The 121,896-nt window shown below is 43.5% G+C and overlaps 2 protein-coding genes across 7 annotated transcripts; one reads left to right on the top strand and one right to left on the bottom strand.

The window, feature by feature from the left end:
• Positions 1-841: 841 nt before the first annotated feature.
• Positions 842-48,520, bottom strand: zeb1b (zinc finger E-box binding homeobox 1b). Of its 4 annotated transcripts, none has more exons than XM_029457535.1 (8): positions 48,409-48,520; positions 15,985-16,140; positions 10,821-10,982; positions 9,524-9,726; positions 8,805-8,910; positions 6,656-8,349; positions 4,937-5,117; positions 842-4,229 (listed from the first exon to the last, which is right to left on the bottom strand). In XM_029457535.1, the coding sequence occupies exons 1-8, from the start codon at positions 48,464-48,466 to the stop codon at positions 3,508-3,510; spliced, it is 3,282 nt and encodes a 1,093-aa protein (XP_029313395.1). In that variant the 5' UTR covers positions 48,467-48,520; the 3' UTR covers positions 842-3,507. The 4 variants fall into 4 exon arrangements, with proteins under 4 accessions (XP_029313395.1, XP_029313398.1, XP_029313397.1 ...); XM_029457538.1 differs by lacking the exon at positions 48,409-48,520 and adding an exon at positions 47,307-47,411; XM_029457537.1 differs by lacking the exon at positions 48,409-48,520 and adding an exon at positions 44,630-44,648.
• A 12,795-nt stretch (positions 48,521-61,315) lies between these two features.
• znf438 (zinc finger protein 438) lies at positions 61,316-102,070 on the top strand. 3 transcript variants are annotated; one of them, XM_029457910.1, is made up of 4 exons: positions 61,316-61,415; positions 85,973-86,069; positions 97,238-99,022; positions 99,197-102,070. In XM_029457910.1, the coding sequence occupies exons 3-4, from the start codon at positions 97,266-97,268 to the stop codon at positions 99,789-99,791; spliced, it is 2,352 nt and encodes a 783-aa protein (XP_029313770.1). In that variant the 5' UTR covers positions 61,316-61,415; positions 85,973-86,069; positions 97,238-97,265; the 3' UTR covers positions 99,792-102,070. The 3 variants fall into 3 exon arrangements, with proteins under 3 accessions (XP_029313770.1, XP_029313769.1, XP_029313771.1); XM_029457909.1 differs by having other exon boundaries at positions 61,337-61,479; XM_029457911.1 differs by lacking the exons at positions 61,316-61,415; positions 85,973-86,069 and adding an exon at positions 96,753-96,879.
• The last annotated feature ends 19,826 nt before the right edge of the window (positions 102,071-121,896 follow it).

The following is a 121,896-nucleotide window of genomic DNA, read 5'->3' as shown; positions in this document are numbered from 1 at the left end:
TGTTTTAGTTTCAAAGAGTAGCTTGATATTTTTGGATATAGCCTATGCTTTTTGCTTTCTTTAGATTTAGAGGAGAAAATTGATACCACTTGCATATAAGCACACACATATGCTAAATAAGAAGCTACAGCCAGCTGTTTGCTAGCTTAACCTAACAAGAAAAGCTGGTTGTCCAAACCACTATCTTAGCTAAGCAGCTAACTGCTGTAAACAGCTAGCCTGGCTATGTCTCAAAATAAATAAATACCCTCTTAGCGCTTTATTGGCCGGGTGCAGTCACTTTCTGGAGTCTCTCCCTGCTTCCAGTCTTTATGCTAAGCTAAGCGGCTGCTGGCTGTCGCTTCATATTTAGCATTTCTTCAACTTGCTTGTTCTGATGACATTGGCTTTACTTTATCAAAGTTTTAGGCCTCAAAACCCACTACTCTATGTGAAATGTTTATTATATAACATGATTGAAGTGGTAACCCTTATCTTTGTGACAGGCTGAGTTTTCACATTTGGGGACACATGTATAAATTAGCATAAATCACCAATTGAGGAAATAACTGATGTTTTATGTTGTATGGAATATACATAAACAAATATTCCTTTAGTTCACCAAATAGTCATTTACAAAGACATCATAATATGTCACAAAAACACTGCTGGTCCCAGATAAAACATTAAGTTTAAATAATTATTTACATTATGATCTGAATCCTTTTTTCATTTTACATTTTTGAAGTTGTCCCTTATGGGATTTTCTTTGTGGTAATATTACTTTGAATATTGCAGTACGAGCAACAACTTAATATCGTGTGAATTCATAACTCTCAATAACAATACGATCACAAACCCAGCAGCTTGTAATTGATGTATTTTATTGTGAGATGGGGAGTCATAAAAAAATGAACAAAAAAAGAAAACAAACAAAAAACAATCACTATAAAAAAAAGATGAGGGTGTTAAAGAGGGAGGGGCATATAAAAGTGGGCATGGTCTTGACACTGACATATAAAGTAACAAATTGGCAAAAATAAAAACATAAGAACAAACGTCAATATTATTTTGGCTTGGCAAAAAGGACAGTTTGTGTCATTAAGGATAATCCTTCAATAAAACAGCCCACACTCATGCTATTAGACATACGATTAGTTTTCAAAAGTTCAGTAGCTTCATATTAAAGAGGGGGAAAGAAAACTAACATGAGAATGGATGCACAGAGGTCAGAGGTTCCAATTTTCAGGCTTGCAGGGTGCAATTTGTTTTTCTCCGAGGAAAAACATCATTTTATTTGATCGAAAAACATACTTCAGTATGCTGGAGTCTCATTTGTCCAGGCTTGTAGTTATTTGCCTTTTGAATCTTTTTTTCCATACTAAAATATATTATCGTATTAATACAAACTACAGTATTGTACACTACATAGTGTAATAAATAACCATAAAGAAATATAAAAAATAAGACACATAAATATAAAAGTTCTCTATGACTAAACAGACATACCCATCTCCTTTTGGGTGGGGATAATACTGCCATTGCTGAAAACATACAGTACACACATTGAAACAGAACACAAAACAACAAGAGACAAAAATAATACTGACGGGTAAAAACATTGTTGAATTGAACTCCTGGGATTCGTATTTGCCTACATTTTGTTACCTGAAGAGACATCTGAGCATTTTAATGGTGTGTTTAACAAGTGCACTGAATAAGCTTTGAAAAAGGCAGGACACGGTTAACAATTAGAAATAATACTTCATAATCATCCATTTGAACAAATGTGCATTTTAATTCTTTCGGCTGCTCAGATTAGAAATAAAAGCAATTTCTCTAAAATCTAGGACACATGAATATGTGGTCGGCTAAACTCTACTCTCTCGGGTGTGGTGGCGAGCCAAAGTCAACAGTATTCCGGCTTCATTGGTTGATCTAGGACCCGGCAACACCTGATCATAGCTGCTAAGCTTCAACAGCAATATTCAATGGCACTTTTGATATGCATGTTTCCTCTTGTTTTAGTTAGATTATTTTGCATATGGCTAGGAGGGGGTTAGGCATAGGAAGGGTCAGACATCCCCTTTTTGTTCGCTCTGAACCTTTTTAAAGCAATAGTTTGACATTTCAAGAAAAGACACTTATTTGCTTTCTAGATGAAAATTAGACGGAAAGATCGATACAGCTGTGTATGAAGTGACAGCCAGGAGATGGCCCCGCATGCATTAACGCTTCCTACTGGACTTGAGTGTGGAGCAGTAGATAAACGGGAAGTAACTGCTAGCTTTAGATTTAGCTTTAGATTTAGCTTTAGCTAGCGGTTTCCCCCATGGATGTATAAAGAGAACTGGATACAGTGTGGGAGGGGGGCTCTCGTACATTCCTATGAAAGTTGCTCAGTGAACCAACAAAGTTAGACTTCTGAGTATAATATTACGTGGATCTTCCCTATCCATTGGGCCCATAGAGCAAGCACACTAGCGTTTCCTTTAACACGGCCTTCCAGCCGCCAGTTCCGGGCTCATTCATATGAACAGAGGAATGAAAATAACTCTGGATTTGGCTATTAGTACATCTTACAACATTTAATTTCCCAATGTAACTCTATGGTAAAAAGTATTTTTGTCCACTATGTCAAATTGTCTTTAAAGCCCAGCGCTGTTCCTGGGGGTTTGGTTTTCCCCGTTTCGGTCCTCATGCTGACTGCGACAACTGACAGATATTTGATCTTCTCCTCCAAATCACCAAGAAAATAACTAAGTATATTTTCTAAAATGTCAAACTGTTACCTATAAAACACTGATTTGTAAAAAAGAGACTTTGACGACAATGAGTCTAAAAGTCTAAAAAGGAAGTTAATGACTGAAAGGACTCGTCCACTCTCCATTGTTTTTCTTCTTAAGGCTCACAATCCAATCAACAGAACATAAAGAAAAAAACGTAATGCTAACATCTGCTAGCGTGATGGCGTGGTAAATCTAGTGCGGTAATACTGAAGGGTTGACAACACAACTCAACTGCTTAATCCATAGGTAAACCAAGCCACTTGTAGTGCACAGGATTTTTCTTATTTTCCTTCCAACTTAATAAAATACTGACTTTTTTTTGTTCATTGGCAATAAAAAGGTATAGAAATATCTCCCAACTGTACAGCTTTTAAAGGTTAAAATATGAGTGATAAAATTAGTAACACTGATAAAAAGAAATGACCCAAGGTGTTTTAGTAATAAAACATTATCTAAAACATGTCGGCTCTAGCTTCCAAAGTCTGTATAATGCATTTCCTTCGTTTGTTAAAATTTGTGTTCGTCTTCATCTTTTTCTTTACAAATTGATTTTTCTTACAGCGAGAAATCGTTCTCCTGCGGAAAAGTCACTAGTATTTTTTCAGGCACACCTGGATTTCTACACAGTAGTGAACTGAAACGAACTGTCAGAGTGACCAAACATCATCTCCTGCGTTCTTCCTCTTCACGGGGAGAGGAGGAATCTGATTGTGTCTCATGGAGGAGTCTGACTCCTCTTTTAGTCAGTATCTCCTTTCTCCTGCGGCGTCTCATTCTGCTCTTCCGAAACCGTGTTACTGTCTATTTCGCCTCCACTCTCCTCTGTCACCTCCTCCTCTTCTTTGCCCTCTTCCGTCACCCCTTCTTCTGTATCCATCGCCTCCTCTTCCTCCATCTTGACTTCCTCCTCTTCTTGAATGCTCCCGAGCACCTCCTCCTGCCTTGTGTCAGCCTCCTCTTCTTCCTCTGTCTTCTCCTCCTCTCCTCCTCCCTCCACCGATATTCTCTCTATTTCCTCCTCATTCCTCTCTTCCTCCTCTTCGTCATCGTCATCCCCTCCTTCGTCCCCAATCTGCACCACCTGGATGTCATCCATGTCCACCGCAGCGTCCTCCTCCTCCTCGCTCTCCTCGTCATCTCGGGTACTGCTCCCTCGCTCGTCCAAGTCTTGCTGGGAGGGGGCTAGGAGCCGCTGCAGCCGGCTCAGCGCCTCCATCTCCGCCTGAGCCTCGCTGTCCTCCTCGGGGCTCTCCCGGCCCTCGCCTTGGATCTGCGTCTCCTTCTTGCAGTAGGAGTAACGGTGGTTCATGTGCTGGGAGTAGGAGCCCGAGTGTGAGAAGCGCTTGCCGCACTTGTCACACTGGTACGGCTTCTCCCCCGAGTGGAGCCGCATGTGTTCGATCAAGTGGTGTTTGTGTTTGAAGGCCTTGCTGCAGATGCCACACTCGTGAGGTCGTTTCCCTGCAGAGGAAGAGAAAATAAATATGAATCAACATCTCTGCTGAGAAAAATTTAAACGCTGTTGAGTAAAAAGGCACAGACATGGGAGGAAAACAATAAACAGTGCACAATGAATCCCCCCACATTGTTGGGTAAAAGGTTGAGAGGCCCATATAAGTATCTACCATCAATGTATCCAAGGAGAACATTTCAAAACAATTCAACTAAATCACAACAATTGTTGGAAACTTTATCCAGGCAGGGAACAGCTAGTTTCACCTAGGATGAGGTCATTTGGAGCTGAAAACTATGGTTGCAAGCCAGGTATCAGAGTAATAAAGAAAAAAAATCAAACGCCTCTCAGAGCGCTGACCTGCACTTGGCCACGGAATCATCATCTTAAAGCGATCCAAATCACTACCAGAGCCTCTTGCAACATTTGGTGCTTCACATAAGTAGCTGGCAGTGCAGAGGTGGGGAGTTGGCGGAAAGAAATTCTCAGACCTCTTCTGTGCATGTTGAGTAATACCTGCTGGAATGGAGGTGTCCACCCTTCTACACGCTGTAGCTCAAAAATCCCCCTTCACTCGCACTCTGACTCATCTTTCCCATCAACTATGTGTGGTGATGAGACAAGTTCCGGGTCTGTTTTGTATTTAATCAGAGTCCATGTATGATCCGTCTGTGTTTGGGTGTAGACCTTGGAAACACGAGAGTTTGTTATTTACCTGTGTGTTCGTATTTGTGTCTCAGCAGCGAGCTGCTCTTCTGGAAGATCTTGTCGCACAGGTCGCAGGCGTACATGCCGCTGTCCGTCTTCTTCATCTTCTTCCTCTGAGGGCCCGAGTCGGAGTCGTTCTGTTCCTCCACGGTGGACATGCCGTCTGAGCCTGTGTCCTGCTTCTCCTCCTGCAGCATATGAGAGATCACAGATGTATTGATTGGAATGCAAAATGAGGTTGTTCTGTTTGACAATGAATGACTCCGAAAAGTACCGCTACTAGTGTACAACTTGTGTGAGTGCATTTGCAGGAAATGATGGCCTGTCATTTCCTACTTATAGCTCTCTGGAGGCATTTATGAATGTGAAATCACTCTGAATTGTCAGGTTATTTGTGAGCAATCTTTCCCTTGGCCCGAAACATAACCATTCTGTTCACTTATGAGCACACCTACATTTTTCTCCTGTCCCTGGGCTGGTAAATCTCATCTACTGATGCAGTGAAAGAGGATGTGGGGCAATATTAAGGAGATGATATATACACGCGCTCTTTTTTTAACAAGGCAGGTCTATGCCAATCCACTTAACATGAAAGTATAATACAACAACAATAAATCAATGAGGCAGGCAGAGGTGTGCCGTTTAAACAGATTCCATCAGATCAATAGGGGCTCTGCAGTAAAGTGCAGCCTCATGTCCTCTGGGTGACAGCCCAGGAAGATCACTCATACACCTAGAGAGATCTGCATCCATCATTACGGGCCCATTAGGTGTCTGCACAATGAAGAACTATTAAAGGCTATCCTTTTTACAAAGAGCTGAATTCTGACATTTCTATATATGACTTATTGATTCTATTTTGGATGGATTCACATTATCTATCATGTTCTGGTGGTTTTGAACAATAAGAATTAATGATCTGGACAGAAGGGTTTGACTGATATGCTCCAAAAAGAGAAAGGCCAACTTGATTCCAATCCACTTGTTTCTCAAAATGGCCACCGGATTAGACGCTGAATTCTTTTCTGCACTTTCAGTAAATCAATTGGTTTCAGAGTTTGCTGTGGCTGACTTGAAGACCTCCAGCTAATTTTATGGTCAGACTTGTGCCAATGAAACTAGAGGAACAAAAACTAACTCTGAAATGCTGATGAAGCTTCCTCCCTTGTATACAGCAGGCTGCACAGTAACTGAGGAGTACAGACAGGATGAGTTAAAGTAATTGTCTGACATTTTAGGAAATACATTCTTGGTACGAGTTAGATGAGAAGATTGATACCACTCTCAGTAAATATAAAGCTACAGCTAGCCACTTAGCTTAGCACAAAAACTGGAGCTAGCCTGGCTCTGTACAAAGGTAATACAATCCTACCATTACCTCTAAATTTCACGAATGAACACGTTATATCTTGTTTGAGATCTCTACTGATTGCTCATAGAAATAGTGACTCGTGATTCTTTCTTTTCTACTTCAATTTTTGTATGGATTAAACAAACAAGTTCATTCTAACATTAGTTAACTTTAGTGGGGCTGCTAGGCCGGTTTTGTTAACTTTGGACAGCCTGGCTAACTGCTAGCTGTAGCTTAATCTTTAGCATACAGATATGAGAGTAGTATCTTCTCATCTAACGCTGAGCAAGCATATACGCTGCATATTTCCCAAAATATCAACAAAGACAGGGATGCTCAACGGTTTCTAAATTGGGGACATAAATGATTGCGCACCTTCACTCCGTTGAGGTGGATGGTTTCCTGCATCTCGATCCCAGCAAGGCTGTTTGCTGTAGTGGTATAGGTGTAAGCCAGCTGGGGGATCAGGATAGTCTGTTTGTTGTTAGTGGCTAGTGCCCTTAGGCATTGCATTGTGGTCACAATGTTGATGGGCTTGACACTTTGCTGGCTGGCGAACAGTGCGATGGGGCTGGCGCCCATGGCTAAGAGTGGCAATGCTTCTTTCTTTGTGCAAGTTAAGTTTAGGGGTTCATCCGCATTGGTAGAGCCAGAGGAAAGGGAGGGGTAAACGCGGGCTTTAGACACCACTCCCTCCGCTTCCTCTCTGGCGAGCTTTGGCAGCGACAGGTCTAGGGGTCCATCAGTGCTCTGGGGAGGCTGGGCTGGGACAGGACCGCCAGCTGTTAGGTTTAGTGGTGAGGGAGAGGCAGGAGAGCTGTGAGTGCCGTTGACCTCCGCTGGGGTGGCTTCTGTAGGGCTGTCCTGGGTCACAGACGGGCTCATATTGGCTGTGTCCTTCCCTTGGACCAGAGACACCACACTGTTAGCTTCACAGGTGTCCTCTTCCTCTGAGGGAGGTGTTGGAGCACCCAGTGATATCTGACCCTCCTGCATTTTGTCAAACCACTTCTTAACCACATGGGTTGGCAGGCTGACTGAGTCAGAGATCTTGGCCAGCTCATCCTTGGTGGGCTCTGCATTTAAGGCAAAGTAGGCCTTGAGCAGGGACAAGAGGTTTTTGGGCTGGTTACAGAGTCCTCCCTCTGACAGCAAGGCAGCAACAGCAGACTCAGACTTATCCAGGCCTGCGCCGTTCAGCCTGAGACCATCCTTCTTGCAGTGCTTGAGTGCATGGAGTGCTTCCAGCCCACCGGGACAGTTATCACACAGGAGACAAGTTTTAGTGGTCTTTTCCTCTTTTTCTTTAGTCTCATTGGGCCGGGTGCCTCTGATAGTTAGATCCTCTGGGAGTTTCTGGGAATTGAAGGTGTCAGTGGTAGCATGACCTGGAGAGGTTACCTCTTTCTTCAGGTTATGGGCTGTGAGCTGGCCCTGGTTGGGGTCCAAACTGTAGTTTATAATGATTTTTGCATTTCCGTCCTGACCCACAATAGGCAGACTGATGGCTGAGATGAGTTGCTGCTGTGCGGGATGGAGCATTCCAGTGGTTAACCCAGAGTTCACCTGCCCCTGGCCTTTGGCGTTGCTTTCCAGAACCTGGCGAATGACGTTACCGTCCACCGCCACTTTGAGAGCATTCTGCAGGTCTGCCAGGTTGATGCTGATGGGTGACATCAGCCCCACAGTTGGCAGGACCACAGCCTGTAGTGTGCCCTGCAGAGGACCTGCAGCACCGCCATTGAAAACTCCGCCGTTCATGGCGGCCATAGCTGAGGATGTTATCAGCGTCGGCTTGTACTCGTAGTCCACAGGCTCGGTCTTGATCTGATTGAGTGGCAGCTGCTCCTGCAGTGGCTTGCTGTGCTCAAGCTTCTCCCTAATGAGGACTGAGGGCGACGTGGGCAGCACTGGTGATGGATTCTGGGTCTGGGTTTTGGCGTTCCCCAAGCGCGCTCTGCCGTTAACTGAGATGACGCTGATGCACTTCTTACTGCTGATGTGGGAGCTGTATGAGCCTGAGTGAGAGAAGCGCTTCTTGCAGTTGGAGCACTCATAGGGTTTCTCTCCTGAATAAAACCACAATGTGTATAACAGAGAGAGAAAGAAAGAGGGGCGGGGGAGATAGAAACAGATTTCCATTAGTAAATGAAGCTAAATGAGCAAGCTAGGCTATGAGAAGTACGGTAGGAAAAACCTCTAATGCATTTCAATGATGCTTAAACGCTGATGTAATGCCACCATTGGGAAATGCCCTTCTCTAATTGCTGTCCCATAATGCCAAAAGAAACACAATTATGGCGCTAAAGGAAGAGCACACAATGGATTGAAATACAATAAAGGATCTCTAAACACAGGGAATTGGCTAGAACATAAATAAAAGATAAATATTGGTGCAATGGTCTCTGAAATATCTGTGGCCAACAGAGAATCATGGCAAAGACTTATACAGAAGACCTGCTCATGTGCACGCAGACACCAATACACACACACAGACAGAATGCTGCCATGGTTGTCCACTCACCGCTGTGGATGCGTAGGTGCTCCTTCAGATGGTGCTTGTATTTAAACGCTTTGCCACATTCAGTGCACTTGAATTTACGATTGCCTCCTGACTGTGTGATGTGTCTCTGTCAGATGAGCAAAGAGGGGACATTCAGTGAGATACACAATGATGACACAACCTTTGAACTGCTACTAATTCATGTCACAATCTCATTAATCAATCCAGGGCAAAAGTTCATGTTTATTTGTCATGTTTGGAAGCGAGCTGCTTAAGTAACTGGCCTCAGCTTCCATGTAGGTTTGCATAATTTAGAATCACTTTGTCAGTGCATATTTACCACAGCACTACAGAAGTGGTATGCAACTGAAAGTGATCACAAGGAATCCAGCCGCACTGACTATTTGTGTAGACTGATACATGGAAATATCAGAATATTAAAATGAATACAAAATACATACATTTATATATAATGTGTTGACTAATTACTTAGTAGTTTCCCATCAGTCTTGCAAAATGCTGCATGTTAATGAGTGTACTTCCTCATTATAGCACCACAGTTTGTAGTATGCTCCTAAAAGAGGATTAAAGAAAATCATCTAGCTGCATTAAGTATTTAAGTTTGCAAAAAAGAAAATGTGCATTTTCATTTACAATATTAAATATTTGGAAATGATAAGATACCAGAACAAGACATTTTTCAGTATCCAGTCCTGACCAGTTTGTCAGTCAGTTTTTACCTGATCCCTTCCGCCCTTGTGGACCGTCATATGCCTCTCCAGCTGTGCGCGGTATGCAAAGCTGTAGCTGCACTCGGGGCAGTTGAAGCTCTCTTCGGTCTTCTCGTGCCGATACTTGATGTGCTCCTTCAGAGAGCTGTAACGCTTGTAGCCACGCGCGCAGTACGGGCAGGTGAGCAGCTGAGAGAACGAATCAGGAGTTCCTGGGTAAAAAAAAAAAAACACACAAGAGGAAAGTGTTGTAATGACATGTGTGAGAGTGAAGGGGGAGGAAAAGAGGGGGTTAAAACACATGGTCAATAGGGAGGGCTCTTTGATGTTACACAAGGCTTGCCACAGTAACACTCCTCTGCTAGTTCACCAATCACAGAGAGATCCTCCCCCACAGGTAAACAGCACCCAGGTAACCAAATGGATAAAAGATGATTAGTGATCCATAGTAACGCATTCCTTTCCTTATAGAAAAAGCATGCTGGGTTGCCAATGCAGGACTGGAATAAAATGTTGCTTTTGTACTGTAATTATAGCTTTTACATGCCTGAAATTCCATCCAATTTGATTGCCTATTGTGCGTGTCAAAAACACCCACGCATGTAAGGAACAGTGAGCTCGGTAAACATCAGCCGCCTGCCCAGATCCAACCTGGTTAACAGAGGGTCTCAGATGCCCGGCTCCCACACAGGTAAAGCATTATTCCGTTAACAGGTGATGTATTAAGTTCCCCTGCGGGACAGGTGAGGGCCTCGGGATGGGAATGCACACACATTATCGCCCAGGTAGCTGTGAGTCAGAGCTCACATAGACGTGACAAATTTACTCAGGTGTTGCTGTTTCTCTCCCTCCGGCCCTCCCCTCCTCCCTCACTTTTTCCCCCCTCTGTGGTAGCAGGTAAAAGCCAAAAGCCCGGGAGCAATAAAGGCCCCAGTGTGCTGCACTTAACAAATAGCGGTGTGTGTGTAATGATGTTGGAGAGTAGCGTTAATGGGGTGGAGTTAACACCTAAGGTGAGACAAGGAGCAGGTAGAGTCATCCCCAGGGGGCCAGTAATTACTGGGTAGGTGCAGCAATAGTGTGAGAGCTCATTGACTGTGATCTTTCGGGTGGAAATAGCGGTGTGTGTTTGTGTGTGTGTGTAATTTAGGGACACTACACTTTGTGTGTAGGACTAACAGTGCTATGAATGACATTTAAAACAATCAATGCATAAAGCACATAATAGCCGGTCTGGAAAGGGATGTGTACACAAAAAGAGTGTTTTTTCTTAATGTGCCGTGAATACTGTGCGAATGTCCTGTACCATTCTCGTCATGGATGCTGGCGTCAGGGGTGCCCTGGCGTTGAGGCTCGTCCTCTGGGGCCTCTGGGTAAATGACGGTCGTGTCTCCTTGCTGGAGCATCTCCTCCACTAGGGCGTCTGTGCTCACATCATCCTCAGCGTCTGACACACAATCCTCCTTCACTGTGAAGGGTCAAACACACACTGATTAAAGTCATGCTTGCAAAAAGGTATTATCGATTACCCCGTTATTTGAAGATGTACATGTTTTTCTATCGATGTAGGCTGTACATATGAAACCTTAACCTCTGCATATGAAATGTGATAATCCAATAATGTCAGCGTGAGTGTCACTATAGCTGAAACGGATCTTGCAGTACAAGCCCTTTATCATGACATGTTCACCAAAAAAAACAAACATCCTGAATGCTGTTGTTCACAATAGGATGAGAAAGCTAATTAGCATCAAAGGCCACAGGCTACTGTATGAGCTTCAAGCTCTTTGTAATAACTGAATGGCAAGCCTTTATTCACAATGTTAGGTAAGGTACTTGTTGAGATTGGGACTGATCATTTGGTGATGAATCTCCTGCTGATGTATTGCGGCAGATAGATATCACGCAGGATGAATGCACACGTTACCGCACGCACGCACGCACACACACACACACACACACACACACACACACACACACACACACACACACACACACACACACACACACACACACACACACACACACACACACACACACACTCACACACACTCACACACTCCACGCTCTGCTCTCTGGAGAGGCTTGGCCTTCAGACTGTGCTTAATATCCCAGCAAATGAGCGCCTGCATGTGGGAGCTGAGCGCGTTCTTCCTCTTCATCACATGAGCCCGACTAGCTAATCTAACGAGCACTAATTACCAAACTGCGGCTTATAGGATGTGTAACCTGAGGATGGAGTTTAGGGTGCACGAAAGCTTCCTTCCCTCTTTCCGTCTCCCAGAGCTTCCTGAAGTGGATACCGGAACCAAGTATAGTGTGTCGGCGATTAAACAGAGCATTATTCCTCAATGGATACGTTAGTGTGCCTATGTGTATCATTACCGAGAATAATTACAAGGGTGAGCCATCAGCTAAAAGCAAAGTTAGGGCTACTGTAGATACTGCGGGAGTGTTTACTGGGCAGATGTTTTACGGATTGATTTAAGCACTCCTCCAACTTAGGGGAGAATTGTGTTTTGTGCGCGTGTTGAAAGACGGGACCAGCTGTGTTCTCCTCGGAGATGGGAACAGGTGTAGCACTTCATGACTCACCGACGCACAGTGAATACCAGTGCTCTTACACTCAACTTCCTCTGGTGCACCTTAACAAAGCCATGAAACAATATGAGCACAGTCATTTGTTGCTAGGGTTATTAAAGACCATTCGAAGAAACCTCCGGCTCTGTAAATACGACCCCTAGATAATAGATCATTCAGAGAAAGAGGCTGGGAGTTGTGTGTGTGTGTGTGTGTGTGTGTGTGTGTGTGTGTGTGTGTGTGTGTGTAATATAAAGCGGAAGCCAACAGCTGCTGTCTTTTCTTTGTGGAATTGTAGAATTCTCATCGCACAGTGGAGGGTCAGAAACACATGAGGGGCTGCTAACCCCCACGTATCACACAGCTTTTTGCCACGATCAACAACACGCGCTTGCTTATTTTCTCATCTTAAAAAAAATAGTTTGACATTGTGGGAAATACGCTTACTATGTTTTTTAATGAATGGTCTTGTATTTTTCACAATTCTGTTGGCTGTTGACAAGACATTGTCAAACATTGTTACATGTGGAAAAGTGCTGATCTGTCTGTGTTCAGCTCCCATCCCCTGCTCAAAGGCAGCATCCAAACACACCTCTAGGCTACTAAATGTTGAGCATGTGTGTGAAGTAGAGTCCCTGTTGGGGGTCTGTGGTGCAAAGGTATGACAAGCGGTTGTTTTCACTCCTTGTGTGTGTGCGTCTCTCTCTGCTCTTTGTTAAGTACAGAGCGAGGCCAGAAGGGTTCACAGCCTCGCTGAGGCGGCTCCGTGTTATCAGGCTGCTCCCCTGACATGAAACACCACACAGGCCATTTATGTGCTGACGCAGGGATGTGAATGCACCACTGCACAAGTGGAAAATCGGTCAAAAAAAAAAACGAGAACGAAAGGGCCCCGTGAGGTTGTAGCAGGACATTCTGTTGCAGCTCAGATGGAGGTTTTTCTGTCTTTCTTTTGTAGTGTAACCTAACTGTAGTATGTATTAGAACAAAATCACCAGACCACCCACTCTCTCCTCTTCCCCTCGCTCCCTTCTCATCCTTCTCTGCCCACATCTCTGCAACATGATACGATATCCCATGATGCATTTCCTGCCCTGGCCGACCTTTGCCCTCCACCGCTTCCTGTGGTTGTGCATCCAGACATATTCGTAGGTTCTATCTTAGATGGGAGAGACCTCAGCGATAAGGATATGCTTTATCTCCCATCAACAGGGAGGGAAGTCAGAGAATACATGTGAGGCATTTCCAAATCTAGGATGATTTGCTTATCTTTGGCTTTGCGCTATCAAGTATTTGTGCTGTGTGTCTTCTCAGCTCTCTGGAGATTCTTCCTTTCCTGTCCAGAAGGGTGGCTCAGTGTTAACATCACACGGTGACATAAGGCACGCAGGAATGTAGGTGTTCCTGTGTGTCCACACAGTCCTTGCTGCACAAGAGATCCAAATGGATTTGAGACCAATTCAAAGGAACATCACATATCAGGCCAACTGTGAGGAAATAGTGAGTGTCATTGTGCGTGAGAGCCTTGTGACTTCACTGCTGGTTGGAATAATGCAGTGCAGCACAAGTGTCCGCTAGAAACACATCTTCTAGCTGCCTTAAGCATGAGTCCATGTTTAACTCAGCCTTTCGCTGTCATTAAGTGCCATTGCAGCCTCACAATATCAAAGCTCTCCGGGTCCACCCTGCTCATTCTCTGAGATGTAATCATGCTCTACAACTCATCACATATAAAGGAGAAGCCCTCCCAGGTCAACACTCTCTCTACCTTTTTTATCCCCTGGAGTTAGTCAGCCTGTTCTTAGAGGAAAACAGGCTGTAGTTTACTGCACCAACACCGGGCTGCTCCACCACTACATAATCATTTAGGAGGGAATGAGTAATGACAGCGAGCAGGGTACCCATGATACCATATAATCAGGAGGAATGATTCAGAACAAGAGAAACAGTGAGAGAGAACGGGAGTGTAAAAAAAGAAAAGGAGGGGAGGAAAGGAGAGATGGCAAAGCATTGAAAAACCACCTTTTGGTTTTGGAGCGCGGCAGTCTCAGGAGAAGGGGTGTCAAGGTTTTAATTTGAAGCAAACTGGGCTAGGCTGAGGAGAAGATTAGTGGGTGGTGGTCACTTCTCAAGGCTGCACCAGAGACTTCTCTGTTCTCAGGAGTGAAACCAAGGGATGAAGAGATGAGAGACGAGGGAAGTGTGTTTGTTTAAATGACTGTGGCTTTCCCATGTTTCATCAGTCCCATTCAGAGTGACGGCAAGGATGTTGCTTGATGTATGATATGAGGGCTGTATAAAACGAGAGAGCAAGAAAGCGAGGTGTGTGTGAGTGTGCACATGAGTGAAGGCAAAAGAAAATATGCCTGATCAGGCATAACTGTGGAGTGCAGCCAGCTCACTGAGCTGTTTCAGTGTAACTCATGCTTTTGAAGTGTTTAATGTTCACGAGCCCTGGCCAAAACCAATGACATTATTCTTCCTCCAACTTTCCCTTTATGCAAGGAGGTACAGCTGGAGAGCAGTGATGAAAATGACAACATAGTCTGGGGAATAGGTGGCTCCACTGTGCACAGGTCTGTGGTTTAAGTGTGTACACGTACGTGTGCATGTGCAACCGAAACCTTGCGAGTGAAACTGACTGAGCTAAAACTCATTTGAGAGGAATTTCCAAAAAATCCCTCCCTAAACTGAAAGCGCTAGGTTGCTGGACATTTTCACATGTTCTAAGTTGACCTCTTGCTAAATCCGAGCCCTCTCAGTCCCACACATCTCTCACCCGTGTGAGCCAAATCTGCAAGGAACAACACCCTGAAATAAATATACTTGTGGCTCAATATCTTTCATTTCATATGTCACAGTGTTGCACATACTGTACTTGGCACAGGTCTGAGACGAGCGGCGTCACACAGATTCATATGCACATGCAATACAAGGTCAGGAGAGCAACGTAGAGGCCTTGGGCGCAGGTTGAAACACCAACATCCTTCAGCACCTGCGATTGTTGTTTTGGAGGGGGGAGGGGATGTGTGACGTCAGCCCTTCCTGTGCCACTGCGCTGCCTCTGATGTCACTTCCACATGGTTTGAGGTAAAAAGAAGTTCACGGCGGCCCCTCCAATGCCCACCAGTGCCATAAAGCTCTCCACTGGCTCTTTGGTTGCGGGGCTATTTTCTCTACTTGAAGGTCTCTCCCTGTGTTGGCATTGTCTTTGTTTAATATCATGCTTCCTGCCTTAGTTGGAAGCCCACCACGTGTAGTACCTGTTTCCTTACACTGTGTTTCACAATGAGACAAAGCCTGGTCCTTAACTGTGCACAGACGTCAGTGAAACGTTTCTTAACGGCTGAGGTCAAAATGAGACAGCACCAGTCAAACAATTAATGTCGTAACAATAAATAAAGGGCACATTTGCATTTATGTGCTGGAGGCATTTGAAAGTAATGCTCTTATCCTCTTTCAAAGACAATTTGCCAGCCTAACGATGGCAGGACTGCCAGCGAAAGGAGACACTGTGGAGAAGTCATTTGTTCTGATACCACAAAATGTGTCACATGACATAATTTGCATGATACTAGTGGCATGAAAAACCTTACTGTGCCTTGTCTCAATAAAATGGCACTTATCTAAAGACAAGTCTGGCAAACAGTGAATAAAGGTATGTTATGCCCCACTGGCACAACTGTAAATAAGATTAAATGAGCTCTTGTGCTGAACCTTTGCGCAATGCAGAAAAGTTGAACACAAGTCATAGAACTTTGTTGAAGTGGTGGCTAGGAAGATAACGTGTATTTGCATGGTTCACTGCGGATGTGTGATAATAATAATAATAATAATAATAATAATAATAATAATAATAATATGTTCTATGAGTGTGCATCTGGTCTCACCTCCGTCCCAGCAGCGCTCCCTGGGGTGCTCGTCGTCTGGTAGGGTGCTGTCGCAGTCTGCCCCGTCCAGCAGGCTGCCTTCCTCCTCCACGATGTGCAACTTGTCCTCATCGTCTGACTCCGAGCCGGCCTCCACCACACTATTGTAGTTAGTCACTGCACAAGGAGACATTGGAGGACAAAGGTTAGAATAACTGGTCAGATTATGTCTATCTTTTTTTATTGGTCTTTATTTTTATCCTTGATAAAGATAATGGGAGGTGTAATGTGTGTGCTTCTTGATTATGAGCACTGAATGTGAAAGGCCACGAGGCGGAGAGGCTAAATATATGTACTATGTCATTTAAATGTCAAAACTATTAAAGGGAATGGTTGAAGGAGGAGGGGGCAAGGAGCTGGGAACACCAATTAAACGGACTGCGGCCTAACTTCAATAGATAAGATGAAACTTTAAATGATCATCGTGGGGAAAGTGGGTTGTTAAAGCAGGAGAGAATAAAACAGAGTGAATGGAGGACTATTAAAGATACTGCAACTGATGATTTTGACGCCTCAATGTAGTAATATTGAACCATTTGAGGAAGATATGAATCCAAAGTGACAACCAACTAGAACCACGGGGAGAGAAAAAGAAAATTCACGCTCAGAAACTTGCGGATACATACATTCAGTACCCGTGTGTGAGATCATTAGAGTGCAGGCTGAAGTGGTGTGTGTGCTGTGTGGGAGTCAGTGTGACCTGGTCACTTGTGTTATGGGCTGAAGGAGCCAGGAGACACAGAGACAGCCAGCCTACAGAGAGGGTTATTACAGGGAGTAAGTTTTCCTGACCGACTGTCTGCCTCAGATATGTGTGAGTACGTGTTCCTGTGTCTTCTTTTCATTTCCACCTAGTTCCTCCATCTCTCAATTCCACCTGTGTTACTTCCACCCACTCTCATACATTTCTCTCTCTCCCCCCCTCCATCCCTTTGTTCCGCTGAGAGAGCTACAGATCCTCTCGGAGGCCAAATCAATTCTCCAGTGAGAGCAGCCCAGTCAGCAGAGGGCCCGGGTTGCAGCACTGAAACTACCTCTCCAGCTACTTTATCTCACATCATACACACAGTACATAGCGCTTGCACATACACACACTGCCTGCATTCACTCGCTGAATATGCACTGCCAGTACAAAGCACCTGAACATTTTTTTTCTCTCTATCTTCACTCACCCCAACCCCACTCGCCCACCTCTTTCTGAAGTGGCTGCTAATGTTTTTTGTCGGGAGGAGGCGTATCTGGGAGAATCATGATCCTCCGTTTCAATCAATGAGAATTGTTTTGGTGAGGTCTTTCCCTTTCTCTCTGCATTGTGCAGGTCATTACAACTGGTTGGTATTCACACAAACTCGGTAGACGTGCAGGGTTCAGGCTGAGGGGGAGGCGGGAGGAAGGAGGTGTGGGGGCGGAGGGATGAAAGGTGGTGGAGAAGGAGGGAGAAGCACTGTTATTTGGCGAGTCGTTTGCAGGGTCAACACCGCTGTGCCGCAGCTGCGAAATCCTATCGGGTTCATCAGGAGAGCTATTTCATTCTCAACCTCTTTCCTGTCTTCACACTATTCCTCACTCCACAATATTATCTTTTTTTTCCTTTTAATATGATGTGACCGCAACCATATTGTAGTTTTCAAAAGATACATCCAGGGGTGACGCACATCCTTTGTACTTGGATTGGTAGCCAGGCTAGCCAATAGAACAATTGAAGACCCGGGAGCACTCCTATTCAAATAAACTGATAATTAATTGGATTCATATAGCATTGTGAGACTGTATAAACTAGTCTGTACTTGTTCCTCTCGCCCCTCTCCCTTGTCTACCTTATACCACCTCTCTCCCTATCCCTACCACTCTTGTGTGTCAGAGAGACTCTGCCAGGTGATGTATTGTCCATTCAGCAGTCCAAACAGGGTGCAACACTTCATTCTGAAACAGGAGGTGCTTTAGGACGAGTCTGAGAGGCTGTTTAGGGCCACAGCCACTCAGGTGTGGAGCTGAGGTCAGCGATTACAAAGGCAACACTCTCTGCCGGCAGTGTCAAGAGAAAATGATCAAATATAAAGCTGTAGAGAGAAAATCAATGTGCTGGTGTGTGCAGACGGGGGTGGCAACAGCCAGCAGGACAATAAAAGTAGTAGCTGCAAAGTACAGTAAAGGTGGGGGGGAGTAAAGGATGGCGAGTGGTGTTGGTGGTGTGGGGGGTGAACAGAGACGGTCTTCCTGTGCCAAATGGTTGGCGGTGTTGAAACAAAAATGTGTGTTCCAACAGGAGATGTAACACCTAGCATCAACAAAAGCTGCAGTCCCTTCTGGCTGACCGGCTGAGCGTTTGGACAGCTGGCCTCATTAGCGCTAACATGCTAGCACACAACAGGAGGACAACTCCTACGCAGCCGAGAGAAAAAGCATGGATAGGTGGAGGAGGTGAAAAGCTTACTTCTGAAAGTTTGCTTCCCTCCATAGGTTGCAGAGTGTTGAACACCTGAGAAAATAATATCCATAGCCATTCAACATAACATCTCCAATGCGGAAGTGCCTTGAACTTCCATTCTCTCTAATGGCCAGCAGGGGTCAAATCCATTGGTTACAAAGAGGAGTTTGGTTGTATAGAGGTTTATGAGAATGACCCGACTTCTCACTTGATTTATTACCTCAGTAAACATTTTCCTGACAAGTTTATGGTCTCAATCACTGCTTCAAAGTCTTCTTCAATACAGCATAACGCTCATTTAGTAAATTATGGTCCCATTTAGAGTACAATAGCTTTAGGGCGTGGCCACCTTGTGATTGACAGGGAGCTTCCACGGCGTTGTCCGGTCTAGACTTAGCTCAACCCTCTCATGTCACTTCTGGATGCAAAAAACCAAGATGACAACAGCCGAAAAAACAATATTCTCACGGCCAAAACGGAAAACTCAAGGCTTCAAAACCATAGTTCACAAAGCAATGGGTGATAAGCCAGGCCTTTACCTTGGTAGACCTGATGCATCCTAGTCCCAAATCCAACTGTTATTGATAGTAGCAGACAAGCTGATGAAATGAAAGCCTCTCAGTAAGTTATTTACTCTTCACACTCTTCACCTACACATATTTGCAACATGCTACATGTGTGCTGTAGTAGGCCATGCTGGAGTGCCCTAGTAACACCTCCAGTAAATGTCTGAAGCCAAAGCTGCTTGAATTTCTCAACCCTCACCATCAATCCTCACCTTCTTTTCCCCTTACAAAGTTCCCAGCGTCTATTGAAAGACAGTGCCAGACAGTTCATGTCAGCCACACTTAAATATGCCTGCTGGAGAGAGGGCTGTGTTGTTATGACACCTGCCAGGCTGTATCAATTACTGGCAGAGGAATGGGTGACTGGGTGGGTTACTCCCAAAACAGGCCTACCGTTACCCCATTGGTGGGGATCACCTTGGCAGACATATCAACAACTCGCTGGCATTTATTTCAGGCCCATGCTATTTGATCCTGGCCTGATTGATGAATAAGAGACATTAGGAACTTACAATCACTGTGGCGTCGTGTTTGTACAACAGCAGATGGCTTTCAAACACTGAGGCGTGCCAGATTGGAATGGCAGTATCTCAACTTCTGTGGGAGTGAGCTATCTCTGCTTTGAGGCCCTCAAGGTGTGAGTGACTGGCTTTAATAAGCGAGCTTTAGATGAGGACACAGAGAAACATATATAGTCTGTGAACAAACACATTACCGTCTGAAGTAAGCTTTATCTTGATTCATTACCTATAAGGACATCTGTGAACCTATATGTCTTAAGTGCAGGCCAACAGCCCTTATACCAGAGTGTGTAGGAGGTATGTCTGGAATGTCCAACCAAAACACTTTTCCCTGTCTTAAAGAGACAGATCAAAGGGTGTGCTCTCTCTACTACTAATTTCAGCCAAAAGACTAACACATATTCTTAGGTCTGCTGTTCTGCTTGTGATTAGACAGATTGACTCATCATAAGCAGCAGCCACTATTTGTCTGCCCTTCTACCTCTCTTCTGTCTCTATATTTAGCCTTGGTACTAAAGGCTCCCTCATTGAGGTACGCCACTTATCTAATTCGAAGCTCAGGGCCAGGCAGGCAGCGGTGAAACTACCACAGGCATCCTCAAAGAGTACAGACCCTGTCGTCACAGAGTCTGCCCTTGCGGCTCTGCAATGCCATTTTCTCAGGGAAGCCAACCACTACAAAAAACCCAACTCGAACCAAAGTAAAACAAAGCTGTGCCATTCAAAACCTCAAGTATGCCGTCTCAAGGTGAGGTGCCTCATTCAGCACTGAGGTAAACGCTGCTGGTTTTATTAAAACAACAGCCTTCCTCATACAGAGTCAGGAAGGTCAACTCAAGTGCCTTTAACAAAACAAAAGAATCGGGGATGTTTCGTAAACTTGCTAGGCCATTTGGGTCAGGCAAAGGCTGTTTAGTTCCAGTATTTAATATAACTGTGGACACATAGCAATATCCCCTCACACAGTCAGTTAGCTGGACAGGGCACTAGGGGCCCCAAGAGACTGTTTGCTGGCAGCTAATGCCAAGTCTCTCCACCACAAGGAGGAGGTCAGTCAAACCTAGGGCTAGTCATTGTCCTGGAAAGTTTCTCCATAGATACTGAGCACCACATTCAGCTCCAAATACTCCCCAAACAACACCCAGTGACTCTTACTCATTGTTCTAAGTTAGACTAGGGGGGGGGGACAAAATGCAGAAGCACCAGTACAGTAAAAAAAAAAGAAAAAAGCACCATGTAGTCCTGTGAATTAGTCACTTTGGTGCAGTTCTGTATTTCCATGTGCCACAGCAACTAGAGATGCAAAATGTTCCATTGATAGATTCAGGTATTCAACTAGGCAAATAACAATACACTGTTAACACAAACATTTGGATTGAATATTCAATCAAAGCACTTCAACAACCTGTGGAGCAGAGTTCTTCATAGGAATCATTTCAGAGGTGAGCTAGAAGACAATGGGCTCTTGTCTTCCTAATGATGCTGATCAAGGTTTTAGCACGTGAGCTAATGGGCCCCCGCAGGTCACTCATCTCCCATCTGATGAGCACTTTCCATAATAACACTAATGCTAATAGCGCTATTGTTCTCTTAATCTACATGATGACACTTAGAAGTGTAAAGGAAGTCAGTGGTTGTTAATGAGTGTTAGGAAACGCAAAAAGAAAAGATTTGACTGCACCTCAGAGATTGTGGAATGCGTTTCAAAAAGGAAAATGATTGGAAGAGTTGCTGCATCTGGCTCCTCTCAGCTCTTCTAAATAAGGCCAGTGGCCACTGGTATGGACGGGTGTGATCACACCATGCTCACAGCAATGCCCCCGCCACCAAGTTTACACTTGTCTCCCAATGCGTGTTTATGTTGGAGGTGAGACAGCCCCATCAACGGTAATAACAGCGGTACACCTAAGTGAGAGTGAAGAGTGTGTGTGTGTGTGGTTCTGTATGTTAAGCCGTTAAAAGGTATGCTTGACATGTAGAGGGCTTTCGATCATAATGGGTGGTCACATGACCTTGGTTGCATATCGATCGCAGTAGGGCCGCAATAAACAAATAACACATAACACAAACCTGTACACCGGACACAAAAAAAGTCCTAAACTACTGACGATAAAACCCCCCAAAACACATGCGCCTAAACCCTATGCTACCCACTTACAGTATCTCTGCACCATCCATCCCTATCTTCGTCCATCAGTGTAGAGGCCTGCTCTAGTTCTCCGACACTCAGCAGGTCTGCAGTGAGACAATGCCCACCCAGTGAACCAGTCCAGTTATACACAGTATAGGCAGGTGACTGAGAAAGCAGTGATGTATAAAGTGGGTGAGCAGGGGGGTAAAGAGAGGAAACACCTGCCGTAGATTCTGGTAAGCCCAGACAACCTCCAGTCATGCTTCATACCGCTCTCTCTTTAATCTCTCTGCTTAATTTTAATGCTTTTCTTTTATGGTTGATCTGGCTCTGTTTTCTCCCCGCTATCAATTTTAGTTCAATGCTATCAATTTTAGACCTATATACTCCAAAATAACAAACTGTGTTACTTGAGCTCTACCATGTATTTGGCTTGATATTATTCCCACATGATTCACCTCGAACACAGACAAACAGCAGCAACACAAGTGTGCACAGGAAAGCATCAGCACACACCTGGTAAACTGTTGTTTCCTTTCTGTTAGCGGCTGTTTCAGGTTAGTGCAAAATCTCTGAAAACATCAGGCAGGCAACCAAACACAAACCTGGCTAATGTTACATTAGCCGCCGTCAAACCTCATTGGAGTGTCGCAAGCAAAATGAAATGTCCCTGTCACCTCTGCTGTCAGACTCCATTCAGTCTGCAGTTATAGACTGATAGGTTTTGAAAGCTGTGCAGTGGTATAATAGTCTTCTTCCCCAGTTTGTGTCTAGGGTTGACATTTTGAGTGGAGGCTCTGTGAGGATATTATTAGAGCAACTGCCTAAAGGTATTCAGCCTGTTTAAATGTAGTCTGTTACATCAGTAGCATCAAACTTCATTACATAGCCCGTTTCCTTTTTCTCCAACCACTTCAGCACTAATAACAGCATCATGACTGAGCCAGCAGATACCGATTGAGCCCACATGTGTTAAAATCATCCACTCACGCATTAAGGCTGGACAATAGGCAAATGTATTCAGAGCTGTGATAATCATTTGTCAAATCGCAGGCCAACTCGTTGAGCCTGTTTTATGTGTTGTCAGACAACAGAATCCGATTTCACAGCTTGATCCAAGCTCTGTCATAGATACACATGGGTCAGCCAGCTGATCGCTTCCAAGCTATGGCTAACATGCTACAAATGCTACCAGTCTTTCTTTATGCCTGTTAGCGATGCAATGTTTCTATAGGATCATGCTTTCATTTAAAATAACATGTAGGGATCATAAATACTACATTTGTACATTCTTTGTATCCATTCATAATGTATAATTGTATAGCATGAGTTTAGTTTCCACACTGTAGCATTGTGGCCTAACAGCTGAGCTGGGGCACATGGAGGTGTGTGTTTAAATATATGCAATGAGCAATAACGGTGTTATCCAACCTGCTTGTGTAGCGCAGGTCTATATTAGGTTAGTGTAGCACAGGGCTGTTGCATTTTAGGAGCAGGTGACTGGACATTCCTGCCTGTATTAGGCTTGACAGTTTACTGTGGGGGAGTACAGAGCAGGGAGAATTACACTAGCCTATGAAGAGGGAGGGAGGTACACGGACAAACAATTCTCCAACTGGAAAATGTCATTAAATGTTGCTTACCTGTAAGTATACCTTACTGCACAGATTTATCGCTGGCATCAGTAAATTCAACCCAACACCTCAGTCCATTAAAGAGACTGAACATCACGGTCATCAGTGCCGTCACATATTTACACTCGTCAATTCTTCACTCTAGTCGAGACTGGGTTTATTATGTAGATTAATACAAAGATTGCCAGTCAGCAGCACGAGACGAGCGCATACGAGCGCAAAAGAGGGCAGAAAAGGTAAACGGAGGGGAGCGATGGCAAGGTGGGAGGAGAGGAACTGCTAATGGCTTAAAAAGACAAAGCTGGCCTGTCACACACGATGCTCATCTGAACTGATGGCTGCCCCAGGGAGGGAGAGTCACGAACTGTCAGAGTGACTGAAAGAAAAGAAGAGGGAGAGAACACAGAGGAGAGACGGAGGCTGGGGAAAGGAGACATAAAAGGTTGAAATGAGGGTGGCTGTTGAAAGAGGAAAATCAAGTGAATAATAAAAGTAAATGCAAGAGACAACAAGGAAGTGACAGGAGGAAAGAGAGAGAAATTAAAATAGGGAAGACTGTGGACAATATTTACATTGGTGTGTGCATTCTCTAGTTGTCTGTGCCTCAGTAAAGGTCAGTCTTTGATGCTGTGGCTCTGCCTGCCAGATGTCTCAGTGAGGGGACAGGCCATAGGGCAACAGGCAGTGCACACACACACACACACACACACACACACACACACACACACACACACACACACACACACACACACACACACACACACACACACACACATTTGTACACACATTCACAGACAGGTGGAAGTGCAGAAATAACCTAGAAGTGCCTTTTTGTTTATTGGTTACATCTAATTTTATAACCATTGCAAATTCCCATTTATAGCAATCAGCAGGTCAGCACACCTCAGTGAAGCCATGGCCAAGATCCATGTTGACAACCTACTGTGGCTTCACTAATTCTGACACTAACACACAAAAGTGCAGTGAGAGCGCTTCCTTTTTGTAGGAAATCCTCCTCTTTGTGGCATTTTGACAACAGCTGACCACTCTCTCATTTCTCCAGAATGTCAGCTCTGTCACAAGACACCCGAGGCCAAATGTCCTGGACAACCCCTGACACACACACAACGCATAATCAAACACACTGCCCGGGGCTATCGCTCAGTTGTCACAGTGGTTTCTTGTTAGTCATGTGAAGCAGGGAGAGAAAGGGGTTAACGCCGTAAACTTACATCCACAAAAGCTCTTTTGTCACCTCAGTCCTCCACCAACACCCCCCCACCCCCCTCCTGAGTCCTTTCCTTTCTCCCAGTTTTTCCCCGTGTGATCAGGAAGGGTTAGCCTCTGGGCGACTACAGCTGAAGAGCAGTGAACCAGTACCGTTCACACCATTACCCTGCTGTTAAATGACCATGAGGGTGGACAGCTCCGAAAATCTGTCTTGCTAAACCAGGCAAGACAGAAAGGATACATGTTTACATGTTGCAAGACCCCACCTAAAGTGTGTATAAGGGGGTCAAATTAATCCAATGTGCCCCTCTCCCAGCTCAACACCGCCTCCTTTCACTATGACTGTACTTGCGATGACTAACACGTTAATTATGATTTGTAGAACTGGGACGAACAGATGAAAAATCACAGGCTGAGTGAGCAGCGACGTTGTGAATGCACCTTCTCAATGCGGTGCTGATTGGTGAAATGGCTGAGGCAGCAGGTGAACACAGGCCGTCATGTATTGATGTATCGATGGACCCTCTTTTGTCCATGACACCCAGAGGTGCTGGGATGGTGCGTGGGTGTGTGTCTGGTTGCCACCGGCCCGGGAGACCATTAGTTCCCTGTGTCAGAATTCGAAGGGGAGTATCGACAGTCCAGCTGGGGCAATCAATAGGTGCAGATCTCTCACTCCCCTCTGCCATCTTTGGTAATGGGCCTACAGTGAGTCAAACACTGCTGCTCTGGGACTCTTGTGTACTTTGTTATATCACCTCGCTTAGTGTATTCCAGCACGGTAAACAGAAGAAAAATGAACTGTTGCTTTTGAGAGTGGAAGGGCAACACAAGTGAGTCAGCCCGACTCCAATGCTGAATTGATTGATTCTGTTAGAATAGTTGGGACTCATACAACTGCCAACCCAAAAAAATGATATTACTTTCGGACTAAATGCAAGTTACAAACAGCTGTCTTTTCCTTCATTCAGCTTAGTCATGTTCTTTTCTGTTCTGGTCAGATGCCGATTGCTGCTCCCTCAGGCTAAAAGATGGAGGCCAGATCGGGGTTTCTTGTATGCGACAGCCAACAGGGTGGGACCTCGATTATCTAAGCACACTGCAATCATTGGACTGGACTCTCGGGACTATCCCATGTGATGTCACCCATACTGTGAAGTCATTCAGCAGGGAACAGCCAGATGTTTTCAGGGATAGAGCCTCCCCTCTTTTTCATGTCAAGTATTCCCATGTAGAAATACTTAGTATCCGTTTCTGATAACAGTTTTGTCCTAGGGGAAAAACCTACATCTGTAAAGATTATGGCGTTCTATTTTCTGGTGATGAAGTGACCTGTGCTTCTGATTACAGTTTTTAATAAATGAAATGACAACTCCATGAGGGAAAATATCCCTTTTGATTGTCCTACCAGGAAGGCTGGATTCACATGGAAGCAGTGACTTGCTCAAGCACACACAGGCAGAATTTCACCAACGATACCCTGTAGCCCTAACCCCTGCTTTAGAGCGGCACACATCAGTGCTGATAGAACCAGTCACATTGCTTTCCGCATCCATATAAAAACGGTGTTCAAGACACTACGAGAGTTAAAACCGCTTTGGGAAAGAAGAGGAGCTTGCTCTTTGTCTCTCTGACACTATGGTGGCTGAACTGGGTCAAACAGAGCAGTGTTTTATTCCTGTGTGCTCCCTGTGGTTGAGGGGGAATTCCACTGGGCAGTACACTGGGCTTCCTGTTCATCTGTGGTGATGTGCTCTGTAGCCGAGAGGAAGAGGAAAGAAAGACAGATCTGTCCAAGCACTAGCTCTTCTCGTCACACCACCAATATGAGTGTGACTTGTGTTGATGGTTGTGTTAGAGATGATTGTATATATATATATTTATATATATATATATATATGTATGTGAGTGTGTTTGTGTGCAGCTGTTGTCAGACAGATCACTGATAACACTCAACGCTTTTAATAAACTCAGCAGGAGTGTGTATATGTGTTGGTGTCTTAGTGTGTGTGCGTCGCTTGCTGAAAGGTCCTGGGCGTGTGATTGATGGAAGCTTTAGCACAGTAAACACATGCACACTCACAATTACACACACACTTGAGGTGGGTGGAGAGAGGGGTGGTCATATGCAGCAATGCTCAGCTAACATTATTCATCCTGTGTTCATCTGTGTGAGCTGAGCCAACCGTTCCCCATATTGATGAGCCAGGCAGTGTGTATAGTCACTTTATTTACACACACACACACACACACACACACACACACACACACACACACACACACACACACACACACACACACACACAAACCCGCATTAAAGAGGAGAGAATGGAGGCAATTTAGAGCATGTTGGATCTTATTCTGTTGTCTTTTTTTTCATTTTTCTTTACCTCTTTTTTCCTGGACTTCTTATTTTTGTTATTTGGATGATGGGGTGATTCAGAGGAAAGAAGGCTGGGAGAGAGGGCGGCTGAGAAGGAGAGAGTGGAGGGAGAGAGCAGGCAGAATGGAGGAGAGGTTATTTTGGAGTCTCTGAACTGTAATCACCACCTACAGCTGCTTCCTCCCAGGTGCTCCAACTGGACATCAACAGAGAGAGGGAGGGAGAAAGTAGAGTAGGAAGAACAGAGAGACTCCACACGAACAAGAAATACTCATGTAGTAGAAGTACTGGTGTTTGACTTGTTTAAAATTAGCCTGAATTTCCATGTATCACTACATAACTAACTTTAACTGCATTCTAATATCTACATTTTTCCACCGCAGATTGCAGTGTGTTTCCACAGATCTTCTCCTGCTGAGCCCCTGCAGGCAAGGGGAAGTTTTATCTTAGGAGCAGCAGGAAGTTGAAGGGGCTATCACAGAGCTGACACAACACTTCCAGTACCTATGAAGACAGGATGGTGACTACTTTCAGAGGAAGCTAGTCTGGCTGTAAATTAGGCCAGACAGAATGTGACTCGCACAAAAACAGCCAAAGAGCTACAGGTGAGACCAAACAGCCCGTTGCTTTCTGTCTATGTGGGACCTGCTCCACACATTTATTCTCATTACCAGTTGCCCAAAGATTAATGAACGCATAATTTACCATTAGGTGTAGAGTACATCGCATTCAGTTTAACGACATCTATACTTAATTTAAATCTTAGCAACCTGAGATCTGCACGTCCAGTGTGAAAGTTAAGGAAGTACCAACCAAATGTGTTACCACAAACGTTCCACTGTGCTTCACCTATGATTCATGCATCATCTTCCACTATGAGGAAAAAACACAATTAATCATACACCCAACACCCAACCACAGTTATAGGTGTTGCTGTGTGAAGCTTTACGCGCCAGAAAATACATCATGGTTCACATGCCTTCAACGCAGTTGCGCACCAAGCGTCATGTGTTCAAATAAAACCCCTGCACATGGAAGGCTTGCGGGTGCGTCCCTGTAAGTCATCCATGGCAGTCTCCCATTATTGTCCAATAAAAGCAGTTGGCGCCATGTGAGCCGTACATGTCACTACCAACCGCCCCACTGTCTGCTGCATTTCCAGGCTGCACAATATAACCTGGTAACACATTTGGATTAATAACACCACTATAGTGAATACGCAAACCTCCAGCACAGACTACATTACCGTGAGAGATGGGGGATGGAAGAATAAATAAAAAAGACAGATGAAATCAACAATGCATTCTTATGTATAATGTATAGGAGGCAGCCTGCAATTGTGTCTGAATTACCAACACAGACATAATTCTAATTCTTAAGAAACTACGACTTTAAGGTTCAAGTCGAGCCTAAATAAGTCATTACATACATTCATTAATACATGTTTTTTGTAGTGAAATAAAAAATAAGCCCTGCCCACACTGAAATGCCTGTGCACAGACGCATACCCCATACAAACATCAAACCGCTCATGCATAAACAAAACAGCGGCAATGAAGTCGCGAACCACGGGTTAATCGTGCAACATTGTCATCCGGTTAAAACTAGAGCTCCGAGCCTGGCCAAACAAACCTGGCTGATAAGCACGGCGGTAGCATCAAAGCCTTACAGATTATAGATTACCATCAAATCAGCCCGTGCACTGCTGCGGTGGACAGGCACCTGCTACTTTACTGTAATGCTTCTCATCCATGGGGCTAGTGATTAGGTGTGTGTGTGTGTGTGTGTGTGTGTGTGTGTGTGTGTGTGTGTGTGTGTGTGTGTGTGTGTGTGTGTGTGTGTGTGTGTGTGTGTGTGTGTGTGTGTGAGATCGTGATCTCGACTTCTATACATAATAGCTTTTCATTAATGAGAGAGGTCTCCGTGAAACAATGGGATGGTCGGTGATGTCTGAAAAAGCTATTTTCTTAAGCTGCCTTGCGTGGCTGTGTGTGAGTTTGGCAGATGGCATTTTTTTATAATTTTTTTACACACACCTGAGGGTTAATATACATCTGGTCTGTGCATGTGTTTATATTTGTGCAGCTATGTAACTCCAGTGCCATTCTAACTGACTATAATTAGTGTCCAGTGTGTGTTTTTAAATTTTTTATATATACAGTGGCACAGTGCCAACCTCAAGCCTCCCTAAACGTACTGTCACAGTAGTGCCGTTTGCTGCCACTCTGCCCCCGTCACTCTCCTCTGGCAGCAGCAGTGTGAGGATTAAAGGAAAATCCTGACCTCCTCATCCACCTTTCTTTAATGCCTCTGCTCATTTTAAACGACTCGTCCAAAACTAACTGGCTGGATTACTGCTCAGGTGCTCTCCCAATCCCCCGGCCACCTCTGGTGAACATAACACACACACACCGATGCACCCAGTGACACACATTCCATGCAGTTAAACAGTAAAAAAAAAAAAGCATATACATGAACAGATGCACAAGTACACAAAATAATCTCTCAATCAAGAATCAGAGATGATCTCTGTTCCCACGGGTCTCCAACCAATATGTTCCATTTAGGTTAACTGATTGAGATGCAGCAAGTGGAGTCCAGTGAGGGTTAAGAGAGAAAGAGAGACTGTGAGGATGATAGTGCACAGGATATGCTGCTATTCAATTTACCTGCCACACACACACACACACACACACACACACACACACACACACACACACACACACACACACACACACACACACACACACACACACACACACACACCCCTCCCTACATCCTCAAAATTCTACCAGCGGGGCAGAAATGCTCACTCCTGTCTGTCTCCCTGCCGGAGTCGCTGGCGTAGCACTTTTCTCCATTTTCATCGCCATTCTTAACCTTTATCTCATTCCTCTCCTCCCATCGTCTGCTGTCCTCCTCTTTTATCTCCCTTTTTTTTCATATTTTTTCTTCTCAAACAGGCTGCTCACAGGGAAACAAAGGTTGTAAAGGTGGGAGATATTGTTTGGCCTGTGTGTGTATACTCTACATGTAGTTATATATATGAGAGCCTAGGGGCTTATATCGTAAGGAAGATTTTGGTACACTGCCAGCTAAATGACTGCTGGAGGCGTTTGTGTGGACACGTGCACCCTATGCGTGGTATTGTTGTTGTGCCTTTGTGCCCCTGTTTAACAGTATAAATATTTCGAGATGATTGCAAGACTCCTGAAATGAAGATTTCAAGGTTTTTGCCACAGTTTTATGCCACACCGAAATTTAATAAACAAGAAAACAATTACGACTGTAAACCTACTTGAACTGAATACAGAGTGGGTTGAATTCTCACAGGTCTACTAAGAAACATGTTTAATACCCACAGAGTGCAAAAAATCAGCAAAGAATGTTTAAGGCACCAGAAAAAGATTGATGGACTTTTTATGCAACACCTGATCCCTGTATTGTATTTGTTATCTTCCTACAGGCACACAATATGGTCTGTCTTGTCACAAAGTGGACTCACAGGTATCAGAGGAGCCCCAACATGCATATTTCATCTACACCCCCACCCATTAGTTATATACGGAAGACTAGGTAGATACACTCGCACTGCAGCCATTTGTCTTTCTAATGGAGGGGTGAACAGCAGCGACTACAGGCAGAGAACAACTCTCATGCTCCTTTAATGGGGATGAATAAAGGATGAGTCCAGGCTCAGACACCAGGTTAAGATGCTGTTTAGCACCTCTGGCCCAGCGCCCAGTGTTGTAGGCAGGGATGGAGGGAGGGAGAGATGGTAGCGGGAGGACAAAGAGAGGGATGGAGAGGAAGACATCAGGTAGAATTTCAGGATGCTGTGACGAGCTGGTGACTGATAGAATAGATGTATTGTCTTAAGTGTAACATGGTGTGAGAAGAAGAAGAAGACATGGTGGCAAAGAGATGCACTAGTTTTCAGTGACGACTGTAACTATATAGGGTTCAGAAGTTAAAAGGGGATTTATTTTCTTCTTTTCCCACAGTATACTCTAGCTATGCAAGAAGGCAGAGAAAGCTTCTTGTTGACACTGAGTCTGGTTCCATACGCCTCCACAGACCTCTTCTCTTTGATCCACCTAGAGAGAGAGAGAGAGAGAGAGAGAGAGAGAGAGAGAGAGAGAGAGAGAGAGAGAGAGAGAGAGAGAGAGAGAGCGCTGAAGCGGTGCATTTGAGAAGTGCTGGTGGTTTTGGCGAGAAGGTAGAGAGGGACAGGTGGTAGTGGAACACTGTGCCGTGGCGGCGCAGCTTACTCAGCTATGTCAACAGTCATCCATAGGTAGCCATTGTGGGCTCAGAGATCAGAACAGGCGGTGGGATGGTGATGGCTAAACCCGCCAGTCTGTTACCTCAGACAGAGTCATAATGGCTGCCACCTGCCCTGGGTTACGGCAACTAGAAAGACCTTGTGGCAGCAGCCGGTGGCACCTGTGCTCAACAGTCAGATTACCACATCAAAACAAGCCTGAAGGATTAGACTACTACTGGGAGTGGAGTCGAAAGGCGCCTGAAGAAGCCACAGACAGAGAGGCGCTTTTCCGGATGCTTTGGGACCCGTGGAAAGAGGACCGTCGCTGCTGTGAAGGCCAAGCCATTTCAGATATGTGAAAAGCAAATTATCTTTAGCACTGTACCATCAGTATGGACAGCTTTTCATCTCATACAGCAAATGGTAGTTTACAATAAAATACTGGAAACATTGGTACAGAAGTAGAACAATAGTAAAGTTACTCCTCACATCACAGAAAGTGTTAACAGTCGTATTTGCTGATAATGACAGCCAACTTGACTTTACATTTTTTTAAATATAAAATGCAGATCGGTGTGAAGCAGCCTCCTGCACTTTCAAGCTTTCAAAGTCAGTGTATTTGAGGAGCTGTGGGTGATGTCTGGTGCCATGTGACATGGTGTGAGTGCATCTTATTTTAGAGTGAGAGGTTGAGATAAGGTGTTAAAAGGAGCGGAGGGAGAGGAATGCTGAGCTGTCCTTGTAAGCCTGGATGTGCAGTGGATGTCATCTCTCCTCCCAGGTTAAACTCCTTGATTACAACTGCTGCAAGCTAAAATCTCCTTTATTGCATTTGTCCCGATTCAGACCATTTACTCCGAGATGTATTCCGCTTCAAAGATGCAAAGATCTAGCCTGTAATGGTGTGTCCTTTTCTTTGAGTGAGACTGAACTTTTTTTCTCTCTCTCTCTCTCTCTCTCTCTCTCTCTCTCTCTCTCTCTCTCTCTCTCTCTCTCTCTCTCTCTCTCTCTCTGTGTCTTCTTCTCTGTGTGTCTCTCTCTCTATCTGCCCCACACAGCAGTTTATTTAGCTGCCATGTTTACATTCCTGTTCAGTCAGCCTCTCCCAGGGGAGGATGACTGGATCTGAGTACTGTGGCTGAGCCTCTCTTTCTCGCATGGCTCAACTCAGTTACATGATGGTTACTACAGTACAGCTAGACATACAAGCATGCAGTAGACACTTTGAGTATTGTGCTAGAGAATATGCATACAAATTCGGTTTTAAGGAAATGCAAGCGTGCATGATGAGGAACTTATGAAATCATTCAGAGACTTGTTGCTTGGACATGGCAAAGAGAAGCACTCAGTAGGTCTTTATTTTTTAACAATGAGGAAACCTTAATGCCTGTCTCTCAGCTGTCCTGCATGGTTAAAGTAACCGTGACTATAGGCGGGGCCGGGGAGGCTAATTGGATGGAGCTATAGGACGTCCTGAGCGCTCAGGTCCCTAGCACTTCACTGGCCTCATCATTAGACTGACTGGCTCCTGTGGCCTCCGGCAGAGTGCTGTCTGCACGCCCTAATGACCGCTGACTCACTCAGCACGCAGCACCGCCGCCACATTAGTCCAGCTCAGAATAGCCCGAAATAAAGAGAGATGAGGGGGGAGTTGGGATGTTAGGCGCCCCTACAGTCTTGTAAGACATTACTCTAGGCCACATGTGATTTTGTTGTGTTCACTTTATTCTTTCACACTATTTGATTCATTTTCAGTATAATAGCAATACACTTGTTGGTTTACCTGCTTGTAGAATTGTTATGAAGTGGATTTTATTTTGTTGCACTATAATAGTGTTCAAAGCTGCCATGTCTTTAAGTCATTAGCTTTTTAAAGTACTTGAGTACTGAGATCATTTTCCAATATGAATATAAAGAAGTGTTGGTTATTCAGTGACAAATATTCAGAGTTGTTTGTTTACCCAGTTGATATGCCTCGAGATCGGCCGCACGTAATCATCAACAGTGTGAATTAACTGACGGGTTTGGACATAATTCAATCCACCCATGATGCAGTGAAGGGTGCTAGTCAGACTATCAGAGAAGCCAGCTGAGAAACAGAGAACATTTCTACCCTGCTGAGAAGGTACCATATTTTTAAGCTGGCTGTATGACTTCACAAGCAACACTAATGTTCAAACAGCAAAGTTGTTATGCAGAGTTTAAAGGAACAGTTCAACATTTTGAGAAAATGTTGATTTCCTTAAGAGTTAGATGAGAATAGTTATATTACCTTTACAGTAAATATGGAGCTACAACCAGAAGCAAGTTAGCTTAGCTTAGCATAAAGACTAGAAACCGGGGGAAACAGCGAGCTTGGCTCTGTCTCAAGGTGATACAATCCGCCCAGCAGCACCTGTGAAGCTCACTAATGAACAATTATTAGTTACTGGCCTGACCCAGTGACTTCCTGACCAAATAGCCCTGCATATAACCCCTCGTAAAACTGCAAATTCACAACAACAAAGACATTTGAAAAAGTTTATGTCCTGATTATTTAAAGAAAATATAACATGCTGCTATGTTGAGCTACACAGATTTTGTTACCTACGAGTTGGCTAGTTTTTCCCATGTTTACAGTCTTTATTCTAAGCCAAGCAAACTGTCTTAGAATGGCTGGTTGTAACTTAAAATGTAACAAATTGATATCAAAACTCTTAGCAAGAAAGTATCGACCAAAAAGGATTTAGTGAACTCACTAAATGAAACGGTGTGTGCAACAATAGAGAGCCCCGGCTCAGCAGATAGCGATGGGTTAACCAGGCTGTAACACCCACATGATGGTAGGACAGAGGACTGCTCTGTGTTCGACTGACCGCGGGGGGTAGGAGGAAGGGAGGGAGAGGGAGGGATGGAGAGACAGGCAGAGTTTTGTACTGTTGTCCTTCCAATGAAAAAAGATAGCAGATCTCCTCCAGCAGCACAGCTTTCCAATATAACAAGTGTTTAATTCATACTGTAGGTGAGAAAGTACATGGACGTGACAGTCCTGATGGAAGAAAAATAAAAAAGGCAATTAATATTAAAAGAGGAAAGACACTGTTGTGTGAATGACAAAGAGAGGGAGAGAGAAAGAGGGGGGGGGGGAGGGAGAGGGCACATCTGCTAGGGATTTGGGACAGGGTGATTTCACCTTCTGCCAAGAGAGAGAAAGAAAGAGAGGGGGAGTGAGTGTGAAAGAGACATAGCCTGTCTAAGATACACCAACTGAGTGCAGTATCAGCCAAAAATACTCCTCCTAACAAGTCAATACTGCGTATTGATTAGTTCTGCGCAGGTCTTATGCAACATCACTACCTAACTGTACAATTATGGTGAAATCACTGTGTGCACGCAGGGCTTTGCACAGCAACCTGCTTGCCCTGTAGAGACAGGAAAGTAAACTGTTCATGTGTGCCACAGGGTCCTTAAATCAAACTGCACAATGTGAACTAATGGCCTGGAAACACTGAGAGAACTGTGCTCTCATAGACCCATATATAGAGACAGAGGCAGGGAGGGAGGACAAAGGAGGCAGGAGGAGACGTAGGGACATGGGCGTGTTAAATGTTTGCATGTTTCTGAGAAGGCCTCAACCATGGAAATGACTTAGTGATGAGAAATATTCTGCATTCGTAAATCTGGATGAGATTCAGAGCAACGTGGAGAGGTGGATGTCCAATTTAGGAGGACGGATCTAAAGTGTTGGGGAGACACTTGATGCTATCAGAGATACTCGCCGTTGTGCATCCTTCCTCTCCTCACCTGCTCCTCCTTTCCCTCCTGTTCTTAGTCCAGCATCAACTCCTTTCCCCTCCTGCTCTTCTGAAACACTACGCATCACCATTTCCATCGGGACTCTGATGTGAGCTTGGAGACGGCGGCGCTTAATCGATAGTGCCAGGTTGCCAAGACAACCTTGATTTCCTGTCGCCGCTTTTGCCGAGCGTTGGTGATTGCGCCGGGTGTCCGTTGCACCTGCCGCCCTCTCCTCCTCCTCCTCCTTCTCCTCCTCTTCCACTGTCTCATCAAGCGCTCCTTATCCCCTCGCCTCCCTCCCTTGCCTCCCTCACGCCCTCCTCACGCCATATAGCCACCATAGACAAAAGAGGACGACAGACATACAAAGGCAAAACGGATTAGACCCAAGAGGTTGGGTTTGAACAATCAAAACACCGTATTGTGTGTGAGGCCACATGTACACACACACGGCACGCAAACACACTTAAACAAAAACATGTGACCTGTCATTCTCAACAAAAGCAAGCTGTGACAGTTATCATATCTACCTTGGAGGGTGATGTCATTGCACCTGGGGAACGTTTACTATCAGTCCCCCTCACACACACACACACACACACACACACACACACACACACACACACACACACACCCTCCCCTTGTCTCTCTCCTACAGGAGGGGTTGGCACCTCCTGTTTTTTTTTTTTTTTTTCATTAATGGAAAGCTCATTAATCGTGGCTGATAACGAGGACGTAGGACAGGGACATGATTAAGGGGCTCTCTCTCCTTTAGCTGGGCGCCCTTGGGGATAAACAGCCCAGGGTGTGTGCGTGGGTGTTTCTGTGTGGGCCGCATGTTAAAACAGGTAAAGGACACTCACCAAGTGCTATCTCTGAGGACATCTGTGGGTTAGGATACTACAGGTGTTCACTTTTTAGTGAGTATAGCCACAGACAGATAAGTCACTTGTGAGAATTTTTCAATCTTTACCTATCTGTGTCTGTACATGAATCCATTTTACCATAAAGATTGACATTTGTCTTTATGAGGATTCCCCTAGGGCTGCAGTTTAATGCTGAGGGAGAAGCTGGGACTCAAAAACACTCTCATCACTGGGAATAGAGAGGAAATGCTTTTTTTTTTCTGCACACATATTCTGGAGTAAAAACATGAATATTCTGTGATTACTGTTTTAATCAAAGTCTGTGTTTTGGAAGGAGCCTTATTTTTAATGCATTATCAAGAAATTTGTCAATTCAATAGTGCGTCAGGCTGAACTGGAGTCGCATTAGTTTCTAGAGGGAACAATATGCATGCCAGACTGGGACTAATTTCTCAGTGTCGCACATGCTGTAGACTATGAAATTGTTGATTGTGAGTTAAGAGAGTCATAAGATTTTCTATTTGCTAGCCTGTGCTTCGTGTGCATGTTTGCCTGTTTTGCTTGAGTCCAAATTGATCTGTTTCGGACTTCACTGTCACTGAGACGTCCATAAACAACGTCAGCCTGAAAGGTTATGGTATCCTCAATAGCAAAGGTATGAACATTAAAGTTTATTTTTATTTTTATAAAGGCTATGCATCTATTTGGGTACTGTTCTGTCAAACCTGACAGGTTCACAACTATCTGCAAGTATCTATCACTTTCAAAACGGTTTTATTAAGGAAAAGTATGCATAGAATTATACTACATATAAGTGTAGTTGTCTATTTTGTTGAGTCCCCACAACACACTAAATATAAGGAAAATACAAAAATGCTACAGAGCAAACACGTGTTATATAATACTTAAAAGTAAGGTTAATACAGGCACACAAAATGTAAAATATCTAGGTGGTATGGTACATCAAAATAGAGGGTAACATAATCATTAGTTTCTTTCCTCACAGAACTGACACAAATGTAATGGATGTAAGTGATCCACAAACACAACAGGATGTTATGACGTCTCAGCCGGAGAGCCGAGATCATTGTGCACATGCATAAGGGCTTTGTAGTACTGCAATCGTTTAGACTTACACACGCATTAAATCCAATCTGTCTGGACTAGGACCCTAATCACCTCTCCACGGCCATGGAGACAAGCAGACAGTAATCCTCCATATTTGTATATTAATAGCCAGAGTCTCGGAGGGGGCCTCTCTATATATTGTGATGTACGTTTTATTAGTTTGTTAATCTGCTTGTCGATCAGAGGACCCTGGTCCATTTAAACCTGGGTTTTAATAATAACACAACCAGCCGTGCTTGAGGGATAAGCTCCCCAAGGACAAGGGAAAGAGCATGGCAGGGCTCAATAGACTCATCATCAACAATAAACAGCTTTACATCAATGTTATCTGTCACGGGGCAATACAATTATTAGGTAGAATTCAGCCCTGGGCTGCCTTTTCCTAAGAAGAGGGCTAGATAAAGCCTGACCCAAATACAAGCCTGCTACCTTGTCACCATAATGCACGCTTCAAACTACTCTAATGTTATTTCTGAGTGTGTACTTTAGAATCATTGTGTGTCCATTATAATCCACATTGGCCAGAGAAGTTCTCCCTGTCCTCTTGAGAATTTGACCCTCAGATGCTCAAGTGGAACAGATTTGGTTAAAATGCCGCTCCACGTCAGCAGACACAACCGGTCGAGTAAAGGAGAGCACAGGGATGAGATTCCTTTGCATCTAAATCACGTTGGAGTTGTCTGCTCACCTCCCTGCCCGTCTAGACGCTGTATCACTGCCACACCCCACTGGACATCTGTCCTGATTCATAGATTTATCAGACAGCCATTCGATTAGAAGGGCACTGCTTTAAATTAGCTTGTGAGTCAGGGATTGATGGAGGTGGACTGAACAAGAGGGCCATTACAGTCTAAGGGACACTGTCCCTCTTGCTTACCAATGGCCTACAGTCGCCAGCGATCACAATGACGCCTTTAATCATTTCAAATACAAGGGCTGTGTGGACAACTGCTGATGCAATTTAACTGGCCGATTTATACGATTATCTCTTTAAAATATTTTACTCTAATACAGAGGTATGTGGCATCAGCGTGCATGAACAGTTTAATGGAAGGCATCAATCAACGTGACTTCCATTGGATAAACAAACAAACAGCTTTTAAACATCTGCTCAGGAGAGAACGAGAGAGGCACCCTGGGGAGAAGTGTGGTTTTCCTCTGAGATCTGTTGATTAGGAGGCAGGATGGAGGGGAGGGCAGAAAATGAAACGAGAAAAAAGTAGAAGAACAGCCAGGAAGAGACAGTTCACACTAAGGTCAGAATTCAGGTGAAGGTCAGGAATGCACTCACAAACCACACTGAGCCACACACATACACACACGCACACACAGAGGAAAACACAAAAAACATGGCCTTTAAATGCATTGCAGCCAGACCATGTGACTCTCACGGGGTAGTCTCATGGGAGCATTCCCAACCCCTGATCTCCCTGATGGACTATAACAACAGGAAGTCAGCCTGGCCTGCAAGATCACACCACACCACACCGACAGATAACGGCTCCCTCTTTCACACCCAGTATATATTAACACAGAAACATTCACACCAATGCAGAAAGGCACATAGACACCCCTTCCTCGTGCCGCTCCAGCCTTCCTCATCTTTCATACGTAGCATTAGCGGCAGCCATTTATCAGTCATCACGGTTAACTCTAAAGTTTAATCTTCCTAAAAGTGTGCTGTGTGGTGCAGAAGAATCGATGGCACAGTGCCCACTGCTGCTGGCGTCGGTGGCGAGCGAGACGCGCTGCAGCCTGGCACTGAAACAAGGAGAGACCAAGGCTGGCAGGGGGTGGACTTTTCAGTGACTGAATAGCCCTTGTTTATCTAGGCCCCTTTGGGAAGTCAGGACACTGCAGTGAATAGGAGCCAGTTAGCAGCGATGGCATAATAAGACCAGGGGGAGGACGGGGGTCATTGAAATTCAACGCGGATACTGTCAAGACAAACCACCTTTGCCAGCTGTGGTAGCAACTCAAAGGAGCAAGGGAGAGTTTTCTATGGCCGAGGGTTTTGGTTAACAACCAAGAAGATTTCCATGTACCATTGCTTACTCATCAGAAATACCAGATGAGAGGTGGACTCTTATGTTGAAATGGAGAGGGATCTTTCAGAAGATTGGGTAACTGTTTCACTAAAGCTTAACAAAGGAGGCACACAAGTGGCTAATTTAAGCCATGAACTTCCTCATAACAATGACACTGACATGACAGGAAAACAGGGCTATTTATTATATTATATCTATTTTCATACTGTGTCCAGGCACTCTTTGTTCTTTTTGGGCAAGTCAAAATTGACTAGAAGCACTGGGAGTAACTGGGTTGACACAGTTGTAGTGTGCTTATTTTTTCCAATTCTCAACGGGATAGTAAGGTACTTTGCAAAAAGAAAAAACTGACCTTTCGTTCCCCGGCTCACATTTAAATTTACAGAGCCAAATCTTTGTAATGTGTCTGAAAAGAGCCCCTTTTTTCTTTGCCCTCTGTGTGCTGTAAAACAGATGAGTCTACAGCCAAGCAATAGCATTGAATCTTTTCCCAGGCTTTCATGTTTTCCACCGCAGTTTGTGGTCTCCGCAGCCCCTGATGAGGAGCCTTAAATAGGCTGCCACAGGTGCTGGGGGCCGGGAAGGTGAAGGAGGTGGCCTGGATGGGAGCAGGACCGCAGGAAGCCTCTTGTTTTCACAGAGATAAAGGGCTTTCAGGTTGCATCCTGGGCCGTAATCTCTCACACACTTCCTGGTTTTGTTCACGGTGAGGCAAGAGAAAATGACAAAGTAACCTTCACCCCGAGAAGCTGATCGATAGCTTCTGATGAGACAGGATGTGTGTCGGCGGTTGCTGGATTTGAAGAGCATAAAACGACAAAGAGACAGCTCAGATTTGATTTTGAGCTGTGTTCATTAATAGTCCTTGATCGGGGCTGATTTATGGGTCCATTTATTCTGAGTGCTGGTTCATTACTGATGATGATTATAAAAGTGTGCATATCATTTCTTTACTGACCTCTTCATTTCCTTTTAGAGCACAATTAACATTGTTCCAAGCTCTTACATGCTAATTACAGAAAAGATAACGCTCCCTTCCTTCAAATTCAAGTTCCTCCTTAACCAGTCGCTAAGTGCTGGCCTTGTGTTTAAAAAGATTCATTTTAATAGAAATTTGCATGAAAGGGGTTTATTGAAAAGTTAAGGAGAAGAACAAACTTCAGAAGAACAGGCAACACATTTACAGAAAAAAAAACTAACATTCCTCCTCTTTTCTCTGCCGCGCTCACATTTTCTCTCTCTATTCTGAACATGTCCTTCATGTGAAGGCCAGCATTTGACTGTGAGCCACGCCCAGTTCTCCTGCCAGAGGAAACTTTCAATCTCTGCCTCTCTGCCTCTCTCCGGCTGTAGCTCCGGCTCTCTCATACTTTTGTCAGGTGTTATTTATGAGCGCTGTATAGCTGAATTGCTGCATGCCTACAGCACCTGCTGGTGTTGGAGAATCAGAGCCAAGGCAGCTGCAAGAGAGAGGAGTGGGAGAAAAAGAGACAGCAGAAAGGAAAGATACATAGGACTCGAGAAAGAGCCAAAGAGTGAGAAAAGAGAAGGAAAGGGGGGGCAATAGCGTGTGGCTTTGTTGATGTTGTAAGCGCACTGGTATGCAGCTAACAGATCATACAACTAATGATGGGTGTTATGGTGGGAACAGTAGGACAAAACAAACAAACAAGTGATGAGCAAGCACTAATTGATAGTGTTGTACAACTCCAAACATGATCAATTAAAGGCCATGCTTCATTGACTTGCAGGCGAAAGCGCCGGCGCCAGTGCAACAAGAGAGGGGAGGGCCCTGTCTGCATGAGTAGGAAGACAGATGTATGATCGCCTGGCGACCGAGATCCGAGGGTATCTACTCCCCTCACTACCTGCTAAACACACATTACACCCACACATGTATTCATGGAACGTGCTCGGGGAGGCCACAGTTTGTTTCGACTGTAAACACCTGAACGCTGGTAGCGGTGAGCTGAGCCAGGACGAGTTGGGCTGGGACAGGTCAAAGGTCACTGGCTTGATTCCAGTTTTCAGAGTCATTAAGACCCAGTGTAAAAAAAAACTGCACTATGTACTTTGCTCTAGAAGGCCATCGATCGTGTATCACAGGTGCTTGTGGGGTAGACAGCCTAAACGTACTGGTTGGTCAACAAGAGCAAGAACACTAACCATACTGTGCAGAACATCAAATCCAAGAGGTTAAATGTGACGCTAACTATGTGTTTAAAATTTTACTTAAGGTTGGACGAACGAAAAGTGACACTCAGGTGGCAGAAGTGAGAAAAGAAGTGATGCAACAAGGAAATAAACTGGGCCAGTGCTGTTGAGTCTCTTTAAGGAGGAACTTAATGAAACCGCATACAAACTTCAAGAAAGACACAACTGACCCAACATAGTTAGGAAATGCAGTAAATGTTTATAGTTACTAGGGAAGTAACTGTTTGTGTATTCGTAGAGAAATGTCATGGCACTGTACAGGGGTTACTGCTTTTTCTTTATGTGTTTTGGTATTTTCAATTTCATAGCATAAGAGATGCTTTTCAGTTTTGTAGTGTTGGTACAGTGTAAAAGAGGTGTTTGGAATGTTATTTAATATTTTTAAATTATAGTGCAAATAGTTTACCAAAGTTGCCAGTGGGCAAAATGTTAACTCAGCAAGAGGATTTTGTCTGTCTTTAACACTTGCACTGCTGTCTGTTCAAAATAAATGTATCATATTTAATCGTTTTTTTATTTTATTTTTTTCAGTTTACCAAACCGTGACTCCTAAACCGAGGAATAAACAGAACCATGCTTTTGTGTACGTTACACCCCTAATAGTTATTTAAAATGAAAAAATATCTTTGAATTATCTTCGTTTTGATCTTTTGACCACTTTTAAAAACACAGTGATATAATGCTACTCCTTCATTTGCCTCTCCGTTCATTTTTTGTATTTTTCATTCACACACACATACTGTATCTCTTCTCTTAAAACAGTCAATAAGTGGGTCTAGGCTTGGCTGCCTCCTTCGGTTAGGTCACACAAGCGGGGTCACGGGGAGCCCAACAAAACACTCATGAGTTAAATGGGGCGATGTGGATGCTCCGTGCCTCCCTCTATTCTTCCCTCCCCTCTGTTTTCAGGCTGACCATTCTCCTCTCATTAATCCTGTGTGGATGTTTATCCATGTCGACAGTCAACATAGAAACCGGCCTTTCTCCCTGACTAACAAACAGAGTGACTAAGGTTGTTTTTTTTGCCGAAGCTGTCACAGGGCTAGCCTAGCTAGCTCAATTCACGGGACTTGAGGGACAGAGGGCCACTTGATTTGTCAGTCACATCACAGTCAAGCTGTGCAACTGGAATCAGTATGTGAATATGAATGCATACCCCCTCAGGAGGGCCATTATCAGTTCTGTGTGCTACGGAGAGGAAAATCAATATGGTCATCATAACGGGCTGGCAAAAAGCCAGCCACTAGGCTGTGTTCAAAGCACAATACATGGCAGCGGATTACTCCTCATCTGATGTCATCTAATTTCATCCCTGTAGACAGAGACACTGAGGGAGTATGGTAAGGTCAAGCGCATTTAAAAGGGACTAGACATCAAACATCTATGTCAAAAAAGACGATAGAAAAGACACACAAACTGACATTCAGGTGGTCTGAAGTGAAGCTACAGCAGAGGTTAGCCCTGATGAGTTTGTGCCATAAACACAAGCTGGCGTAAGAGCCTCTTACCGGGCCCGCCTTCTGCCTATTGTGTCAGTCCAGTCTTTTTCATTAACCGCTCCACTGAGGACCACAAGGGAGGGGAGGGGATGGATGGGCGGGAAGGGAAAGAAGGAGGTGGCGGTGATGATGGGGGGGACAAGGAGGGGTCTGCAGTCCAAAGGGACTCACTGTGGAGCCGAAGAGAAGCCACCAAATACATGATTAAAAACACACATCAGCAAGCAGTGCTGGGCCACACCATACACAATATTTACCTCCACCAGGATGGCAATTTAGAGGTAATCTCTCCCTCAAGTATACACACTGGTGTAGAATATTATCTCTCACCCCCACAATTGTTGGGAGGGGGTGAGAAGGAGGGAGACACCAGAAGTGGACAAGGGACAGTTAATGTGAAAGAAAAGAAGAACATAGTGAGGTTGAAGTCATCTTGCAAACACACCTGTCTGCCCATGACTCACTGCTCTGGAGTCAGGGAAGGAGGGCAGAGGAGGCTTTTCTGCTCAGTTAGCTTACATGATACACTTAACTGAGCTCTCCTCCCTATATTGCACTGCAACAAATACTTGCCGACACCACTTTCTGTGTCAGTATCAGTGTCTAGGGTCAAGGATGTCAGAGCTGTTGCAGACCAACACAAATCACTCAACAACAACAAGTGTGGCAGTATGGATGCCGTTGCACGTGTTGTGTTGCATTAAGGCGGCAGTTGTGGTTTCTAAAGTACCTAAATGAGGGAGGAGGGGGAGGGGGGGTGCACATTTTGTTCCAGAGCAACGGTTGTGTTTTTGTTCAGTTCACTGAGCTTACGCGTCGCTACAAGCTCCCACCGCCTCATCCCTGTATACTCGATATTCTTGTCCTTTCAGGGAGAGTGTTGGCGATCTGTGGATGGCTGCGTCAGCGTCAGTTAGGGAGCCTCCGAGGCGCGCGGCCCCATCACATTGTCCTGTCATGCAGATGGACCCCTCATTGCCCATGCTGGGGATTTGGGGGAACTCCTGCCTGCTGTGCCAAATTAAGCCTTCACCCTGGCATTAAAAATAGCACACAGGGCAGCACATTGCCACTTTAAAATACACGGGACATATAAATGCCACGGGGATGCGTTGGCGATAATGTTAATGCGAGCAAGCGTGACGCAGACGTAAGCTACATATCCAAGACAAAAATGTCAAACGGTGTGCTGCAAAGGAGGCTCTTGAGGGCCCGAGGGCTGCGTGAGAGAGGGATTTGATGAATTCTGTGAACGTTCCACGGATTCCTCCCTCACGGGGACCTTTGGGAAAATAATGGGTCATATGCAAATGGCATGCACAGTATGGAGGAGAAGTTTCCCACAAGCCGAGTGTGAAAAGGGCTCTCCCTCCCCATGCCGGGCCCGCTGAATGGGCCTTTTCTTCTGCCACTGAAAGTGTATGAGGTAGAGCAGGCAAACTGCAAAGGTAACTAGGCTCTTTCTCCTCAGGCTTTCTCACTAAAGCCTGAACACACAATGGTTCATTTAAGCATTCAGCCACACAAACCCCAATAAAGCACATCCAAGCACAGTTAAGGGGGTTACTGAAACTGACTCTGGGTTTAAAACTCCTTCTTTACGAAGGGAGAGCACCTTTTTATAGGCTAATGCTCTCAGCCTCCATGGGAGCAGCTAATCATTAAGCTGCTTTAACAGAGGTGGGAGTGTGGTCGTACATCACATAATTTTAATTCCGCCCAATGGTCAGATGAGGACAGGCCTTTTCCCACCCTGATGGACATGTTGAGGGGTGAAGCTTAGCATGAAACACAACTTTTTCCCCCGGATGATTAATAGAAAACAAACAAGTAAAAAGTTGTGATCTTTACCATATGGGGTCTAAAATTAGTTTTGTTGGTTAACTTTGCTGACGTGCAAAACATTCACCTTACTTTGACCCTGGAATCAATACAGGTCGAGATAGCTGCCATGTGTGTCATGCTTTTCATCTGCCAGCACCAGTCCCTCAGTTGTCACCTGTTGTAAAATTCTTTAGTCACCTCGGCCACTTCTCACCAACTCTCTCCATCCCCCCTCTCGACTCCACAGGGAGCATGGAGCCCACAGTTTAAGGGGTCAAAGGAATGGACAGAGAGAAGGAGGGAGCGGAGAGAAGCTGCAGCTCCAACTACCCCCCCCCCCCCCTCCTCCTCCTCCTCCTCCTCCTCCTCTCTTCCCTTTTCATTGAACAGAGTTTAACACAAACACAATTGGACATGCTGGAAGCCTCACAATGGCACAGGGGGGGAAAGTGAAGTCATACTCTAGGCACGCATGGGTGCCTAGGTCAGGGGGCAATCAACAGCACCCCTGGCTACTGTGTCTTAACCCCCCGAAATAAAGGACAAGCTCTAGAAGGAGGAGAGAGAGGGAGCGAGAGAGGGAGAGAGTGGGAGAGCGGAGGCGGGGGGATTTTCTTCTTACTTGGCACTTTTAAATGAAGCTGCTGAGGAAGTTGGTGAAAAGCAGTGAGATAAATGAAAAATTTCCTCCTCTGCTAAACTCTTCACACAACAGGGGTGGACCTTTAAAATGTAAACAGATGTCTTTTAAAACACCGAAGTGGCATGTGGAGCTACAGAGCCAATCCCCACCTCCTTCACTATAGCCCCAAACACTGCTTGTTTCACCTAACAAACTGTAGCTATAGCTGAACCATTGTGTTTTATTGTTCTCCCACAAACTTCCAGCATGTGGTTGTATTCAATAGTTTCTAGACGGGGTGAGTGAGTCTTGAGCACTAAGTATAGTTTAAGTATAGTTTTAGCAGGGTAATTAACATGCTCTTCAACATTACATGAGTTGTTGCCAAGCACCAAGCCCACAACCTCATTTTCTTTATTTGATGGATGATTCATCAAGGTACAAGTGTTTGTTAGAATACCTCAGAAAGAGAGGGGGGGGGGGTATTAAGGAATGTGCAAATGAGCCTTGTGATACTGTCGAATAAATAGAAATCCTAACTACCTGTCTCCGTAACACTGTTCTGAAAACATCAGCCGAGGCTCCTGAGCATGGGTACAATGCTGTCCCAGCACAGCCCTGTTTATTTTTTGCAAAGAATGTTAACACCGGGTGCATTCCTCTATTCCCAAATTGCTGTGTTAAATTACCGTTGCAGGGAACGGCTACTCTTCCTTAGGGGAGCTGACTGGGGAGAAGCGACAAAGGAAGCTGTGGTATCCCGCCGATTGCAAACACCTGTCGTCCTGCAGGCTGTTAACACCTCTCTGTTTACAGCAGGGAATGAAGCTCACCTTGATCTCAGCTCGCCATGCTCACCAGGGACCTGGCAAAGCCACTGACCATAACAAGCCGGGCGCAACTTTAGGGCTTGCTTAAATATAAGAGCCTAAGCCATGTCTATTGAAACTTTATTTACATTATTGAAAAAGTAGCCATTAGGCTGGAGTTGGTTTCTTCAAAGACAGCATATTTTAAATGCCACCTTGTTATAAAATTGTAACAAAACTAATAGTATGACAACATGCGACACAAGCCTTCAATCTAACTTTACTGAGGCATTACCTTCAAAAAAGCAGAGATGTTAATTTGCATGACAGATCACCAGTCTTGTCAGGGGGTAATAGGAAGTGAGGACTTAAAAGCAGACCTTGAAGCAAATGCAAATGAGGCAAAGTAACTGGGAACACATCTGTTTGGTTAAGGATGTGACTTTAAATGTCAATAGGGCTGTGTCTTTATTTTAATAAAACCCTGTTAAGTTAAAGGGGAAAAGGCAACCAGTGACAGCTAGGTATCCTGAAGTCTCTCCAGAGTAAATAAGACTCCCTTTCTCTCACAAGCCAGAGAAATATCCACACCTTGACAGCAGGACCGTTATTTAAGGTGTGTCCACACCTTGCACATATTAAACTGCACAAACGCTCTAGGGAGTGAATGCATAGCTGAACACACCCCATAAAGAAACGAGATGACAGTACAAAACATCAATAGTACCTATAAAAAAAAGGCCACTCTGCACATCACTCATAGGGTATCCACAGAAAATTCACACGAGATCAACAACGCAGAAGAAAACAACAGTTTGGTCGCATTTCCTCCCATGAAGCACCAAAGACAGTAGCGGCTATTACTAAGCAAGTCCGGTTATCCCATATCTGATGGTACAGGTTTGTTTTTAACAAAAATAATGCTGAATGTCCAGCGTTAGTTCCTTTGAGCTACACTGGGTGGCACAACACATGAGCATGACTAGTAGATGGACAGCACATGTTGTCAGATCCCGCGACTAAAAAAAAAGGATCGCTCTCCCAATTAAATTATTATAAATAGTAAAGACCGTGGTAAACCTTCGCTCTACGGTTTCACAAAAGCCCACAATGTAAATACATGGAACGATGGAAAACAGACGTCAACAACTCGCAAAAGTCTTTTAGATTTATCTTGAAATTAAGCAAGATTAACATATACGTGAGTGATTCAAATAGGAGAGAAATCTAGTAACAAAGTATCCTTGAAGAGAGCCCCTTAAGATACTTTGTACCCATATAAACACTATTTTCACACCACAATAAGGTGGGTGAAAACCCCGTGAGCTTTGCATACCGTAACGCAGATTGTGTATCCACTTGTTTTGTTCGTATAAAGGCGTAATAAAATAAGCAACAGAATAGACAAGAAAACTGAGTGTGTTTAAAGGTTCGTTCGCGTCCCCGGTCGAACAAGAATCAGGATTCCCAGCGCGCGACAGGAGAGGATCCGCTGTCCTTATATGGGCTGAGCTCGCCCTGCTCACACAAACAGCGCGTGAGATATTCCTCGTTCTCCGGAACCTCTGTTACCCCAACCATGTTTCTACCAAGCTTTATGTCGTTACTTTACTATCAAAGTCCCGTGTTAAAACATTTAACTTTAACAGTATGAGCTGCACAGAACTACAACAGTGTAATAAGTTGGAAGATGAAGAAAGAAGACCTGCCCAAAGCGTGTTTCAACACAACACGTATTTCTTATTTTTTCTGTCTTCAAAACATTGTTATGGTGTCGTCGATAATATAAATCTGATTTGAAGCACACAACAGGCAGGATTCAATCAGGCAAAATGCGTTTTGTCAGCCCTTGTAGTGCAGCAACAGTGTCCTATCGCTACCTGCTACGAGTGAGCAAAAGAAAGAAAGAACAAACCAAACTGCTGTGTTCCATCTGTTTCAGAAACATAAACGATGTCCACGGCGGTTTTTTTTAAACACAAACTGTTAAAGACAACCCGTCTGTCGAGGTCCGCAATAACAATCAGATAGTCTGTTTCACACAGAAACAGGTCCGAGTTTTGTGTTGGGCTCAAAAACTCGACAGAATTAAACAAAATCAATGAAGACAGATTCTAGAAAGAGGGTCAAAGTGTATTAAAATGAATTAAGAAGTATAAAGTGCAGACAAAAGCTGTTCCACTCATAACAGGGTGAGGTGCGTATAACGGTCTCCAGTGCAGCGGACCGCTAGGCGGAGGGAGAGACGCGACCCAGGTATAACGGTACACCACATAGGGCTGTAATACAGCGCTCATTTGCTACTTCCCAGCACTTTCAGTTACTAAAAACCGTACTTATGGGGTGCCAAACTTTTCGGTGAAATTACCGGGAGACAGAACAGTCTCTAGACCGTCTCCCCGAAAGACAAGGTCCGCGTCGGAAGTAGTTTAACTCACCGTTGTTCCTCCTCGGGTTTGCCTGCTTTCTGCGCTTACACCTGGGGCCATCCGCCATGATCCTTTCGTTGTGTCTAAATGCTGCCGGAGAGTCACCTCCTCTCTCACCCCCTCTCCCCCTCCTCCTCCTCCCTCCCCTTCACCTCCCCTTCTCCGCACCTGGTTTACGACACTAAGCTTTACGACATCACCTTCCCGCACCTCCCCGACCCACGCTGCCAGTACCATTCATAGTAGTACTGGAAGTGAGAGAGAGATGACTGCATGCGCACTGTACCTGCCCAGCCTTTTACTAATGTGTCATGTATTTAAAGCATGAGATACACCGACACATATTTCTGTCTTTTTATAGGCTATTAGTAAATAAAAGGTATAGGCCTAGTTGATAGTGGTTAGGGGTTGTGGTAGTTTGCATTGTTTACAAGATAACAACTACCTAGTGTATCTCATTTATTTGTTTGTTTTGTCAAAAGAAAAATAATTTTGGGAATGATAATATTGTGCTGTATTTGGCAATGTATCACTTTCTTTCTCACACACACACAAACACACACACTTATGTATAAGCAATTGGCTAAAGATTAATTATTACGTGACATAATCAGTGCACATTATGTTATCATAAGGAACCTTTTAAGTATGTCATTTTGCTACCCAACTTATACTGACCTGTTGTTTACATCATGTGCTTGTGTGTGTGTGTGTGTGTGCGTGCGTGCGTGCGTGCGTGTGTGCGTGTGTGCGCGCGCGTGTGTGTGTGTTTGTAGCACAGTAGGATAGAAATGCAGAAGACAGAGTGTGTGTGTGTGTGTGTGTGAGAGAGAGAGGAAGAGGTCATGAGACTGTCATCACTGATTCGATCCTCTACCTAAAGAAAAACCCTGCTGTTCTCCTGAGCCTAGCTCACTACAGCAGACGCACGTACGCACGCACGCACGCACACACACACACACACACACACACACACACACACACACACACACACACACACACACACACACACACACACACACACTCACACACACACCACTTTTCACAGTAGACTCTGTGTAAATGGAAAAGGAAAAAAAACCTACAATCACATGTTTGAGGTGAATTCTTCTGGAAACTTACAGTGAAGGAAAGATGAAGTTTATAAACTGAGCACAGAATGAAATGATCCCATGACATGCAATTATAGGTCAGAGGAGCAGCAGTTGCTGCCAGGCTGTGGCTATTCTTGAGGCAGATGACTATAAGGTTTCTGGTGCCTGGACCTCTGGTATGTGAGATGTTGTCATCATTCAGTCTATTGTGGCAGCTAGACTGTGTAACCCAGTTTTACCTCAAGCTGAGTGTCCTGTATTGACTGTTAAATAAGGCTTTGACATTTTGTTATTACTGGGGATGTTTTAGGGAGGGAGTAGAACTTACCACTTTTTTCTCTTTCTCCAGGATATATTTAGATTACACTTCCAATATTTCATCATCATATAGATATTATGTCACAAGCATGTTGCCTTAACGTAAATCTACCTATCAAGTATTTAGACTCAAGGTATCAAACTCCTCATTGAAGGACAATCAGCTCATCAAACAGCTACATTTGACAGCTTGTATTCATAGGATGGCAGATCTCTGGGCTGAATAATTCAGTAGCAGCAGAGCAGTCCAGCTCTTAGGGCAGGCTGCCCAGACAGAGAGTAATAGCTTTAGCATAAACAACACCTCCAAACTTGCTCCAGGTGGCCTATTCCACCAATAGACAGCCTGCCCGAGAGGGACATGGTGAGGGGAGGGTGCCCAGACTCTGTCTCTGCCTTCCCTGATGAAAAAGGCCCCAGAAACAGTCTACATCAGCAAAGATCAATGATGAGACGCTCGGCTAACCGTGCAGTCGTAGCGGTGTTCCCTGCACACCGAGCCTGGAAAAATAGGATGCTTGTTATCCAATGGAAAGTCAGATCTTTCCCATTTTCCTTGGATCGCACCGCTATTAGCATGAAGTCATTTTTCAGCGTCTGTGGAAAACAAAGAATAACAATTATACAACCACTGCTAGTACGAAATAGCCTGAAGACATCTCTGCTGTGTTTCACAGGAACTGAAGTAAAACAGGATGATTTATTTTCTCTGGCAAATCACTGTGTATTTTGTACCAGAGCAAAGTCCAACAAAGGAGAAATACATGGAGCTGGAAATATTGTTAGATACCAGCATGTTTCTTGACGACCCCTCTATGATTTGGATGAATGCAGGGTCAGAGAAGTCAATTATAAGACATTGATCTAAAATCATAAAAACAGCCACCTCACTAAAACTAATACCTCAGCTAATAAAGACAGGTTTTTATTATCATGAAGGCCCTGCAAACTCTCCCCAAAGAGGACAGACAGGTGCTATTCACCTGAATAACGACATCAGCATTAAAACCGAGACATTGTCTTAACTAAAGTGGGTCATGAAATGGAATGAAGGGCTGACTCCTCTTCCTATGGGAAGTTGAAACTGAGGGGGGGGAGAATGAGGGATAAGCAGCCATCCTCCACTACATTAAGGGATCATGCTGCTCCCTGAAAATGAGTATTGATCCTCTTAGGTCCAGGATCGTTTAGGAGATTAATGTGAGTAGTGGTTGAGCTCCGTGGCGCTCCACACAGGACCAGGGGATCAGCTCAGTGGGACGGCCGAGCCAAAGCAGCCTATCGTTGAGTGGGGACAGAGGGGCCAGCTGTGAGGGGTGGGGGGGTACTGTCCCGTACATCCAAACACAACACCACTAGCTCTGTGCCATCTGGGCTGTCGGCTAAGAGAATCAGCTGGATGTCTAGGGGGTCAGAGGGGTGGGTAAGAAAAAAAGGGAGAAGGCGAGAGGGTGTAAAATAGAAACAGTCTGGGGGAAAGCGAAAGAGCTCAGCGTGTCAAAAGCAGGCAGGATGAATGGAAAGAAGGCAGGCGAGCGAAGGAACAGAGGAAACGAGAGTAGAAGAGAGGAACAGAAAGTGCAAAAAGGAGGACGACAGAAATGGTACACCCTGCTCTGCTCCAAATAGAGTGGAGAAGCAGTGGCAGTGATAGAGAGAGACACAGCAAAGACTAAACTGCTTAATCTCTCCCAAGGGACGGCAGCTAAATGTGAGGTCCTCCTCCTCCTCCCCTTCCCAAAGACCAGCAACCCCCACTATCACCGCCATGGCACTCAGCTGCAGCTGCAGTTATCCAGCTAAAAGATACACACATACACACACACACACACTCACACACACATACACACTCACACACACACACACACACACACACACACACACACACACACACACACACATACACACCTACACACACACACACACTTTAAAAGTACTCAGGTGGAGCCTACATTGCAACTGATACTGTGTGGAGAAGAGGAAAAATCAATTTCAGCCTAGAAGTGAAGCGCCACACTGCACAAAAAGAGCTGTGAGCGAATGAGTTTGATGGGAAACCCTGTTTTTGATTTATAAATTCTGCTGCTTATAATAATCTGGCTTGCAGCAAATAAACAGATCTTATTGCAAGCCTGAGCATTTTCTCATGTCTCTCTCCTGAGGTCTGGTCGGCCCCTTGGGGAAACTCCTGAAACAAATATCAGCCAAAGTTTGCAACAGTAGTTGAATGCATGCTGTCAGAGTCTGAAACCCAACAATACAGTGTTTTGAGGACTAGATGTCAATCTCTCTATTTTCCTTCACCAAGCAAGTCACTTCCGTCTTCTTCCATGGAATTTTCTCAAGACAGGAAGTAGCTGACACACTTGTTGGAGTGAGCCACTCCCCAAACATCTTAGTCAGGGGAAAAGGTGAATAGGACAGAACCAAAACACTTTAGACATCGAAAGGTATTTCAATTCTCCTCCTCTATCAAAGGTCGCACTCCACAGATTGTTAAACAGTTCTGTTTACTTGTCGTGAGGAGAACTAATCAGCCGATTAAAGCAGTTCAATAATGCATTTTGTGGCTATGCAGGAAGCGCTTATAAGTCTGAAAAAAAGTGAGCCTGTTGATGTTATAAGCATTTGATGTAGTATCGAGGAACGTGGTTGTGGAAGGGAATAAAGTACATTTACTCAGTTACTGTACTTGAATATTTCCATTTCCTGACACTTAATACTTCTATTCCAGAATTCATAATTGTACTTTTTACTCCACTACAGCTATTTAACAGCTGTAGTTACAATTCACTGTACAAAGTAAGATTTTACAAACAAAACACATAATGAATCTATGATGGCTAACAATTGATTCAAATGTCTAATTGTTAATTACATACCTATTTTTAATATTGAGTCAGATTGCAAGAATAATCCGATGATATACTATAATATGTGATAACTTAATCACAGGCCCTTTTTTTTTGCATTGGCTACTTTAACTTTTGATACTTTAAGTACATGTGGCAGATTATACTAACGTACTTTTACTTAAGTATCATTTTCAATGAAAGAGTTTTACTTAGAATTAAATATCAAATTGTGGTGATGATACTTTTACTTGAGTAAATACTGCATTTATCAGACAGAAAGGGTCTAATTAAATATCCTACCAAATGGCATTATGGGACTCGTAGGATTTGTTTGGTTCTAGATCCATAGCGTAAAATGCACAATATTGTGGCATATGCTGCTTTATTTGATCAAATGTCTATTATGAGTCCATTATGGAATAACAAAGCATGTGATTGGCTTGGGGGTACCACAAACCATCAAGTCAATCATCAACAAGGATTTGACATGGCCCTGCAGGCCTCAGAATCTCCCTAGTAAACTCCAATGTCTTTCAAACTGTGAAATGCTGTAAGGCTTTTTGTTAAATTACAATTGTATGACCTCCATGACCATTAACGTGGGACATTGTAAAAAGCCTCAAGATCAACCCGAGACAACACCTCATGACATCCTCAGGGTTAGTTTCTCAGATTTTACAAAGCTTCTCCAGAATCACAGAAGACATTACAAAACTGTTTTACAGGCTGAATAGGACTGCATGACAAATAAACAGATTTGCATTTGTAAAATCAGTGTAGTGCACCTTTAATCTAAGTGGAAGGAACACACATTTACTTTATTTTACATCCTTTCTCCCTTCATTTTTTCATTTTATGAGTAAAAAAAATCAAGGTTAGCTAATAACTTTCTGGGAGGATTGACAACCGAGGTGAAGAAGAAGAGTTACGCAAACAAACACAATCTCCCCCTCTCCCGTGATTCCACAGGGGTGGGTGGCCACGGGGCTGAGAGCTCCTGACCTGCGGGTGAACGTAACACTGCCTGTCTCCACGGCAGGCCAAGATATATACTTGTTTTGGCTGGCCAGACGTGTGTGTGAAGTTGTCCTAACACATGCATGCACGTACACATTAACACACGCACACAACCTCAGTGCTCCAGACAGGCTTGTCCCGGTCTTCTCCCTCCTCTTGTGACTGTCAAAAGGAGACAGCCATCCTCTGGAAAGCCCGGTGTAAATTTATTTTGTATTCATTGGAGAGCCTGTTGCATTTTACTGTTCATTTGTCCTTGTGTCTGGAACAGCATTTGGGCGCTCTGCAAAGACGTCTATCGAGGCGTTATTTTTGGAACCATCTCTCACAGTTGAAACCAATGTGTGGTGAAATAAAACGTGTGAGCTGAGGTGTACTGTAGTGACAAGATGAAGTTGTAAATCAGACGCAGTAAAGTTACGTTTTCAACCTTTTCTACTTTAAAAATGTTTGCCCAATTCCTACCTCTATGGTATTTAAATGAGATGAGGAAGTTACTTTTTGTGTATTATGCATTGTTAAAGGATTTCTTTTTAAATGCACATTTTTGACTGGTGAGAGTGGGCCGATTCTGTTTAATGTGTCCAGGTTTTAAGATATCTGTCTCTGAGGTGGATGTGAATGGAATTTCATGTTTGGTGCTAAAGACAATATAACATGACCTCACTGTGAACAGTTCATTGGAAGTAATTTCTATCAAAGAATGTTAAACTGTTCAAAGCATGCGCTGAGGATTATAATTGTGGCGCTAATTCTGTAAAGAGTTATTGTTAATTTTTTTTTTTAAAGCTCCATTAATTGATATTTTTGTTTTTCTGGTTGTAATTTTCAAGGACAGGATATCGAGGCATAGTCGTGGAGGAGAGGGGTTGCAGTTTGGTGGCCTGAGGATCTCATCGCTGCTCTTTGCAGATGATGTGGTCCTTATGGCATCATCGGTCTGTGACCTTCAACAGTCACTGGATCGGTTCGCAGCCGAGTGTGCAGCGGTTGGGATGAGGATCAGCACCTCAAAATCTGAGGCCATGGCTCTCAGCAGGAAACCGGTGGATTGCCTACTCCGTAGGTAGGGAATGAGCCCTTACCCCAACTGAAGGAGTTCAAGTACCTCGGGGTCTTGTTCGCGAGTGAGGGGACGATGGAGCGAGAGATTAGCACTGGTACTGCAGTCACTTTACCGCACCGTTGTGACTAAAAGAGAGCCGAGCCAGACGGCAAAGCTCTCGATCTACCGGTCGATCTTTGTTCCTACCCTCACCTATGGTCATGAAGGCTGGGTCATGACCGAATGAACGAGATCACGGGTACAAGCGGCCTAAATGGGTTTTCTCAGACGGGTGGCTGGCGTCTCCCTTAGAGATAGGGTGAGAAGCTCAGCCATCCGTGAGAGACTCGGAGTAGAGCTGCTGCTCCTTTACGTTGAAAGGAGCCAGTTGAGGTGGTTCGGGCATCTAGTAAGGATGCCACCTGGGCGCCTGCCTAGGGCGGTGTTCCAGGTACGTCCAGCTGAGAAGAGACCCCAGGGAAGACCCAGGACTCGGTGGAGAGATTATATCTCCTCACTGGCCTGGGAACGCCTCAGGATCCCCCAGTCGGAGCTGGAGGATGTGGCCCGGAACAACCCACAGCTTTGCCTTGTCCTCCCCGCGGCCAGGAGACCACCCCGCCAGGAGGTGAGCGGTCGGCCCTTGGCAGCTCCAGGAGATGGACCCCAAGTTAGGGACCACAGCAACTCGAATCGGGAGTCACAGCAGGTTGGAGGAGCGCTAGGTCAACCTCTGTAATGGCAGCAGCTAAATTCAAGTTAAGTAAGTATGTTAAGTAAAGGTTGAAATGATGATCTCCCCGTATTCCGGTTCCCTTCTGATACAGTGTACAGTAGGTTTATTAGAGCATCTCTGCTGACTGAACCAAAACAGTAGGGTGGGCGGTAAAACCAGAACAAAGAGCTAAAAGAAGCAAGAAAGCTCATTAGAACTGAGGATCATAGTTGGGTAAAAGTTATCTGTGAAAAAATAGTGCCGCTTTTAACTTATTTGTACAAAATTCCATTCACCTCCTTTGTATTGGAGGAAGTCTCAGAAAATAAATCGGCTTCACTTCATAAAAACGACACGTGGCAGCTTATAAAATAACATTGAAACGCACTTTTCATTGATGAATAATGTGACCTTTTAATACACAATAAAAGGTTGCCTTCCACTATATGAGTGCATCTGTCTTTCCATCACATTTCCATTACAAGGAAACACATCTTAGATGGTGTGGCTGTATAGGTAAAATGGTGAGGCTCTATGAGTGAATAGTGTGTGGGTGGTTTATGTTTGTGTATGTGCTTATGTTTCAATCTGATAGGCCGCTGCTGTTTTCACTGGATGAATATGAATACCACACACCTACTCTTTTCCCACACACACTCACAGAACATCAGAACATTTTTCTCTGTACACGAATAGCGGCGGAGCACTATAAATGAACATCCAAAATGCCAGCCAATTACTATGGTGTCCCTTTACTCAACCTCTCCATATTAAGCCCTGGTTGTCAAACAGATTGTCTCCGGTGCTCTGCGCAGCCTGCGCTGTGAAACAGTTTTCATTAAGGGAGGATTGCCATGGGCCTAAAGCTGGCGGCTTAATGTAATTTCACAGCTCAGCGTCCGTGCAGCCACTTCAGGGTCCAACCATGGCCACCCACACCTTTACAAGAGCCAGCGAGAGGTGCTGAAAGGGTGACAGGCCGCTAGTAAGTTTTAGGAGCGAGAAGGGAGCCCCAAAATGGAATTCCAGCACAGGAAATGACTGCAATAATAACATAACAGCCAGTAAGGCTTTGGAAATAAACATGTACATAGATAGTCCTCATTAAGTGTTTGTAATGTGTTCGGGATGGGAAACTCTGCAGTGTTCAGTATTTGATGTGGAAAGGTTTAAAGGAATCATGTGGGATTCTTGTTATTATGGAAATGATCAGCGATGTATTCCAAGGTTTGGTTTAAACACTAAATTCCTCTAAAGCTTTTCCTGGCTGTATTTAAAAGGACATTATTATGTATAGAACATGCATAAAGCTCACCTGGCCTAAAAAAAACGTTTGTTGAAGAAAATGATATACAGATGCTTAGAAAGATGTTGATACACATAACTTGCATAAATGACCAATTCACCAAGTATGATCTAACTTAATAGATGATTATGTGTGTGTATTTTCTTGTCTCCAGTGGACACAAGTGCAGATTTGTACACATGTAGGGTATTTGAACTGTTTTTACCCGGATCACCCAGTATTCACCCCAAAGATGTAAGCCAAGCGTGAACCAAAAGTCCCTATTAGAAACATGTTGAGAGCATCACATATTCAATATGACATCTGGACAAAACCAAAGGTGAGAAAGACTTTCATTTTCATGTTTTACAGCTTTGGGAAAAAGGGAGAGGGCTTGACTTCATGGCTTGGAAAAGAGAATAAGTCCAAACTGTATCAAAGCCACACTGTCGGAAACCCCACATACAAACGCTAGGACACACATTAGAACACAGGCAGATAATCCAACAAGGAGAAAGGAAATATTAAATGTAATCTGCACCTTCTTCCATTTTGAAGATTTGTTCAGCTGACCTTTTTTGTTCCTTTTTTCTTTGTACCATGTGCCTTAGGATTAGTTGTTAAAAAGAATATGTTTTCTTTCTGAGATTGAGATGAGAAGATTCATATATGAATCTCATGTTTGAGTGTTCAATGAACAGTTCGACATGTTAGGGTATACATTTATTCTCTGTCTTGCGAAGAGCTAGATGAGAACATTGATACCATTCTCCTGACTTCATATTTACAGCACAGATGGTTAATTGGGGGGTTAAATGCTGGACTATTTCCTGGCCGGGAGTAGTGTCTATATACCAGCATGTGTTCCCAAGGTAATCATATGTTTTTATTTGTACCCTTCCGTCCTTGTACGGATTAGACAAACAAGATAAATACACATTAGATTTTTTACCATGCTAGATGTTTCCCCCTTGTTCCAGTCTTTATGCTAAGCTAAGCTAACTTGCTGCTGGCTGTACCTTCATATTTAACTGTATGTAACTAGGCTCTCTTCTAGGGTAACACATCTGCCTACAAACACCTCTAAAGCTCAGTAATTTACATATATATATATATTTTGGTTTTAGCTTCCCCCCATGTTTCCAGTCTTAACGCTCAGCTAGGCTAACTGGCTGCTAGCTGTATCTTCATATTTAGCTACTGTACAGACACAAAATGTTGATCTATGCCTTTGACATGGTCCCACCCCCAGCTTGACGTACTGATTCCTTACATGACCATAAAGCCACACACACAGGGATGTGACCTTCATGATGTTAGGCAAATTACACCTACGGCACCTCTACCATCTGCTCATAATGTAGAGCACTAACTCATTATATCACTGTTGGAATAAGGTTATTTGAAATAAAAGAACAAAGAGTACAGGTATATTCTTTGTCTATATAAACAAAGTCTTGGCTAAAACAACGAATGACGCAATAAATGAGTAAAAAAGCAGAAGACAATCAGCCCAACCTTCACATTATGAGTCACGAACAAGAGACGCTCATGCTTATTCAGTGTGTCCACTGAGGTGTGCAGCCTCTTCATTGAATATTTCCATAAGGTTGCATATGAGTGTACGCCAGGCAATCCCTGTAATAAGGAGGTAATGTATTCTGTGCCAATGGCAAAAAGGTACGCTTGAAACATCCCTCATAGGAGCAGCAGTTTTCAACTTGACAGTGGACACATACATAATTAAGTCAACTAAAAAAATGAATATTTCATCTCAAAGCATTTTCATCTCCAAACATCAAAACACCTCAATGTCTCACATAATGAGCAAGGTAAATTACTTCTATTCACAGAGGGAATACGCAAGAAGGAATGCTCACTCAAAGTACCTTGCTTAAAAATATATCAGCTTGAAAAAGAGGAGGGAGAACTTACAACACTTCTTTCTGCATTTTGCCAGAATTCTTTTTGTCCTTGGAGGAAGCGGTTGTTTCATCATGCAAAAAGAGCTAATTCTTTCCTATGATTGTTTGCCTCACCATTATTCTACGCTGCAATTGTGCTATTATGTTATATTACGGTGTCAGCCTTAATTCTTTGTAGCCTGATCTCACCATAACTCAGACTGACCTGTAATTCATGACATGTCATCCATGAGTCGCCTGAGGACTTGCAGATATGTAGACACATGCCAATGGAGAGGATAGATGATTCCATAACCTTGCACTAGTTGAATTTTACTAGTGTGGTCTATGTGAGTGTAGCTTTTGCCAAATTTTCTCAATTTCTGTGATGGCATAGAGGCTCTAACATGTCGGAGTTTCCAAATAATAAGTTGTATAATGCAGTAGCTTAAAATGGCTGTGTGGTACGGGGGGAAAGTAGGTGCTGTGCATAGTGCAACAACAGCACCACTGGAGAGAATTACTTTGACCGTCAACCTGACTCAGACTGGCTCCCTGAACACCTTCATAGATGGGAATTAACCTGCCACCGCTTGAACGCTTTACTGAGCGCTGGTCGATACTGTCATTATCCTAAAGCAATTATTAATTCTATTTGGCCCTGAGCTAAAGATTCTTGTATTGATCACAAAGTAGGGATGCCACAACTACTTTTTTCTATAGTTAAGACCTTTATGTGCAGTTAAAGCTCTTAGCTAGTATCATTTTGAATTCAAACATATGTTTCAGAGTGATACCTGAGGATTGTTACAGTCATAACGCACACATGCTAATGCGTGATACTTCAGTGTTTCATCAAGGGTAACAGAGAAAGAAAACTCTCTTTCATATCCTGTTTCAGGAGATGAGAAATATTGATATTACTCGCCGAGCACTATCAGCGTGAAACAGAGTCTTTCAGAAACGCAGCAGTGACAACACCTGTACTGAAGTTCCTGATTACATGTCTTTGTTCTCAAAGCGTCTGTCACCGCTGCTGTGTGAAAGAGACTCACATGGAGACAGAAAAAGACACAGAAGAACCCTAAGTAGCATGAATACATCTTTGTCTGTCTATCTGTCATCCGCACACACACACAAACAGGCAGAAAGTGTCGCCACCTGCCACAGACTATACACTGAGGCCTGTGACAGTGGTTAACAGAACAGGACATATGTAGCCCCAGGTGACTCAAATTGCAAAACTAAGAAACACCATGCTTCATTGCACCAAGAACGTAGAGTAAAATACCAGTAAAAAGGGCGTATGCGTGTGTGCGTGTGTCAATTCATATGCATGTCTAAATGTCTGTGTTTATGGGTATGCATTTTTTGTCATGACAGATCCTTTAATGTACTGCATTACATACATAAAAGGAGTTTTGTGCCTTCTGTAATAACAGCATTAAATAAAATATCCGGTTAAATAATATATATATATGTGTGTGTGTACCTGTGTATGTAAGTATACTGTATGTGGGGATACATGTGGAGATGGATGTACAGTATGTGTATGTATATGACCAAATGTTCAACGTATTTCTCGTGTGTATCTGTATGCTGTTCATGTGAGACATAAACATGTGCAGACTTTGAAAACAACTCTCCCTCCTAGGACAAGAATGATCAGCTGTGTAAGTAATAAGTTGAATCTTGCATGAGTTTATATTACATTTTAGTAGTTCACATTCCCAAACAAATTTGCAATAAATGTATTTATTATAACCAATTGACGTGGGCTGTTAGTGCCCTTTTAGTGACCTTTTGGTGCCCTTTTAGGTCTTTCGCCTCAGCAGTTGCCTGATTTGCTTGCTTAGTAATCTAGCCTTGATTGTTAGATCTGGAACTAAATGACCCACTAGTAAAGTAGTAAAACACTTAAAATGATGGATCCATGGATTTGATACACTGGATTGGTATAAACCAAACATAGATATTGACCTTATTAGGGATTTGGGGTTTTAGCTGTGATATAATCAGTTTACATTAAATGGTTACATGCCATTATAATATTCAGTATTTCTTCTATTCAGTCATGCAGTTCAACTCAGTTTTAAGGGCCACCGCAGTCCTTATGATGTGAATGATTTCAATACACTACAGCACACAGATGTTAAATCTGTGAAAAAGAGATATCAGTGATATCTGATTTGTACTTGGTATCAGGAGAGAAAAAGTAACCTTTTGTAACTTTTCTTAATCAAGAGTGAACCTATACTATTTCTTCCACCAGTGCTTATTATGGAGTCATAGAAGCTAGTATGAAGGTGTGTGTGTTTCTGCAGTGTTATGGCAACGTTACATTATTGTTTCAATGTCCTAAAGTAACCATTTACCAAACCGCTTTGATATTTCTGATGTCCTCTCAGCTGTCTGACAGTGACAGCCCTGTGTTGTACTGCTACAGGTTTGGCTACTACTCAGCCGCTCATTGGCTGCATTGACAGAGCAGAGCAAAGTAGGTCCCCGGAATTTTACGAGCCGTACCATTTCTGCCTATACGGGGTTTTACATTAAATAGTGAGTCCAGAATGTAGCTCCATCACCTGTCTGAAACACGCACTGCTTGCTAAAACACACACTTTACGTGCATTTGACTCTATTTAATTAGTTGGGTACGCATACCATAAGAAATACAATTGAATAATAACTTGGTCATATGTGTTCCACCCACCGGATCAAGTTGACGGTTTGGCTCAAAATGGCTGGAGAGAAACAGTTAGGAGGATCGACGGTTTTACCAGGTATTTACGAAAAATGAGACTGTCGTAGCTTGAAGGCGCTTCCTCCACATAACTGGGGATCCAGGTGAGACATGTTTAAAGTTAATCCAACATTTACACCCAACCCGCTGCTGTTCGAAAACGAAGCCAAACGGGGCTCGTTTGCAATGTTATCACGCAGCATTTACATGCAGCAGTGTGGACCTCTGACTTTGGTCTGTAATTTACAGAATAAAGAACAGCTTCAAACTGAAATAACAGTCGTTACCAAGTGTAGAGTTTACGTGAAGGTGCACATGCAACAAACAGCGGAGTGATAAACGTATCGAATATATATACAGTGTGTGTATGTGTGTGTAGCTAATGCAGAGCAGGCCTGCAGCTAACCCTGCAGCTGTGCATCGCAGAAATACGTCATAAGGCTAAGATTCCCCGCTTTAAGATCTGTACACCGGTATCAACGAGATCTGAGAGTTGTGCAAACAAACATTGAACTGACTATTATTGTGCTGTGCAGGCTACAACCTCACTTCTGTCCTCAACTCTCCTCCTGAATGTCAGCTGTGCTGGATGTGCACCTGTACGTTGTAATAAAGACGTGAAACTCAGGAGGCAGTCAAGTGTGGTTTGTGTTCTTGTGGCATTGTGTGTAGTGTAGAATAGATATTTGGATGGATCATCTGTATTTACCTTTTTAAAGGTTCAATGTGTACGATATTGCAGAATTTAAACTTAAAACAATTAACTAACATTATCAACAGAATGTGAAGAGGTAACAGTGTTGACGTTATATCAAATTGTTGCCTAGAGCTCTACTGATATTGGCATGCTAACTGACCGTCCAGTAATACCACTTGTACCTCTAGAGGTGATAGTGAGTCACTGTAGCTCCAATCTGCTCTCAGAGCAGAGGGAGAAGAAGCATAGCTGCCTGACTCGCTTGTACATATTACAGCCACGTTCCTTGTCTGTTTTATAGTTTGTTTATTGGATTACGTTCAAAGTGGCAGAAACTCGAAAACGTTCCTTCGCCTCGTCCTCACAGCTGCCAGGAGGCAGAGTGTAACATTAGCAGTTAGCAGCTTGAGTTCAGCCACAGCACCGGGGAACTGCAAACTACCTGTTGCTGCCATTACACAGGTCCACCAGCCCGCTGTGACTGCCGGCGCTGTGGCTTGTTCTGGCTGAACTCAAGTCTCTTCGGCCGCTGACGGAGCCTCCTTCCTCGTTGGGCCGCCAACGGGAAGACGAGACCAATATGTGGGTCGTTTTCTAGTTTCTGCCAATAATGTTTAGTCCAATAAACAAACTAACGCAACGTTACACGGACTACAGCCTAATAAACATTAGAGATTGTATGGACCCAGTAGTATGGGTGAAATACTGCCCCCTATCATTTCACAGCAGGTGGACATTGAACCTTTTAAACTTAGTTCTAACCCATTTTAGTTTAACTCAAACTATTTGTTTGCTGTGGATATAATAACAAACACCAAATGCAGTGAGTAATCTGTTAGAGCAGGAATGCAAATGAGCGAACACATGATCTATTTAAATGGAAGACGTAATACAGTTATTATTGACTGACTCCTATCTTATTGCACTTTGTATAATTACATTTACAACTACATTCATGCAGATGGGACCAACGTCTCGGCAATTTGATATACTGTAAGCTGATGCAAGTTTGTAAACTCGGGGATGTTGCAGTATATGTTGAGGCTGCTGCAATGTTACAACCTATTCAGCAGGACTGGATTTACAGGAACCTCTACATCTATGTGAAGTGCCTTGATATTTCGAGGTGTGTGTTTTGTGCCAAAACTGATGTTCCCATTCATGTGAATTCCAAATTGATACTTCAGATCTACTATATTACTATATACAATAACATATGCTGCAATAGAATATTTTACTCATATTACCCACCACTAAAGGCCCCTTATCACTTTAAACAACTGCTTTGAGTTGTGCTCTCTGATCTTGTCACAATCAATTTCCCTGTATTGTTGATATAAAATATGGAGCAATGTATGTTTTTTGGTTAATAACAAAAGTTCTGATGCATGCAGATCTGCAGCACCTGCACCTGTTATAGTGCAGCTGTAACCAAGACATGCAGGTGCTTATGTTTTATGCTTTTGACCCAATTACAGATAACTGTATCATCAGTGATGCACCAGCCTGATGTAGCGCGGGTACTGGCAGTACTATAAAGACTCGTTATCGACTTTACCTGACATTACTTATTTACACTTTGACTTACTGTAGTGTCTCTTTGTCACTGTCAATGTAAACGTGTAACATTGAAGTTATGCAATCCTTCAGTTAAGGCAGGGGTCGGGAACCTATGGCCTATGCTCTTTCGATGACGAGATATGGCTCGCAGACAATTTTGAGCTGACATTTTTAAACATGATTAACAAGTAATATATAATTATACTGTGTCATTTAGAGTAAAACATTTAGCAGCGGATTTTGTTTTAGTTCTCCCCTCTCCTTTCCTCCACTCCGTCTCTAACTGTAACTGTGTGCGTGTGTGTATGTGTCTGTGCGTTTTGTGTGCGTGTCAGTGTGTGTAGGGGGCGGAGCCCTGCACTTTTCGAAACAGCAGAGGAGAAACTGCGCAAAGCAAGCAGTAGACCAGGGGTGTCAAACTCAATCACAGAGAGGGCCAACATTAAGGCATCGTTTCGGGGGTGAAGCTTGGAAACTGCAGCACTCACAGAGTCACACTTTGCTTTGAGTGTGTCATTACACTGGAGGTCAACCAGCTCCATTTGGATGTTCACATGTGCTGTTTCCACGTCAACTGCAAACGGATTGCTGAGCAGTTCATGCGCAGTCGGGAACACAGCGGTGGAGATGGTTTGTCAGTGTTTGGAAACACGCAGTGACCAAAGTTTCCTGCTGCATCTGAGTCTCCCACAGGCAGCTCGGCTTGGAAAGCTCTCACTGCATCATACATGTCTGTGATCACACGGCCCTGAAGCTGCAGGTTTAACAGTGAGATGCTTCGTTATGTCGCACAACAGGCCAGCTCACATCCACACTTTTCGTCCCAGAGATCTGTGGTGAGCCATCGCACCGCCATGTTCAGAATGTATCTCCTCAGGAAAAGACTTACATTGACTCTTAGAAAGTTTCCTGTCTGTGTTACGGTGCTTATTACATGTTCCATCTCCAGAGCATGCTGGTGCTCTTTTCATCACATCGCAGGCTCTGTCTGTCGTCAGTCCCGTCAGTTTGTCCTGGGACAGTTTCATTTCATTCACACATTGAGATACTTCCTCAAATATGTATTTTCCCGTGGTTGTGCCATGCATTGATTTAATTACCAAAACCAGCGGGCCAGTTATGATAGACATGATATTTTCTCGCGGCTGGATATAATTGTGGCCTTGAGTTTGACACCCGTGCAGTAGACACAGAAACGTGCACATAAATTAGATAAATAACATAAGCGGGGTTCCGTTGGGGGGGGGGGCACAGACAATGGTAGGGGAAACACTGATAGCGCTTTTAGTACTCGGAGACGTGATATACTTAAAACTCAATTTTATTAAAAATATGGCTCTCAAGGAAATACATTTAAAAATATTTGGCTTTTATGGCTCTCCATGCCAAAAAGGTTCCCGACCCCTGAGTTAAGGTATCAGAAACCGTATCTGGAGAGAGAAGTGAAATTCCAGTATTGGAGCACTTGGAAACAGGCTGCCGTTTGTGATGCATGAAGGACAATTCTTTATGTTTCTGTATATTGCTGATTTCTGGCACTTCTCCACAGGGAGGTCAAAGGTCAGCATCAGCTTCAGGACTGCTCTCCATGAGCCGACAGGTGGTCTTCGTGTTGCTCATTGAAATGTTTCCGACATGTTGCTTTTGTAGCCGAGTGACCATATTGCTCCACATGAGCTACTCTAGAAAGGTTGACGGAAACTACATGAGTTCTGGGTACACTTTTCAGGCCTACTGCTCCGTACTAGCAATAGCTCTGGGAGCAGGATTTTATGTGGCTTTTTTTTTATTTGGAATCTCGGTGAACAGTCTGTGTGACTGCCAGTTTGAGACAATTCGTGGTCCCTGAGGTGTTTGACCTAAGAGCAAGGTGAACTTTTAGATTAAACACCTCCTAAGATGTTAAAAATGAGGAATATGATCCCCTGTGGTGAAATAAAGATGCAAGGAGAAAATTCCCCTCCATCTGATCGATCTTATTGGGACTAAAAATCTCTCATGGTGGCGTGCAGCATGTTCCAGAGATTGTTCTCCATTTTCCTTTCCAGATATAACAATTTATTATTTTCACTATCTTCAGCAGCCCAGTTTTTGTCACATTAAAGATGTCGTAAAAGCCAGCAAACCCCACGTCTTGGGTCTTTCATGCCGGGAAAGTTGACTGAAAACAGTTTTACTTTTACACTAATTCAGAACTGGGAGGTTCATAGAACAAACACAATTTAAAATGTCTTTCTGGGCAATTGTGGCTTCAGTGGCTTCCTCTAGGGGTCTGGTGTTGTTCATTTTTTCTTTTTTTTACTCTGACAAACGTCTGACTCATGGTAAGGCAACATTATAAGGACCTGTTGGGAGAACATTTTTTTCACTGTTGCATCTTTTTCTTCTTCTAGAAAAACTGCTGTCTCAGCAATATTTTTTTTGTGCTGATGATGGAAAGCAGGTCACACCACACAAATCAGCAAACACTTTCGCATTTGGTACAACTTGCACACTCGTAACAGAAACTCCTATGACACAGCTAACACCTACTCCATACTGGCTCTTGATTATCATATTTAAATACCCCTTACTTTCCCTCCACCACACGCTCCAGTTTGATTGTGGTTATTGTCATCAGTGGGAAGTCATACTTTCTGTTTGTCGTGATTGGTTGGCTTACAAAAACATCATGTAAATCCCCCTTTAAAAAAAAAAAAGTTCACACATTGTATTTATTCAGGTTTTTGAGATATGTCGCTAAGATTTCTGCCTCCACGGCACTAAAACGGAGATTAATGGTAATTTGTTTGTCATGCTCAAAACGTTACTTTACATTTTTTTATTTGACCTTAAAATTTAAGTGAGACAGGACTCATGCACCTCAGCAATCCTAACATCCCTTTTTTAAATGATCGATGCATACAAAATGTGATAGTTCCAGGGCCTCAAAATTGCAACTTTTCTTTGTAATTTTACATTATAGTAAATTTAATATTTGAGGCTTTTAGGAATGTTTGTTGGAACAAAATAAGACATTTGAAGATGTCGGCTCTTGCTTTTGATTATTGTGATGGGTATTTGTCACTGTTGTCTGATGTTTTACAGACCAAGCGATTTATCAATTAGGCCTAATCAAAAGTACAGGCAGGTTAATCGATAATGAAAATAATCATTAGTTGCAGCCCTAAGTAAAACATTGTGTTCTGTGGATAGTTCAATTAAGTAAATTGGGAAATATATATAAATCGGGGCGAAAACAAAATCTTCATGGCTGGATATAGTACACCAATAGAACTAAGTGGCGAAATATATTCTTTCTTAATTTTACTGCTCTTGACTTTCTAAAATGTCCCACTCTGCCTTGACTGGTGTCTTTCTGTTTGCCTTGTGAGAGATCAGTGCGTGTCATGTTATAAAAGCGCAGAATAGTGTAAACGCACCATCCGGTTCATTTAAGCTACCCTGCCATTTTTAAAACTAATAATATATACACAATAATCGGCTTTCATTCTGGCTCAAACTCATCTCATAAATTACATTTACATTTATTGTTCATCTCAGCTTGCTGCTCACTTGGAAAATTGGTTAACCTAGACATTTTCTTTTGGTAACATTTTCTGCAGACTCAGGGCAGCTCTCTGCCTTTTTTTTTATAGATGTGTCCGTTTGACACTCTCACACACACAGAGAGCAGACTACGATGGCCTCCTTTATCTCAGCCCACTGTGGAAAATGTCTCGCACTTTAAGGTTCATCGCATACAACGGTTATGACAGAAGAATAACACTTTGTGATATCATTTATCACCAGAATATGAGTAAGGGGTTGGCACGTAAACCTGGCATCCAGTGTAAACACATGCCATGTGACCGACTGGAGCGTTTACTTTGGCCGGTGTGCAGTTCCATGTGGTTTCACATGTGGCTAGATGAGGAGGGTGGAAGCAGGCAAAGGAAACTTAGATGCTTGTCTAACATTTCCGCTCAATCATAACCAAGATCATGTTACCATAACACACAAGATTTTTTTTTACTCGGGCGCCACTCATTGCAGGCTTTGAAGTAACGGTCTAAGTACTAGGTAATAACAAAAAAAGTCGAGAGCGTTCCCAAATCTTGTTGACATTTTGCACGAGGGGTATGATAATGCAGCCAAACATTCAGCCAGCCGTTCTGCACAGAGTGGCTTGCAGGTTTGTGTTTTTTCTGAGTGAAGTTTTGCTTTCAGGCTTGGCCTACTTTTTCAATTATGGCATCTCTATATTATGGATGAAATTTCAGGCACTGCAAGACTGAATTAAAAGGCAGGTCTCACCTAAAAACATTAATACACGGGCTAATTCAGTGTGGAAGACAGAAATCTTCTTGTGTACGTTTTTGGAAGAACAAGTTATTCTACAACATTAGGAAGTACAGAAGCCTATTTGGTCTAATGGATTAAAACCGTTGAAGTGGTTTTTTCGCTTCTTTCTTTTTTTTTTTACTTGAATTCACCTGAATTATAAGCAGCTGATATGTATCCCGTCTGTTAAGTGCTGCCCAAAGATGTCATGAGTGGAGAGTTGAAGAACAAGGAAAGTGCATCTCCAGTCTGAATAATGAATGGAGACCATATTGTGGATGGAAAAGGGAGGATGCGGTTCAGTAATAGTCTGGTGAACATTTCTTTCTCTGCGAAATTGTTGGTCTAGCTAGACTCTTGTTTCCAAGAAAAGTTAATGAAAATTACATGTGAAGCCTAATGACTGACTTTTACTGGATGTGTAGGCTGCAGGCAGCTAAGGCATATTATTATATTAGACTGCTCCTTTGAGCATTAGCATAGTTCCTGGCTATGTTCCACTTCTAGCAAACCATTTTGTTCGTCGTTGTGTGGCAACATCATCAAGAGGTTGATGAGAATAGACTGCCGCATCAGACCTGTGTGGTCATGGTAGCTGGCTGCTTGTTTTCACATCTGTCATTTCACTCAGTGCCTTTTGTGATACATCATAAGTTTCCTCTAAAATAAAAGTTAAGTCAGACGGTTTTTAAAGACTGAGTTCAGTAAAGGCCGGCTTTCATAAATATGGGCATTTGCTGAGGTGCCCTCGAGCAAAGCTCCTTAGCCCAAACTGTTCCAGAGGACAACAGCAGATAATACTCGTTGGACAGACCAGTTTCAAGGAACTCGAAGTGTGGAGCAGCCTTTTCCTGTAAAACCGTGAATTAAGGCTTAACAAAAAGGAACTTGTGTTCTTCCACTAACATGAAAAAGTGGGGAAGTGGCTTAGGTACAGAGTTATTGCAATCAGGGGTTTTTCATAATACTATTTTTGTCAAGGTATTTTTAAATGTATATGCAGTGATATATTGGATTATTGTGTTTTGTGGCAGGGACTTTCTTAAAGGTCTTTTTTCCTCTCGGGTATTTACTATTTGTAATTCGTGTTATGAAGAGTAAAGGTTGCAAGCAAAACAATTCTAGCAATTATTTTCCAATCAAGTATCAGTATAAATAAGCAAAAATGTTTTGCCCTTAATAATGTTTTTACTTTTTAAAAACTAGATCAGAAACAATTAATTGACTAGTGGAACGGCACAAAATGAAACGGCCACAATTTTGACAATTGATTAATCCCTTTAAGGATATGCAATATGGAAGCACAAACTGAAATAATTTAGGATAGGAAAAAACTGTTTCAATGTCCAAATGAGCATCCTTTGACTATTGTTGTAAGACCGACTGGAACACTTGTGAACCTATCCTTTTAATGTCTTAACACATTTTAAACCTTAAGATCAGGGTTAGGGTTAGGGTTAACCCTAACCCTAACCCTAACCCTTAAGATCAGGTTGTAAAGCTGGACCCAACTTATAGGCCTCTTCATGTAAGTAATAGTGTTATTTAGTGATGCATATTAACACATTGTCAATGGAATTGGCAAAAAACCATATTGGCTCACAGTAAGCCTGCAGCTTGTAGGGCCCCTGGAGTTCTCAATGAGTTCTCTTAGATGCAATACAATGACTGTGAGCTGGGTCTTTTTAGATTTAGTTTTTTTGTACCTCTTTATTGAAGTTTGCGACAGCCATGTTTCTTTAAGTTTAGTCTACAATAATAAGCTAAACCAGTGAAAAAGTGGAATAAAAAGCATATACATATAAGTAATGAAATAAACTGTTGGTTCTAGATGTAATAAGGGGATTCTCCGTTGCTGTAGAGACAGGTTAATTCCTGATTAAATGTTTTGGCCTATATGATGAGGTATACATTTATTTATGTCTACCAGCCTTAATTTCGCAATTAGCTTCAGACATTAGGGAAAATCGAAGTCATTTTGGGCCTACGCTTGTTTATTCTGTCTGAGACAGGCTTGTGAATTTGAAACCCAAGCCCACGCCATGTCATTTCTCTGTGGTCCCTCCTACCCCAACGGTGGGAGCAGCACGTGCATGAAAGGCAGCAGAGAGGCGTTCACTTTCATCCCCTGTCATTTGGCCGCTTCCCAAATATATCGTCTAACCACTGCTCATTTTTCAGCTCGTCCCACCCACTGTCTCCTCAACCTCTCATCCCCCTGCGTATCTTTCTTGCAAACACATTTGTGTGTCTCCCTCTCTCAATCCCACAGCTATGATTTTGGCGTCAGTGTTGCTCCCACTCCCTCCCAGCCCTGGATCAAGTTACCCTGCCATTACTCAGTCGTTCCCCCTGCGAGGGTGCTCCATTTCAGGCGTAGCGGAGCCTGCCTGCTCGCTGCCTGCCTCTCCGGACCTGCGGACTAGCTCAGTTCAACCACAGACGCCCCTGGTCAGTGGAGTCGCTCCAGCTATGGCACAGACTCCCTGGAAAATTATGCGGAGGAGAGAGCGGCGGGGATTGGGGTTAGCTGCAGTTTTAGAGCTGTATATTCAATTTCATGTGTGGTTAAGGAAACTCCAGCATACAGGCTGCTTTCATCTGCCTCCAGGACAAATGGGTTGTATTAGAAATCTTTTTGTTGTTGTTTTTACCCTTACACCCACAAACACAAGTGTGTTTGTGGGTGTGGGTTGTGAGCTGCACAACAAGCCCATCCCTACCATGCGTCACAAGTCGACTGTTGATTTGTGGACCTCATCGTTTTATGGTTATGTAATGTCGGTTCCCTTGACGAGTAAAACCTCTTGTTAAACCCTACGCCGCCCTGTTCCCATAAACTTGAGTGATGCAGGCAGTGGTACGAGGGCCTTGCTATCCTGATCCCTGTCTTCCTACAGTACATGGGACTAGATGGGATCTGCACAGGTGGCTTAGCCAAAGCATGACACTGCAGAAATTTCACTGACTTGGCTTTATTGCTTGATTAATGCATGCTGAGTAAAACTACTAAATCTACTGAGGAATTGTAGCATCCTATAGGTCTAATTTACGAGAGTCGGTAAGGGAAGGTGTATACCTGTGTCTCTGCCCATGCCCTTTCATAGGATGTCAACTTTTATAGAGGCTTCAGCATCCTCCTCCTATTAAGCCTGTTGTGCACTCTAGTGGAGCCATAACTCCCTCTCTGCTCCTGCCTTTCAGTTCCTCAGTAATTTATTTAGGTTCAACATATGGCTGTCCTGTGCGATCCAAGGTAACATATTCTAGCACAGGAAGGCCCGCTCAGGCTAGGCTAATCCTTTCTAATTGAAAGGGAGGCAGCGTTTTGGGCCAGTGGCTTGTATGTCGCTCATCTCTCTGCTTGTTTTACAGTAATGAGACATCTGGGGCTGGAGAGCAGAGCTGTTTGTTGAGGGAGAAACGCTCCTGAGCCCCGGGGCCTGTAGGGCTGTCACAGACAGAACAACAGAGCTGACTACATGTTTACTCCCGTCTGTATGTGGCTATTTTATTCTGCCCTAACACTGTCTCAGCACAGTCTCATTTGCCATGCTAATGTTAGATTAGATTTATATCATTGGAAAGAATAATACATTTAGGCCAAGGGTAAGGCTATTTAAGGGTAAAGAAGGACAGAAGAGAGTCTACTAATATTAGGCTCACATTCCGTTCATCAGCAGTATATTCTACAATATACTCTGTGTACTATCATTACTAAAGAGAGAAGTTCTGTTTCTGTTTTCACAATTACAAGGATTAGTTTAACTTTTTGTTAGTTCTAATTGGAAGCTTATTGGTTGTGTGTATATAAAAACAGAATAGTTTGGATCAACCTTATATACATCTCATATATTTTGGCACATTTATTAGATGCTCAGGAGCACCTCAGCACAAAGAACATAAGCCTTGTAGAGAAAATACTCAGAAATACTTGTACTGTTGGTTGTCGGATGTCCCCACAAATCACAAGACCATAATGTTAACACTAAATGGGGCCAGCATCTGGCCTTCAATAAATGTCTTACCTCTGGTGGTCCTGGCAGAACACAGTGCTTGAGTGGTACAAAGACTTAGGGCAGTGACACCAAGAATATAGTGGATTTTCTTAGCTTTTAGCTCAAAGTGCCACCTTGTTTATTTGCCCAAAGCTACAAGCAGCCACACTGGCCTTGTATTGCCATTTTCACACAGTAACGGTGACCTGGCAGTGAATTAAGGCAGGTCTGCAGCTACACTCCAGATCCAGTTGGACACGCTAAGCCCTCTACAGCTCACCAGAGACCTCTAAATTACTGCTTTTCACGAGCAGAAACGCATGTTTGAGGAGAGATTTTTCTGTGTTTGCCACACACACACACACACACACACACACACACACACACACACACACACACACACACACACACACACACACACACACACACACACACACACGTAGAAATGGTTTATACATCTGATATCTTTACTTGTGCAAGTAAAAAATCTCTCTCATATACTCGTGTGTATGTACACGCCATACTAGTATTAATTCATGTTTTATCCTACTCAGGAAAATATACGTTCACACCCTGAAAGGTATGAATCTGACTAACCTTGGCAAAAATCACTTGAGAGGCTTAAGGTTAATACTAAACTGCTGTAATCCATTATTTGGTTGGTTTGAGAGTAGAGATAGCAATGGTTCAGCATGTACCTGTCAGTACTAAATGATTGCTTATTTCCTGCCAGAGGGTGGGGGGGAGGGGGTGTAATAGCAAGCAGCTGCCTCAGCTGGACCTTACCTTTCCTTTCTGTCAGCCTGCTGTTCTCTCAAGCTAGCCTGCTGCATGCCAAAACACCCACTTGTGCTCAAGTTCTGCACTGCCTGCTCCAAGAGACCAACTGCCGTAGGTGGTGTGCAATCAGGATGTACAAGAACAAGCTTGATCCACCTTGATGAGTGGTAACTTCCTGTGAGGCAGTGTTGGAGTGAGCAGTACGAGCCAATGAAAAGCGTCATAGTTTGTCCCGCAAGTTCCCTCGACGCCTACTGCTTATGACAATCCTTTTTTATTCTTCCTACTGTGGCTTTCCCTTGTGATTAGCTAAATGCTCAATCGATCGGCCAAGTTGAGGCACCCGGTGCGAGGGAGCCATATTTATCACACAGCGAGAGGAGCATGCAGGATGTTGCACCGGTTGTCCCTCTTTCATTGGAAAACGATAAACATAAATCTGTGGAATGCATCCGTGTGATCTAAGTCTACAGCAGACTGGGGAGGGGGGGGCGAATGCCTGATCCGCACCGCTTTCCTCAGGCAGTAGAATTAGAGAGCCAGAGCACTATGGGGTTTGCTGACATTTGAGGAAAAAAAGCCCACCTTCAGCAAAGGCAGACTTGCAAATCAGTGTCACAAGTGCAGGATTGTTGCTCTAAAATGGGAGCGAGAATGTGAGGGCTTCTGAGGAGCCCCCTCAGCAATGCAGAGGGACTGTGGATAGGGCAAGGCTTCTCCCTGTGAATCACAGCTAATTAACGAAGTAATTAAGATCAGAATCTCTGCTCAGAGAAGGACTCTAAATTGTCTATACATTCAAATAGGCCATCAAAAGGAAATCCCTTCCATTCAGGAAAGGGGTAAATTAAAGTATTCAGACCCTTTCCTCTCTATTATCCTCGCTGTATGTCACACAAGGGACATCTGTTGAAAAGAGCAAGCGAGTGTTACGGTGAGTTAAAGCCCTCTCTGCTCCATCAGAAGCACGGTTCATAATGCATTCGCTATACATATTTCAGCTCGAGTGAATTTATTTCAATAAATAATGTCACTCCAAGGACACACTTCGATCTTTCCACGCCGGCCACGCTGACTGTAAGCCACACCGTATTGTTATCTCATTCCTCTTGTGGCAAATGACAGATTAACAAACGGTTTATAAACAGGGCACTAAGCATGTCCACAGTTTTATCATCTCTACACACTGCCAGAATAACCTCTCTTTTATGATGGATGTGTTTTACAGGTTTATTCCGCTGCTTCAAGGATGTCTATGGGTATGGCCATAATGTTAGGGCTTACAGAGAATTTCATATAGTGGGTGCACAGTGGATGCGATTTTATGCCTGGGATTAAGTCCAGTTTGCTTTTTTTGGTAGGCAGCACTTAGGTGGTGTTGTTCTACTGTGTTGGTGTTGCATTTTTTCCCTGAACTGCTTCATGGGAGTGCTCATGTCAACAGTCAATATCTCAGTCATTTGTTGTATTAAAGAAAGATACCTTCAGTTACTACTTTTATTGGTTCAGACCATTACTTAGTACCAGTGCTATCCGTCCATTGGATGGATTACTATGAAATTATTCTCAGACATTCATGGTCCCCAGATGATGAATCCTTATGACCCCTCAACCTTTCCTCTAATGCCACCAGCAGGTCAAAGGTTTCGCTTATTGACCGAAACATGTTGACCATCTATGCAATATTCTGTGCGTGTCCATTTTGTAGACTTTCATGCCATATCCTTATCCTAATATCTTGCAATCTATTGGATGGATTGTCATACTATTTGGTACAGATACTCATGGTTCCCACCTGCTTAATTTTAATTTTCTGATGATATCATTAAACGTTTACATGCACACAACAGGGTTTCATACTGAAAATTGGTTAGCGGATATGGAAACTAATTTCAGCCTGGTTCGTCTCTACTTTTCACAATTTGCTGCACAACTCTGGAAGGTTTCCCATTTTCCTGACGTGCTGCTTTGATTGATTACTGCGAAGGAATGGAATGAATCGATCGGTCAATCACCTCCTATGCTGAATCAGTCTGATCCTGATTATTAATATATTTACGAGATGACTATTTAAGCAATTGCCTCACTCCTTACATTTGCTGTGTGATATAGTGCCATTGCAAGTTTTCCCTGAAGCTTAAGCCTAATGAATAATGAAGCCTAATATTATATTAAATGAATATTTAATAATTTCTTCTGACATTAAAGGAGGCATGCTGTGAGAAACCATGCACAGGACACCACTGAACTTGGAGAGTTGGACAAGGTTTACGTGTTCTGGCCTACCCTTTATTTGGATCCATGGCTTGGTTATGTTCACTCTAGTCCCCTAGTGTGGCTGTAGACTCTTAGTCTTGGTTGATACTAGTGCTGTGTGTGTGTGTGTGTGTGTGTGTGTGTGTGTGTGTGTGTGTGTGTGTGTGTGTGTGTGTGTGTGTGTGTGTGTGTGTGTGTGTGTGTGTGTGTGTGTGTGTGTGTGTGTGTGTGTGTGTGTGTGTGTGACTCCTTTTCCCCAGCTGGGTCACAGGACAGCGCAGGAATAGGCCTCTTACAGTGGGACTTACTGGTTGAGAAGTGTTCTCTGCTCAGGGTACAAAGCAAACTCCTGTTTCCTGAGCTGTCTTGTGCAATTTGTGCTGAGCTCAGTGCAGTGCCAAAACATTTCCACTTATGTTTCACCTCGGTCTATATACTCTGCCGAAAGACACACTAGGTCGAGACAGTGATGGGGAAATTCAAGCGGAGTCCATGTTGAGTTTAGAGGCCACTACCCTTTTTTTCCCCCCAGTGATTATCTTGTATCTCATTTGAGCCCTGGGTCTTCACACATCACCTTTCTAAACGCTGATGTAGGTAGAGATCAGTCTTACAAAGCCAAAAAGTGTTACTTTTGAAGGAAGTGAAACAGTTTCTTTTCAGGTTCTTGTATACCTATAAATGCCGACAGGCTTACTTTCAGGTTACAGTTGAAATTCGTCACATAACCCAAATCACTTCCTTTTCTCTTTCCTCTCCGGCAGGAAGGGGTTACTCTCCATGTTTCCTGTCCAATTCCCAGAGCTCCAGCTATGTTCTGATTGCTTTCTTGATGTTAAACATTCCCAGGCTCCTATAACCTTCTAGCTTGCCTCCGCCGTCCAAGAGCCGTCCCAGGTGAACGAGTGGGCGAACCTCCTGTTTTTAAGGATAAAATCTCTACAATTTCTTTTTTCTCACAGGGGGTGGGAGATACGGGGACTGAAGGGGCAGGGAGCCGTGCGATGGGAAAACATTCTTTCTTTGCATTCCGTTTAGTTTGTGTAAGGCTGTGGGAAAGCATGTTTTCCCATGGTTCGTTTGAGACCGTTTTATTGTGAAATAAGGCTGCTTTCGAGCTGAAGGTTTGACAGTGAAGAAGCAAGGCACGGCATGTAGACCCATTTTAAACTGTGACGGAATAAACAAATATGAGTCGGTAAACTTCTCCAACTTATATGTTCTGCTTACCGAGGTTAACGTGCTTCCCTTTGAAACGTCATCCCTTTTTCTTCCACGAGTCCTTCCCACTCACTTCCTTCCCTCCCGAGACAGCTGATCGACAGCTGAGTTATGTTATCTCGTATGAGTCAGTGAAACCTTCACATCAGTCATAAAACAAACGGGGTCCAGATTGAACTAACATGCCTGCGTGGAGGCTGCGGTGTGGATATGACCCAGGAGCAGAGCTGGGCCAAGCCGGACTATATTTAGCCCAGCATTGCTCAGGCTAATTGCCCTCCCAGGCCTAATCATTTCAAGGCTCTGCAGCTCACAAACGACTGGAGGGGAGGCCAAACACCCACTAACCTCATGTTAAAGAGATGTCGGCATCAATGGGGCTGTCAGAGAGCTCCACAGACAAGACAAATTAGCACAATATCCTTCCTCCTCATATGCTATTAGATGTTCTATAAGCGGATTGAATTGGGGAGTTCAGTATTGCTGTCTACTGTAGTATATTAATTTAAATATGTTTTCCTGTTACTGTATCAGTTATGTAAAGAGACTTGGCAGCATCCTCTGCATGCGACATTGGGAGGTTGTCTTCAGTTCATACCTGCTTTTAAGGCCTGCTTGAGAAAGCCCTTGTGAATGATAAATCCCTCCTCCTACAGCCAGCTTAGCTCCTCTATGTGGGCCTAACCTAGGCTGGAGAGAGAAATACACCAGGGCCTCCGCCCCGCTAAACTCGCCTTAGCTTTAATGTGGCGTTGATGGAAAAGTTTACTTTATGGTATTTTGTTCTCACCACCCCCCTGCCCAAGTTCCTGTTCGTGTCGAGTTACCCCGTTTCCTGTGTGGTTCCTGTCCTCAAGACTTGCCCAGGTTAAACAGCGGGCACATTATTGCCCGGGTCAGGGGGTGAGGGCTTTGTGGTGAGGGGATGGTAGGATGAAAAGGTTGGGTTGCCTCTATGCCTGATAATCAACCCCAAGCTTCCTTCCTGGTCTAGTTCCCCAAGGCATGCTGGGAAACCGGATTTTATTTTCCCAAGGCCGTTTCCATGTTTCACACCTGTAACAAGACTAGATGGACTGCCAAGGATGATAATGATTCCAGGATGATAATGACCCCATCCAGAGTTTAAAACAAGCGATATTATCTCATTTAATGCAATCACCTCACTGCAGTCCCATTCATCTGCTTTCAAATCAGTTCTTAAGAGTCATTCAAACAGGCATGTTATTAAATGTTATTTCTTATACAGTTTGGTAGAGGAGGAGTAGTTGCTGCTGTCCCCACCTGTATGATCTGTCCTTAAAGACAGTGTTGCTGTTGTTATCATTTTAAAGTTTGTCATTCCTAACAGATTAAGGTCCTCATTTTCTCCACATGAATACTGTCTCTGATAATGGATGCAGCATTGAGTCGCTCACATTTGAAAACAATGCAGAGGATGTCACACAGATTTAGTGTTGGTTATGACAGGCTTGCTAGGATTATCTGGATACATATAGTATGGGATTATTTGGTTCTTGAGGCTACTTTTGATTGCAAAAAACATGTATTGACTAATGAAGTAAAGACTAACTGGCCATCAGAAATGAGTAATGTGATATGTTTTAGTTAGCTCAACGCTGACTAGAACTAAAACTGTCACTCACTATCATTTTCAAACTGTTGTGTTGTTGAATAGACCCTAGTTGGGCTCGAGATAGAAGAGCTATCATGAAGGTTGAAATCCAAGCGTGCCTCTTTAAAAAAATGTACCGCCATATATTGTAGGTCGTATGCTGTTCAGTCAAAAGGTGAGCTCAGAGGCAGAGAGGGAGTGAGAGAAAGAATAACTGTGTTTGTCAGCTTTTTAAACCCTGAAATTGATTCTTCTTCTGCGCTCTTTATTCTAATGACAAGCTAATCCCCCTCTCCTGTTTCCCTCGTTTATAAATAGAGCCTCTTATTTCCCCGCTCCGCCGTGCACTGCTTCTGAAAATTTGCACTCATGATGAGTCTGCGCTCTCAGCAATCAATTTGCCACACTAAGTCCCTCCAAAAAGGTTACCTGTGGCAACTGAGTCCCAGTCACGTAACTTTGAATTCGCCTCTCCTGCCAATTACAATTCAGCTAGTTAAATAAATGGCTGTGTGTCTGGAGAGTCGGCTGAATGAAATGTCAAAATATTGATGTTTAATGGTTACGTGATTTCAGAGCGTTTGTCACAGGGAGCGGAGGGTGGTTGGTGCACAGGGGTAAGGGGGCGTGTCAGCCCCAGGTCTACTATAATGATATTAGTAGAGATCTGCTTATTTATGAGGCTGTAAGTTATTCATGCTCAGCACCGCTATCCATCACAGCTATGTTGGCTTATTGTAACCTGCAACAGTCATATAGCTAAGTAGTGCTGCTACCAGAGTATCTGATAATCACACACTTTGTTCATTCACAACTTTAATATCTACTCATTCGAATCCTAACACAAGATTAAAATGCTGGTGGATTAGCCTGCCAGTTCCCCTTTTGAAGTGCTGCGATGCAAAAGGAATGTTTCTTCACCTTGCCTATTACTTGTCCTCAGTATCTGAGGTGTGGGGGAACACTGCCTGCTGTTTTTGGATGTTCTCTCTAATTTCACCACCCACCTGCCTCCTCCTCTTGCTCCCTCTTACAGGTCCAGTATGTTTGAAACCATCTAGTTTGTAAAGATGTGTCTGACCATGTCGTTGTGGCCAAATGTTATGTTCTAAATGTCTAAAGTTAAATGCGCTGCTAAAAACCTGCCGTCACAGCCTCCCCCAGACGACATCACACTGCCTCCCTGATCTCTCTACAAGAGCTCCGGGTCTTTTGTGTTTCTTTTGTAGTCTCAAAGCGATGATGCCACAGTGTACTCCAACATAACTGATTTGTCGGATGATCCCCCACACCTTTTCCGGAGTCAAAATTAGGTGGGCTGTGTCCGTCAATTTCTGTAACTTTCCAAAACAGACAATCTGACATTTACAATTCTCACATCTCACCCCTCGTTTGACGGCTCGCTGTTCCCCCTGACATGGTCAAGACACGTCATGTGAACTAATTATTTTCGAGTACCCTGAGCTTAAAGGGTCTCTCCTCAAAGACATTCATGGTGTTTTATACAGAAAAATTGCCCCATTGCAATACGATGTCATCAGGCAATGTGCTGTTTCATTTACTTTTCTATGCTGTGCTACGTTCGTGCCCAGTAAAGAGAACCTTCTTAACAAGAGATACTGCCCCCGCCTGTGAAGACACCTCAAAGGTTTTTTACCAGCAAAGCCTTGCATGTCCCTTTTTTCTAATTGAATGTATGAAATACTGTCATATATCTGGGTAATCTGGGTTTCTTGACATACAAAGATCTTACTACACATTCTGCACATTAATTGAATTAGCCTAGATTTTGTTTTTCAAGTATATTTCCTACATTTTGTTGTCACAGCTCAACTGTAGTAGAAACCAGGCTGTTTACCCCTTCAGCATTAACAAACCAGAAGGAAATAATTAGTTTAGGTCATGAGAAGCTTTGTAATATTAAGGCTACACTAGGTTAAAGTGAAAAAGAAATGAATGAATAACTCTCATTTGTATATAATAATTTTTACATCAGACTTTGGTCATGACATTTGACGGCACGAGTCAATTTGTTGTTGAATTTGGTGCTTTTGATGACTGTAGCCTCGGTGATGATGAATTCATATTATATACCGCAAAATACAACCATAGTATTGGAGCGGATGCACACACACACCACCTTATTCTGTCTGTCTGTGTGTGTGTGTGTGTGTGTGTGTATGTGCGCTCCTGTTGGTGACTGGGGAGGTCTGCGGTGTGTCTGGCAGGCTGCGGGTCTCTGGGTTGCTCTGATAGCGCTTGTTCCTTTGAGGCCCCAACATGCTGTGGATAACGACACCTGCCTCGTCCAGAGTCTGATCTCAGGCCAGCGAGAAATCATCCAACGTTTCAGCTGCCAGGACCTGGGCAGAATAAAGATACACCCGTACTTGATTGGCTGAGCACATCATCAGACATGTAACACAGGTTTGATAGCTGATAGCACCAGTCCTGCCTGCTCTGGCTCTTTGCTGGCACACAACGCTGCCTGGATGCACCCTCGGAGAATGAGCCCACCCCTCTTGTCTCCCTTGTCTCCCCTTGATCTGCCTCAACTGGCTCCTCTCCCCCCACAGTTCTCCTCTGTTCTTTCTGTGCCTCTCCCCCCGAAACAGTCTTTCTTCTTTGCCTTCTCCCCTCCCAGTTCCTCGTCAGATCCACAGGGCCAGATTTTTATCGCTTTTCTGCGAGTCCTGCAAGAAGAACCTTGAGGGTCTCAGTGGGATCAATTTAAAAGGGAAGCGCTTGTCTCTCCTCTTCTTCTTGGCCCTCTCGGCTGATTGGGTCCGCTCGCCAGGAACTTGCAGGCTTTTGATCTCAACCGCCCCAACCCACCCCTGCTTGAAGTTTTTGTCGGAGCTTTGCTTAAAAAAAATAATTCTGTTCCACTTTCTGAGAAATGTGGGCCCCATCCCCTTTCTCTGCACCTGTGAGAGACTGAGTGAAAGTTGTGTTAACCCACTGGGTGGTACTAACAATCTATGGCGTGATTGACTTCTCTTTGAAGATGTGCGAGCGATCCGTCTCTTCAGGTAGAGGTACACCAAAGAGGACTTGCGGTCCTCAGGCAGCTTGCTTGAACAACTGGTGAGAAGTTTCTGGGAGCTGCGATGCATAATTCACACAGTGTGGGGGACGGCTCTCTCTATTAAAAGAGAAAGGTACGAGGTGGTGCCTGGGAGCGTTCCCATGCTGAGCTGTGTTCAAGTCGCTCCCTCCTTTGTACAACATAAAGGAACAGTGACCCTGCAGGAAGAAGGGACTACATTACACTACAATAACCAACCAGGGACTACTGTGTCCAGGCTTTTATGTTTTTTGCTGGAAACCTAGGGCAGTGTTTAAGGATAATCCAGGTTTAATGCAACTTGGATCTCATTTTAGTATTATTGGCCGTCATTTTAATCGGGTATGATAACGTTTTACTCCAAATAATTGCTAATTATTTTGGGAAAACGGTAACATCGCTAGAACGAAGTTTGACAATGAACACAAGCAATGGCGATGTCTGCAAATTGTCTCCAACCCGTCACGCTATAACTTCCACATGGTAGGGCGCACGTCTGCCAGGGGGTTTCAACTGGGCAGGTCACAGTGAGGGGCATCGCTGCACTTACAAGAGTATCAAATGGTACACAACCCTTATGCTCAGTAGAATGATGCCAAATTTGTAATAACACGTGAATATTCAGCTCAATGTCTGCAACAATGAAAGACATTTCTGAGGAACAGGCAGTAGAAACACTGTCAGTGTTTGGATAGGAGCCAGGCCCCTCCTCCTCCTCCCCTGTCTCCTGCCAGGTCACTGGAGGTCAAAGAGGAGTTTTTCTTGTCCTACCTTACTGACCTCTTGTCTCCTGGGAAAACTCCAGTCACGACTCAGGATTAAAATTCTTGGTAAATTTAGCCAAACCTGGCCTTGGTTCTTGTGTTTTTGTTTTTTCAGGCCGTATTAAAAAAAGAAAACACACCTTATTTCTTGCCAGCTGGATGGACTAAGCAACTTTTCTTTGCTGCTGAGCTGATCAGAGAGGACCTGAAAGTTTGAGGTGGTTCGGTTACGAGAGTCTTCACGCTGTAAAGCAAAGCACCCCTTATTTTCAGGGCTCTTGGGTCCCTAGGTGCTGACATCATCGGTGTAGTTGTGCACTAATTGAGGTTTAATGCTAGAGTAGAGGGAGCAGGGCTGTAATTTTCCCGCCCCGGCCTAGAATAGAGACGACAGCTTTTCATGTGGTCCGGGCTAATTTAGGTTGCAGTGCTGCAGCTGTGGGACACCTCACACTTTTGTCCTTCTCGTTCTGCCTACAGATTAAAAAAATAAAATAATATATATATATATATATATATATATATATATATATATATATATATATATATATATATATGGAAAAAGCAACTTATTTATAAAGTAATGTAAAGGACTTTGGCTTTGCCCAGACCAAGACACATGGTAGAAGTGATAGAATTAAGCATAAGTTGTTGCTAGTTTTTGTCCAACAAAACACTGACATGGCAATTGGATTTTAAAAAGGTTTTGGTAATATTTTTTCCAGTGCCTGCCTGTTGCAAAACCACCAACGTTCTTAAGTAGGCCTAAGCCTTGAAGAAATAAATCTATCCCCACCCCCTCTGCCTGAAAACTGCGCTCATTCTGAATGTAAAGCAGCACAATGTGGTTTATATAGGCTTACGTTGGTGGTGGAGGAGGAGCATGAGGTAGAAGCAGCTGTAATATGCAGAATGGAATGCTGCGTGTCATTATGATTGTATGTCCACAGAGCCTGGGCGTAATGACATTCATCCTCCCATCTATGCAAACAAACAAGCATGCATGCACACCGACAGCACAGAGCTCTACCTGCTCTTTATCCCATCCGCCTTATCAGGGACTGTGTAAACATCAGGCTCGTTTGAAGTGGTAAGCCTTAATCTCAAGTGTAATCATTGGCATTGCTTGGTGGTTACTGGACTGAGAGGAGGGGCAGGAGAGTCTGGGGTGTCCTGCAAAGATACCGGATAGCAATATTACAGCATCACGTAACTGCTAATATGAAACAGACACAAAATACATTATTGAGTTCCCCGTCTTCTAGCCATGATTGTGCTGTTTCCATAGGTGCAGGTCTTGTGTATTGCAGTGAAAGACGAGCCAACAGTGAGTAAGATGTGACGGGTTCAGAAGGTTCAACTTTTAATAAACTGTCAGATATGAATTAAACTTCACTCTGTGGGAAGTGGGCACTTCACCAGTAGATAACTTTTGAACCTAAGAGCATTCAGTTTGCGATTCACCAGAGGATACAATCCTGCCGTGATAACATTACAGAGCGGTAAAATCCTGTCTTCAAGTATTACACAAGGATCTTAAAAAAATTACCACTGTGATGAATCTGAAGCGTCTAAATATAAACATGCAAGATTGTGAGTTTGAAAGCTAATTCCATGAGATGCTTCTCATTGACGCACAAATGCGTCATGACATATGCTAACATGCAAAATCAAATCACATTAGAATAACCAAGTACATGGTATTAGTAGTAGAGGGGTTGTGTTTCATCATTTTAAACCACAGAATTGTCCAATGTGCGAACTCTTGGAGCTAATCCCAATATCATTCACTGAGAAATGTGATGAAACAGTGCACAGTGGCACATGTACACACTCAAACAGAAGCTTTTTTGGCAGCGGGATGCTGTGATCAGCCCTCATATGGAGGAGTTTGCGAGTGAAAATGAAAAATAAGCAGTAGATGTCGTTGTATGTTGTGTATCAGTGCCTCTGTAATGTACAGTGGCCTCGGGGTGTGATTTGGAAATGAAAGAGTGTTTTGTGATTAACTCTGAGCACATGTGCAAACACACACACGCACACGCACACACACTGATCCCATTGTACCATTTTGGGGTCTAGCTGGCCTGTGCTTGGGCCAAAGCCTGTTAACTCCAATTCAAAGCGTGGAGGCTGGTAATGAGCACTGTCAGAGTTGACATAACAACCTCCCGCTCTGGGGTTGAACAGTGGAGTCAGATTTAGAGGGAGAAAGTGCCGGTTCTGTCTGTGCGCGGTTGATCCTGGGATGATCTGCAAATTAACCATTTCAATTCCCACTCAGATTTGGCCAATTGTTTGGTATTTGGAAGTTTCGGTTGGCAGTCAGATCTCTTACCCATACTACCTTCAAAGTGATGTGTGATCGCTGGAGAGGTTGGCTGGAATCATGTTAACTCAGACTTCTAGTGATGGCTTTTGCATTTAATTCCCTTCATAAAAAATTGCACTATACTTTGAAGTGTAGTACTTAAGCATCACTGGAGTTTTCAATTAAGTATTATTTGAATGCTTTCTGACTTTGCATGGTTGGAAATATAAGAGTTGCCCTCAATATGATCTTCTATATTTAAAGTAGAACTTGTGTGCATAAGTTTAGAATAATTTAAATGATTGTACACCCTAATTCACCTTGAATAAATGTTTTCTTTGTCGTTCCATGAATAATAGAGATAGTAAATGAATACAGTTACATCACAGGAGCATGGAATACCAAGCGACGTACATGACATTATACAAACGTTAGGTGCGCTTAGCTTTTGTCCTCAAGGTTAATATCCAGAACAGTTGTTTTCTTCACGATAAGCATATTTCTATGCTTCCCCATCCCAGCTCATTAGAATCCGCTTGTTTAGAGTGGATGACTTGCTGTGTTGTCTGATTTGAGTTCAGGCAGCACAAAGAACAGCTCCTGCTTTCCAGCATGGCGTGTCCTGGACTCCCATTTCTCAATAATTTATCCAGACAACTAGAATGATTATTCTATGAATATGCACTAAAAATCCCTTTCTTGTGCTCTTTCTCTCCAAGTTTGTGCATGTCAGTGTGTGCTCAAGTGTGTGTGCATGTGAGCAAACGTGTAGCTGTGTGTATGCAGCTCTTTTCTGCCTGAAACAAATGAGGTGTCAGGGCGAATTAGGCCCCCTACGACTGAACGCCCAGAGAGCTTAGAGATGCACCACAGGTTCTGCTGAGTCGCACATGAGCCACGGTGTCTGCCTCTTCCCCTGTGCTCCCCCCCTTTGCCCCCCGCGCTCGCCCCCTCTCCACTCCTGAGTTGCTCTAACAAGGTTGTTGGAAGAGGATAAGGCGTGTTAAATGAATAATTTACACAGAAGAGCGCTCCTTATTTATTTAATACGGCTGGATCTGACTGAGTGGGCAGCCTAGGTCCCCAACTGCAAAGACACTGGCTAAATGAACGCTCGCTCGGCTTAATGGAGGGCCAAAGCGACAGGCATTTAGAGGGAGAGGGAGAGGGAGAGGGAGAGGAGAGAGAGGAGAGAGAGAGAGAGAGAGAGAGAGAGAGAGAGAGAGAGAGAGAGAGAGAGAGAGAGAGAGAGAGAGAGAGAGAGAGAGAGAGAGGAGAGAGAGAGAGAGAGAGAGAGAGAGAGAGGAGAGAGAGAGAGAGAGGAGAAGAGAGAGAGAGAGAGAGAGAGAGAGGAGAGAGAGAGAGAGAGGAGAGAGAGAGAGGAGAGAGAGAGAGAGAGAGAGAGAGAGAGAGAGAGAGAGAGAGAGAGAGAGAGAGAGGCCATGCAAAGCCGTGCTAGTGTGTGAATCTTGTCGCTGCTGTATGTACTTTGTCGTCGCACCATGTTTCTCTTTATACCTTGATGCAGACAGATCACATGAGAGGCCTTTGACCCATTTCAAAATGCTTCCAGGAATTTATGGAATACTGCTCTGACGAATGCATGGAAGAAAAACACTTAAGACACCATCTTTATGGTGCTACTTTATGGAGCCCCAAATTGGTCAATATTGGATAGACATTTAATCATAGTTAAATTATTAATGATAATCATATCATTAACTTTATTTATAGTTTGATATATTTAAAAAACATTATTAAATAATTACATTTAATAATACCTTTCAATAATAATTATTATAATTTAACATTTCATAATAATGACTTTAGTTTTTGGGATAATAATTTTGAGTTTTATAATATTTTTATTTCACAATATTTTGTTTTATTTATTTGACACTTTGGGGCTCCATACTAATTTCATAGCAAATGTGTAATAGTTTTCCTTGTGATTGTTGTTGTTTTTGCAATTCATTTTAAAGGTTTATGTTTGATGTGTTTACAGGGGGAGTGTGGAGAGGGGGGGACAGGACCACAACCTGGGCACCACCCAGAAAGAGGAGGAGCGAGGCAGCAGCTGAGGAAGAAGGATCATCCAATCGGTAAATATTTTTTTTAGTCTGAACGTCAGTTATAATAAGATACAAGTACGTTTTATGGTAGCTTTAGGTTTGCACAATTTACTGTCTGCGGGACAGTGGTAATCATGAGGAAGAAAATTGTTTGTTACAAAAAAAAAGCAAAATGAGAGAATGTCTTCTTCAATAATTTAAGCATCAGTCCTCATGTTCTAGCACTAGAGGGAGAAAATGAGACCGCTCCGACCAATCAGGTTATGATCAAAACCCTTAGAAAAATCTCTCTGACATCTGGGGTGGTCTGTTTCTCACTTGTTTTCTGCTCCTCATATTCATCTTCCTCCTGTAGACATAGGCAGCCCCACTCAGTAGGAGTGGTACATCGCCACTGTGTGTGTGTGTGTGTGTGTGTGTGTGTGTGTGTGTGTGTGTGTGTGTGTGTGTGTGTGTGTGTGTGTGTGTGTGTGTGTGTGTGTGTGTGTGTGTGTGTGTGTGTGTGTGTGTGTGTGTGTGTGTGTGTTTCTCTCCCCCAGGAGAATGAAATCCCACAGCTCACACTGACCTCATTATAAAAATAGCTCATCTATCCAGCCATCACATTTCCCTCCATTTCCCCTCTCCTCCGCAATCTCTTAGATATATATCGTGATCCTCTCTACCTTCCACTCTCCCCTCTGTCTCTCCATCTATGTTTGTGCTGGATTTAACATGAGATTAAAAGCTTTATGCAAGTCCTTGTAATGGCAAGGTTTCCCCCTGCACCTGTCATTACCAATCTGGCTATAATCTGGGATCATAAGATGTCTTTTAATCATGAAACATCTCTGAGTCACATTAAAGATGTGGTGTTTACATGGCCCGGTAACGTTGCAAGGTAGTTTTCCACCTTTTCTCTCTGGGCTTCCTCTCCTCTCTTCACCTCCTCTACCAATGGAGCGAGACCCCCCCCACCCTGCCCCCCCATTAGAGTGAACAGCGCTCACGTCTGGTTAATTTAACAGCAGCATCAGTGATCATTACGGTCCAAGGCTGGCTTTGATCCTGCCAGACAGCGTTTCCTACGGGTTTTTAATAACCCAACAAAGACACCTTACCAGATTCTCAATTTGTGGACTCTAGACAAAGACGGAGACAAACCGACATGAAGGATCCACCAAATCTGCAGGAATGAGAATTGCTATGAGAGATAAAAAGAAGACTTTGTTTAGGTAGAGAAAGGTGATTGAGCTTTCATGCTGTTTTTCAGTAAAGCCCTGTTTTACATTCACAGCTAAACACACAGTCACCCCTGGGAGCTGTTTATGCAAGCGCAGCACTGTTGGCCACTGAGCCACTCCACTGGAGCAGCTCTGGGTGCTGAAGATCTGCAGAAATAATCATTAGAATACAGATGATTGTAAATAACAATACTGTAAGTGCACCACAGTATCACGTAGTTTAAAGTGTGCAGCCACATATATTAGGAGATGGGGGGGGAGTGTGCAGAATGTAATATTGGCTTATAATTTGGGGGTCACGGAATACCATGCACCGCATTGCTTTTTCACATAGTTTTAGGACATAATTACTAGATATAATGTGTGTGAGTATTAGGGCTGGGCGATAATTAAATGGAATGGAATCGTATCAAGATGATATCATGTCAAAATATCATGATACACATTTAGGTTGTCTCAATGGATAATAATACGTATTTACTAACTCAAATTTTTACAATTTTTCAAACTGATTTAAAATAACTAAATCTCCTCAAATTATTTTAAATCAACTTACATTGTGTGCGCGCATGTAAACATAGTCATTGTATAGCTGTAAAAAAAATAGGTTTTTATCTTTTTATGGGTTTTTAATATAGACTTTTTATTGATTGAATTACCAGAAAACATGCTATATTGTCAGAAAAATTGTATCGAGATATGAAATGAACTATATCGGGATAGAAGATTTTCTGTAAATCAGCCAGCCCTAGTGAGTATTATTCTATTATTAAGTGGACCTGGATGGTTCTTGAGCAAGTGTCAAGTCTTTGAGGGCAACTTCAAGTCAAGTCAGAAGTCCAAATGTCTAGTCTTCATTTCTGTCGCAATGTTACATATAATGTAGCTCAGGATTTCTTTTAAAGGATAATACCATTCAGGTTAAAGTGATTTCAAAGTCGGCCTGCTTCCTGTCTGATAACATTCTATTTTTGCTTTGACAGTGTAGAGTTACAGCAAGCTACCCCCAAGTGTCAGTACTTGTTTGTGTTCACCTCTCCTTTGTAACATTACCTTCTCACCTGCATATCCAGCAGTTTATTCCCCCAAGAAAGGCCAGCTTATGTTAAATAAGAACAAGCTGCCTCACATTGACCTGCTTTTAGAAGCCCAGGCTCACCTCGACAGGAGAAGAACTGTTTGGATCATCTGCATATTCTTTTGATCTCGCACCAGGTCTCTCGGAGCAGACGTCATTAAGGAAGTTCGCACGACGTTCCCTCTTCCTCTCATCGTGGCTGATGCTCCAGCACGTGCCCCCTTTTTATGCTTGTGCCCTTCACTCCATCGCAACCCCTTAAAGTCCTCTACCCTGCTACCGCCCTTCGCCTCAAAGCTGCCCTAAGTTGGGTTGAAAGCCAAAACCACTCTTGTCTGTCCTTCACCGCTAAGCTGACGTGTTTGTGTCTGTGTTGTGTTGCCCTTGGGGTGGGTTACCTCCACCCCCACCCCCTCCATCTCATCTCTTCTCCTCCCCACCTTGCTGTTTATCTGTCTCTGGGCTCGTCACGTCCCTGAACCTGCTCTAATTAGCATCCCACACAACACTGTTTATTTACTCAGGTACCGACAGAAGGGAAGGGAGGTGAGAATGAAAGAGAGAGATGGAAAAAATGGAGAAAGAGACAGAGAAAGCCAGGAAGGGAGAGAGGGAAAGAGGGCTGGCAACAGGAAGAGAGAGAGAGAGAGAAATGATTCAGAGAATCAAAGAGCTATGAGACTCTCTCATAGCGGATGCAGAGGGTAATGATAGTTAGAAAGACATGATGCAGAAAGTGAGAGACAGAGAACTTTCCCGCCTCTCCACACCTCCTCTCTGCCTTTTCCAGTGTTTCATCTGAGATGTCTAAAATTAGCAAGCTGGCTGCTTCCTTCCTTCCTTCCTTCCTTCCTTCCAGGGCCCCCATTAAAGTTCTCCCATTGCGTTGAGTGATCATTAAGGTGGGACCGGGAACGCAGGTGTTATCTTAGTGTCCTAGTCAAGGTTGCAGTGGCATCACTTTTACTTGGCAGGGCCTACATGAACTCAAATTCTTTGCAGTCCTTATCTGGGGAGTATTTGTGTGTCTGAAGGTTTTCTACTTGTGAGTATATGTGTATCAGAGTGTGACGGCGCGCATGTCAGTAGAGATTGAGGAGCAAATTAATAAATTAAGGAAGTAGGGAGAGGACAAGAGGAGGGAGGTAGATAAAAATGGACTGGTCCTTTTTGTTTGCTTCTATCTTCGTGTTCATCACATGTTACCTGATTTTAAATAAAGCATTCCCGATGACTATCTGAGATTCAAGGTCTCGGTATGCTTCAAAACAACCGGTTCTTTTTGTGTTTTGTTTTGTGCCACCACATCTGAAGGCAGAGGTTCACACGTCTTCCAAAACAGCTGATTTCACGGAAAGGGCCGCAAGGGGATACCGGTGCAGACTTGGGGAAAGTCTTTCCTGAAAGGCATTCATTGTGTTGCTCGATTCACACAAAAAGTGACGGACGTAGTTTTGTGAAGAATGAAAACAGAAAGCTTGAAAGATGTGGACCCTGTCTACTTTTATACCTCCTGCATGATTGTTGGATTGTCTGTTTTGGAAAGTCACACAACTTTTCAGATGGCTCCCCCACTTTGGAGATAGAAAGAGGGTTCAGACGCTGCTAGATGATCCAAATGCGGAAATCGCCACAGATCTGATGCGTGCCTCTTCAGATTTTTAACATTGTGATCTCACATAATTTGTATTTGGTATTGTATTGTCCAGCTGGAATGGAAACATGGAATTAATTTTTAAGGTCATGCTTCTTAGAGGGTGACCAATCGGTCTAAGTCCACACTCTGGAAATCTGCTGGTTAAATGAGGTCATTACTCTATCTCTAGAAATGCCATGCTACACCATGTCAAGATATGTGTAGCCTGAATTTCAAAGTAAAGATACTGTTTACTTTTGTACTAGCACACCGGGACAAATAGTTTGTTTCCTCTTCAACCTTACATCTAGAGTACATCCGACAGAGTTCACCATGTTTTTATCTGCTCCGCATTGGTACATAAGGTCGCCTTGTATGTCATACATCCAGCAGTTTCCGCTTTTTCCGCTCTGTTTTCTACTTTCTGTAGCAATCTTACCAGCATATTGTTATTTCCTGCCTTGTTCCTGTTGGTCATTCAGCAAAATGTACTCGCAGCAACTTCCTGACATCAGTGACTCTGCACATTTCTGAAACAATATATTTGACTCTGCCAGTGCTTTTTCACAGATGTGAATTCAGCAGAGTAGCATTTTATATTGCGCTTTTCTCCCGTGCTGTCACACTGAATAATGGGATTGTAAAATCTTCAGAAATTGTCCCTTCTGCACGATAGTTTTATGTGGGAATTTCTGAAATATTTAAACTTTCAGTTATTGATGTTTTTCTTAAATATTCCCAAGCACATCAGTTGTCTCCTCCCTGCACTGACAGCCCTCATTCCTCTCCTCTTTTATTTTTTCTCTCCTCCAGCTCCCTTCCCTTTCTCCACCACTCTTTAGTCCTGTTTGACCTATTCAGAAGGGTCCAAATGTCACGGCAGAGGGAAAGGTCAGGTAAAGGTTTAATGTTGAGCATGGCTAACACAGTGCTGGCTGCCTGAGAGGGGAACACGTTAACACTTGAGACCTTGAACACGCGCGTCTACACGCACTTGGACACACTGCTGTCACCTCCGCTCCACGTCGACGCCACTCAGCTCTGAGCCGGCAGCCATGTCATCTGTGCGCATGTGACTGTGACTGTGTGTGTCTTATGCTCATTTGGTTCATCTGTGAGCATGGATGATTGACGATGTTACAGCTTCCCGGGGATGACACATGGCCTTGTTGGACAGCGGGTCAAAGGTCATTGGTTGCAGGGGTTTACAGCATCCTGCCTTCAAAGTGCAGTGCTTTGTTTTTTATTGAGGGTCCAGCTTGTCTGCAGTGACCACTTATTCTGAAATCCTTAAACTATGGTGGAATGTTTTTTGCCTTACCTTGGAATATTTATACCTAGAAAAAACACAAAAGAAAATGATAACTGAATTTATTTCTAAGATGTAAGTCAATGATAGATCTAGAGTCTCAGTTAAGCATATTCTCGAAGAGCAACGGCAGGTTAGCAGTGGGATTTCTATATCGATTAATCTACATCCACATGCAGGGCAGAGCAGCGGGATCCTAATTGGAATGGATTTCTCAGTTGCATTGATTTGCGCAGGTGACAGTGGATGACATACGGTGTGTGTGTGTGTGTGTGTGTGTGTGTGTGTGTGTGTTTCTCCCACTCCTTGGCCCTCTCATTCAGCAGAGCTCTGGGATGAAACAAGGACCTCTGCAAACACTGATTTCATTTTCCCCATGACCGCCTTTGCTCCACACTTTAGGCTGGGTTGCAAATATGAGCAGTTAGCATGCACGCAGGTAGAAGCAATGGAGCACAGATGACGCTTAAGTTCACTCAGGAGGAAAAAACAAATGGAATTATCTAATTTCCTCTTGGACTGCATCATTCACAGAATGTGCCTTTATTGTGTTTTAATAACATTGAAAAAAGCGAGAGAGAATAAAAAAAAAAAGTTTTAACTACCTCGCTCACTATCTCAGGTTCCCTAATCCCACATTCTGTGTTTGTATTTGTGTGAGAGGGAGGAGGTGAGGAGGTTGATGAGAGATGGCCGCTGGACATGGCTTCTCACAGCCGGCTGGCCCCGACCCCCCGTGATCTGCCCTCTTATCTAGCCCAGATCCTGGCCTTTCATCTGGGCTAAAACCTGGGGGAGCTTGGCCTCTGCTGGGTTTGTGCGCGAACACACACACAGACACACACTTCATTCCAGAGCCCCCCCATCTCCAGGCCCTATCTTTGAGTCCCAGATGAGCATTGCTCTCACCTATGAGGGAGATAACAAACCTCACACTACTCTGCTCGGCTTTACTCAAAACACTTCACATTTGATTTTTTTTTCTCTCACCACAATAGAAACCTCCCTTTCCCCTATTGTGGGAGCAAAATGCAGGACTCTGCAGTTTAAACAGTAGTTGGTCAAAACCGAATCAGAGAATGCATCAGGGATGCGACCAAAACACAGCACTCTCCATGTTTTGACATTTCACAGAGCTGTGCTTTCACCTCTCACTAAATTGCGTTACTGGCGAACAATAGGCAGGTTGTTTTGGCCGGTCAGCCCATCGGTCTTGGCTGGCACACTTCTACATGTGACCCAGGTCCAAGTTTGAGGGTGTGAGCTGAAGTTATTGTGTGTGTCTGTGTGTGTGCAGCTTGTGCTGTTCACTTCATACCGTTTCATTCCATTCCAGGTGGATGCCTAGCCCGTCCCCACACTGCCCTCCTGCTCAACCCTGAGCTGTTTCCAGCATAAACAGCAGATCCTCACCTCTCACCCCTCTGGCTTTACCTGATAATCTGTCTCTATGGATCACCCCCACCCTTTTTTTTTCCTTCTACTCTTTACTCCCTCAGTCTCTCACATTCTCTCCACAAACCAGGTTTTTGCGTCACCCCAGCCCTGACCTCTGACCCCAGTCAGATTAAAGTGGTTGGCATTTCAAATCCAGCGGCAGATTGAGTAGCATCTATGACCTCTCTGCACATTTTGCCTCGCTGTGTTATACCCCATAGAATGAAGACTGGGCCCGTCAGATCTCGCTACCAATTAGTTAGACACAGGTTTGCAGTGGAGGGCACTTTCAGGCACTGAAACAGTAACTTGGTTAAAGGGCTAATGCTACTAGTGGTAGGCCAATGTATTATAGGTGAATTGCAGTGGCTATGTAAAGTATTGAGGCCCCTTCACCTTTTCACTCTTTTGTGTTTTGGATTCAGAGAACCTGAATTTATGAATTTAGAAATTCATTAAAAATACACATATAGGCTATCAATGCTATGGCACTCTAAATTGAGTTAGGTCTACCTTGCTTTCTCATATTTTCCTGAAGATATTGTATCTCTATATTCTGTAGAACTTAATTGAAGGAAAAAGTATTGGAAATGATTTGCTAAGGCACACACCTGTGACCCACAATTCATAGTGCTTGTGCACCAGCCAAGCTAATTTATCTTGGCATGGGAATACAACTAGTTCTTAAGCTTTGAATGTTCCTAGGGTCGAACTACCAGGACTGTTCCTAGAGTTAAGAGAAGAACCTAGCTACTACCATACCTCTGATGAAGCATGGTGGTGGCAGAATCACGCTATCCGGGTGCTGCAACCCTAACCCTAACCCAACAGGTGAAAGGGTCTGAAATCTTTCCAATGCTGCTGTAAATGGCTATGTGGCTTTAACAAAGACAGAAAATGGCCAATACCTCTCTTGTATTCTTAACTAGAGGAACATTTGTCTTCTGTGAATTGAACAACTGTCCCTATTTGGAAAATGTATTAAAGATAACAATTGGCGTAAATCATGACACTGTCTTGATATATTTCTAGCCTTTGTTTTGTCTCTGCCTTTACACAGTGTCACTGCTATTCTCCCAGCTGAGTCTAGATCATCATGATCAGAAGCAGGTTTACACGTCTGGCTCTGAAGCATCTGTAGCTCTCTGGCTGTCTTCCAGACAGTTTCTGTCTTTCCTCTGTGTCTCACTGTGCACAAGGACCACCTCAGGAGAACAGAGAATGATGATGACAGGGCAAGCTGACCGTCACTGGTACATCCGCAAGTGAATAAAGCCTTTTCTTTCTCCTCCTCTCCTTTCTTGCTTTTTTCCTCAACCCTCTCCCATGTGGCTAAACTGGACAAGGAGACTTGTTAACATGCTGATTATGCAGATGGAAGCACACAGAGAGAGGCATCCCAAAAGGGGAAGCAAAGTATAAAAAGAGAGGACTCGCATAGAGAGGAGTAATTGAAAGAGAAGATTAAAGGAGGAGCGTAGCATTTTTCAAATGGTAATATTGGTCAGCTTACACCAGTAAAGGAGACTTTGTCACTGCCCCTTTCTGTACAGTGAATAAGTAGGTGTTGCCTGAAGCGATGTCATCATCACAGACTCTCACATGTTGGATCAGCGTACTTCTTGTAGTAGATCTCAGAGACTGTGAATGTGTGTTAAACCAGTAGCTTCAGGGCATCTAGAAAGCCGTGCTGCAGTTGGTCTTAGCAGCTTTTACTTGCCACTGTCCAACTCTCCCCCCTACACATTTGAACATCTAGCCGACTTTGGAAACAAAATGTTGTTGTGAATGTTTGCATGCTTTACAATAAGGCACTACTTCCTGTTTTAAACCAAACTATGATTTAAATTTTGAGGATTACTCAGTTGTCTTTCCTCAATTTTGGTCCAGACTGAAATAGAGCACCAACCAGTTTATGTACTCATGATTTTCAAATAGTCATTAAATATTTAAAAAATCAAATGGTTTGTGCAACAATCGTCTTGCCTTAAAAATATATGTTTTCCCTGGTTTTTACCTATGCATGGCAAAGCAAGTGAGCGGAGCAGTATTGAGCGGGCCAGCGGAGGGAATGAACATTATCACCGCTCCACTTCGCTCACATGCCCTAGTGCCTGGTAGTAATGCATTCAAAGAATGGACGAATAGTTCCCAGTGAATATCTATTAGTGTTTTTGCTTGAAATGCCCGTCCTTAGTATGGATTCAAACCAAATTTCCCATGATTCCTTGACTTTTACTCTAGTGCCACCAACATATCAAAGTTTTCACTTATTCAGTGCAAAATACCTAATACTAAAAGCTCTGCTGTACTGTGTTTAGTGCTTATTAGCTAATGTTAGCATGCTAACATGCTAGAATAAGATAGTGAACATGGTAAACATACCTTACTAAACATCAGCATGTTAACATTGTCAGAGCAGTTGCATATGCCCATGGATAATTTCAGTGTTCATTTGTTGTCTAGTTCCTCCTGTTTCCTTCCTGTCCCTACTTCCTCCTGCCACATGCTCGTCATAGTGGCATCGGTCTGTCTGTGCAAACACATCTGTGTACAGACGCTTGTAGACACAGCAGTGCAAGAACAGTACACGAAGCATCAGTGTACATGATCAGATTAGATGTTGGATCACCTTGCTGAAATAATTTGCATAGTAATGAGAACAATTGTTAGGACAGGCTGTGCTTCTTGCCTTATCTCTTGCCTTCGTAGGCTGATGGGGATCAATGCAAAGTGGTCTTATTGTGTAGTATCAAATGCATAGATTTAAAAAGTTTTTTTAGACATATCTAAGAAATAAAGCACAAACAAATATCCCTCTACACTGACCATGCTACTACACTACTATTACTTTTTCAGGTGGAATGAGACAAAGGGATATATTAAAGCCAATCTTGTTTTTGTATGGAGTTACTTGGTGTCAGGTGACGTCTGCTGAATCATGTGTGACAAAAGGATTATAGGCCTACTGGCTGCTTCTCCAGCTGTTGATACACACCTTCCACCCCCCCCCCCCCCCCCTCCAATGTCCAACTGTAAACTTTTTTGTGGTAGAATTTATCGCCAATAGTTGTCTCTATCCCAATCTCCCACTTTCTATAGCCACATAAAATGTCCAGAGGAACACACATCCCCCGGTTTTATTCCACTCTGTGTTCAGCCAAAGTCACAGTCAAACTGGAGTCAACTATCCACACAGAGAAGGAATATCTCCAGTTTTATGGAGTCGTAATGCGGTAGGGGTACTGTATAAATAATCTCTCCGCACAGAAACACTTCCAGCTGTTAAACAATATGCCCTTTGCAATTTTTCTTTTCTTCCCCTTTTTGAATGTATAAAGTGTCTTGCCCAGACTGCTTTGAAAATTAATACAGATGGTTTTTTTTGTATTGAGACATTCTGTTGTTGAATATTTTCCTTTTGTGACACCTCCAGATTGTTGCACTTTATGCTGATTATTATTACAGAGTGGAGTTGGAACACTGCCTGTATCAAACACTGCCATTGAAAGACGGGTCATAATGTGAAATTTAAACCTCAGAGTCTGTTTACAATTAGGCCCTTTGAAGCATTCCTCTGTAATCTCTCCCTCCTTTTGATATAAAGATTCAGTATTGATATAAATGAAGGGAATTCTGTCTTTTGTTTTTAAAGCCATACCTGTGGCTTTTGATTGATGGATGGAAACTGTACGGTAGATTTATATAATATAGACTTGTTTAAAACCTCACTCTGAGGTTACAGTTTCCCCATAGACTTCAGCAGTATTTCGTATCAACACAGTCAGAATGGCGATCCACAGAGTGGAAAAGCCTCATCCCTGTTGGATAACCATGAAATGTTGTTTGTGAACAAGGGATGATAAAGTAAATCCAGGGCTTTTTTCAGGGGCATCCATATTGCCTTTGGCCAGGTTGCATTGCTGGTCAGTGAAGGGGGAGATGAGAGGGGACCCCTCTTCATATAGTAAAGATACTGCCTTTGGGCAGCTTTCACGCTCCACTGGCTGATCCTTCCAGGAAGTGAGGGGGGGCAAGAGGAGCCCCCCGCAGAGCCCCAGCATGTACCACAGCTACATGCTGAGTCCAAATCAAAGGGGGCAGTCTGTCCTTAGCCTGGGGGAGAGTGAGTCTGCTGTGTGACCAGAGATACATAGGTAATAGGACAGCTTGTCACACTTGTGCAGATGCCTGCATTTTTGACTGTATGTGTGTACAATGTTTGCTTCTCTCCTGCTTGGGTTGCACAGTAATGACACAATCAAAAAGAACTGACGCTGTGTGCAGTGAGGTCACATTTCCGATCATGATCTTGGCAGCTCTCAGTAGAGACCACAGGAAGTCATGTATTAATCTCAGTTATTCCTTTTAGGCATCAAACAGATTTAAGACTGTAATCATACCATGTTGCAAGGGTGGCGGTAATTGTTGATGTGGAAACTTGAGGTTAGAAGGTTAGGGCTCAAACTGAAAGTTAAGGCTCAAAACGCTGTTTCTTTTGTGATTCTGTTTCAGTTGGTAGCCAGTGAGTCCAGCCCTTCAGATGAAGAGCCTTCAGTTCCGGAGCATCGCCCCTAAGGCCCCGGCCGTGGTGCCCTCCCCCTCCCCTGCGGTCCTGTCCTGCCAGCCTCCCTCTGCCCTCCCTGAGGCTACCACCGCCTCCAGCCCCAAGTCCATCATTGTGCCCACCCAAAACTATGCACTTATGCAAATAGCAGGTCAGGATGGCACTTTCTCTCTGGTGGCGATCCCCCCTTCTGTCTCTTCTCAGACACCACAGCAACAACAGCAGCAAACTCAAAATAACCCCAAGTTGCCCATTCCAAGATACCAGCCAGTGAGGAGCAGGGGGACCACAGATAAGGTCAAGTCACCACCACTAGCTTCTAGGGCCAAAACAGTCTTCAAGGTCGCTGTGACCACGCAAACTGTGTCAGTGGTGAGTGGGCCATCAACAGTGACGAAGAAAAAACAACTGGAGTCGAAGCACACAAAAGATATCCTAGTTCCCAAAGACGAGCCTTCAGAGCAGGTAATCCTGATTGACCCAGCCTCCTCTGACATCTCTGTCACTGCTTTACTCCCAGACAATGCTGTCCTGTACCCGAGTTCTCAGTTAGAGCGAGTACCAGATAGTTCTGAACGACCTGCTACAACTAGTCTTATTCAGAACCTCCAGTACCCCCCAGCTGCTGTCAAAGGCTCCCCGAGCAAATCCCTGGAGGAAGGTAAGACTACAGTGAGGCTGTGCCAATCTAAGTCCGCTGTAGCCCAGCCCCAGAGCAGTATCACTGTCCTGTCTTCAGCCATCTTCAGCAAAGCAGTCCAGATTATCCCGTCCCCACCTAAGGGTAAACTGCCCATTTTGCCCTACTCTAAAATGAAGAACACCCTCATCCCAGCTGCCAAGCTCAGCAATTTGTCCCCAGATAACAAGGGTTTCTCTAGCCAGACAGGACTCTCCAGCCCCTTAGATCCTCCATCCAAGACCCTCGAGACAGCTGAAGCCTTGGGTCACAACCAGATCCCAAACTCCACTCTACAGCCCCAGACCAAGACCTCACTCATGCCTGTGTTGGGAACCCTAGAGAAACCACCTGGCAAGAAGAGGGGGAGGAAGAGAAAGACAATGGAGGACATCTTGGCATTTGAGGCCAGAAAGAAAAGGTCTTTGTCATTTTTCCGTAGAAGGGTCCCAGAGAAACCGACAGCAGTTGTTCCAGGCGCCAAACAAAAAGAAGTTGATATTTCAAAGAAGTACCGCAGCATCCGACCCAAACCCATGTTGGTTATGGAGACAGTTCCCCAGCTAGTTAGTTTGCCTGCCATTACCCCAGATGGCCAGGAGCAGGAGCTCGTACTTGGTCATCAGCTCCCCGCCCCTTCCACAACCAAGGCTTTGGACTGTCCTCCCCAACCAGCCCCAGTAACCCTACACTTGAGAAGTGCCTCACATCCGAGAGTGTTCATAGGCAGCCGTCCGCTCCATCGTTGCCCCACCTGCAGCCGCTGTTTCCAGTTCAATCATCACCTACAGAGCCACATGAACAGTCACACCAATAGCCGTCCCTACGTCTGCCCAGTCTGTCGCAAAGCGTACGCTCACTCCGGCAGCCTGAGCACCCACATGAAGCTTCACCACTCCGAGGTACGCCCGCGTCGGTCTCTTTGCTGTGAGTTCTGCGAGAAGTCCTTTGGATATGTGGGGGTTTACTTCAGTCATCTGAGAGAGGTCCACAAGGTGGTGTTGACTGTGGAGCCATCCATCAGCCATCATGAGGATGACCGGTCTGTGGAGGGGTGAGATAATTATTGATTTAGCACCTACTTTATTGTGACTTTTACCTTGTAGCTGGTTTTATGCATAGATGTCAACTTCTATAAATGAGTTGGCAAAATATATAAATTGATTACCTGCCTAATTAACTATTTTTTTTAAACAGTCATAACAAAGTTTTAAATGATTTTCCTCAGGGCCAACTCTCCAGAGCCATCAGATGAACAGGATCGTGAAGACCCTGTGGAGCTGCAGATTAAATGTGGCCGCTGCCAGTCCATCACTCCCACCTTTGCCGACATGAAGATGCACTTGCTGTATGTTCATGGGGAGGAGGTCCAGGTTCCACTTCACGATGGCAAACAACTGCGGGGTGGCCGAGAGGCTGAGAATGAACTGGTAAAGCATGCCGCCCACTACTGGCGGCAGCTAAACGAGAAGCGCAACTTGGTCAAGTGCGGCAGCTGCGATGAGGAGTTTGTCTCGTTCTCCAAACTTAAGAGGCACATCATATCCCACCACCATGGACGAGAGGAGGACGATGGGATCCTTTCATCACCCGATCGCGGCGGAGGTCTTGGGGTCCTTGCAGCAGGTGCAGCCTTTAACTGTGTGCTTTGCAGCGAGGTGTTGGACACTAAAGAGGCAGTTATGGAGCACTGGAGGAGTCGCCACCACTGTGAGCAGCCCAGCCTTCTGTGGGACGCACTGAGCTCCTACTCCGGCCAGGAAGAGGGTGAGGCGGACGGGGATCTAGACACTCCTGCTCCAAGCCCACACTATCCAGCCTAGCCCCTTGGATGGGCGTGGAGCCATTCACTGTTGCTCCTCTCACACACTCAGTCCTAACAATCAGCTGCACAGGGATGGAGATTGTCTCTTATGTCTTTTATCATTAGTTTCATTTTACACCAGTTGAGGCATTTGACTTGGTCCAGAAGGAAAATAAAAAAGGAAAAAGAATATTAAGCCAATGGTGAAAATGTATCTTTGTGTTACAATTCATAAGGGATATTCTCTTAGGTCAGAGAATATTTTTCATGTTATTTTGATTGCACTGTTCTGTTTTTTGGAAAGTGTTTGGAGATGTCTATTTAATATCCCGTTGGATTATTTTTTTCTACTGCTTATTTAAAATCGTATTAAAAGGGTCATTTATAACCGAGCTGACACAGAAATACTGTTAAAGGGTCATTTCACTCAAACTCTTACCTCTTGTGGTATCTGGCCATGCAGATCATTTGGATTTATGTGCTCAGTTTTTGAGATTTCTGCTTCCACACCAATGATTAATTAAATGTTTCAAGTTTAATGACAACATCTAACAGTGTCCATGTTAATCTGTGGATTATACAGAGGAAACCATTTTTTTTGTATAATACTGTGAGCACCATAAACAAAATTTCATAAGATTGGAGGCAGAAATCTCAAAGATCTTCATCTCGACTGAAATGACCAAATCTGCATGACTAGATACCACTATGGTAAAGTGGGAAAATATGGTTTTAAATTTAGGTGGACTGACCCTTTTTAAAACACTGAGAAATGTAAATCTCATAACAAGGGTACACTGTCTAACGTCACACAGGCTGACAATAGGCCTTGGGTTATTACAGGTTCAAATAAATCCGTATGTGTACACAATCCTTTGATGCAATGTTGCTCCTGTAACGGAAAATCAATATTTCAGTTATGACTTGAACTTTCACAGTCCGATTTAAGGGCAGTATTGGGGTCCTCTGTCAACTCGGACCCATGAAAGAACATTTTCCTAACCAGCACCCAAGTGACATCCTTGTGGCCTTCTGAAAAAAGAATCGGTGTTCTTGCATAGTGTGGCTTACCGTCAGTATGGTCCTCGGTAGGCCAAGTTCTATCTCCTTGACTTGTTGATTAATGCCTATTTGTGTATTCTGTGATATGCCAAGGGTCTATTCACACTAGTGATTGTAGAAGTGAGTTTTGCATTTAAGCTTTTTAACCACTGACTGAATACTTTTTGTTGACTTAGTAAGTACGCAAAGGAAACCATCGAATTGCCTACCTGTTGTTGCCAGCTCATGTACGCACCTGTGGAATTGTGTGCAGCCAGACTCTATTATTAGAGTTAATATAAACTGTTGTCAAGTCCAGAAAATATGCTATTTTGTACTCTAGATTAATACAGAGGTCTTTTAGTATATTTATGCTTGTTGTTGGTCCTTAAAGAACCAACACTGAGACATTTGTTACGTTTGCTTCTTCTTTTGGGGGATGCTTAATGTCTTGTTTCTTGATGGGAGGCCATTACTACATGGCAAGTATCTCTGCTTACTGTCTGTGTTTTATCTTTCATATGAATAAAAAAAAAATACATCACAGGGTCAAGTGAATGTACCTGAATGTTTTCAGAACCCTACCAAAAGTATATATACATATATATGCTATATAGACTTATTCCATAGATAGAATATATAGATATATTGAGAAAAAATATATATTTACATAGAGTAACCAGTGAATCAGCTGCTGTGTTCTGTCATAGTGGAGGAGGGAAACAAGAGATGAATATATCATTGCCAACACTGGCAACAAAAGCCATGTAGAGCTGTCCTTATGTGTCTGACACAAAACGTGGGACTGTGAATGAAGGGCAAAGCACTGATGTGTAGCTGTCACACTGAGTGGGTAATCTACAGTATAGTGTACTACTGTTTATTGAATGGCATATTTGAGTGTTCATCAGTGAACTGTCCTTTGTTTGCAAGCCCTCAACACAAACCAGGAAGTGACAAATGTAAGGGTCAGACTCTTCTTTCCTCAGTTAGATGAGAAACATACCATGACTGTCAGCACAAGTCGGAAAGTAAAAAATCCCACATTAGGTGATGTGATGTGTTTGACTCACTAAATATGTTCACTGTGTCCAAAAAAAGAAGAAAACAAGACTGAAAGTGTTTGTGCTTGTGACTGTTTGTGTACCTGAAGAACCTGATGTTTATGAGAATAAAGTTGTGCTTTGTTGAGGACATTGTGACTGTAGTGTTGTCTTAGAAAAGAGGTATACTGAAATAAATACTCAATTTACCACATTTCCTCAGTGTCCTGGTTTCTAGAAAGGCGGATATTTAAGTTCAGACATTTTTACTCAAAAAGCATATCGTCCAATTGGGAGTAATTTTCAAAGTTTTGGGTAAAATAAACACATTAAAATAAAATGGCTAACTGGAGCCCCTGAAGACAGTTATGATACAATTATTTCAACTCTGTTCCCAATCTGCATCCAGACCAGAGTCTGCCTACTGAGTATCTGGGTTTTCAAAAGTTAAAAAACAACACATTTAACACTTCTGGAAATAAGGGTCAATGAAAAAAAGAAAGTCTGTCAAGCATGCATGTTAAAAGCAGGGCGGGAACTAACAATTAGTTAATCCTATTATTGATTAATTGTTGGTCTATATGTCAGCAAAATGCCCATCATTAGGTTTTAAAGCCCAATAAGACTTGTTTAAATAGTTTGTTCTGTCTTTCCAAGAGTTTACAGCAGTGTTAGCTAAATGCTAACATTAGCATGCTGACATGCTCACAAACACGATTATGTTAAGCCGGTATAATATATAGCATGCAAACATTTCCTAAAATGCACTAAACACAAAGCTCAGCTGAGGCAGGTGGGAATGTAATTAAGTTTTGGACAAATTCAATATTTTCCCTGAAAGTCATGACAAATCATTCTGAGAATGTGGGGAACAAGTTTCATGGTGTTCCATCCAATCTTTGAAATATTACATTTAAACCTATTGGGGGGCTCTAGAGGAAAATTCAGAGGATCACCAGAGTCATTAGGATACATCGTCTGAGAACAATGAATGTACCGTATCATCCTTTTAGATGAGATGTCTCACATAGGTAAACATTTTTGACTTGGTGGTGGTGATTGATGAACATTCAGGAGGTTCATCGTCAGACAAATGTCTGTACAACATTTCCTAGCAATCCATCAAGAGATATTTGGTGGTGGACAGACTTAAATGGTCATCCATTGAGCCATGGCTAAAACAGAAAAGCAGCAAATCCACTCATTTGAGAGACTGGAAACAGAGAATGCTTGCTTGATGAATTAATGACTATAATAAATAGCCTATTCATTTTCTCTCCACCGATTAATCGACTTATCTTTTCAGCTCTAGTAGAAAAAGCAGAAACACAGAATGAACCCACTCGCATACACACTTAATACCTCAGAGATGCAAACGCCATGTAGCAAAAAGGATAGATTGACTGTAGGGCTGAGGCAGACAGGAGGGTTAGAGTCACTGCGTATTCATCAGCAGACATTCAGAAAATGGGATTAATTGATATTTTATTCTGGAAAGGTAAGTGCATGTGTGCAGTCTGTAAGGGTCAAGCAATGTGGGTTAGCCAAAGGGCTTTTAAGAGCCTACATATGTTGTACCTCTGTGCTCCTCTCCTCCCAACAGACCTTCCATCTGTCTGCTTCAGCATTGAAACATTATCAAATGTGTGTGTAAATGTTTTGGTTTTAATGCACATCTCTATGTCTCTTTTAGTAGCTAGACCACACACAACGAAAACTAGTTTTAAAATGCAACATGACAGTGGTTTAGAGACCATTTTAAAAGACTGCAGAGGTTCAGAGAAATGTTTCCATGTTCTGAGAGGAGCATAAAAACAAAGGCTGTATGCGTTGTGATGGCTTCATATTTAATGAATGGAGATGACATTAGCACTGATCTCAATTTTCCCTTTGCGTGTCTTTTTTTCTGCTCGGCAGGATGCATTTAGAGCAAAAAGAAACATTAAACCACTCTATTCGAATTCACAAAACAACAGAGCGGGACAAATAAGTTAGAGAATGTACTTTCTATTTGTTTCCATGTCGTCAGAACCAAATGCTCTGCTGCAGGCCCAGCCCTAGTCATTGCCACACCGGTGTGGAATGCAGGTCCTCAGCTCTAATTGATTTGGAGGCACATGACCTTGTATCAAAGGTCAAAGGGCACTTCTGGTGTGAAATCTGGTGCTACTCAAACAAGCAACACCCCGAGAGAGAGAGAGAGAGAGAGAGAGAGAGAGAGAGCAACTTCCCCGACACAAAACAACCTCAGCAGCTCAACTTCTTCAAACTACTTTACATGGACTCAAAGGTTTCAAATGAGAGGGACTCAACTTCAGGTGGCTTTCAGCTCCGGCGGAACACAAATAAAGCTGCGACATCAGAACATATCGGGGCCCAATCTAGCACCGCCATCGCACCACATCGCAGGCGCAGATAAAAAGGAAAGCGCTATACGGTGATGCATATTTCCCTTTAATCAGAGCTAACGTGTACCACAGCCTGTCACACTGCACTCCCACCTCACTGTGGCTCTCAAGGGGGACATGAGAGATCAAAGCTACCCCCCCTCCTCCCGCTTGTACATGATCAGTGAGAAAGAAGGAGAACTGCTCTCTTTTTCTTTCTCTCGTTCTCTCTTTGGGCCTTTGAGCTACACCCCCTTCAACACTACCTGGAAGTCTAGGAATTGAGCAAGAAAGGTGAGGGACAAAGAGTTTGTATAAACAGAAATGTATAGTGTGTACCTTTTAGCTCTTTCTTTTGACCCTGATACACTTTTTTAGCAGGGAAGAAACAAGACCGCTAAACAACATGCGGGGAGACAGGGAATAACAAAACTGGCGTCACTGGGAGAATGCCAAAGGAGATTTATGGGACAGTAAAAATGTGACCCACACTAACCACAGATGTTCTCGAGAACAACCTAGGTGGGGTGTAATGTGAGTGCAACATGCAATCTTTTGGCTAATGGAAGCTCCATTCCCACCTTCTCACTTCTCACTGTTCATGCGCTGTTGCCAGTCTGTCTTAATACACTAACATGCGTGAAGCCTCCATAGGCACGTGCAATATGTTGGTGATACGTGTGCACATTCATCAAAGTGATTCTATGGTTTCATCAAAGATTTATAAACCCTCCTGGATGTCAGGATTTAGATGTACAAATCGGTAATCCCACATCTATGAACTCTGCCTCCATCTCTCTCGATCTGGAGATGTGATCCGCCCTTCCCTTCCCTGCTGCCTCTCGGTCTCAGGTTTCAAAGCGTCCCGTCTCTCCTCACCCTCCCAGATTAGTCATCTAATGAGCAGCAGGGCTGATCAGGTGAATAATTGATGATGGGCGGCTGGAGAAAGGCATCGATCCAAGCCGGGCTGTGGCTCTAAATGGAGCAGGGATGGAGACACCTCAGGAGGATAAGCAGTCGCAGGTACATCACTGCAACACTCTGATTGGCATTCAGATTCAAGAGGGAAATGATACAGAGGACATGGGCCTCCCAGTTTTTTTCAAAACCATGCATAAGATTACATTACAGGTCATTTAGCAGACGCTCTTATCCAGAGCAACTTACATTGAACTAAGTACAGGGACAGTCTCCCTTGTATGTGTAGGTGTATGTAGGTGATATAGTGTTCCCACAGTAATCACACCATTATATCTACCTGTTTGTCGTTATTTCTAACATGTGGCCAAGTGTAATTATACTGATAATGCTCATAAACAGTTATTTCTATCGTGGGCCAGAGAACATAAATACACCATCGATGAAGCATTGAAGCACTGCATGAGAAACTTCTATAAGTCTGTCTGATAATACTTTCTAGCAGCAGTTCGTCATTACGATTAATGTCAGGCTAGATAACGTGAATGTTTGGATGGTAAAGTAAGCCAACTTTAGGATTAAAACCTCCATATAAAGATCAGCTTTTTTTGTGCTGAGAGCAACTCAGTCTGTGGTTCACGTCAACCACCTTCAATAAATACATATCTTTCTCTCCAGTTCCATATCCAGTCTGGATCCAATTGTCCCATGCTCTTCAGCAATTAGAGGTGACTGAACAGCTAACAGCGCCAAATCAAAAACATGCTTTTGATTTGTAGAAGACATTATTTCTGCCAAACGAGCAGGCTTAACCAACCGCTCCAACTTCATACATTCCGGCAAGTTCTTACGTGGATGGACAGCTCAATAAGTATTGAAGAGATCTCCTTGCATCTATCCTAGAAATAAAAAATTGAGCATGTAAGCACTGACTACATGGTCTTCCATACAACCTTTATCTGTGTGTGACATGTCAGGAAAAGTAAGCAATGACCAGCATGCACTTCATTCATGTACAGATCTGATCCCTCAACCCTACAGTGTGCATGTGGTACACCTTATTCTGATATGGAGCTGATGGACAGTATGTTGGTGCCATTGTTCCTGCATCTTCTTTTCCATGTCGCTTAGACGGGGAATCCGCTACAGGGTGCTGCTCATTGCCTTTTGGTCCAGATGGTCAAGAGCGCCCAGTGTTCAGCGGGGTAGGCGCCGTTCGCCCAGGGGGACTCCTGCCATCTGTTCCAATCCTCTCCTCTCTTCTCATACAACTCTCTGAGCCTCAATCCACTCAATGTACAGGCTTGAATCTGTCAGGATAAAGGACTGATTCGGCCCCATCCCGTGTTTCTACTTGATTGATGAGTAAATAAAATCAGCTCACCTCGAGATCAAAACATCTGGCTGATGAAAAAGTCCGGTTGTCTTTATTCTGTCATGATGGGCCTATTTTATCCTTGTCCTGTCCTCATTCCTTGCTCTCACATCAGCTTCTATTTTTGCTACCTGTGTTTGTGTGGTAGCTTACTGTATGAGTGTGTGTGTCCGGCAGAATTCAAACGAGACAGAGAGCATCTTTCTGGAGTCATCTTAGCTCGGGGGAATGTGGCGAGATAACGGCATGCTAATGCCGCTCTTCGCCTTGAGGGAATTACGTCTGCCTGAGCAGTAACCTACATTTACTGAGCAGTCTTACACATAAGGTTAATGAATCAGGCCTGCTAGACGAATGGGCCCTTAATATGGGCATACACACAGATATAACAATCGTCAATACAATCATACCAGACACACACACAAACAAGGAGGTTTCTGTTTGCTGTAGCGCAAAAACTAACAAGGTTAGGAAGTAAGCAGGCATCTGAATCTGTAATTTATTTATTTAGTCTGGCTCCATGGAGCCGTGGGCGCGGACTAATAAGAGGAAGAAGGTTTTTCTGCAGAGGATTGTGTGCAAGTGTGTGTGTGTGTGTGTGTGTGTGTGTGTGTGTGTGTGTGTGTGTGTGTGTGTGTGTGTGTGTGTGTGTGTGTTTGTGTGTGTGTGAGAGAAAGTGAAGTTTTGATTTGAGCACTGAATCCATCCATTGTTTCTTCTCACTCCCACCTGCAATTAAGACAAGAAAGAGACAAGTGGGGAGGTTCCCATCACTGATTTGATAGGTCAATTGTCTCATGCATATGTAATGAAGTTAACTAAAAACTTAGTAGAGTAAGCGTGCGGCCTGGATTCAGTAAGGGGATGTGTTGGATTACATGGTAAGTGTGTATGTGTGTGTATGTGTGTGTGTGTGTGTGTGTGTGTGTGTGTTTAAAACAGAGAGAAAGATATGTTCCACACACCTCCACCTCCAACCCTCTCTCGTCCCCTGTCCCTTCCCCCTCAACGGCGACTCTGGCTGGGATCGGCTCACCGTCTCCCCCCTGGGGAAGACTGCCATCCGACTCGGGTCGTCAGAATCAATTATACTCATCCCCTTTTTTCTCCTCGGCAGGGTTGAGTCACATTTTTCAGACCCTGTCTCAGGCATCCACTTTGCTTCCTTCCTTCCTTCCCTCCTTCCTTCACAACACAACACACCTCCCCGCCCTTGCCCACCACCCTGAGGCCCCTCTGTCAGAACCCAGGAATAATTCCCCTTCTTTTCCGACGCTTTCGGGAGGAAAACCGCGCAAGGTGATAAATCTGCGGCGATGTACTGTAGAAAAAATAAATGAAGGAGAAGAGAAAGGAAGCCGCAAGGCTCAGCCTTCCTGCTCAGCCTTCCTGCTCAGCACAGCAGAAAAAAAGAACAGTCCATCTCAGACGGATGGAGATAGAGGGATTAAAAAGAGTGACAGGGTGAAACAGGACAGTAAAAGAGAGTAACTCACCTTGGACCCTGGATGCATGATCCTGAAGGCAACTGAGTTTGCTCACAGGATATCTTACAGCTGGAAGCCTTCAGCTCTTCTTTTTAGCCAGAAAAACCTTTCAACATAAATGCAAAGCAGAATCACCTTAGACCTGCGATGCTCAGCTGTTGAAATATACTCAGGTATCACAGATCTTATTGAGAAGAGCACAATAGATCTATGACCTAGGGCTGATATGTGGGAGTGTTTGTGTCCATCATGATAATCAATACCATGTTACGTTAGAGCACAGCCAAGGAGAAGCTCTGGTGCTCCAAACATTTCTCATATTTAATGCCTGACTGATTTTAATAGCTCACAGCAGAAGGGGTTCGATACCAACTGTAAAGGGCATCCGCAGGCACAACAAAAATACTTAGGAAGCAAACCTGGAGTGTTTACCTGCTCCGATAAGTAACAGAAAATACAAACAATGCAGGGCGTAATTGGCATTGATGCGCTTTAAAAGTCCTCCTCCTCCCCTGCAAACACCTGCAGCCCATGAAACCGGGCGGCCCCCCTGTGGGAAATCACACATTAGCATTTAGCCGTTTCATCTGGTGCACTAATCAGAGCCAAACGTTTCAATAATACAACACAAGAGCAGTTACGCAACCCAAAGAAAGGGGTGAGAGAGAGAAAGAGCACTCAGTGAAAAGGTATTTCCAGAGGTTGCGAAGCATTTGGCGCCTCCACTAAATGGCTGGATGGATCTGGGTGGGGTGGAGGGTGAGCCAGTGACCTCGACTGACATGCCAATTGTTTTCAGTGTGATCACAGTGTGTTGAAATCTGTGAGATTGACTAGTCTACTGCAGTTGCTCCACACATGACTGTAGTCTATAGTCTACAGTCATGCTAAAGGCTCTGTGAAGCTGTACTGAGACACTGGTGCTTTGAGCTAAATGCTAACATCAGCATGCTAACATGCCAACAACAATGAGAAAACATATAGATTTTTTTAGCAGGTAGTATTTACCATGGTTAGTTAGCTTAGTTTAGGTTGTGGCTAATTGAAATGTCTTTAGTTTTGTAGGTATCTTGGTTATAAATCGAAGTATGAAAAGTTATGGGATCAACAAAGTTTTTAGGGTTCATCCTGAGGGGAACATGAATGTCTTTGCCCTGTTGGTGGAGCTAGAAATCAGGGGATCACCAAAGTCATTCGTATTTGTCCCCTGGGTACCATGGCTGTCTGTGCCAAAGGTAATGGTAATTTATTCAAGAGTTATATAATAGACATCTGACCCACTGACAGACTGACACTGCTATCCATAGAGCCATAGTGTTAGCTAACGTGGATAAAAAAAAAACCTGGCTGTAAAGTTATCAACACGTGTTTCTGCTCAAATCCTACCTGAAACACACTCTGTTGCTGTACTTTCTCACACTAACTGGCAGGTTAGTTTAGCTTGCACCCACTCTGGAACCACCTACGTAACAATTCATCAACTTCATACAGTTCCCCCCTTTAGACGCCAACCTCTCCTGCAGTCTGTGCTCCCTTCCTGGAGCTTGGCAGCCCCTGATCAGCCTCTCTGGCCTGCAGCGAGCAGGAAATGGCCTATTGTTCTGAGATAATGTGAAATATAATGTTCCCCTGCACTCTTGGAAGGCATTCTGCCCTGACAGCCTCATCGCTATGGGCAACAGTAGGCGCCAAGTATATGAGCACCTGCCAAACAGAGACGTCCATCAGCAGCGCGGTGATGCTGGTTTACAGCAGTGAGAGGAGAGGGGAATCCCCTGAAGACTTCTTGTGGGAAAACAAGCACCTCTCACACAGCCGTTTCACGAAAACTCACCTCCGCCCACTCAATACAACCTGGGAGATTTTCTATCATCTTCCGAAGCGCATGTGAAAAAACACCTCTGAGTGCATTTGAGGCAATGCAGAAAGTGAGGGTGAAACTAAAACGTTGCAGGAGAGCTTCTTCACCGTTCCCGCAGGAAAGAACCGGAGTCATGCACTTACATCACCGAAGCTCGGCAGATTCATTCCCCTAAAATCAGTTCATCAATCCACATGATAAAAGCTACAGCAGACAAGACAGCGAGAGTCACAGTTTGTCAATTCACACCCTCACAGACACATGTAAGAAAGTAGGCTGTTTCAGAATGCGACCACACGAGCCGTGTTTCAACGTGACGAGGTCCTACATTTAGTCAGACGTTGAAACCCTCATTGATCATTACAGTTCACTGCGGAGCTGCACTCTCCCTGCTGTGGAAACAGTGAGGGAGTTTGTTTATTTGAATGAATCACTAGCCAAAAACTCATAAATATCCTTGGCAACGATACAGATTAACAAAGCAGTTTGCAGAACAAGAACATCAGAGCGAGAGAGGGACCTTCCACATTTTGTAATGGAAATAGAGCAATATTTAAACCTAAAGGCCCGCAGGAATAGGTTTCATGACATGTGTAACCACAATTTGTCACTCTCCCTTACTCTGCTTCTCATGTGTATAAAGTCAGTAAGGCTCATGCATTAGCAGGTTATTACTGTCATCTTTCCTAAACTTACAATATTAGCTCCTCTGAAGGATAATTATGGGGCTCGTATTTCAAGTCCTGATGGAATAATAACTGTGTCCAAGAAACTTTATTTAGGATCAGCTCAACAGCTGGCAGGACCTTTAAAGTTTAAAAGCCTTTGCTGTTACTTGAGGTAGCATTTTACTTTCTTTTTTTTCCCACAGTCTATTCAGCTGTTGTCTGAGATAACACGTTGTCATAAACCATGAAGAAATGCTCCTACAACTTAAACATTTTCAAATGGGATGCTCCATGAGGTGAAATATGTAGAGGGCGGCACATTCAGGTAATAAAAGGGTGTAAATCTGTCAGATTAGTGACAAAAATGAGAGTGTTTTGGATTAAGGTAAAGCATGAATGTGGCTCCTTTTGCTTTATTACTCATCTTACATTCAAGGGATCTTTTTTGGAAGAGGTATGCACCTAAATGGATTAAAGTCACAATTCAATCCACGTACAAAACAGACATTTAGGCATATATCCTCTTCACTGTATCTCTGTGACTGTGTGCTTTGATGTTCAACCAGCCGCCCACTGTGACTTTCTTACAGCTTCTGAATTGTCTGTTCAGCAGAGCTTTGGCTCAGACATTTGGAGGTGCCTAACACTGCCATCTATTGTTCTTCTTCTAAAGGCTCTTAGGTTGTGCTTCACAGTTGGAAGTATATTGTTTCTTAAGATTAAAGGAGGCCATCCACGAGGCTTCACAGCACAGGGTATAAGTTTTGTAAAATAACTTTTACGTAACAGTGAGTTTAACCTGGACCTTGTGGTTTTTTTCATACTTTTCGGATTATAGGATTTTCTTAGTTTTTATATTTTATTTCTAGATTTAAAAAAACAAACAGCCAGTGTCTTGCAATTGCCAGGTGAAAACGTTTTACCTCACAAATGTAACTTGTTTAAGAAAAGCAGCTTTTACTTTGAGCATTCACTCACTGGGTGTGGAAAATTATTGTCTGCCACCTTCTAATCAGGCACCCTTTATAATGGTTTTTATAAGTTTTTACTTGTGGCTTTGTTAATCATATAAATAAATATATATATAAATAATTTACGAGTAATTTATTGAGCAGTTATAAAGCATTAAAATGTATGACTTGCAATGCTGTGAAAAATCTTTTTTGACCGTCTTTGTATCTAGCACTCAAATGGATTGTTTGCAAAACTGCAGACCTGATTTAATAAAGGATAAAAAAAATCAAGTTCAAACTAGTTCAAATGAACAAATAATTTAAGTTTTGATTAGTTTAGCCTTAATCCACACGGCCTTTTCTAAAAGACATTGTAGAGGGAACATCACTCTGTTCGTTCATGGTGCCTCTGCTGCATCACTTTAGCGACGAGCTATCGTTAGCCGCATTTTACAAAGTGAGCAAACAGCCTTGCGCTTTAACACATTACTTTGGTGATGGTTTGATGCCATGATTATACACTGTTTGAGTACAAGCCCTGTAAATAGCTTATGCAGTAACTGATGTATAAAGCATTTGTAAATGATTTATTAACCATCAATAGTGCCATTAGTTACAACTCTATGACCTGTAAAATTGTTAGAAAGTGGTACCGTTTTTTACATATTGGTAGTTATTCTGATGTAAAAAATATACTGAACCCAATCTTTTCATAATGCTCACACTACCATTATGCCCTCGATCCAGAACAATATCATAATTCTTACACGAATGGATGCAAAAAGGCCACATGCCTGCACACAGGAGCAAGTGAAAGCGAAAACAGGCCTATAAACTTGTAAGCAGACATAAACAACAAAGCCTTGGCTGTCGTAGACCCTCTCCGCCTCACGCGGTTAACTCGACTATAATTACTGCGCCGTGCACCAGGCTATCTGAGATTACACGAGTGAGTTACACCTGATGCCAAGGGAAAGTACTCCATACTTTAAATATTTAATCAGCCCCTTCACAATGAAGCAAATTAGGCGAGGCAAAAGTTGCTGAGGAGAGTTGGGAGGGAGGGGGCTGCCCTGGCTGCACTCTGCACATGTGAACATAGGCACACAGAGAGAGTTAAGTATGTTGTCACCTCCTGATTTTTATGCCGATAGATCTTTTGCCAGTCTTTCATTTCGGGGGAACCTGAGAATGTCTATGAGTGTGTACAGTATGTGTGTGTGTGTGTGTCGTAGGTGTGTGAGTGTGTGGGGGGATCTGTACACCTGCCCAGGGTCAGGGCCAAGACTGTGTGAGGCTCAAGCCACCGCGGCCATGAGGACACAAAGGAGAAATTCTTCTCCGGGCTAAGCCGGTTAGAGCTCAACCTGCTACACTTGAGCTGCACAGGAAGTGACACAATCAGGCGCTAAATCCTGCATGTCTTGTAGGTTCAAGTGACCATGAAATGAACCATCCGCAGAGGTATATTTAAAGTGTCACGCGATATGGTCTGAGGTGCAGATCACAGAGAGGGCTTGTCTGAGAGGTGCAGCCTGATTTTGGCAGTAAATACCAAGAGAGGGTGTGCTGTTCACATGCTTAATTTATTCACCTTTCTTACAAAGATGCTGCCTCATAGTCGATACTAGAATTACCTCTAAAACAACTAGTGTAGTCTGCAACTTGTACAACAGTATCTTTTCTTGTATATTCACACTTTTTGCCCACTTTTTTTGGGTTGTACCAGAAGGAGTCACTTGTGGAGCGACAATGATTTGATCCCTCGTTGGCTTTCCACCGGTAAACACAACTGATTGTGTTGGAACACACAACTGCAGGTACCGTAAACCAGGAAGTGACCCTTACCCTGAATTTGTTCAATCTGTTGAATTCTGCCGCCCGTTAAAGTCTTTCACATTGAAGTTTGGGTTAGTAGAGGTTAGCTGCTTGGATAATCTTCACATGTGCTCAAATGTGCTCATTTATGTTTTTTCGTGCAGTACATTGGTGCTTCAAAACTTCAGAACAGATACATTTAGCCAACTGAACACAATGACTTGTATAGAAAATCTTAATGTTTTGCACCCTGCCCTGCTTGGTTTCAGACCACTTACATTAAAACTTCCTTACGTGATTTTTTGGCCATTTGTGCAACAGTACACAAGACTTCTAAAGTTGTTAATAAATAGTTGCCTATTTAAACATCCAGCAGAGATTTCCATCCTCCTGGTGAACGTATTTCAACATCTTTAAACTCCAAGTCTCTGCGGACTTCTAAGTAAATAAGAATTTGTGAACAAATCAAATTGATGGGGAGAACTCCCTATGTGTAATGGATAAAACACTTACACTTATATTTACATCATGTATTTCCAAGTTTTTTTCAGTATTAGAGGGGGAACAGTTATACGGTGCTCAGTCATGTCCAGGGCGTGCTGACATCACACACTGGAAGATGTGCCTGCATAATGATTTCATCACGCGCTGACATCACCTCGCACCTCTGTCAGCCGAGAGTGATGCGTTTCGAGGTCTGACGCCATCCCTGCTGTGTTTACCGGACTGCTCTGTCTGTCAAGATGACATCAACGTAGCTTCACTTCCCTTAAAAGAGTGAGTCATCCGCTCCTGTCTGTCTGACGGAGGAGAGGAGAAGCATAGAAATGACAAGGATAAACATGGCGTGCCCATCGGAAGGGCTTGAAGTGTGAGGAGTGAGAGTGCTCAAGGATAGGACAATGGTGCGTAGCTTTCACCTCACCCTAACACTCAACACTTTTGGCCTTTTTTCTTATTCAAACACTAGTCAGGGTTCCATACAAATTTGGCGCCAGAATTTCTAGAAAATTGCTAAATAAAATGTGAAGTTTCCATTTACTACTGTTATACCAATATAAGTACTAATACTCCAATTGGGTGATACTCCGCAGAGAGACATATGGATGGAAATTCACTTTCAGAGACATCTTTTTGTTATTTCATGTATCCCTTGCTGGCTCTTTTCCCTCCTTCTTTTTCTTGGTAAATTACAAGATAAAATATACATCGCGGATCAAACCGAAAGATGCGTAGGGGATCAGAGAGACTGACCCCGGGCCTGGGGGCCTCTGCATGGGACCACATCATTACTGAGGGTGAAACATAAGAAGGAAAAATGTTTGCCCTTTAAGAGTTTCACTCAGCAGAAAGGGAAATAAAGCATTTGGGCATTTCATTTGACAGAACATGAAAGGTTCCAGTTCTGCAGGATTGTCTACGGGGGCTCGATGCTGTCATTCGGCAGTTTTCAATCTGCGCTGTGCACTATTTCTCCTGGCCCGTCCCGTGAGAGAGTAAGCGGAGATGGCTGGAGGAGAGTGATGCTCTTTAGACAGTGGATCAGTTATCGCTGAGCCGAGGAGGCAGAACCTGTGATAGATGCCCAAGAGAGATGCGTGGAGCTGATCACTAGAGGAGGGAGAGAAGGAGATGAAGGAAAGGAGGAAAGACTGAGAGGTGAAGAGTTTAGAGAGAAAGAAAGGAGCTTCGTCTCTTGAGACCTTCCTCCGCTGGTTATTTCAGAAGTGGCTCTGGATGGCTGTGCACTCTTTATGTGTATGTGTATGTGAGGCAATGGAAGTGAAGTTGCAACATGATACAAGTACAGTGTGATCAAACGAAGAAGTCAGAACCACCAAACTCTTGTCTTTGCCTCTTTTTCTTTGTTTTCCTTAACATTCTTATTTGTGCCAGTGTGTATGTCAAAAGGAAGAAAGGCGAAGGGTTTGTTTCCGTACAGAAACTCTATGATTCATGTTTCCTCTGCTTTGATCTGCTAGCTGTGCACAGCCCCGGGATAAACCATTTCAGGTTGTCTAAACAATTTCCAATCACTGTTTCCATATTTAGGTTCTTATATGGAGGAGAGAAGAGAGAGCCTTGCATGCTAACACGCTTGTTTCTGAGCAGCAGGGAGGAGGGGAGAACCTGATTCTATCCATTAAGAGTGAAGGCAGACATTGATTTGTGCAGACGGAACACGCATGCACAAACAAACATGCATATGTGCACACAACGCTCACATCTGCACAACCATATGCCCCGTGAGGTCAGTTTACCGGCAAACCGAGAGACCCCTGAAAACACCCACTTCAATCTCTCATCCCACTCTCCAAACACACATCTGCTCCCCAGAGTGCCTCCCCCCTAACCCTGTGTGAAATCAACCCAGGCCCCTTATTAGCAAACCCCACCCACCTTTTCTCTGCTCACCTTCCCAATTACCCAACATCCCGCTCTGTAAAAAAAAACCCTCAAACAATTTCAAAACTGCAGAGCAAACAAGAACAACACTTCAACTCTGAGCTTGATTGCGTGGACGAACACAACATGCTTGTGTGTGAATGTGTGTGCTGCATGACATCATTCAGCAGTTCCTCTGGGCAGGACTCCATCCAACTAAATAATCCAAGCCAGCTCCATAAAGCAGGGAGTGCCGCCACATTCCCCCAGCCATGAAATATCAAGTGGTATTAAGTCACCATAACTGTCGGCCTCCTTCCTTCCTCATGCTTCCTCCTGCACTCGCACACACATAACGCACGAGAGTGCACGCTTCATTTGTTTCAACTTAATTGCAAAATGTAAAGAAAATCAACAAAGAAACACAGATTTATTCTCTGTCAGTATCAGACGTGCAGCATGCATGCAGCAGGTGGCTCCACATTAACCTTCGCCCACAGTCTGAGCAGCACAGCGAAGTGCAGCGCAGGGATCTGGTTTCGGCTCCTCACTCTTCCCTCCATCCCTGAATCCCTACGGACTCCCATTATACATGACATCAGAGCCTCTCGACAGCCTTGCACAGCTGTGGCCAGAGCAGAGCTGAGCAACACCCAGGATCCACCCCACCTTGTATATATTCTCAAAACATGGGATTCTTGCTTAGCTGAGACGTTTTAACACTCAGTTTAAATTGTATGTGAGTGAATACGTTCATACAAAGAATAGAGTTCACTGAAAATAAGGATTTAGAAAATTTCAAATTCTAACACGTCAAAACATCTCGATGCATCTGAATGGGTCAAAAACAGCAGCTTTGGTCATTGAAATGCTTTAAACCCAATGAGTCAATGTTTTTCTGTGAAAATGTGCTAACTGGAAGGATTGCAATGATCAAGGCCAAGTGTGGTTGTAGAAGTACTTTTTTTAATGCAGTAATGCTACATCAACAGTAACCTCAATCAAGGTAATACGTACACATGAAACAAATACCTGAACTTATAGTATAATGTTCCTTTAATTGAATTTGTGGAATGTCAATCATTTTCTTCAGTTCCTGTGTGAACATTTGTATTTCACTACAATGTTTCGTCTTTTTTCTTTCACAACCACTGAGAATTTGAACAGATGCTGGCTCCACTTTCAATCCGCAAGAAGTGTAATGGGACAAAAGAACAACTGGCGAGAGCACCTGTTTTCTACCAGGCTGGGAAACTGGAGCCCGTTCCCAAATCACACTCGAGAGTCAAAAACAAAGCGCCACTATCCCCTGCCTTTTCTTTTGTCACAGCTGAAGATAAGCCCATACAGTTTCCATCCAGTTAACCCTTTATGTTCTGTTTGATATACAGACTCTGAATGGTGACGAAGGAGGTTACAGTTAGTCCCTCACATCTTTTCTGGGCTGCACTACAGAGACACCATGTGGTGGCAAATAACAAACCAGGTCCCAGCATCAAACATAATGCATAATATATACACGCTATAGAAGAGATTTTCTTTTCATCCTACACTGTATTGCCAGTTTTAATAAAGTTTGACATTTCTCAAATAAGTAAATCGTGAAAGTGATTTATTGCACGAAAGAGAAACATCATATATACAGTATATATACATATATATATATGTATATAAATATAAATATGTATAAAGTGGTAAGCAAAATGGTATCAAATATTTTATGCAAGAATATTCTATATTTCCCGACTGTACTACATGATGATTCGGGTCTGAAAGCAGGTCACAATTATAAGGGCTATAAGAAAAAACTAAAACCATAAGTATTTACGTGTAATATGTACAACCAATAAATAAAAACATACAGTAAAAAAACAGAGTAGGGAAAAAACTGAGATGCAACCTCGGTAATAGTTTTATTTTACATTTAAGAGGAGACCGATGACAAAAATTGCATTTGTTGACTTTGAGTTGAGATCACCTGAGAAGCATAAGGTCAGCCATTCACCAGAGAGCTCTGCAGGAGACAGCTGTCCCCCCACACACACACACACACACACGCACACACACACGCACGACGGCTGGGTGAATCCTCTCCATAGGTGCTGTGGAGCCATATGGTCGTTCTGGGTCACCACCTCCACTCAGAGTTCAGAGGTGCCTCATTTCTCATTGACATTAGATTAGACTCATTTAACAGGATTTAACCAGACACAGCCCACCCTGACATTGCTCCCATTCCACATTCAGTAAACAGCCGGCTTTGCTTTCATTATTTACTGTAACAGTCAGTGACTTCAAAAACGTTTTCATAAAGCCCTCGTCCCACAACCCAGGACATTTGACTTGTTGCAAAGAGAAAGGTAAAGTCGCACAGAAGATCGATGCAAATAAGACTCAGAATCTAAAGCGCGTGTGTGTGTGTGTGTGTGTGTGTGTGTGTGTGTGTGTGTGTGTTTCTCCATTAACGTGTGTGCTTGCATGCAGCGAGAACTGGCAGGACATGCCCCTCTGAGGTTTGACACGCTAGATGGAAAATACCCCTCGAACACCTCCAAAATAATTCAACAGTCTCTCCTTCTTCTTCTCTTTCTCACACTATCTTTGATCTCTCCAACCCAAGGCTTCTCCTGTTCCTAATTCATCCGCCCGTACCGTACCTGCCTCTTTACGGCACCACCCTCGTGCTGACTCTGTCTTTTTTCACCAAAATTGGATTCAGATTGTGCTTTATTCACAGAGGGATCGACTTCAATGCCTGTATTCTTTCTTTTCTCCTTTTTCTTTTTCTTCTTCTTCTTCTTTCCTCTTCTGGCAACCTTACAGTCAGACGGGAAAAGGGGAGAGAAGTAGCAGGAGGAGCAGGGAGAAGTGGAGCCTCCTCTGGATTGCATCTTCATCCGCTCTGCCTGGTGGTGCTGCTGCGCTCCGTGCAGCTCAGTTGGAAAGCCCTCACTGCTTTTTTTCCGCTCCATGTGAGACCAGAAAATATTACATTTTGCTTGTTTCACCTAAATAAAAGACAAAATACATGTCATGTCAGACAAAAGCAGGGATGCGATATGTTGCTCTGAGGCCTCACGGGGGTTTCCCTGATTGGAGATGATTGAGTGGCACCCTTGGGTTTAGGCTTTGCATCTCCTGAAGTGGCCCCCATCTCCCTGCTCCTCACCTGAGTAAATGGCCTCTTGTCTGCTGCCAGCTCGTGATTACTACCCTTCATCCGAGCTGGTGAAGAGAATGGATGGAGGGCAAAGAAGTGTGTGTTTCTGGAATAATTAAAACCAGGAGTTGTACAGAGCCCTTAAGACTTGCCTCCCTAAGCCAGGAGACACACTGTTTGTATGTATCAGTGTTGCTTTAGTCAAAGGAAACTACAGCCAAAAACATCTGAAAGCATTTTATTTTTTTATAACAATAGCAAAGCTGAAACAACAAATAATAAAACAATAAAATAACAATTAAACAACTAAAACTACGACGTAGTATTATAATTTTCAGCAACAAATAAAAATAATACAAATTAATTAACTGCTGTCTTAATGTATTTAAAATAAGCTGAATACATTGAAAAAATAAGCAACAATTATTGCATTCATTTCTTTCTTTCCTGGGATTTAAGATTTTCGTTGCCAAACACTATGTAGTAGCTGTTGTGCATATGACAATGAAGCCTTTAAACCTTTCAACTTTGAACCTTGAACAAGCTTGGACAAACCACAAGAAAAGGCCGACCATTAACAAACCTTCAGGCTTACGGTATGTTGATAACGCTCTGCTACTAGGCATACAGTTAGCTTAAAGGTTTGCTAAAAGTACGCTTATAACATTACGCCATCAGCTTACCTATAGCTTAAAGATATGCTAACGGTATGCTTGTTAATGTTACATTATTAACAGCTGTGGATGTGGAGGTCAACATTACTTTCAGTCAGCCATCTTTAGTGTTTAAATGCTATCCCCTCGATGTACTAAGGAGTATTACTGTGTTATTCAATGTTTTAGCTGCTAGTCTCAAGCTAAACCCAGAGCTTTAATTTGAAAGTTTGCAGCTTACAAATAAAAGCGACCTATAAGCCTGTAAGAATATTTCCTACCATCTGAGTAAGCATTTTGAACATTCTTCACAAATCTAATTTTATAAGCTTATATGTGACTGAAAGGTTCAAGTTCTGGAAGAATCACTAATATATGATATTATAGCTATTTTAGGCACCTACAACACAATTGTAGTGTACATTATTTGGGAATTCAGATAGTGGTAGAATCAAGATCAAATAATATTCAGTGTATCCAACATTTGTTTTCTTATTCCTGCAGGTAAAGTAACAAAGAAGCGTACACAGTACAAGTGTCCCGAGCTGCAGAGTCTTACTACGTTTCTGAGAGCAGATGTTCAGCTCAGCTTATGGTGCTCAGCATCACTCCATCACTGTACCATCGGGGATACAGAGACACAGACAGATACATAATTAAAAGGTTGTTTTTCTGATGACATTATATGTAACCAATAGATACAATCAACATATACGTAAAACAGAGAATTATTGTTGCATCTCAAAGAGCTGCAAAAACATTTGAAAGTAAATCACAATAGCCTTTTAAAGACTCACAATAAAGACCTCACAAGGAACGTCCATACAGTTCTCTTTCTTCCAGCATGGTAACACATTGGACAATCATAAAATCACTGTTCCACAGTGACTTGTTTACAAGATCCAATAATCAGACACTACAGATTACATAGCAATTGCCGTTTTGCACATAGCAAACATGGTTTCTGCCAACATTGAGGATACATAGGCCTTCTTAGGTCTCAACTTTTACTTTTGAAGTTTGTTTCAAAAACCGTCTGAGCTGGCTAGTTCTTATTCATTGTCAAAGCAGGCTTCCTTGTGAAATGATCAGCTTACCTCCAATCATTGTTTGGTTTACTAGACTTGCCAGTAGTTAAGGTCAACTCTCCAGAGGCACTGGAAGGTGTGCGCGTAAGTGAGTGTGTGTGTGTGAACATCCCAAAATGCATCCCAGGTGTGATGCAGCTGTACAGAAATGGTTCCGTCTCTAAAAAAAAAAAAACATTATTCTGCCAAAGAAAAAATGCCCCAAAAAGGCAATCACGTCAGGGGTGGCCGGACTTCCTTACTACTTGCAAATCTGAGCTTGGATCCACACAGGATAGTGATAGGTGGTGTGCGCTCCTGGACCGGGGGCTAGCTAAACCCGGACAGTGAACATTATTTTAGAGAACAAGTGAGTGAACACATGTTCTGAAAGACCACACTGCTCTGCACTGCAGAGCACAGATAGCTGCAGTAACTCAGAGTGAGCAGCAGAATAACAACTGAACTGTATAACAAAGGAAAGATTGCGCATGAGAGCAACATAGACACGTGTGTGTGTGTGTGCTAAAACTTCACTGACAACAACTACACTTTTCGTTGGCAAAAATCAGAATAACTGACTAAAATATAAATTTTCATGAAAAGACTAAAATTAAATCAGGAGTTAAATGAACACAGGTCTGCATGTGTGTGATAAAAGTTATTGGGGATTCATGGTTAAAAAACCTACTTCAGTCTTCTCAGTGAGTAATACACATGTTTTGGCCATCTGACAACAGCTAAAATAAACCTCACACTTTCATTTATCTCCACCAACACTCACCTAGCTCCCAACTTCCTTTCTCAGTTGTTTGATCACTCGCTGCACTTGGTTCCAATCTTCTGTAGATATAAGTTATGCAGCAGCTGCTACATTTAAAGTCCATAGTCTGTATTCAAAACATAAAAAAAAAGAAATATGTGAAAGACAGCACACACCTGGGAAGGCATCTCTCTTTGAGTACGGTTGAATAAGATCTGTGCTCTGTATAATGGATTCTTGGGCTACCTGTGTGTGCTGATAAACACCAGCAGACACAGGAAACACAGCGGCGGCGGACCGTCAACTCCAACCTGCTCACAACGCCGACCGGCCTCCATCTGTTGCCACTTTTGAAAAGAGCGGCTGAAAACACATTTGTGTAATTTGGCATGTTCTTTCAAATGGAAATAATCCGCCTGTTTCTCTTTCCGAGGGGAGGCTCCCCTCTGTCGTGGCTTTCAAGGTAAGATTAAGAGGACGTTTTTATCGCGTTGGGTTTAGCTCTCTCTTCCTCCGGTGATTTCTCTGCCTTCAATCTGGCT

This window comes from Cottoperca gobio, chromosome 20 (genome assembly GCF_900634415.1).
Source record: "Cottoperca gobio chromosome 20, fCotGob3.1, whole genome shotgun sequence".
In the NCBI taxonomy this organism is placed as follows: Eukaryota; Metazoa; Chordata; class Actinopteri; order Perciformes; family Bovichtidae; genus Cottoperca; species Cottoperca gobio.
This window is presented reverse-complemented; position numbering and strand designations above follow the sequence as displayed.

Coding starts and splice junctions, on each gene's coding strand:
- zeb1b (XM_029457535.1), bottom strand. CDS start 48,466: ATGGCGGATGGCCCCAGGTGTAAGCGCAGAAAGCAGGCAAACCCGAGG. Junction 16,141..48,408: donor AAACCCGAGGAGGAACAACG/GTGAGTTAAACT, acceptor CTCCTTGTGCAG/TGACTAACTACAATAGTGTG. Junction 8,911..9,523: donor ACAAGGGCGGAAGGGATCAG/GTAAAAACTGAC, acceptor CTCATCTGACAG/AGACACATCACACAGTCAGG.
- znf438 (XM_029457910.1), top strand. CDS start 97,266: ATGAAGAGCCTTCAGTTCCGGAGCATCGCCCCTAAGGCCCCGGCCGTG. Junction 99,023..99,196: donor GATGACCGGTCTGTGGAGGG/GTGAGATAATTA, acceptor GATTTTCCTCAG/GGCCAACTCTCCAGAGCCAT.